The following is a 142,301-nucleotide window of genomic DNA, read 5'->3' on the forward strand; positions in this document are numbered from 1 at the left end:
AGGTCACAGGGGAGTCAGGGATTGGATGTGATACAGGACACAAGGCAGCAGAGCAAAAGAAAAGGATTCAGGAGCGGAATAAAAGCAGGGGACTAGCAGAGGGACAGCGTGAAGCAGTGGGTGTTGTTAAGCTGCCATTGCCACACAAGCTGCATTTACCTCACACTCAACATCATAAAATTTGATCTTACCATAAACAGCTACCTTCCCCACTACACCACCCACAACCTCTCACCCAAAAAGGAAAAAAAGAGAAAAACAATGAGAGTAAGAAAGGAGAAAAACTCAAGACAATAAGAAAAATGCTTTGGTGAGACACAAGCAAAGAAAATAACATGAACAAGGTTAACATCATGCATAATCGTAGTCAAATTCTTTGCACCTGATTGACTCCTTGCCCTGATCCTCCCAGACACAATTGCCATTTCTCAACAGTTACAACAGAAGAATCAACAATGATAAATAACACATTAAATTCAGTAGGAATAATTAAGTTACAGCCCTAATTCATTATAGGCTGCAATGATAGAACCTCAAGTGCCACTTCGCTTTATCCTTCGGTTTCATTCTCACTGCTCTTCGCTCTTCTACTGGTCCAGCAGATCCATTGGTACACACAGCCGAGGTCACTACACACCTACTGGAACCTAGAATCAACCTTTGCTGGCTCATTGTCCACTCTCCGTTCTTCCTCAGCCCTCTGGAGTCCACTGGACAGCCATCATCAGTGCCCCCGCTAAAATTCTGCCTCTCGAATGGCTCCCTGTCCACAACCGGCTCCAAACCTAGACACTGAATTAGGGACACTCCAAGCTGACGTCACGCTACCAATACAAATTTTATGTAACCACTGGGCCTCAGACTTCAGTTTCATATCACCTGTCCCTGTCCTTCACGACCTCTATCCTCTTCCAACCCCATTTCCTTATGCAACATCCCCAAGAAAAAAAAAGAAGAAAAAAAAAATCGGTCCCTTCCCTCCCCACCTCACTATAGGATCATCTATAGAAGAGAAAAGATAGCCCCAGGCTTCTTTCTTTATTACCAACCACCTCTCTCCTCTCCCCCCTAACAATGTGCAAGGAGCTCAGATCACAAAGCTAGAGACCATTTGTTCAGCTGATGCTGCCGTTTCCCCTTTTCCCTTGCCCACAAGCCAAACCCCCACTCAGTTCCCCCCACCCGAGCGCTGAACACCCTAGCTCACTACTTTCTCTCCTATCTCCTCTAATGCCAAGTTCAGCTTGTCCATGAGACCAATTTCCTGGACTCCATTCCCACTCAACTGCTGACATTATAAATGGTTCTCTCTCAAGTACTGTCCCCTGCCTTTCAAAAGCGCAATCATTCTTGAAACACACACCACTGACCCCAGTGCTTGCAAATTACAGTGCCATCTCCAACGTCCTTGAACATGTTGTGACTCCCCGGATTCATTTGCATCTCTCCCACAACTCCCTCTTGAATCACTAGTGACATTTTCGTCCCTCTCAACACCGAAAGAGCCATAACCAAAGTCACAAATGTCATTCTTCATCACTGGTGCATTGTAACTCTTCGTCCTCTCTGCAGCCTTCCCCATGGTCGATCATAACTCCTTCTCCAATGCCTCTCCTCCATAGTACAGTTCAGTAGGACTTCCCTCACTTGGTGCCACTCTTACCTATCCGTCGTAGCCAGAGTATCTCCAACAATGCCTTCTTTTCCTGCACTGTTACCTTTAATAACACCCCGAAAAATCTTCCGCTTCCTCATACTGCACCTTGATAACACAGTCTGCAGACATGGGATCAGCTTCCAAATGTTTACTGATGACACCAGCTTTCCCTCTCCACTACCAGTCTCGACCCTTCTACTGCATACTGTTTCTGTGTTATCAAAATGCTTGATTAACATCCAGTATTGGATTAGCCTCAATTTCCTCTAGATGAACATGGGGAAAACCAAAGCTTTCATTTTCAAACCTGCCACAAACTCCGTATCTTGTCAAGTTCCTCCCCGGGCACTTTCTCAGACCAAACCTGACTGCTCGCAACCTCAGCATCATATTCTACCCCAAACTGAGCTTCAGTTCCCATATCATCTCTATCACAAAGACTGCGTTCTTCTTCCTCAACATCACCCACCTGACTATCTTAAGCTAAGGTGCTGCTGAACCATACCTTTGTCATCACCAGTGCTCTCGTGGCTGGTCTCTCATCCTTCACCTTATTCAACATTCTGTTGCTTCAATCTTATTCTGCAGCAAATCCCACGTATCGATTACCCCTGTCCTTGCTGACTTACATTGGCTCAAGCTTCAAATTTAAAATTCTTGTCCTCATGTTTAAAATCAGACTGTTCGCAACCTCGCCCATCCCCATAACTTGCTCTAGCTCTACAACTTCTCCTCCCCACCCCCCGAACTCAGTTTTTCTCTAAACTCCGGCCTCTTTTGTATTTCCCCTCCCCCTTATTTCCCCCACCCCTACCATTGACAGCCATACATTCAGCCACTTTGATCCCACATTCTGGAATTTACTCCCTAAACCCCTCTGCCTCTCCTTCTTCAAGACCCTCCTCTGACCAACCTCTCCTAATACAGTATCTCCTTTGGCTCAGCATCCACTTTTTTGATTGCACTTCTATGAACCACTTTGGGACTTTTTCTACATTAAAAAAGGTGCTATATAAATGTAAATTGTTATTATGTATTAGAGTATATAGAGTTTAGTTTCTCATTGGAAGCTTCTCCTAAAACTACACAGGGCCAGTATTTCCTTTCCCACAGCTTTCACACAAGTCTCTGTTGTTACAGTAAAGTTACAGATTTGCACAAATGCATCATCCATAGTGTTTGCAATGATAAGACCTCAATATCTGTAGGAAATGATTCAGTACACATTACAACACATGAACAAAATAATGCAATTTTCCACCCCATGCGATTCAGCATAGTCAGTGAATGTGGAAACAGTAAACTGAGGAATCAGCAACTAGTAAGCCAGCTATCTTGTTTGATAAACTTACACTAAAAATGTCTTGCCTCTGGAAGCAAAGTTGCCATATAGACAATATTACAGAAGTGTAACACTATGGGAATCATAACTGCTATAAATTGAAAATATCAGCTATTATTGAGACAGTGAGCTACAATTCTGCCGTGGAAAGACCCAAGACTGAGGTTATATACTCGATGTCTTAAAAAACATAACAAGAAATAGGAACAGGAGTATGCCATAAGGCCCCTCGAGCCTGCTCTGCCATTCAATAAGATCATGGCTGATCCGATCATGGACTCAGCTCCACTTCCCTGCCCGCTCCCCAGAACCCCTTATCATTTAAGAAACTGTCTATTTGTCTTAAATTTATTTAATGTCCCAGCTTCCACAGCTCTGAGGCAGCGAATTTTACAGATTTACAACCCTCAGAGAAGAAATTTCTCCTCATCTCAGTTCTAAATGGGCAGCCCTTTATCCTAATTCTCGTCTCCCCCACCAGTGGAAACATCCTCTCTGCATCCAGCTTGTCAAGCCCTCTCATAATCTTATACATTTCTAGAAGATCACCTCTCATTCTTCTGAATTTCAATGAGTAGAGGCCCAACCTATTCAACCTTTCCTCATAAGTCAACCCCCTCATCCCCAGGATCAACCTAGTGAACCTTCTCTGAAATGCCTCCACAGCTAGTGTATCCTTTCGTAAATATGGAAGCCAAAACTGCACGCAGTATTCCAGGTGTGGCCTCACCAATACCCTGTACAGCTGTAACAAGACTTTGCTGCTTTTATACTCCATCCCCTTTGCAATAAAGGCCAAGATTCCATTGGCCTTCCTGAATATTTACTGTACCTGCATACTATCCTTTTGTGTTTTATGCACAAGTACCCCCAAGTCCCGCTGTACTACAGCACTTTGCAATCTTTCTCCATTTAAATAATAACTTGCTCTTTGATTTTTTTTCTGCCAAAGTGCATGACCTCACACTTTCCAACATTATACTCCATCTACCAAATTTTTGCCCACTCACTTAGCCTGTCTATGTCCCCCTGCAGCCTCTATGTTCTTCTCACACATTACCCTTCCTCCCATCTTTGTATCATCAGCAAATTTGGCTACTTAACACTCAGTCCCCTCTTCCAAGTCGTTAATATAGATTGTAAATAGTTGGGGTCCCAGCACTGATCCCTGCGGCACCCGACTCGTTACTGATTGCCAACCAGAGAATGAACCATTTATCCCGACTCTCTGTCAGCCAGTCTTTTATCCATACTAATATATTACCCCCAACCCAGTGAACTTTTATCTTGTGCGGTCACCTTTTATGTGGCACCTTGTCAAATGCCTTCTGGAAGTCCAAATACACCACATCCACTGATTTCCCTTTATCCACCCTGTTCGTTACATCCTCAAAGAATTCCAGCAAATTTGTCAAACATGACTTCCCCTTCATAAATCTATGCTGACTCTGCCTGACTGAATTTTGCTTTTTCAAATGTCCTGTTACTGCTTCTTTAATAATGGACTCCAACATTTTCCCAACCACAGTTGTTAGGCTAACTGGTCAAAAGTTTCCTGCTTTTTGTCTGCCTGCTTTTTTAAAATAGGGGCATGACATTTGCAGTTTTCCAATCTACTGGGACCTCCCTAGAATCCAGGGAATTTTGGTAAATTACAACCAATGCATCCACAATCCCTGCCGCTACTTATCTTAAGACCCTAGGATGCAAGCCATCAGGTCGAGGGGATTAATCTACCTTTAGCTTCATTATTTTACTGAGGCCTCCTTCGGTGATTGTGATTGAGATTGTGTTAAGTTCCTCCCCCCTTATAGCCCCTTGACTATCCACTGTTGGAATATTGTTAGTGTCCTCTACCATAAAAACTGATACAAAATACTTGTTCAGAGTTTCTGCCATCTCCATGTTCCCCATTACTAATTCCCCAGTCTCGTCCTCTAAAGGGACCAACATTTACTTTAGCCACTCTTCCTTTTTATATACCTATAGAAACTCTTATCTGTTTTTATATTTTGTGCTAGTTTACTTTCATAGTCTTAATCATTGTTTTAGTCATTCTTTGCTGGCTTTTAAAAGCTTCCCAATCTTCTGTCCACCCACTAGTTTTGGCCACTTTGTATGCCCTTGTTTTTAAAATCGGATACCGTCCTTTATTTCTTTAGTTAGCCACAGATGGCTTTCTTTTCCCTTGCATCCTTTCCTCCTTACTGGAATATATTTTTCTTGAGAGTTGTGAAATCTCTCTTTAAAAAAGGTACACCATGTTCATCAACCTTCCCACACTTCAATCTGTTTTCCCAGTCCACTTTAGCCAACTCTGCCCTCAGTCTTCTTTATTCAAGCTTAGTGATCCAACGTTCTCAACCTCCATCTGAATTCGAAACTCAATCATGCTATGATCACTCATTCCGAGGGGATCCTTTACTAAGGGGTCCAAGCTCCAGAAACTGAGAAAAGGGCAAGTTTAAGGATCCTGAGAAAGTGGCCCATACGATTTGAAATTGTTGAAGGCACTGGAAGATAAAATAAGAATTCCAAAATCATTGCTTTTTTGGTTAGAAGTGTTTTGAGCTAAAAAAAAATGGGGTGGACGAGAGACTAACAGCTACTCAAAAAACTGTAAAAAAAAAAGTTTGATTTGATTGCATGCTTTTGTAATTCTGATTGGTGGTTGTTTTGTCTTCTCTTTGTTTATTTTTTTTTTAAATTACTGAGGTTCAGATTTTTATTTTCTAAACATTAGTATCTTTTCATTGGCTCAAATGCCTGACTAAAAGCCAACCAACCAATCAGCATTCTCCATTAGTTAATGGGACATTTGAGTCAATCAGTATGCTTCATATCCTGTCGACACTTCGGCTCAGCAAGCTTGCACCAGATGAGAGACAGCTAGATAGATAAATTGAAGCAAACTATAAGTGCTATATAGTTTAAAGAAAGTGTTATCTTTTTTACCAAAAAAAATCATAGCAGGAAGTCATCTGCATGCATCTTGAAATGATGTAATGGCTAGCTTTAGTAGAATCACATTAAACCCAACTAAACACTAAATTACATTATCACACAACTCTTATTATTCATGTTACAGAGCAGCTTCAACTCAATCTAAGTAAGTTAATGGACTTTTGTAAATGCTAAATAATTTGTAAAATCATTTCAGTAAATTGTAATTTAAAAGATTTATAATTTTCCAACTATTCTACAAACCAGACGTACACAGGTCACCGGAGCAGAGGTCTTTGTATATCTGATGATTAGCCAGAACTCTTGTCAGGATAGATCGCGTTGCTCCTCCCATCTTGGTCAGATCTTCTAGAAGAGAAATCAGGGGGTCCATCTGTTGGAGTGTTTTCTGGAGGTCTCTCTCAGTTGCTGGATCAGAAACTATGGGAGAAGCAGAAATAAACTAATACCTACATCATACAGTGTTGCCTTAAAAAAAAATATAGGTGTTGTGGCCAACAGGTCAGTGTAAATAAGTGAACACCAAGGCAACAAATCAAATGTTCATTTCTCAGTGTACTTTCCTGAAAGCCTGTCTATTATTTACAAAGGGGAATGATTGTGAACTCTACATATCCAGTCAGTATAAATTAGCAATTCACCTTTCAAACAGAATGTCAAGTCATATTGCCAAATCAGTGCATTTTAAATCTGACAGCCCCTTGTTACGGAGGCATCATCATCATCATCATCATCAGTCCCTCGGAATCAAGGAAGACTTGCTTCCGCTCTTAAAATGAGTCCTTAGGTGGCTGAACAGTCCAATACGAGAGCCACAGTTCCTGCCACAGGTGGAACAGACAGTCGTTGAGGGTAAGGGAGGGTGGGACAGGTTTGCCGCATTTTTTTTTCTGCTGCCTGCGCTGGTTTTCTGCATGCACTCAGCGATGAGATGCGAGGCGCTCAGCGCTCTCCCGGATGCACTTCCTCCACTTAGGGCGGTCTTTGGCCAGGGACTCCCAGGTGTTGGTGGGAATGTTGCATTTTATCAAGGAGGCTTAGAGGGTGTACTTGCAACGTTTCCTCTGTCCACCTTTGGTTTGTTTGCCATGAAGAAGTTCCGAGTAGAACACTTGCGATGGGAGTCTCGTGTCTGGCATGCGGACAATGTGGCCTGCCCAGCGGAGCTGATCAAGTGGTCAGTGCATCAATACTGGGGATGTTGGCCTGGTCGAGGACACTAATGTTGGTGCGTCTGTCCTCCCAGGGAATTTGTAGGATCTTGCGGAGGCATCGTTGGTGATATTTCTCCAGCGATTTGAGATGTCTACTGTACATGGTCCATGTCTCTGAGCCATACAGGAGGGCAGGTATTACTACAACCCTGTAGACCATGAGCTTGGTGGTAGATTTGAGGGCCTGGTCTTCGAACATTCTTTTCCTCAGGCGGCCGAAGGCTGCGCTGGAGGCGGTGTTGAATCTCCTCCTCAATGTCTGCTTTTGTTGATAAAAGACTCCCGAGGTATGGGAAATGATCCACGTTGTTAAGGAGGCAGAAAAGAAACATCTATGCCTTTCAAGCAATATAGAGGACGACCAAGCAAATCCCCAGTATCAAATGACTTAAGTTATGAGGAAAGGCAGAAAAGCCTGAATGCGCCAGCCTTAAAAAGGCCTTTGTTGAGATATGCAAAGTATTGAGTGGAAAAGAAAAGGTTAATCCCGGCCATTGAATTCCACTCATTACAATAATTAATTCACCATATAGAATGATACAGCACAGGAGTCGGCCTTTCAGCCCATTGTGCCTGTACCAACTCTGAAAGAGCGATAATTCGTCCCACTCGCCTGCTCTTTCCCCATAGCCCTGTAATTTTTATCCCCCTTGAAGTATTTATCCAATTCCTTTTTGAAAGTTACATTGAATCTGCTTCCACCACCCTTTCATGCAGTGCATTTTCGGTTGCAACAACTCGCTGCGTAACAAAAAACTCATGTCCCCGCTGGTTCCTTTGCCAATCTGTAACCTCTGGCACCAACCCCATATCCAAGAAGGATTGGAAGATTGTGGCCAGCGCCTCTGCAATTTCTACCCTTACTTCCCTCAGTAACCTAGGATCCAGACCAGGTGCCTTTTCTATTTGGAGTACTGGCAACCTTCCTCTATCTATTTTTATCCCAATACAAAATACTGAAAAACAGGTATAAAAAAAAAATACTAGCCATACCTGGTTCACTATAGCCATCCCGTAAATGTTGAACAAGACGGAGGATAACTCGAGGGAGTATATGTTCCGACATCATCATCAGCTCATTAGGAACAGAAGGAATATTCAAACTTGCTGTGGACCGATGTCTTTTACAAAACCTGCAAGAGTTGTTAAAATGTTATTTTATTGGTATGCAAAGTGTAGAAACATATACAAACATACAATTCTAGTCTTCAATGATGCATGGAAATTCCTCCAAATATTTTGAATCAATACGTGAAATCCTTCTTTGCTTCTGGAGGAGTTGTCAATAAATAATAAAGCTTATCTCTCAGAACACGTGAAATATTTTTGCAGCTTTAAGCCTGTTGCTAGAAAACACAGACCTGCAGTACAAAACTATCCATAATTTCGCACTCACGCAATACACCATAGAGGTGGCTGGGTTGGAATGTGGAAAAAAGAACAATTGACACTTTGCAGTAAGGGTACTCTTCTGAATTTGGGATTGAGACATAATGCTGGGGCAAAGTATAGAGTTACTCTGCACCTGGCTGGTAAACTTTATCGAGGAGTGTTTGATGCCAACATTTGATTGCAAAATCAAAAATGTTCCATTCCACAGAATTTGATTCCCTCACCTTGATGAAAATCATCGTCATATTACATTCCTGGTGCATCAATCTTGGCATCTAGATCCACTATCGATTTATTTTTTGAATATTCAAATGGAGGGATTTGAAAACAAGGATGAGAATTTTGAAATCGAGGCATTGCTTAACCGGAAGCCAATGTAGTTCAGCAAGGACAGGGGCAATGGATGAGAACAGTATACAGTTTTCAGTGAAAACAATTTCCCTACACTCCTTTGTTATGAAAAATAAAAACACGCAACTTACTTAGTCTATAAACTTTCTATAGCTAAGCTTTCCAATGATAAATTGATTCAGACTTTTAAAACGGACAGCTTTTTGCTGTTAAGGCATAATCACAAATCATGCTCTGCCTGTGCAAGAGGGCGACTTTCCTGAGAATTCCTTTCCATACAGTATGTGTCGACAATATACCTGTCGTAATTTAATTACCCAAGAATAGCTACCACCACAATACTGTATGAAGACAATTGAGTGCATCACTATTAATGTCCTAAGATGCACATCAACCAAGTCATTATTTCAGCTAACTAATCCCCTGGGCTCTTCCCATTGTTTCAAAACTACAGTAATTTGCAAGAATAATTAGAGCCATTGCTGTAACAATGGGACTGGAGCCATTGTGACCCCCAAAATAAATCTTTGGCAACATAGCTATAACTTCATATGAGCAAATCCTAGCAGTACAGAATGAAAACATCCAGCACAGAGGCAAAATCCAAACTTTACCTCTAGTAACGAACAGCTTGATTATTGCAAATGTCATAAATGAGCCGAATTTTTCTTCAGCTGAACATTAATAGGATGCCTTTGGTCTTGTCAAAGTCCCAGCAGAAACTCTGGACTCTTATCCCCAATTCCATTACCCTCCCCAGTTGCTTGCTTGGGTTGAATCAGACAGTATGCAACCTCAGCGACCTGTTTGGCACCGAGCCAAGAGTCAAAGATCCATATCCTATCGATCATTAAAACCACCTATTCCATTTCTTCAACACTCTGATCACCAGTTTCCCAAACACCACGCGCATTTATTTTGCATGAAGACCCACTCATTGACATCCAAACCAGTGATTGAAGCGTGGGCAGATGCAGCAAGGTTGGGGCAAAGGAATGGCGAGTGATCGTGGAGCAACGTGACCGGGGCCCAGGTATGTGCAGCAGAGCTGGTCTCCAGTCATCTTGGTTAATCCTTGCCACTGGACCAAGGCCAAGCTCTGTCAAGCCCATACGGTGGCTGGTGTGCAACAGCGCCACACATTAAAAAAATCCACGCACAGGCTGTAGTTCGGGATCTGGAATATTAGGTTCTTCATTAAAACACCTGTGAACTCATTCCTTTTTGGCGTGGAAGCAAGTCATCCTCGATACGAGGAATCGCCTATGATGAAGAACTCCTGTTCTCAACAGTGTCAGCCATAGTTCTGTCGTAGCACATTTGTTTGCGTTCAAGCCTCACTCTTAAAAACCCAACACATAATCCAGGCAGATACATCAGTGCAGGAGGGAATCATCGTCATCATCATCATCGTAGACAGTCCCTCGAAATAGAGGAAGACTTGCTTCCACTCAAAATGAGTTCTCAGGTGACTGTACAGTCCAATACAGGAATGAGAGTCTCTGTCACAGTCGAAGGAAAGGATGGGTGGGGAGTCTCACGCTCCTTCCATTGCCTGCGCTGGTTTTCTGCATGCGCTCGGCGACGAGACTCGAGATGCTCAGCACCCTCCCGGATGCTCTTCCTCCACTTAGGGCGGTATTTGGCCAGGGATTCCCAGGTGTCGGTGGGAATGTTGCATTTTATCAAGGAGGCTGCGAGAGTGTCCTTGAAATGTTTCCTCTGCCCACCTGCAGCGTAGGGGTTCAGAGTAGAGCGCTTGCTTTGGGAGTCTTGTGTCAGGCATGTGAACAATGTGGCCCGTTCAACGGAGCTGGTCGAGTGTGGTCAGTGCTTTGATGCTGGCCTGATCGAGGACACCAACGTTGGTGTGTCTGTCCTCCCAGGGGATTTGCAGGATCTTGGAGACAACACTCGTGGTATTTCTCCAGCGATTTGAGGTGTCTACTGTATATGGTCCATGTCTCTGAGCCATACAGGAGGGCGGGTATCACTACAGCCCTGTAGACCATAAGCTTGGTGCCAGATTTGAGGACCTGATCTTCGAACACGCTCTTCCGCAGGCAGCCGAAGGCTGCGCTGACACACTGGAGGCAGTGTTGAACCTCGTTGTCAATGTCTGCCCTTGCTGATAATAGACTCCCAAGGTATGGAAAGTGGTCCACGTTGTCCAGGGCCACGCCGTGGATCTTGGATGACTGGGAGGGGGGGCCCGTGCTGTGGAGTCAGGATGGTGGAGGACCTTTGTCTTACGGATGTTTAGTGTAAGGCCCATGCTTTCGGACGCCTTGGTGAAGAAGATGTTGACTATGACATGCAAGCCGTGATCCTGACCATCGGATCCACCACAGACCCAATCCACATCCGGATCGGGGTCAAGCAGAGCTGAGTCATCGCGTCAACCCTCTTCTTGATCTTCCTCGCTGCAATGCTCCACCTCATACTCAACAAGCTCCCCGCAGTAGTGGAACTAAACTGTAGAACCAGTGGGAACCTGCTCAACCTTCATCGCTTCCAGGCAGGCCAGATGCTAGACTGTCCCAGCCTCTGTCGTCGAGCTATAGTACGCGGACGACGCTTGTGTCTGCGCACAAAGGTTGAACTCCAAGTCATAGAGGAGGGAGTGTTGTACTGGCAGAGGTACTACCTTTCTGATGAGATGTTAAACCAAGGCTCCATCTGAACTCTCAGGTGGATATAAAAAAGGAGTCAATAACACTATTTGAAAGAGAGCAGAGGAGCTCTCACTGTCTCATTGCCAACATACATTTCTCAACCAGCACTACTGAAATAGATTATCTGGTCATTAATCTCTTTGCAGTGTACAGGCTACGTTTCCCAATATCACACCAGTGACTTCAAAAGTACTTAATTGCCTTTGGGATGCCTGCAGATGTGAAAAGCACCATATAAATACAGGTTTTTCTGTACCTCCATCCTGTCATACATTGGCTTCAACTTGCCATTTACAAATTCCTCCATTTGCTCATTCCACCCTATTTCAATAATATCCTTCAGTCCCACTGCCATATCATTTCCCTCACAAAGGCCACCTACTTTCACCTCCGTAACATCACCTATCCTCAATCCTGCCTCAGCCCATCTGCTACTACTAAACCCTCATTCATGCTTTCGTTACCTACAGACTTGACTATTCGAATGCTATCCTGGCTGACCTCCCATCTTCCATAAACTTGAGCTCATCCAAAACTCTGCTGCTCGTATCCTAACTCGCAACAATTCCCGTTCACCCATCACCTGTGTAAACTAACCTACTTTAAAAAAAAATGTCATTCATGGGATGTGGGCAGTTTGTGTGGTGAACGTACTCCCAGAGCTCTTTGGGGGTGGGGGGGGGGGTGAGGAAAACGGACAGGAAAGAGAGAAAAGAGTTCCAGGATTTTGGCCCAGCGACGATGAAGGTACGGCGATAAAATTCCAAGTCAGGATGGTATGTGACTTGATGGAAACATCATCTGCAAGTTCCCCATGTGCCTGTTACCCTTGTAGGTGGTAGAGGTTGCGGGTTTGGGGAAGTGCTATAGTGGTGGAAGGAGTTAATGTTTAAGGTGGTGGATGGAGTGCCAATCAAGCAGGCTGCTTTGTCCTGGATGATAGAGCTTCTTGAGTGTTGTTGGAGCTGCACTCATCCAGACAAGTGGAAAGTATTCCATCACATTCCTGACTCGTGTCTTGTAGGTGGTGGAAAGGCTTTTGGGACTCAGGTGGTGAGACACTCTCCACAGAATACCCAGTCTCTGAGCTTCTCCTGTAGCCACAGTATTTGTGTGGTTGGTCCAGTTAAATTTCTGGTCAACGGCCCCAAAGATGTTGATGGTGGGTAATCCAGCGATAGCAATGCCACTGGATATCAAGGGGCAGCGGTTAGAATCTCTCTCTGAGGAGATAGTCATCACCTGACACTTCTGTGGCACAAATGTTACTTGGCTCCCGCTCCCTGAACGCCTCGACTTTAAAATTCTCATCCTCAAATCTATGGCCTCAGCCCTTCCTATATCTGTAACCTCCTCCAACCCTCAGAGAATGCTGCATTGCTCCAATTATTGGCTCTTGTGCATCTCCAATTTTCATCACTCCACCATTGTTGGCTGTGCCTTCAGATGCCTAGGCCCCTCAAGCTCTGGAGTTCCCTCCCTAATCCTCTACTTCTCGCTCAGGTTTTAAGGAGCGGCTTAAAACCAGTCACCTATCCCAATATCTCCTTATGTGGCTCGGTGTCAAATTTGTTTGATAACTCCTGTGAAGCACCAAGATGTTTTGCTACATTAAAGGTGCTTTATTATTAAAGTTGTTGCATCCCCAATTGGTGACATCGCACTCTTACACATTGGAACACATTCGTAAACCAGTCTTGCTGCATCTTTCCCCACCATCAAAAGCCTCCTTAAAACTATCTTAAATGGGTAATCACGCCACCTCCAACTCTTCATACCAGCTGAGTGTCAATTTCAGAGTGTCAGCTACGGCTCAGTGGGTAGCACTCTCGCCTCGGAGTCAGAAAGTTGTGGGTTCAAGTCCGAATCCAGGGACCGGAGCACAAAAAAAAAAATCTAAGCTAACGCTCCAGTGAGCACTGCACTGTCGGAGGTGCCGTCTTTCGGATGAGACGTTAAATCGAGGCCGTGTCTGCTCTCTCAGGTGGACGTAAAAGATCCGATGGCACTATTTCAAAAGAGCAGGGTTATCCCTGTCCTGGTCAATATTTATCATTCAATCAGTATGACAAAACAAAACAGATTATCTGGTCATTGTCACATTGCTGTGAGTGCTTGCTTGTGCGCAAATCAGCTGCCGCGTTGCCCACATTCATCAGAGGCAGCACCTCGGAATCGAGGGTGACTTGCTTCCACTCTAAAAGTGAGTTCTCAGGTGACTGAGGAGTCCAATGCGGGACCTACAGTCTCTGTCACAGGTGGGGCAAACGGTGGTTCAAGGAACAGGTGGGTGGGGTGCCTGGGTTGCCACATGCTCCTTCCACTGTCGACGTTTGGCTTTAGCTTGCTCTCGGTGAAGAGACTGGAGGTGTTCAGCACCTTCCTGGATGCTTTTCCTCCACTTTGGGCGGTCTTGGGCCAGGGATTCCCAGGTGTCGGAGGGGATGTTCCTTTTTTTTTTTAAAAAGTAGGCTTGGAGGATGTCCTTGAAGAGTTTCCTCTGCCCACCTAGGGCTAGCTTGCCGTGTCGGAGCTCCGAATAGAGCGCTTGTTTTGGGAGTCTCGTGTCAGGCATGCGGGTGATGCAGCCAGTCCAGCGGAATTGATCGAGCGTGGTCAGTGCTTCGATGCTGGGGATATTGGCCTGAGCAAGGACACGGACGTTGATGCACCTATCCTGCCAATGGAGTTGCAGGATCTTGCGGAGGCAGCGTTGGTGATACCTCCAGTGCTTTGATGTGCCTGCTGTACATAGTTCATGTCTCAGCCACATAGGAAAGCAGGTATCACCACTGCTCTGTAGACCATGAATTTGGTGCCAGGTTTGAGGTCCTGGTCATCAAACACTCTCTTCCTCAGGTGACCGAAGACTGCACTGGCACACTGAAGGTGGTGCTGGACCTCGTCATCTATGAATGCCCTTGTTAACAGTAGGCTCCCGAGGTATGGAAAATGGTCCATGTCGTCCAAGGCCTCATCATGGATTTTGATAACGGCAGGGGGGGGGGGGGCGGTGGGGGAAGTGCTGGTTGGGGCAGGTTGGTGGAGGACCTTTGTCTTATGGATGTTTAGTGTAAGGCCCACACTCTCGTATACCTCGGTGAAGATCGTCTGCGTACTGTAGTTAGATGGCGGAGGATGGGACGACCTTGGATCTGGCCTGGAGGCGGCGGAGATTGAATAGATTCCTGTTTGTCCTGTAATTTAGCTCCTCTCCAGCGGGGAGCTTGCGGAGGGTGGGATGGAGCATTACAGCAAAGAAGATCGAGAAGAGATTGGTGCAATGACAAATCCTTGCTTGAGCCCGGTCCGGACGTGGAATGGGTCTGTGGTGGATCCATTGGTCAGGACCACGGCTTGCATGTCATCGTGGGGCAGGCGGAGAATGATGACAAACTTTTGAGGGCAGCCGAATCTGAGGTGACTACAGTGACTACACTCTTTTAAAAAAAAAAAGTACTTCATTAGTACTTAAAGCACTTTGAGACGTCCGGTGGTTGTGAAAGGCACTATATAAATCCAAGTCTTTCTTTTTCTCTATCATTTATTTTCTTGGGGCGTTTGTTTCACTACATTAAGCGATACAAGAGTGGATTGTTGGATTTTACAGCGCCTGTTCAACTTCAGAATCAAATTTGCATAGTCATTGGCATCTCATACATACTTATTGGCAAAGTACATCAGTATAACAAAACTTTCAGTAGCCAATACTTGACCCGAAATGTGGAGGACACACACTATAACGATAGTGTATAGACTTTACCAAATTTACATTTCTGCAGAAAGGACTTGACCAGTGATTGTTTGCGCTGTTTAGGCGACACTTGAAATATTAATGCTCTTGGCAGCAGGTTTCTAGATCCAAATGTAAAATTAACATAGTTGGGGGGGGGGGGGGGAATTCCACGTTAATTTTACTGGATTTTAGGCTAATTTACAAATTAAGGCTTTACCGTAAAGTTTACGTCGATACAACTTTTCCAATCTTACGAAAGTGGATCCAAAAGCAAAGAGACAAATGTGGAAAAAACATCCAAGGAGTTTACAAACAAGTGCTGCTGCTGGCCTAAAGCCAACGCCACCGATTGCCCAGTGAGTGTTCGCTGGACTGTCCACACATTTAAAAACAAGCCCAGAGTCCGCAGCACCAGCGACAGTCCTTGAGGCGCAGCCTATTAGAGAAAGTGGCCCCGAACAGGTGGAGAGTCCCAGCTCCGCTCACTCACCCGCTGTCCCGCATCACACTGCTGTCCCCGCAGTCACAGGCCCCGCCCGCCTGGCTCCGAAACATGTTGAAATCGTGGCCCGTATGTTCCCCAGCGTTGAAGCACTCGGCGCACAAGGACATACACGGTGAGATGCCGCACGTCCTGCACCGGTAGGCCACGAAGTTGGCGGTCCACACCAAGCCGCACAGGGTCGCGTTGTCGTACGCGCACACCATTTTACAGAAGTCATCGAAGCTCTCGCCGCCGGCTATCAGGCACTTGCACCACTCGATCACCTCGGCCTCGGCCAACGCTCTCTCCGGGCTCAGCACGCTGTCCAGCAGGTCGTTGAGCAGCTGGACACCTCTGCCATCCGGCCGAGAACACTCGGCCTTCAGCGAAGCAGCTGCACTTCTCTTGTCCCGGCGCAGCAGCGACACCGCCATGTCGGCTCCCCCTCCCACCGAGCCCTTATTTATTTTGCTCTTTCAGTCGCCTCCCGGCAGCCCTCGCGATATCTCAGCCGTTCTGCTGACACAGCTCGCGGAAGCGGAGACAATGTCCCCGAGGCTCCTCCCAGGACTGGCCTGTGGCTTCTAACTTTAAACACAAAATCACAACATCCCTGCAATTGTGTTTTTCCCAAATAAACATCGCCATTCACAGGCGCATCTCCTTGGGAGGTACACTTACTGCAAAGGGAGATCCGTCTCATTAGTTTTCCGAGGGGTTGGGTTGCTTTTCTGACCAGTTTGAAGCCCCTGGGAAGTGGTTAGGTGCAGGACTTATTTTAAATTTCTTGAAACTGGGAAAATATGCACCTTCAACTAAATATTGCAATATTCTGTTGCTTAACCATGTATGAGATGCAGATCTTGGAGAAAGAACCTATAGAAAGTTAGTTGTACACAGACTTAGGACAAAATTGGGTACTGGCAGGTCGATTAAAAGGGAACGGGGGGGGGGGGAGCTAGATGGGGCAGTCACCCGAGCCCCAAGCCAAGCGTGAGGCCATACAGGGTCAGATTAAGGGCAAGGGTAAACAGTATTGACATAAGTGACGTAGCAAGACTTGTTATTCTCGACTTGATGTAAACAGACTCTAGATGCCCTTTTTCTAGAGATGCATTCTACACACAAATAAAGGAACGAGCACCAGCTACACAAGGAGCAAAAGAGACAAGAAGTAGTTAAACTGCTTAAACTAGATAATTTTTCCAATTAAAAACTCGAGATCATGAAGATGAAGGCCAAGACGACATTATGCTGTCAACTTCAACAACGAAACTGTTGTGTATGCAATAACTGTTAGACTGAATACTGTTTAACTCCAAGACATATGACCTTGGCTCTGCTTTATTAAGGCCCAAAGTGACTAATATACAAAATGGCTGGCCTTTTATACTTGGGCTGCACAAAAGTAACCACTAATGGCACTGGACCCGGAATTGGCCGAATTGGAGCTCCAAGTCCAAAAAGTTGAAGAAGATGAAAACCAACTGGCGCATACTGAGCTGAAAGAGGCGCAACTACGAGTGACAGTGGGCTGTGGGGAGATAATATCTCAGAAGACATGCAAAGCCATTGGATTGCAAAAGGAAGTGAGGACTGCCGAAACTGAGATAACTCTGGCATGATTCATGCCAAGGAAGGATGTTGCTGATACTGCTCTAAGTCCTTCTTCACATGTGTGTACCTGCTGACAGGGGAGTGAACATGGCTGTTATTCACCTTTAAACAGTAGAGTATACTGCTTTGCTTGCAAAGTCACAGTATGAACAAGTAGCCACTTAACTCATGGGCTTAATGACTGGAAGCATGGAGATAAAAGGATTTCATCTCACAAAAACAACCACCAGCATAGAGAAGCCATGGTAATAATGTACTCTTGACAAGCAGGCACTGGTTATGTGGATGGTCATATTGTCTTCCAGTTTGAAAATGAATGGCAGTACTGGCGCAAGGTGCTAGAGTGGGCTGTCTGTGTGATAACGTTTCTCTGTGAACGAGGTCTTTCATTGCGAGGCAGAGATGAAACCATTGGGTCTCCAAGTAATGGTAATTATTTGGGTGTGTTGGAGGTTCTCGCAAACTATGATGCATTTCTTGCTGAAGACATCAAGCGGTTCGCCAACAAAGGCAAGGGGCATACTTCATACTTGTCTTCCACCACTTGTGAAGAACTGATTAGTCTGATGGGTGGCAAAATACAGGAGACGATTATCCAGGAATTGAAATCAGCGAAGTTCTATTCACTATCTGTTGATTCAATGCCTGAGAATATATCAATTCCTCCATACACACGCCCTCACCCAAACCTTTTCTAACATTGAAATAGCTTTTCGGATATATCTGTCGATGATGGTATCAAATTGCAGTGGTGATCGGTCCTTCTCGAAACTAAAATGCATCAAGGATGAGGTCAGGAACCGAATGGAACAAGATCGACTTAATAATCTTTCAATCATTAACATCGAGAGCGAAGTACTGAGAGGACTTGACTTCTTGAAAATCATTGACAAGTTTAGCCAACAAAAATCTAGGAAAAGTCCAATGTAATGTTATGCTGTAGTTGCCTCTGTGGAGAAAATGGAATGCAAATGAAAAATGATGGTCTTACAAAAAATTGTGCTATCTTGTTCTAAATTGTTGTCATTGTCAATTTAGTTTCAAAATGTAAGGTTTTTTTTATTAAAGCATTGTTGACTGTTTATACAGGGTTTCATCAAGGTATCGGTTTGATCATTTGGAAACATAAGAAAATATTAAATGAGTGTCGTCATAGTATCAGTCAGAACATAACTTGAGATGTAGACCTGACCTGACCTGACCTTGACCTGATACATACTCAGTATAGTGCCCTGTGACTTAGCTCACTAATGTCATTTACTGCAGGATGTGAATGGGAGTAAAGGGCCCATGGCGGGGTACTGCCTGGGGCCTGAGGCACCCTTAATCCATCCCTGGTGGGCAGGAGACTGACAAGAAAGAGTTGAGGAATATAGTCTCTGCAGTTACACAGAATAGTTGTACAGAATGAGATAGATTGGCCCAAAAATTGTTGTCGGAGGTGTACCTTCGAAGTACACCGCCACCCCACGAAAGAATTACGAACCTAACTGCTGGCAGCAAGGCTGCGAAAATTTATGGTCTGAGGCTGCGAGGCGGAGGCCAACATAATGGCCCACGGATCCCAGGGACGCAGGCGGTACGGAAGCGTACCTGGGATCACGTGGGCCTGGTCCACCAATCATAAAGCAGAATTTGATTTTTAATAATTTCTGAAGGGATGTAATGAGATGTAATCCGATCTAATTACAATTTACAGGTTTGGAATTATATTCGTAATTACATTCATTCCACCAATCTCACTAAAAAATTTTAATTTTTGATTATTTTAGACGTTAAAACTGTAAACTGGGCCAATATTTGATACAATGTATGTGCATAATTTACGATATGAAAATGTTTAATGGCTGTGGTATACCCTTATGTTGATGCAAACAGGCTCTGCGCCTGTTTGCAACCGTAACACTATCATACACAATTGTTGGCTAATCGGTGGGCAAATAGCCCAACTCTGCGCCAGTGATTGCTTTTTCATGGCCCACGCGGATGGCCTGTCAATGCGTAAGTTGACAGGCCACAAGTTCCGGATTTCGCGCATGCAGAAAGCCCGAACTTGAGGTGGATTTCAAAGGAGGTATGGCGGCCCACACATGCGCAGATGAGGGAGGGGGAAAGAGAGAGAAAAAAAATTGACTAGCAGCCTATTTGAAAATCTTGTGTTTCCAGTTCTTTTTTTTGATTCTATACTATACACACCATTATACATAAAATATATTTAAAAATATTATACAATGGATATTGAAGATCAGTTGATGGTGGCGGCCAAGGTAGGAGGGAAGAAGAGGGCAAAGCGATTCACTGTTGACGCCCAAGCTGCCTTGGTCCACGAAGTGGAGGCACGGTGGGACCAATTGACCCGGGGTGGGCGTGTATACCAGCGAATATGGGCAGAGATTGCTGAGGCGGTGTTCTCGGTTGCCCAGGTCCGTTGGGGGCTAGTCCAGTGCCGCAAGCGCTGGAACAACCTTATTTCTGCCGCGAGAGTAAGTAATAACTTTAATCATGCACTGGCTCATTACTTAAAATGTAAAACAGCCATATTGTGATTTTGTTAATCTTGGTAGGCTTGGTGTTACATATTACTATCAACGATGTTATTATATTGTTTTCCTGTAATAAGATGTGTTCATCATGCATCACTTGCATCATTAATGGGACAGTGTTGAAAGGCATTGGGGGTGGGTAATTGTGGATGTCTATCTGTGATCGTCGGCGCACCGGAAAAGCTGGAACAGCTCACGGACCTTGACGAGTGGGCTGCAGACATCACAGGGGCACATGATCGCTCGACCACCCGTGGGGGTGCAGATCTGGTGTTGGCACCATGTAAGTCACACATAGTCCCCGGGCCATGCAGCGTTCATGTAATATAGTCATGTGAACATAATGTTTAAATGATGCTAAGTGATGTAATGTAATGCTGGGACCATCGTGAAATCTTATTATAATGCCATGCAGTCTCTGTAAATTCTGTTTATGTTCATTGCATGTAGCATCTCTCAGTGATATATAATGCAGTAATGTTGCTCCTCTACATAGGTCTGCTCAATGAAAGGCATTAAAATGTCACCCTGACCCTCCCTACCTTCCCCTTCTGCTTACCTCTTCTGTTATGTTTTCTAGCTGCCCAGGCGCATCAGCATGCAGAGCCGATTGTAGTACATCTGCTTTTGCCCAGAGAGGACACCGAGGAGGAGGGTGATGATGATGGTGACGATACCATCCGACTTTCCGACCCTCAAGTTGTGCTGTTGGATGTTCAGGAAGGGGGGAGGGGGGAGGGGGCAGCCGCAACTGAACAATCCATAATACCTGCGACCACCTCTTCCTCAGCCGAAGCGACATTTCATGGATTCGGCTCGGAGGAAGTAGCGGGACCAAGCGGTGTGCAGCAGGGCACACCGAGTGGTACAGCCCCTGTGCCGAATCCACAGAGGCTGATACGGCAGGGGAGGCGTGCTCGAAGACAGGCAGACGTCGACCTGGACATGGTTGCGCTGTCTAGGGCATGTGTCGACATTGATCGAGAGCTCCTCCAGACAATTGGTGGCCTAGCAGAAAACATTGCAACGCAGTCAGCACACCTATCAGAGGACATGGCAACGCTGATTGTGGTGATGCGGTGAAACGCCGATTCCCTTGATGCCATGCGGCAGACGCTGGAATCGGTCAACAGCACTGAACCACAAGATGTCGTACCACCAATGCCAACAGCACATGGGAGTCAGGAGCATGGTAATACTTCTGACTCTGAAGACGGGTCGCCAGACTCTCCCTCTTCTCCAGATTCCACACACATGGCACTGCCACCGTCACCCCTCCCCCCCCCCGACAGCAGCAGCGCTCAAGGCGCCCTGCTGCACAACGCACTGGTCTTAACTCGGGCAGGGGTAGGGGTGATGCCAAAATACGATTGGTGGGGGGGGGGCGATTAAGGCGGTGGGAATAGTGGTCACAGGTAGATTTGTTGGCAGGTTGGGGGATGGGATGGGTGTTTATTCAAAAATTGTTAATTTTTAATGAAAAATTGTTTACTGTGGGGGGGGGGCGCTGTGGGTGTTTTTTAATGAAAAATTGTTTACTGTTTGGGGAGGGGCATTGTGGGTGTTGTGTTTAATGAAAAATTGTTTACTGTTTGGGGGGGGGTGTTGTGGGTTTAATATTTAAAGTTTAATGTTTAATCTTTTCAAACTTGTTGCTTTGTTTACATTTTGTTGCAAATTTACTTTAAAAAGATTTATTATTTATTTCACAAAAATCATTTTTCACAAATTATAATATTTTATTCAACTTAACAATTCTTGTGCAGTGTCTCACTCACTTTTACAAAATGACAGGTCAACAATCAATACAAGGGTTGCAAACAATGGCCAAGCAAGGTTTAAGCTTAACTCTCACCGTTCAAAGCGTTCATTTATGAGCTGCTGGCATAACAGTTTTGCTGCTGCATAACTACCACGGGGCTTCTCCTGCGGTGTAGGGGTGGGTGGTGTCATGGGCTCATCGCCAGACTCCTCCTCGACCTCCCCTTCCTCTTCCGCTTCCGTTTCTTCCTCTGCCTCGTCCCCTCTGTCCTGAGGTGGTCCTGTAGTCCCCTGTGGCAATTCCTGTCCCCTTCTGATTGCTAAGTTGTGCAATATGCAACACACCACAATGAACTCCGCGATCTGCTCAGGGTGGTATTGTAGGCTGCCTCCAGAGCGGTCCAGGCATCTGAAGCGCTGTTTCAGCACCCCAATTGTCTTTTCGACTACATTGCGTGATGCTATGTGGCTGTTATTGTATTGATGCTCGGCATCTGTCTGGGGTTTATGGAGGAGGTTCAAGAGCCAGGTGGCGAGGCCGTATCCTTTGTCACCAAGCATCCAGCATTGACCTTGTAGCTGACTCGTAAAGGGGTCTGAAACAATGCTCTCACGCAAGATGTGCACAGCATGAATGCTCACTGGAAAATTGGCATTTACTGCCATGATTTGCTTGTAGTCGACAACGAGCTGCACGTTCAGGGAGTAGAATCCTTTTCGGTTCCGAAACACCTCTGCATCCTCTAAAGGTGCTCGCAGGGCGATGTGCGTACAGTCTTTTGCACCCTGGACATTAGGGAAGTTTGCTATTCTTGAGAAACCCAAAGCCTCTGTGCTTCCCTGGTCATTGGGAAGTTTATAAAGTCAAACCTTCATGCGTAAAGCGCTTCTGTCATCTGCCGAATGCGGCAATGTGTGGCGTGCTGAGAAATGCAGCAAATGTCGGCAGCTGATGCCTAAAAGGAGCCCGATGCAGTCACCTTAACCTCAACTGGCAGTGCTGTCCTGATGGTGCTGGTAGGCTACAGGTCTCCCTTAATTAGCTGGCATATCTCATTGATGACCTCCTTTCGGAAGCGCAGCCTTCTGACGCACACTTTAATCGGACAGGTCCAGGTATGACCACTTATCCCTGCAAATGTGTTGGGTGCAAGATCTCAACCTCTTTGATTGGGCATATAATGCTCTTTATTGAACCTTCTTCCAGCTCTATTCCGCGGCATGTAATTAGTTAGCAATATTGGCAGAGAAATTGCAGGCCCCATTCCTTTAAAAGTCCTCTAAACTGTCAGATAAATTATTAAATTTTCCTTAAACAGCCAAAAAATTAATCCAGATAGAATACAATACCCTCAAATTATGAGCATTGATTTCAAAACCTTTTAAAATCCACTCACAAATGATTTTAATGCACCCTCCAACTTGAAGCAGCCTTTTCTTCAAGTTCATCTGTTTTAAAACATGGCGTCCATACCACTGGGTTAAGGTCAGGTAAGTGCAGCATTTTCAGGGCGGTACATTGTGTCGACAGTAATTTGGGCGAATTGCTGAATTTAGTGCCCGGCAGTAATCTGGACGGTATTTGGGCGGTGCGAAAATCACCTAAAACAAATGGGCAGGTGGTTCAGTTTACTGCCAGCGGCAATAGACTGCCGAAATTACCGCTGGTGATATATGGGCGGTAAGTGGGCGCTAGTTTCCACTTTAAGCAAGAAATGGGCAGTAATGGCTTCCTTAACGGTAAATGGGCAGAATGTTGCTGAAAGTCTAGCCCATTAATGAGTACTTGAGCTTAAAAAAGGCATCTAGATTTTTTTTAAGTTGATAATATGCTAAACGGGAGTAGTTTTCTCATCATAAAGTAAACACTAAGCAACTTGTTAGCTTCTTTGGGTAATCGAAAAACAGCTCACACCCATTATGTTAAAAAGTCCTTTGATCTCTGTTTGTGTGCAAAAAGAATTATAAGAGTCTGGAACGCATGCATGGAGAGAAGGTTTTCAAAACAGGATGCTGCGCAGGCAGCAAAAAGGAGACTCAGAAAAATACAGGAGACTCTCAGAAGAGATTCTATCCTGGGATGTAGAATAAAATGCAGAAGCTATTCTTTTTAAGCAAGATGACCAACTGATGTGGGGGAACATAGCATGTTCTTATGTTCTTATGTTCATTACTTTATAGTATTATTTGGAGACCAACTCTATTAATTGAATTAAATGAATCCAATTATAACTGTTGTCCATGTCCACCTGAGATGAAATAAAGCAGCTTAACGATTTGTATCAAGCATCATCTCACGAAGTGTTTGCTCAGTCCACCTGGGGAGAAATTAAAGTACACGTGCAAAAGACATAAATATCCGATTCAGGTCACAAGTGTAGGGTTTTCCCTTTTATTGGGCCCGAAAGGTCAAGAATCAACCAAGACTTTATCATTTTCTAATTTTATTGATATTCAGACACAACAGTTTTATCAGATAATGTAGCCATACCACCTTATTCTGGGGTAGCACACCTCAGGAACCAAGGATGGTTAGGTCCTTTCCCTGGGAGAGCTGAGCAGGTTCTCCTCGTGCTTCTCCTTGAACAGGGTTTGTGGTTCTCCTGAAAATCACTGCAGCCCTGGGCAGAATAGGCTAGTTCTTTTCTTCATTTCTCACAGTTCAGCAGCAGCTGTTTTATCTCTTGCTTTTCTTTTTCTGTTTCTGTTTATTTTTTGCTGTCAACAGAATGAGTTAGCTCAGTCCTTGAACAGTACAACAAGCTCCATTCAGTGTACCATACATCCTTTCTCAAGGCAGCTTGAGCTGTAAACAACCCATGATGCTTTTCGATCTTAGTCAAGCTAAAAATTATGGCCTTAGATGTCTTTGCTCAATTGGTGTTTCATTACCAATGATCTGTTCATCAGTAAACTATCGATCCCCAATTAGTCTACCTCTAATTTTGTTTTGATTGGGTTTGCTGTACACGAGTTACTCCTCCTTTGCTGTATGTACTTTAGCTTATATGCTCTTTTACCAAGCATTCACCCTGCTAATTCAGGGTTTCAAGTCCATTCCTTTATCCATCTCACGGTTCTTGGGCGGGCATTACCCTCAGTTCCCGCTCCATACTTAATTTCTACAATCATTACCTTTCCTTCCTCCACAGTCTCTTTTATTTTTAAACCCTCAATTTGGCAGATAAGAAAGCTGGGATCGATGACAATCAACTTTTATTCACCACCTAAATGACTATCAGGTTAAACACATTGGTTATTGAATAAACAGACTGTTTAAAAAAAAACCTGCTGAGTATTTCCAGCATTTTCTGTGTTTATGTTAAAAAATAAGCACAAACCAAAAATCATAGATACTAAATTATAATGTACCTTACAATTCTTTTCATAGAAACATAGAAAATAAGTGCAGGAGTAGGCCATTTGGCCCTTCGAGCTTGCACTACCATTCAATGAGTTCATGGCTGAACATGCAACTTCAGTACCCCATTCCTGCTTTCTCGCCATACCCCACGATCCCCCTAGTAGTAAGGACTACATCTAACTCCTTTTTGAATATATTTATTGAATTGGCCTCAACAACTTTCTGTGGTAGAGAATTCCACAGGTTCACCACTCTCTGGGTGAAGAAGTTTCTCCTCATCTCGGTCCTAAATGGCTTACCCCTTATCCTTAGACTGTGACCTTACTTGGCTCTTGCTTGGCTAGAGGTACAAAATTAACAAAATAATACCATTGAACAACAACTTGTATTTATATCGCACCTTTAACGTAGTAAAACATCCCAAGGCGCTTCACAGGAGTGTTATAAGACCAAAAATAATTCAGAGAAAGAAATGGAAACAGCTGTTATTTACAATTACCAAAGAGACTGTTCCACTAGGCTAGAGGGCAAGTATTTATAGAGAGAATTAAACACTCAAAACAAAAAAAAATTAACCAAACCTGCACGTTTCCTTCTTAACCAAACATATCTGCAACACTATATTGCTACCAAAGAGTTCCTGCTTATATATGGGTCCATATTCAGGACTTTCTATCCAGACCTCTTCATACTAACATGGTGGAACAGTACTTAGCGGATTTGCCTCCATTAATTTAACTCTTCCTCTGCTGCTCTTGTCTTTGTCTTCTCTCTCAGATGCACATAGAAGATAAATGCAACCACTCAACATATTACAAAATAAACCAGCAATGCAAATGTTCAAATGTAAAGTTTCACTTGTCACACTTGCAATACTCAGAGTCTGGAAGCAGCAATGGTGATTCTGTTTCTCTCATACAGATTAGGAAACTTGTAAAGTATTCAACATTTGTTTATAACAACTGATTTAGAATGGTACATTATGAAAAGTACCAGAAACATATACATGAATGTAAGCACAAGTCACCCTTCTGCTGTCCTACTAATATTGGTTTACAATTGACTAATTGCATGTTTTATTTATATTTAAAGCAATTCTTATAATTTGATAATTAATATTTTTAATATTCTGCAAGCTGTTAGAATAATGGATATAAATATAAAGTAGAGAAGGCAGAACCAACTACATTGGTGTATCACGTTACGGTTGCCACCTTTTGTCAAGTCAAAAACCAAATAGGTGCCAACAGCTGAAGTGGAATCAAGGTATGAATTCTGATATTTTCTTTGAAAATGTATTGAAAAAAAACTAAATAATATACTATCAGAAAAATAAGTTGGGGGGAAAGAGCAAACATTGATTGAGTGTTTTGTTTGCATTTTAGAAGTTTCTGGATAGACAATACAAAACCATGAGGGTACGGTAGCATAGTGGTTATGTTACTGTACTAATGATCCAGAGACATGAGTTCAAATCCCACCAAGGTAGCTGAGGAAGTTAAATTCAATTAAAAAAAATCTGGAATAAAAAGCTATGAAACTATCGGATTGTCGTAAATAGATTCAATAAGGTCCTTTAGGGAAGGCAATCTATTGTTCTTACTTGAATCTACTGTTCTTACTTGGTCTGGCCAATATGTGACTCCATACCTACAGCAATGTGGTTGACTCTTAACTACACTCTGAAATGGCCTAGCAAACCACTCAGTTGTATTCAAAAAGGCAGCTCACTGCCACCTTCTCTATGGCAATTAGGGATGGGCAATAAATGCTGGCCTTGCCGGTGAAGTCCACATCAGGTGAACAAATTTTTTAAAAACTCACTAATTATGTCAACAGAAAGAGTAAATATTTTCCAAATATCAATGAGTATATTAACTACACCTTTCATTAAAATTGTCCATGAGAAAGGACATAGAACTTTCCACTGAATATACTACATTCTCCTGGCATTTCAGTGCAGTTCTGAGGGGGTGCTTAATTGTCAAAGGTGCCATATTTCAGATGCTAAATTAGCGTTTTGCCTGCTTGTTTAAGATGGGTGTCTTCACCTGATTGTCCATGTTCAGAGCTCTGATATGTATCTGAGTGTCTATTGAGTATTAATATATAATATTCACTTGAGGTCTTCGCAACCGGTGGGCACTGCAAGAGATTCACATCATCATCCTGGAAAATACAGGTATAAATACCTGGAAATCATTTCAGTTTAGGTGGGTAAATCAAACATGTCAGTAGCACGTTCCCAAGAAGCTTGGAGAATGATTGGTGGCATCTAAAAAACTACTGTCAGCTCACTGATCCATCTAAAATAGGCCTGTCTGTTCAGATGGAAGTAAAACATTCCACAGTACTTTTTGGAAAGGAGTAGGAGTTCTCCGTGTATCCTGGCCAACTTTCTTCTATCAACCACCAACATGGCAAATTAATTCATCTCCTTAATGTTTGTCATCATGGAGCGTGCAAATTGGCAGCCATTTTGCTTAAATAACAGTGACTTTCAAAAGTGATTAATTGGCTGGGAGCAGCTTTGGAATCCCACAGGATATGAAAAGTGCTATATAAATGCAAGTTCTTTCTTTAAGATTTGAATGAAGAAAATATTTTAGCCAGATTATTTTTTAAATTTCAATTGCCATTTGTTGTATTCACAGTATTCAGTATACGTAATGCAACAATCACTGTGATAATGAATTAATTTTACTGAGTGGTTTGATTTGTGGACAATCCTGTACTTATTTTAGGGAGTGCCAGCTGCACCGACTGAAGATTTCTTGTGTGTTCTTATTTAAATCTGGATTAAAGACTGTATATAACTGCAGATTAGAGTAATACTCCCTGAAGGAGAGAATTTAATATGGCATTGACTGTAAATCTAGTGTTGTATCAAACCTGGTTTACAACATACTCTGAGGTATTTAATTTAAATGTTTAGAGAGCAAAATTCTCCCGTCCCTGGTCTTCAACATTTTAACTTTGGGATAGAGCTGTGTGTATCCGGGGCAAGTTTTAAGAGTTCCAATCAGGCAACAGCCAAGCATCATGAACAGGGTAATTATTGTCTGGGTGAAACTCCAATTGCAACTACAACTATTTGAAGTAGAACATTAAATCAAGTGCCCCCTTTTGGTAAGGGCAGTAGAACCCACAAATTTCCAAATAAAACTTTAACGGAAACTTAAATCAAATTAAAATTTGGTTGCCAGGGATGATGATGGTGCCCACCTCTCGCAGAAGGCCGCGAGCGTACCAGTGGACACCGCGTTCCAATCCACGTCCAGACCGGGATCAATCAGGTCATCGCGCCAACCCTCTTCTCGATCTTCCTCGCTGCAATGCTCCATCTCACGCTCAACAAGCTCCCCGCTGAAGTGGAACTAAACGATAGAACCAGTGGGAACCTGTTCAACCTTCGTCGCCTCCAAGCTAGATCCAAGACCGTCCCTTCCTCTGTTGTCGAACTACAGTACATGGACGACGCTTGCGTCTGCGCACATTCAGAGGCTGAACACCAAGCCATTGTCAACATCTTCACTGAGGCATACGAAAGCATAGGTCTTCCACTAAACATCCGTAAAACAAAAGTCCTCCACCAACCTGACCCCGCCACACAGCACTGCTCCCTGGTCATCAAAATCCGCACAACCTTGGACAACGTGGACCACTTTCCATACCTCGAGAGCCTGCTATCATCAAGGGCAGACATCGATGACGAGGCCCAACACCGCCTCCAGGACACCAGTGCAGCCTTCGGTCGCCTGAGGAAGAGAGTGTTCGAAGATCAGGCCCTCAAATCTGGCACCAAGCTTATGATCTACAGGGCTGTAGTGATACCCGCCCTCCTGTATGGCTCAGAGACATGGACCATCTACAGTAGACACCTCAAATCGCTGGAGAAATACCACCAACGATGCCTCCGCAAGATCCTGCAAATCCCCTGGGAGGACAGACGCACCAACATCAGTGTTCTCAATCAGGTCAACATCCCCAACATCGAAGCACTGACCACACTCAACCAGCTCCATTGGGTGGGCTACATTATTCGCATGCCCGACACGAGACTCCCAAAGCAAGTGCTCTACTTGGAACTCCTACATGGCAAGTGAGCCCCAGTTGGGCAGAGGAAACGTTTCAAGGACGCCCTCAAAGCCTCCTTGATAAAGTGCAACATCCCCACCGACACCTGGGAATCCTTGGCCAAAGACCGCTCTAAGTGGAGGAAGAGCATCCGGGAGGGCGCTGAGCAGCTCGAGTCTTGTCGCTGAGAGCATGCAGAAACCAAGCGCTGGCAGTGGAAAGAGCATTGGGCAAACCAGACCCCCCACCCACCCTTTCCTTCAACAACTGTCTGTTCCATCTGCGACAGAGACTGTAATTCCCGTATTGGACTGTACAGTCACCTGAGAACTCACTTTGAGAGTGGAAGCAAATATTCCTCGATTTCGAGGGACTGCATATGATGATGATGGACACCGTATGCTCCATCTCCAGGGACACCCTGGCTCGAATGTAGCCACTGAAGAGAGGCAGGCAGTTGGTCCTTTTTCCTTTTTTTGTTTTTTTTGGGGGGGGTTTTAGGCACTAAAATCATACCCTATAAAAGGGAAGGGGGACACTAAAACCGGCAATTAAAACAAATTAAACTTTAAAACATATAAAATCAAATTAAAATTTGGTTGCCGGGGGTAATAATGCATTCCAGTCCCTCCGGCGCCCACCTCTCGCGGAAGGTCGCGAGCGTACCGGTGGACACCGCATGCTCCATCTCCAGGGGCAACCTGGCGCGAATGTAGCCACTGAAGAGAGGCAGGCAGTTGGCCTGAACGACCCCCTCGACCACCTGCATCTGTTAATGACCACCTTGGCCAGGCCCAGGAGCAGTCAATTGCAACTACATACCTGAGTGTCCAGCGACCACTATACTGCCTTTTGGGATACAGTTATTCTACCCTATTCGATGGAGTGAGGCAGCTGGTGCGACCTGTTCCTGGTCACTTTTTTTAAACCCATACGAGTGCTGTATTACTAATTCCGTTTCTTGTTCTCCTCACGTTTTCCTTCTCCAAATACCGCTTGTTCCCTCCTCTAAGCTCACACTTTCTCGAACTCCGAAATTAGCGCATGCTCACTGTTCACCAGTTCGCGCCATCGGAACCGAGCGATCGGGCTGTGTTTCTAGCCGGGGATTTTAGCCGGGTACACACAGACAACGATGAAGCGGTTGACGTTGAAAAAGCTGGAAAGTTCCTTGCAGCAAGTCGATACTTTTGCGCAGCCGAAGCTCTTTTTAGAGCAGTATCCCACAAGCCCGCATATAGCAGGTAAACACTGTGAAAGATGCTCATCAGGACGACGTTTACTTTAAAGTATGTGAAGATTATGTCATTGATCATCTTGGCCAGGGGCTCAGCACCATGCAGTAAGGTTACCTCCTGAGCCTTTAGAGATTTAAAAACATAAGAAAAAGGAGCAGGAGCAGGAGTAGGACATTCGGCCCCTCGAGCCTGCTCCGCCATTCAATGAGATCATGACTAATCTACCTCAACTCCACTTTCCTGCGCTATCCCCATACCCCTTGATTCCATTAATATGCAAAAATCTATCGATCTCGGTCTTGAATATACTCAAAGACTGAGCCTCCACAGCCCTCTAGGGTAGAGAATTCCAAAGATTCACCACCCTCTGAGTGCAGAAATTTCTCCTCATTTCAGTCCTAAATGGCTGACCCTTATTCTGAGACTGTGATCCCTGGTTCTAGACGACTCAAGCCAGGAGGAACATCCTCTCTGCATCTACCCTGTCAAGCCCTGTAAGAATGTTGCATATTTCAATGAGATCACCTCTCATTCTTCTAAACTAGAGAATTTAGGCCTAGTCTACTCAATCTCTCCTCACAGGACAATCGCTCCCATCCCAGGAATCAGTCTGGTTATCCTTTGTTGCACTCCCTCTATGGCAAGTATATCCTTCCTTTGGTAAGGAGACCAAAACAGGACACAATATGCCAGGTGTGGTCTCACCATGGCCTTATATAATTGCAGTAAAACATCTTTACTCTTGTACTCAAAAATCCTTTTGTAGTAAAGGCAAACCTTGCTTGCTGTACCTGCATGTTAACTTTCAACGATTTGTGTGCAAGGACACCCAGGTGCCTCTGAACACTAACATTTCCCAATCTCTGAGAGAAAATGTTTAATTTTAGTTAGCTAAACGGTGAAGGAAACACACTGGAGCTCAGCCATGGTTTTGCACCAGATACTCGATTTGATTTTCTTTTAATCTTTATTCCTGAATCTATTTTAAATCCACACATTTTTTCCTTGGTAGTGAGTTACACTGCTGACCACTCAACTTCCCCTCTTTGCCCCCATGCTAGCTGCCATTATTAATCACTTCTTTTCCTGCAACATGGCCTTTCCACCATCTCCCCATCCATCCCCAACAACATCTTGTGTTTATATAGTGTGCCTTTACTGTAGAAAAACATCCCAAAGTGCCTCACAGAGACATGACAAAAATGGTAAGCAGCAGAGGGAGCTGAATGGATAATCACTATCTTGGTGACAAATAATTTTTTTTTAAGAAATTGCATTCATATAGCGCTTAGCACATCCTTGGGATGTCCCAACTAATTTCATAGCCAATTTTACTTATCAAATAGTAGTTACTGATTTAATATAGGCAAAAAAAGTTCATGAGGTTCTTGCATTTGTTGTTAGAAGTGAGGTTGGAAGGGATGGGAAGAGGGGTTAAGGAGATGGTTGGAAGTGGTGAAAAGAAGCCAGGAGTTAGCTTTGCTCTCCAAGATGATCCCTGATTTTTTTGGCAGAGGGGAGCATACCCAGTAGATCTGGTGATGGATAGCTGATCCAGATTGTTTGCACCCTTTGGATTTGAAGGCGGAAGGAGGAAGGAAGGATCAGGTTGGTAATGGGTAAACAACTGGGATGGGAGACAGTAAAGGCTTTGCTGTGGACAACTGCTTTAAAGGTGAAGGAGAGGGAATGGTTGGGCACTTTGGCAGCTGCAGCAGTATTGTGGCAAATGGAGGGCCAAAAGCAATTGGAAGTTTGAAAATGCCATTGTAAGTGACTTGGAATTTTTTTTTCCAGTAGCAGATGTAGGGTGAATCCAGAATCCATTTGAGGAGCAGAGTATCAGACAGTGAGCTAGTGCCAGTTTTCCAGTGAAATCAGAGAACTGAGGAACAGGGTGTTGACTGTGAACTAGCAGGTTGATCCTGTGGTCCAGCTCACTGCCCATTTCTCTCAAAACTCTCTTTGAATCCCTGCAGTCTAACTTCCATTAGACTCAATGCAAAGACAGCCCAGGCCAAAGTAACAAATTACAAGTAACTTTGGGACTGACCATTGTGCATTATCCCTCCTCAACATCTCTACTGCACTTGATACGGTAGACCAAGCCATCATCTCTTGTCCAGCTCTTGTACATCTGGATCTGCCTTTCCCTGGTTCCATTCCTATCATCCAAATGTAGCCAGTGAATCTCCAGAAATGGCTTCTCTTTTTGCCTGCCCTGTCACCTCTGGTGTCCACCGATGATCTATTTTAGGACCCCACCACTTCCTCATCTGCACATTACCCCTCAGCAACATTATTTGCATGCACTATTAGTTTTCGTATGCATGTTGACAACACCCAGCTCTACCTCTGCCCCCTCTTTTGATGCTACAATCACCTTTGTGCTATCAGATTGCCCATCTGGCATCAAGTCATGGAAAAGTCGCAACCTCCTACACGACGAAAGCCATAATTTTAAGCCTCCACGATAAACTCTGCTCCCTTGCCACCAATGCTATCTCTGTTGCTTAAACAACAATCAGTGCAAAACCTTGGTGTTCTGCTCAACCCAGTGGTTAGACTCAAACCCCACATCCTATCAATCACCATGGCCATATATTTCCATCTCTGCAAGATCGCTCACCTCAATCCCTCTGCTATTGTAACGTATATGCATGCTTTTGTCACCTCTGGATTCTTCCTCAAATGCTGTCTTTGCTGGTCTCCCATCCATTAACTCCAACTTCAAAATGCAGCTATCCGTATCCTTCCCTGCATCAAGTGCCACTCATCCATTAGTCCCATCCTCACTGACCTATATTGGCTTCCTGTTCCCCAGTGTACTAAATTTAAACACCTTCAAATCACTCCATGGCTTTGACTGCTCCCTCCCAATCTCTACAACCTCCAACAGCTTTGTATCCCCTCCTGCACTTTTCAGTCCTCTGACTGGGCCCTTTTGTGAACCCCAACCCTTTCATATCACCATTGATGATCAAGCCTTCAGCTGCTCAGCCCTGCTCTCGAACTTCCTCCCTAAACCCTTCTCTTGCCTCTTTTTTCCCCCCCTTTTTAAAAACCTGCTCAAAACCCAAGTTTTCAGTCAACCCTCAAAATATCTTCTTTCATAGCTCAGCATTCCTATCCGATCAATTTCCATTTGTAATGCACCTATTTTTCTACATTAACGATATAAGTTATCAGAACCCAAACATTATAGTCTCCACCTGCAAGATAGCGTTACTAAATGTAACACTGCTACCTATCCATTGCTTTGAATTATATTGTGATCAGATCTCCCAGAAATTGGGTATGTGCCTCAAACAGCATAGGACTTCATGAAATATAGTTCTTTCTACCTATTCCAGATGCTACCTGCCAGGCTGCCAGTTTAACAGTTCTAAGACCTGGACAGACTCTGGGCAGAAAGATGTCTCAATTGCCTCAAGCTCTCAAACAGTCTTATCTATCTAATCGTAGCCAGAGCATCACCAGCAATGGCTTCTCTTCCTGCTTGTGCATCATTACCTCTGGTGACCCCAAGGATCTGTCCTTGGACCCCTCCTATTTCACATCTACATATTGCCCCTTGGCGACATTATCCAAAAACACAGCATCAGCTTCCACATATATGCTGATGACACCCAGCTCTACCTCACCACCACTTCTCTCGACCCCTCCACGGTCTCTAAATTGTCACACTGCTTGTTGGACATATAGTTCTGCATGAGCAGAAATTTTCTCCAATTTCGCTATTGTTTTCGGTCCCTGCCACAAACTCCGTTCCCTAGCCACTGATTCCATCCCTCTCCCCAACTTCTGTCTGAGGCTGAACCACACTGTTCGCAACCTTTGCATATTTGATCCTGAAATTAGCTTTTGACCACATATCCGTAGCATAACTGAGACCGCCAATTTCCACTTCTGTAACATCACCCATCTCCGCCCTTGCCTCAGCTCATCCGCTGCTGAAACCTTCATCCATGCCTTTGTTACCTCTAGACTTGACTATTCCAACGCGCTCCTGGCTGGCCTCCCACATTCTATCTTGCGTAAACTTGACATGATCTAGAACTCGGTTGCCCGTGTTCTAACTCGCACCAAATCCCGCTCACCCATCATTCATCATCATCATCATAGGCAGTCCCTCGTATCGAGGATGTCTTGCTTCCACACCACAAAGGGATAAGTTCACAGGTGTTTCAATGAAGGACCTAATATTCTATGTCCCGAACTACATGTTGAAGGGTGGAAGATGCCTGTGCGTGGATTTTTTTAATGTGTGGTGACCGTTGCACACCAGCCACCACACGGGCTTGACAGCTAGGTCTTGGTCCAGTGGCAAGGATTAACCAAGACGACTGGAAACCAGCCCTGCTGTACAGACCTAGTGCGCACACATATTGCAGTGTGGGCTGGCCCGAGCTGCCCTTGGGCCCTCGCCTCTTCTGGGCCCCAAACTCACGCCTCTCCTGGGCCCCGATCACATCACTCTGCAATCACTCGCCGCTCCTTCGCCCCGACCTCGCTGCTCCTTCGCCCCGACCTCGCTGCTCCTGCTGTACCTGTCCATGCTCCAATCAGCAAACTGGATCTTGGTGACGTCCAATCCAGTCGTCCTCTTCACAGCCGTCTGCCTCCTGAATCAGCTTGCACTGCTCCTGTGAAAGCCCCGACCTGCTGATGGTCCTTGCAGGTCGGTGCCGCCACGCCGAATTCAGCACTGAAAGTACCATACTACCAGAGGATTCCTGCCTATCATTACCGACTGCAAAAGTTTCTACAAGTATATAAAAATATAAAGATTAGTGAAGACAAATGTAGGTCCTTTGCAGTCAGAAACGGAGAATTTATAATGGGGAACAAGGAAATGGCAGAACAATTAAATAAATACTTTGGTTTGTCTTCACAGAAGAGGACACAAATAATGTCCCAGAAATGCAAGGGAACCAAGGGTCTAGTGAGCAAGAGGAATTAAAGGAAATTATTATTAGCAAAAAAATAGTACTGGAGAAACTAATGGGACTGAAAGCTGATAAATCCCCAGGGCCTGATAATCTGCATCCCAGAGTACTAAAAGAGGTAGCCAGGGAAATAGTGAATGCATTGGTTGTAATCTTCCAAAATTCTATAGATTATGGAACAGTTCCTGCAGATTGGAGGGTGGCAAATGTAACCCCACTATTTAAAAAAGGAGGGAGAGCGAAAACAGGGAACTACAGACCGGTTAGCCTAACATCAGGAGTAGGGAAAATGCTAGTCTATTATAAAGGATGTGATAACAGGACACTTGGATAATATCAACGGGATTAGACAAAGTCAACATGGATTTATGAAAGGAAACTCATGTTTGACAAACTTACTGGAGTTTTTTGAGGATGTAACTGATAGAATAGATAAAGGAGAACCAGTGGATGTAGTGCATTTGAATTTTCAGAAGGCCTTTGATAAAGTCCCACATAAGAGGTTATTGTGCAAAATTAAAGCACATAGGATTGGGGGTAATATACTGGCATGGATTGAAAATTGGTTACCTGACAGGAAACAGAGAGTAGGAATAAACGGTTCTTTTTCGGGGTGGCGGGCAGTGACTAGGGGGGTACCACAGGGATCAGTGCTTGGGCCCCAGCTATTCACAATATATATAAATGATTTGGATGAGGGAACCAAATGTACTATTTCTAAGTTTGCTGACGACACAAAACTAGGTGGGATTGTGCATTGTGAGGAGGGTGCAAAGACACTGCAAGGCGATTTAGATAGGTTGAGTGAGTGGGCAAACACATGGCAGATGCAGTATAACGTGGATAAATGCAAAGTTATCCACTTTGGTAGCAAAAACATAATGATAGCTTGGGAAATGTCATAGAAACATAGAAAATAGGTGCAGGAGCAGGCCATTCAGCCCTTCGAGCCTGCACCACCATTCAATATGATCATGGCTGATCATGCAACTTCAGTACCCCACTCCTGCCTTCTCCCCATACCCTCTGATCCCTTTATCTGTAAGTGCCACATCTAACTCCCTTTTGAATATATCCAACAAACTGGACTTAACAACTTTCTGTGGTAGAGAATTATCACAACTCTCTGGGTAAAAAAGTTTCTCCTCATCTCAGTCCTTAATGGCTTACCCCTTATCCTGAGACTGTGACCCCTGGTTCTGGACTTCCCCAACATCGAGAACATTCTTCCTGCATCTCACCTGTCCAATCCCGTCAGAATTTAAATGCTTCTATGAAATCCCCTCTCATTCTTCTAAATTCCAGTGAATATAAGCCTAGTCGATCCAGTCTTTCTTCATATGTCAGTCCTGCCATCCCGGGAATCAGTCAGTCGCTGCAATCCCTCAATAGCAAGAATGTCCTTCCTCAGATTAGGAGACCAAAACTGCACACAATACTCAAGGTGTGGTCTCACCAAGGCCCTGCACAACTGCAGCATGACCTCCCTGCTCCTATACTCAAATCCTCTTGCTATGAAGGCCAACATGCCATTTGCTTTCTTTACTGCCTGCTGTACCTGCATCCCTACTTTCAATGACTGATGTACCATGACACCCAGGTCTCGTTGCACCTCCCCTTTTACAAATCTGTCACCATTCAGATAATCTGCCTTCCTGTTTTTGCCACCAAAGTGGATAACCTCACACTTATCCACATTATACTGCATTTGGCATGCCTTTGCCCACTCACCTAACCTGTCCAAGTCACCTTGCAGCCTCTTAGCATCCTCCTCACAGCTCACACTGCCACCCAGCTTAGTATCATCTGCAAACTTAGAGATATTACATTCAATTCCTTCGTCTAAATCATTAATATATACTGTAAATAGCTGGGGTCCCAGCACTGAACCTTGCGGTACGCCACTAGTCACTACCTGCCATTCTGAAAAGGACCCGTTTATTCCCACTCTTTGCTTCCTGTCTGCCAACCAGTTCTCTATCCACGTCAGTACATTACCGCCAATCCCATGTGCCTTAATTTTACACGTTAATCTCTTGTGTGGGACCTTGTCAAAAGCCTTTTGAAAGTCCAAATACACCACATCCACTGGTTCACCCTTATCCACTCTACTAGTTACATCTTCAATGTACAAAGGGATTTGGGTGTCCTTGTACACCAGTCATTGAAAGCAAACATGCAGGTGCAGCAAGCAGTTAGGAAGGCAAATGGAATGTTGGCCTTCATTGCAAGAGGATTTGAGTACAGGAGCAAGGATGTCTTACTACAGTTATACCGGGCCTTGGTGAGACCACATCTGGACTATTGTGTGCAGTTTTGATCTCCTTACCTAGGAAAGGATATACTTGCCATAGAGGGAGTGCAGCGAAGGTTCACCGGACTGATTCCTGGGATGGCAGGACTGTCTTATGAGGATAGATTGGGTCGACTAGGCCTGTATTCACTAGAGTTCAGAAGAATGAGAGGGGATCTCATTGAAACGTATAAAATTCTGACGGGGTTCGACAGACTGGATGCGGGGAGGATGTTTCCCCTGGCTGGGAAGTCTAGAACAAGGGGTCACAGTCTCAGGATACGGGGTAGGAAATTTAGGACTGAGATGAGGAGAAATTTCTTCACTCAGAGGGTGGTGAACCTGTGGAATTCTCTACCACAGAAGGCTGTGAAGGCCAAGTCACTGAATATATTTAAGAAGGAGATAGATAGATTGCTAGACACAAAAGGCATCAAGGGGTATGGGGAGAAAGCGGGAATATGGTGTTGAGATAAAGGATCAGCCATGATCATATTGAATGGCGGTACGGGCTCGAAGGGCTGAATGGTTAACTACTGCTCTTATTTTGTATGTTTCTATGTATTATCCCTGTGCTCGCTGACCTACATTGGCTCCCAGTTAAGCAACACCTCCATAGTCTTGCCCCTCGTATTTATCTCCTCCAGTCCTACAAACCACCCCCACCTCTCCTCCCCTGCCACACACACACCCCCCCCCCCCCCCCGCCAGAGATATCTGCGCTCTGCTAATTCTGCTCTCTTGTGCATCCCTGATTATAATCACTCAACCATTGATGGCTGTGCCTTCTGTTGCCTGGGCCCTAAGCTCTGAAATTCCCTGCCTAAACCTCTCCACCTCTCTTTCTTCCTTTAAGATGCTCCTTATAATCTCCCTCTTTGACCAAGCTTTTGGTTACTTGTCCTCAGTTCTCCTTATGTGGCTCCGTGTCAAATCTTTAGTCTCTTAATACTCCTGTGAAGCGCCTTGGGACGTTTTTCTATGTTAAAGGCGAAGTTGTTGTTGTGACAAAAGAACAAAATCTGAAGCCAGTTGGGAGTGTGGGAATAATCTTTAAAATGGCAGTTAATGAGCAAGAAATGGTAAGTGACATGATTGATCCTCTGCAGAAAAATCCATGAAAGCCAACTCAAATTCATGCATCTCATACACCAAGCAAACTATAAATATTTACCACTCCACTACCCACCTACACATATTCTGGCCATCCGCTCACATTTAGCCTTTCCAGATGGTGGTCCAGAAGACCACAAGGACAATGACCAGCCTCTCCATTTCACTTAGTGGAGAGTGAGGACATCCTCCAAAGTATAAGCCAGCACAGTTCTTGCCATGAATTGTAATAATTTGCATTCTCTTTCCTGATCATGGAATGTGTAGCTCTCCACAAAACAACTGTGGCTGAACATCTATGGAAATCTAAATGAATGTTCCGCCTCAGCTTCACAGTAGAGATATCCTTAGAAGCACACTTAGCACAATTCCCACCCTCCCAAAAAAAATAACCAAAACCACCATCTAAAACCAAGAAGCTTATGATAACAAGTCAACATGACCACCTGTATGCAAAGTGACCCTGCTTCTCAACATTACTGAACTGAACCCGTGTAATCAAGGACAAGCTAATTAATCAACCCTTGAACTCACCATGTTCCCAGCAAAACTATTCTAAGAAATCCTTCATATTAGCATGTCTCCCACAAGTATAGTTTAATCAAAATGTACAATGGCCTTATAAAATGTGAAAGCAAATTTTAAACTATCATGAAGTGCTTTCAGATGATGAATTACAAAGGAATTCACTTCATGTTATCTGCTGCACTCTATTGTCCAGTGGAAGTATGTTCTTACTGTATTATGAATGACATACTATTAATAAAGTGAATGTTAATGATCTCTCATTTTAGCACATATGCTGTATACAATACACACGACATTTGATGACATTGAGAATAAGCTGGTTGCAGATCTGGGGTGTGGATGTGGAGTTCTAAGCATCGGAGCAGCCATGCTAGATGCAGGGTATGTGGATTGCAAAATGCAGTAGTCAAGCATTTACATTTTTATTCTAGTAAAATAAAAAACTTGTCATGTACTCAACTTCACACATTTTGCTTAAAAACTTGCTGTAACATTGTGGTCGTGACCATTTTCATTCTGCAGCTATTTTAATTCACTGAATGCAAAGTAATTCCAATTTTCAAATATGGAAACATTAGCGTACATTTTCTGGAAGGTGTGACTTCTTTCTTCTAGTTAAATGACCTTACCTTGGCAGTGCTAATACAGGCTGTGATCCATTCTTTCTGGAATTTAATTACTATTGCTCTGGCTTGGATTTAAAATAACTTGCACTTATTTATATAACATCCTAACACATTCTCACACTGTCCCAAAGAGCTTTGCAACTAATTACTTCTTTCAGGTGCAGTAACTGATGTTGGTAAATGCAACAGCCAATTTGTACACAGCAATGTCCCATTAATAAGTGAAATGAAATGAACGACCAGTTTTTTTTGGATGATGTTGGCCAGGGCATCAGAAGAACTTCCTGCTTTTCTGAACAGATAGGACCTCAGTTTAACATTTCATATGAAAGATGCCACTTCTGACAATACAGCACTCCATCAGTACTGCACCAAAGTGTGAACACAGATTGGGTGCTCAAATCCTTCTACCCAAGAGGTGAGAATGCTACCAAATGAGCGAAGCTCTTCGAAAGAGCCGACGCAGACATGATGGGCCTTCTGTGCTGTATTATTCTATGATTCTGTACTGCGGGATGGCAACCCAGACTTAATAGTATCATAGACAGTTCAGTCTAGCTGGGGATGGTTATTTAAGATTTTAGCTGGCACATATGTTGTAAACATACATTCTTGCAGTAATAATGCTACTCCAAAGACAAGAGCAGTTTTATAAAGGACGCGACTGCTGCCAATGAACCGGAAGCGGTTTGTGCATGCGTGCTGCCGGTTCATCACGGTTCATTAAAAAAACATTTTTAAAGCTGGGAAGGGAGATGGGTTGTTGAGAAAACCGGGGACATTTAAAAAAGCTGTGAAGGAAGCGGGCTGGTGAGAAAGCCGAGAACATTTTTTAAAGCCGTGAAGGGAGCGGGCTGGTGAGAAAGCTGGGAACATTTAAAAAAGCCTGGGAGGGAGAGGGCTGGTCAGAAAACTGGGAAGGGAGCGAGCTGGTGAAGAAGCCGGAGCTTCTCAGATCCTCCGTCTGTTGTGGTAAACGTTATTTTTAAAATTTGGGATCTGACAGTTATTACCAGAATGCTTCTGCGTAGCTTCCGGTTCATTGGCAGGAGTCACTCCGTTTTATAAAACACTGAAGATTGAAACACTTATCATATTTTCTTAGTTTACTTTGTTTCTAGCTCGTTCATCTACAGTGGTTTGTGCTTGTTTCGGATTCTACTTTCTCTGCTGCTGTTTACCTTCCCCATCATTGCTATTAATTATTAAACTTATTCTGAACCTCTATTGGAAATGGAATGGGCAGAGAAAACACTAGCTTTAGTTTCGCTGGGAGGAAAAGGGGATTAAGAGGACTTGTCTAAGTTTCCAGCCAAATGTTTTAGCTTTTGGCATGTTAAGCAGCATCAAACAAGCAATCTCCAGAAGTTCCTTTCCGTGGGTTTAATACCCAACTGCATCTGCTGTTCAGGGTTAATGTAACATATACATCTTCCACAAAAAATTAAGGTTGTTATCTGCTTCAAAGCACACTTCCATAGATCACCTGGAGAAGCCATTTTGCTGCTGGTTAAACTTTGATAAATAGTGTAATTTCAAACTGTGCAGACAAACCCAAGTATAATGAAGAATACAACCTTGGAGGATAAGCTTACACCACTATACAAAGGGCCCGAACTTGGTGGCCTTACCGCTGGCTGCCGCTGACCGCCACCGAGTTTTTTCGGCGGTCTTCCCACGGTGACAGATTCCTCTAGGTCTGCTGCCGTTGGGAGAGGAGTACTGCTGGGAACCACCCGCTGACAGCCGCTAGCGCGCAAGTCGCGTAAGTCCTCCCACCCGCCAAGCTGGCAGATTCTTCCGGGCGGAAGTCGGCGGTAGCAGTGGGAAGGACCGCCGTGTGGAGGCAGGTCTAACCCCAACGGTAAGTAAGAAGACCTGCAAAAAAAGGTTTGTGAACTTCTTTTATTTTTTTTTCAACGATTTATGTGAATAGGGTCCCCTGAAGGTTTTCCATTGTTTTATTTTTATTTTTAGCTGTTTCCCCCCCCCCCCCCCCGGGGCCTGACTCAATCCTCGGTGGCACTTTGGCGAGGATTGCACTTGCTGCCGAGATTGGGAGCTCCCGCTCAGATTTACTGCGTAAGTCGCGTTTTTTTGCCGCCGGGTGATACTGGCATATCTTTTTGAGGAATTTCCCTTGCAAAGTACCGCCAGGTCACTCGGCAGTCCTTTCGGTGGGCCTTGCCTTTGACCAAGTTCTGGCGCAAAGTACCCAACCGCAGCAACTAAGGATCAGCACAGAAGAAAGATTCCTCTCTAATTGGGTTGTTTTCATCTTTTGCAGATTATGCGTGGGATTTGATATTGATGAAGATGCGCTTGACATATTTAACAGAAATGCAGAGGAATTTGAATTGGCCAATGTCGATATGGTTCAGTGTGATATCTGTTCTGTAACGACTGGCAAATTATCAAAGAAATTTGACACTATAATAATGAATCCACCATTTGGGACAAAGCACAATAAAGGTAGATTGAATATTTGGCTTTATAGTGTGTACTTTTGAAATTTGTTTAAGCAGAGAGGTTGAAAGTATTTTCTCCATGATTTGAATGATTCACAGTTGAAAGTATATTCCAGCAGAAGTTTAAATAACTATGCTGCAATACATTCCTTAAGCTGTATACAGCCTTAGCATTAGATATTCAGGCACCTCTCAGGCTGTACTTTAGTATACATTTACAAATCAATTTAATCAACATCTCTTTCATACTGCATCATCTCCAGAACATAAATTGTGTAACTACCAACAACAACAACTTTTATTGATATTGCGCCTTTAACGTAGTGAAACGTCCCAAGGTACTTCACAGGGTATTATGAGATGCAAAATTTGACACCGTGCCACATAAGGAGAAATGAGGGCAGGTGACCAAAAGCTTGGTCAAAGAGGTAGGTTTTAAGGAGCGTCTTAAAGGAAGATAGAGAGGCAGAGAGGTTTAGGCAGGGAATTCCAGAGCTTAGGGCCCAGGCAACAGAAGGCACGCCCACCAATCATTGAGCAATTATAATCAGGGATGCTCAAGAGGGCAGAATTAGAGAAGCGCAGATATTTTTTCTCGGCAATAGAAGGTATAGCCACCAGCGGTTGAGCTCAAGAGGGCAGAATTAGAGGAGAGGTGGTGGGGGGGGTGTTGTGGGGCTGAAGGAGGTTACAGAGATAGGGAGGGGCGAGGCCATGGAGGGATTTGAAAACTAGGATGAGAATTTTGACGTTGAGGCTTTGCTTAACCGGGAGCCAATGTAGGTCAGCGAGCACAGGAGTGATGGGTGAGCAGGACTTGGTGTGAGTTAGGACATGGGCAGCCGAGTTTTGGATCACCTCAAGTTTACTAGATGTCAATGCCTCCCTCATGTTTCACACAGTCATGTTTAGTTAATAGATAGTACATGATAAACTGGAAGAGAAGTGGCAGGAAACGAGTCTGAAAATAATTCCCAAACATAAGTCACTAATAAATTTCAATTGTGCCTCGTACAGTAAACTCTCGTTTACCCGGATAAGAATGTAACGGAAAACCCGCCGTAACGGAATTTAAAATATTGCAAGATTTGGCAACTAAACAAAAATTAGAGGATCATTAGCTACATAATAAATACAAGCAGCAGTGAACATTATTACTTGCTTTAAGCTATGCAAACTATACATTGTACTTACCTTCTTCCTGAATCATGATTAGCCACCCAGCACTCCATGAGGCAGATCTTCCGGTCTTTCACGTTCCATTTTCTGTCCCGGAGGGGTGGCAATGACGGCGGTGAGGTCTCCTGGGTGGGCGTCAGCCTCCAGCGCCCCAAGGGGGTCTCCGGAGCCAGTTTTGCGGCTGCGCTGAGCGGTACCACCCGGAACAGCTGCAGCGGTGTGCAATGCCCCTGGTTGCCACACCGGTCCGCTTTTTGAGTCCCGCTCGACCTGTACGCCCTGCAGTGACCGCCTGTAAATATGGGCGGTCCAACCTATACCGATTGCAGGGAGGTAAGTAATGCCGTCCTAAGGTTAACGTGATTGTTTTTTCTTTTAATTTTTTTTGTGATTTATGTAAACTCACCCTATCGGAAAATTCATTTACCCGGAGTTGCCGAATCCCCAAACTATCCGGGTAAACGAGAGCTTACTGTATATAGCAACGGCTTAAGCTGGAGACCAGTTAGCATGGTAAATTTGTACTGTCCTTTCACCTCCAGGACCTGGATTCAAAACCACCCAAGACTGACGAAATTAAAATAGGACTCTTGCATGTTGCAAAGAGATGTGTAAAAGGAGTTTGAATAGTGGAATACTGTAGACAGAGAGGGAGCGGTATAATTTCAATAAAATTTAAAAGACAGATTAATACATTTTTACCATTGCATTTTTAAAACATGGGGCTAGAATTTTGGCTTTTAGCGATTTTGCCTGTTTTTCGGCGATAATTGCGGCAATTTTTTTTTAAAGCACTGGGGGTACCATTACCGCCGGACCTTGCAAACTTTGGCAAACAGTGAATAGCGATAAATCTGGCATTGCACAACAGAATTTGTGCACCAGAGCCAAAATTTGCGATTGAAAACAAAATCGTACATTCTGTGCATGCGCATTTTTTTTCTGTTTTTTTTTCCCCTTTTTTTTCTTCCCACGCTTCTGGTCAACTGTCAGCGATCGCCCGCGCATGCGCAGTACACCCAGGGCTGAATCAGCCAATTTTAGATTGCAGTCACAATGGAAGGAGATGGAAGCAGGCAAAGAGCGAGGAAGTTTAGTAATGGGGCCAACGAGGCCCTTGTCACTGCTGTGGAGAGGAGATGGGGGAATTTAAATAGGAGGGGTGCAAGTAAACCCCTCCCAGTGGTTTTTCAGCATATTTGGACCAGCATCGCTGAGGAGGTGTCTTGTATTGACGACATCAGAAGGACCCATACCCAGTGCCGCAAGAGATTCAACGACCATAGCAGGATTGTCAGAGTAAGTAATATTTTTATTGATGAACTCCTTCATTACTTAAATTATAAATCTGACACATGTTGGTATAGGTAGGATTAGTGTTGCACCTTATTTTCCATGAATGATCGTTACACATTTTTTTGAGATCTTAAAAGATGTTTCTGCACTTCCTTATGAACCACGTGCAACTTCCAGGGCCATTAAACAGAGGGCTGTATTAAATGCATATGGTATGGTACAAGTGCTTTGATGGCTATCTGTGTGTGCCACAAGAGCAGATGGGCCCTCTGGTAACCATTCCCATTGTCATCTTTGCAGGGAAAGATGTCCCACAACTGCCGGGAGCAGCGATGGACAGGCGGCGGTCCACCGAGAACCATGCCTCTGATAGATCTGGAGGAGTGAGTGTGAGTGTTCGGTCTCTGGGAGGGCAATTGCCCATGTGGGTACTGAACCCCCAGTCAAAAGTGAGGGTAAGCCCTGCAAAATCCCCGGGCTGGGTTGGGGCAATGTGATGTAGGGATTGTGGACTAGGGTTCGGACATTGTGATGTAGTGCCATTGTGATGTAGTGTGGACTAGGTTTGGGGCAATGTCATGTAGTGTCTGTGGACTAGAGTTGGGGCAATGTGATGCAGTGTCTCTGGGCTACATATAATGGAGGAGCAGCGGTCCTTCAAATGAGCCTGTGTTATGTGACCTTACTCATGTCATGCTGCCCCCTCCCCTGCTGCTAACCACTCATCTGATGTTTTCTATTTCCAGATGAGTCGCATGCGCCACATCCTCCATCAGCCCATCATGTGGGAATGGAGGAGGCGGGAGGTGAGGCCGAGGAACTTCCACAAGAGGAGCATACCGATCAACCTATTCCGGGGAGGGTGGGGGGGCCGGTGCTCTCGACACCTCCTTTTGCTCCTGCCAGCAGCTCATCCGAGGAACAAACTTTCTCTGGCATTGAGCCATCCGAGGCCCCGAGTACAAGTGATGTGCAGCAACGCACTACTGTGGTTGAATCCCGTATGCTGTCTTTCTGGAGGGTGAGTCAGCAAAGCCGGTCTGCTGACAGGCAGATGCATACCTGGACATGGTGAGATTGTTCAGGGAGAGCGTCCAGCTCACCCAACAGCTTCTAGAGGTCATGGGTAGGATTCCCGCAAGCATTGTGGCACTATCCGCGAACATGACGGAGATCGGGTCGCAGATTGTCAGTGCGAGCCGTGAAACCACCGAAGCGGTCAATGCCCACGCGCAATTGATGGTCTCCATCTTTGACACTACAGTCTCCAGCCCGACATCACCTGTGAGTGGCGAGGCCGAGCAAGAGGTTCATCACTCAGAAGTCAGGCCTTCCATACCCCGACCTTCTCCAGTGGATCCACACATGGCGTCTCCATTGTTTCTCCCCCTAATACAGCAGGACTCTAGCCGCCTTACTGCACAACATCTTGGTGTCACCTTGAGCATGGTCATGACGCAAGGGAGGGGATTTAGGGTGAGGGGGGCAGGGAAGGAGGGGCCGGAGGTAAAAGACGTTCGGTGCAGGGGTTGTTGTTTTGTTGCTGTTGCTGTTTTATAAAAGTTTTTAAAGTTTCCCAATTCACAATAATGTTTAATACATTTTATTCCAGTTTTGAAATGTTTAATAAATCTTATTCATGTTACAATGTTTAATAAATTTTTATTCAAGTTGCTGGATGTTTAATAAATTCTTTTGTTCACTTTAACCATTCCTGTGTAGTGTCTCATTTGCAGAATAAGAGGGGGAATAGTCAACATGGTGGGATAGAGTGGCCAGGCAACGGTCAATCGTGCTGTTCAAGCAAAGTGTTGAATCATGAGCTGCTGACGTAAGGCTTTGCAGTGGCAAAAGCTCCACGAGGCCTCCTCTGTGGTGGTGGTGGCATGGGTTCCTTGCTAGGCTCCTTGTCCTCCTCCACATCCTCCTTCTCATCGTCGTCCTCCTCCTCCCCTCTCTCCTGAGGTGGTGCTGCAGTCCCCAGTGGCAAATCCTGTTCCCTCATGATGGCCAAGTTGTATAGAATGCAGCTCACCACAATGAAACATAGAAAATAGATGCAGGAGTAGGCCATTCGGCCCTTCGAGCCTGCACTGCCATTCAATGAGTTCATGGCTGAACATGCAATTTCAGTACCCCATTCCTGCTTTCTCGCCATATCCCTTGATCGCCCTAGTAGTAAGGACTATACCTAACTCCTTTTTGAATATATTTAGTGAATTGGCCTCAACAACTTTCTGTGGTAGAGAATTTCACAGGTTCACCAGTCTCTGGGTGAAGAAGTTTCTCCTCATCTCGGTCCTAAATGGCTTACCCCTTATCCTTAGACTGTGACCCCTGACTTCCCCAACATTAGGAACATTGTTCCTGCATCAAACCTGTCTAAACCCGTCAGAATTTTAAACATTTCTATGAGATCCCCTCTCATTCTTCTGAACTCCAGTGAATACAAGCCCAGTTGATCAAGTCTTTCTTGATATGTCAGTCCCGCCATCCCGGGAATCAGTCTGGTGAACCTTCGCTGCAATCCCTTAATAGCAAGAATGTCCTTCCTCAAGTTAGGAGACCGAAACTGTACACAATACTCCAGGTGTGGCCTCACGAAGGCCCTGTACAACTGTAGTAACACCTCCCTGCCCCTGTACTCAAATCCCCTCGCTATGAAGGCCAACATGCCATTTGCTTTCTTAACCGCCTGCTGTGTACCTGCATGCCAACCATCAATGACTGATGTACCATGACACCCAGGTCTTGTTGCACCTCCCCTTTTCCTAATCTGTCACCATTCAGATAATAGTCTGTCTCTCTGTTTTTACCACCAAAGAACTCAAGAGACCTGCCATGGGAAGTATTGCAGGCAGCCTCCAGAGTGATCCAGGCATCGGAAGCGCTGTTTGAGCACTTCAATTGTCTTTTCGACGATGTTACATGTGGATATATGGCTATCATTATAGCAATGCTCAGCTTCTGTCTGAGGGTTCCGAAGCGGGCCGTGAGCCAGGTGGCGAGGCCATAACCTTTGTCCCCCAGTATCCAGCTCTGGCCTTGTGGCTGACGCTCGAACAGGCATGAGACACTGCTCTCACGCAAGATGAAAGCATCATGGATGCTCCCTGGATGTTGGGCATTTACTGCCATGTGCTGAGTATGGTCGCAGATGATCAGTACGTTCCTGGAGTGGAATCCATTTCGGTTTCGGTAAACCTCTGGATCGAGTAAAGGTGCTCACAGGGCGATACAAGTACAGTCAATGGCAGCCCGAACCTTGGGGAAGCCAGCAATTCATCCAAAACCTATAGCCCTCTCATTCTGTGCCTCCTTGGTCATTGGGAACGTTATGAAATCCATCCTGTGTGCGTACAGTGCAGTAGTCACCTGGCAAATGCAGCAATGTGTAGCATACTGCGAGATGAAGCATATTTCCCCTGTTGATACCTCAATGGAGCCGGAGGCATAGAAGGCAAGTGCTGCAGTCACCGCCACCTTGACGGGCAGTGCAGTCCTGTTGCCGCTGGTAGGCTGTAGGTCTGCCTTTATGAGCTGGTTAGCTCTGTCAGCATTTCTTTTTGGAAATACAGCCTTCTAACGCACTGTGCCTCAGAGAGCTGCAGGTATGAGTGCTGTTGCCTGTAAATTCGTGGGGGGACGGGGGGGGTAAGTCCTCCTCCCTACATGTCTGGGAGCTCTTGGATTACGCTCAAAATGCTCATCAATAAGCCTTCTTCCAGCTCGACGCTGCATAGAAAAAGCAGCCAGGAATAATGACTGACATAGTATAGCCCCTATTTTTTTAAATGTCCTTAAATATACTTTAAAATGAACTATAAACTCACATAAAACTTCACTGTGTAAAACGCAGCCTTTCTTCTCCAAATCCTTTTATGCACTGAACTGCTCCGTTTTCAAGTTAGTGCTGGGGTCCAACTGTTTTTTACGGGCAGATGATAAAACGGTCAATATCGCCGAATTTTCTGCCAGGGTCAATAGCGCAGCGTTGCATGCCAATTGATGTCACCAAACGCTTAGAAAATCGGGTGGGCGATAAGTTTTAGCGCCAGTGCAAAACCAATGCTGTATTTCCGCCCGGGCGCAAAATGTCCGACTCGTTTAGCGCCACCAAAAAAAAAATTCTGCTTCGCCCAGGCAGAAAAACGGTCGTAAATTTGTCGAAATTCTAGCCCATGGTCTCCAAGTTTCTTCATAAGTACCTTAGTTTCAATTTTTTATGGTCAATGTCATGTTGTATACACTATAGAATTCTCAGTGAGCCCCACTGCAAATTAAAAACTAATTGTATAAAAGAATTTTCATTTATATTGTGTCTTTCATTACCTCAGGATGCCCCAAATATTAGACCATGAAGTACTTTTGAAGTCTAGTCACTGTTGTAATGTAGGAAACGTGGCAGCCAATTTGCGCACAGCTAGGTCCCACAAACAATGAGATACATAACCAGATAATCTACTTTTTATCAGCGATGTTGGTTGAGGGACATATGTTGATCAGGACCAGAACTCCCCTACTCTTTGAACAGTGCCATTGTACCTTTTATACCCACCTGTATGGGCAGATGGGACCTCGGTTTAATGGCACCTCCGACAGTTCAGCACTCCCTCAGTACTGCACTGAAGTGTCAGCTGAGTGTACTTAAGTTTAGTCAAAATAAATCCCTTCTGCATTGAGCAATGAAAAAATGCATAACAGACTGACATAGTAATACTGTGGCAGATGCTTTCTTTCAGATAAGTTAAACCGAGGCCCATCTTCTCTCTTGGATAAACGTAACAGATCCCATCATAGGCAGTCCCTCGAAATCGAGGAAGACTTGCTTCCACTTCAAAAATGAGTTCTCGGGTGACTGAACAGTCCAATACGGGAATTACAGCCTCTATCACAGGTGGGACAGTCGTTGAAGGAAAGGGTGGGTGGGGAGTCTGGTTTGCCACACGCTCCTTCCGCTGCCTGTGTTTGTTTTCTGCATGCTCTCGGCGACGAGTCTCTAGGTGTTCAGCGTCCTCCCGGATGCTCCTCCTCCATTTAGGGCGGTCTTGGGCCAGGGGTTCCCAGGTATCAGTGGGGATGTTGCACTTTATCAAGGAAGCTTTGAGTGTGTCCTTGAAACGTTTCCTCTGCCCACATGGGGCTTGCTTGTGGTGTAGGAGTTCCGAATAGAGCGCTTGCTTTGGGAATCTTGTGTCGGGCATGCGGATGATGTGGCCTGCCCAACGGAGCTGGTCGAGTGTGGTCAGTGCTTCGATGTTGGGGATGTTGGCCTGATCAAGAACACCAACGTTGTTGCGTCTGTCCTCCCAGGGATTTGCAGGATCTTGCGGAGACCTCGTTGCTGGTATTTCTCCAGCGATTTGAGGTATCTTCTGTATATGGTACACGTCTCTGAGCCATACCGAGGGCGGGTATCACTATAGCCCTGTAGACCATAAGCTTTGTGCCAGATTTGAAGGCCTGATTTTCGAACACACTCCAGGGGACAGAATCCGCACAGAGACTCCAGGAAGAGCTCCTCAGCCACAGGGAGTAGACTGTTGAGGATTCTAGTGATGACTTTCCCAGTGGTCGACAACAGGGAGATTCCTCTGTAGTTGCCGCAGTCGGACTTGTCCCCTTTTTTTAAAGATGGTCACAATTACTGCATCTCTGAGATCTCCCTGCATGTTCTCCTCCTTCCATGGCACTATTCAAAGGAGTTCTCACACTATGTTGGCCAACATTTATCCTTTAATCAACACCTTCAAGAACAATTAGCTGGTCACATCACATTGCTGTTTGGGGACCTTGTTGTGCACAGTTGAAAGCCACATTTGCCTATGTAACATTGAATACACTGCAAAAGTAATTCATTGGCTGTGACGTGCTTTGGGATGTTCTGAAGATGTGAAAGTTGGTATATGAACGTAATGTTCTTTCTCAACTGAACAACCCAGTTGTCATGTAGAAACCTAAATAGTGAATACTGTCTAGCCTATTTGCCCTCGGTGGTATCAAACATAATCCTCTTCTCACCCAACATCCACAATTACACCCAGGCCACAGGAAATCAATCAGAAGTGGGAACCCAGGACCATAGAAGCCAATTGCAATGCTGCTACTGCCATTCAGCTGACAGCTAACTCAGATCCAGCATCAAACCTGAATCTTCCGAGATTGCAGCTATTAATTCCCTTTACCAACTGAGCCCTTGAGAGAGCTGGATTTTGGTGAAGATGTGTAATTTTATTAAACTGAAAATTAAGTCCTACACCAATATAATTTAGACATGTGAAATAAATCTTCATCTGATCTCATTGAAGCAATAACCAAATAAATAGCTTGAATCCTCAAAATATATAAAGTTCTCTATTTCAGAAGTAACTAATTTAATCATGTTTTCCTCAAAAGGTATGGACATGACATTCCTCAAAACTGCTTTAGATATGGCCAGAACAGCTGTGTATTCCCTCCACAAAACATCAACCAGAGATGTAAGTGAATTTCCTTTATTTTTCTGCAGCCAAAGGACCTACTTTACAGATGGGTATCAGATTGATCATTTGTCTCGAAGCAAACATTTATCAAATACCTTTGACCCATTACTGGATGCAGTACATTTTAGTGTTTACGCTAGTTGCTTTTCTAATATAAAAGTGCCCACTTTCCCACCTTTAAAGAAAGGACCAATGATTTTAATTTAAACTGCATTTATCTCCTGCATGTTAATTGCCAGGGAAATGTTTAAGGTTTATGGCGCGACTTCTCCAAGCTACTTAAGTAGTAATATTGAGTGTACAGCATAGAAACAGGTCATTCGGTCCATCTGGTCTCTGTCAGTGTTTATGCTCCACCCTACTTCATCTAACCCTATCAGCAACAACCATCGACCGCCTCAGAAATGGTCATGGAAGATGCTGCCACCTTCTCCATAGGTGGAAGATTAAAGCATCCCCATCATGCGACTGTGGAGCTCCTAATCAGACCCTGGAACACATCATTGAGCACTGCCCTCAGAGGAAATTTGCAGGCAGCATACAAGATGGCAGGCTATTACACCAGAAGCTTTGGCCTGGATATCCAACTTAGATTATTGACATTTGATTTGCTTTGCTACGACCATATAAAAGAGGTATATCTTTCTACTCCTTTCTCCCACATGTATTTATCTAGCTTCCCCATAAATGCATCTTTACTATTTGCCTCAACTATTCCTTGTGGCTGTGCGTCCCACATTCTTTGAGTAAAGAAGTTTCTCCTGAATTCCCCATATAATTTATTAGTGGCTATCTTTTATATTTATGACCTCTAGTTTTGGACTCAAAACATTTTTGTACACCTTTCCATTATCTGAAGACCTTTGGCCTCTTTTCTAAAGCCTTTCCTGATCAGTATGTCCTCTCAGTTCTGGTATCATTCCTGTGTCTTTTTTGCATATTCTCCATTGCCTCAATATCTTTTTTATAATATGGAGACCAGGACTGTGCACAGTGCTCCAACTATGACCTAACCAAGTTCATTTGCCCAAATACATTTTCTTTCCCCTCTATTACCTCACCCAACATGTTTCATGTGAGCTCATCTGACTATTCTTCCGGAGGCAGAATTCATGTAGTCAAGTCATCGTCAACTGACTATCACTGTACCACCCTGCATGGCAAATGTCAGTCATAAACTATTAAAAGGAGGGACCGTGGCTATTTTCACTTCCTCACCTCCCCAAACTAGAAGTGTGTCACCAGCTAAGATCATAAATCTTAGCATAGATTAGTGATTGAACTTAAGAAGTAGGAGCAGGAGTAGGCCACTTGGCCCCTCGAGCCTGCTCTGATCGTGGACTCAGCTCCACTTCTCTGCCCGCTCCCCATAACCCTTTATTCCCTTATCGCTCAAAAACCTGTCTATCTCCGCCTTAAATATATTCAATGACCCAGCCTCCACAGCTCTCTGGGGCAGAGAATTCCAGATTTACAGCCCTGAGAGAAGAAATTCCTCATCTTGGTTTTAAATGGGTGGCCCCTTATTCTGAGACTATGTCCCCTAGTTTTAGTTTTCCCTATGTGGAAATGTCCTCTCTGCATCCACCTTGTCAAGCCCACGCAATATCTAATATGTTTCGATAAGATCACCTCTCATTCTTCTGAACTCCAATGAGTATAGGCCCAACCTATCTTCTTAAGTCAACCTCCTCCTCTCTGGAATCAACCCAGTGAGCCTTTTTTGAACAGCCTCCAATGCAAGTATATCCTTCCTTAAATACGGAGACCAAAACTGTACGCAGTACTCTAGGTGTGGCCTCACCATTACCCTGTACAGTTGTAGGACTTCTCTGCTTTTATACTGCATCCCTCTTGCAATACAGACCAACATTCCATTTGCCTTCCTGATTACTTGCTGTACCCGCATAACGTTTTGTGTTTCATGCATGAGGACCCCCAGGTCTCTCTGTACTGCAGCACTTTTGCAATTTTTCTCCATTTAAATTATAATTTGCTTTTCTATATTTTTTTTCTGCCGAAGTGGATAACCTCACATTTTCCCACATTATACTCCATTGCCAATTCTTTTCCCACTCACTTAGCCTGTCTATATCCCTTTGCAGATTTTTTGTGTCCCATTGAATGTAGGACATTTCTGATCTTAAAAAGAGAAAATGCTGGAAATGCTCGGGTCAGGCAGCATCTGTGGAGAGAGAAAGAGAGTTAATGTTTCAGGTTGCTGACCTTTCATCATTTTGGATCAGCATTTTAGATGGTGTGTTTACCCATGGGGAAGCCTTATTAGTTTACACAAATAAATGTTTAAAAGTAATTTGTTACAGCAAATAACATGGCAGACTGGTCACGAAAGTAAAAGCCCATGGGATCCAAGGCAAAGTGGCACGTTTGATCCAGAATTGGCTGAGGCAGGAAGTAATAGTTGACGGGTGTTTTTCTGACTGAAAAGCTGTTTCCAGTGGAGTTCCGCAGGGCTCAGTACTAGGTCGCTTGCATTTTGTGGTACAGGTGTGACATCCGAAATCCGGAAACCTCAAGACCAAGGTCATTCCAGGTATTTCCAGATTTTGGAATGTCTTTGCCTGGGCCGAGGAAGGTAGGTAGGGGAGGGGTCAGTTGAGAGGCCGATTGGGCCACGGCATGGTCGGGGGGATTTCGGAACATTTTCCAGAGGACCCCGCCACGGATTGGCCTGGTGTCCGGAACATTCCGGATTTCGATTTTGGATGTCGCACATGTATATATCAGTGATTTAGACTTGAATGTAAGGAGTATGATTAAGAAGTTTGCAGATGATACAAACATTGGCTGTGTGGTTGATAATGAAGAAGAAAGCTGTCGACTGCAGGAAGACATCAATGAACTGGTCATGTGTGGTGGAACAGTGGCAAATGGAATTCAATCCTAAGTGAGGTAATGTATTTGGGGAGGGTTAACAAGGCATGGGAATACACATTAAATGGTAAGACACTCAGAAGTATAGAGGAACAAAGAGACCTTGGAATGCATGTCCACAGCTTCTTGAAGGTAGCAGACCAGGTAGATAAAGTGATTATGCCTCAGCTAGTAAAGTACAAGAGCAAGGAGGTTATGCTTGAACTATTAAACAATAGTTAAGCCACAGCTAGAGTACTGCATGCAATTCTGGTCACATTACAGGAAAGATGTGATTGGACTAAAGACGGTACAGAGATTTATGAGGTTGTTGGCTGGACTGGAAAATTTTAGCTATGAGGAAAGATTGGATAGGCTGGGTTTGTTTTCCTTGGAACCCAGGCGGAGGGGAGACCTCATTGAGGTGTATACAATTATGAGGGGCCAAAATAGAGTGGATAAGAAAGACCTATTTCCCTTAGCAGAGGGGTCAACAACCGGGTGGCACAGATTTAAAGTAATTGGTGGGAGGTTTAGAAGGGATTTGGGGAGAAATGTTTTCAGCCAGGTGGTGGGGGTCTGGAATTCATTGCCTTGACAGGGTGTTAAAGGCAGAAACCCACACCTCATTTAAAAAGTATTTGGATGTGCACTTGGAAGTGCCATAACCTACAAGGCTATGGACCAAGATCTGGATAGCTCTGGTGGCTGGTGTGAACATGACTGTCCAAAATGGCCTCCTTCCATGCTGTAAATTTCTGTGACCACTCTTTCCTTCTCATGTCACTGTGCAATGTACAAGAGGGATAATTTCCACATCATTGCTATCTGGAACTCTAGCTAGAAACTGCTGCAGCTCATGTGATGTCCACCACTCAACTGATCTGACATGCTGGCAACCTCAAACATGAACGGCCACTTAAACTATCGCATATAGAGCTGCACCCCAGTATAAAATCAATACCTTTAAGAAGGAACAACATTTTGAACACTTATCTTAAGTAAAATACAGACTAGTAATCCCTGTAACAATTGGTGCAAATTCATAAAATAAATAAGCTAAGTTTTTTTTGTAACAAAAAAGGAATGTTCAGTTTCAGATGTGCTTTCTAAAACTTCATCTCTTTTGTAGTATGTTCAGAAGAAAGCTGATGAATGGAAGGTAAAGATGGAAGTAATTGCTGGTAAGATATACTAGTTTACACAAGAAACAATTTAACTTTGTATTTCGCACACGGTCAATAAATAGCTCCTATGTCGACTTAAAGCCAGTTTATTGCAAAAAGAGTCAAGGAACAAAGTGGTTTATACATTTTACAAAATACTTGGTCAAACACTAGAGTAACAAAAAAAAATGTATTTGGTCATTATCACATTGCTGTTTATGGGAGTTAGCTGCCGCATTTCCCACAGTACAACAGTGACTACACGCAAAGTACTTAATTGGCTGTAAAGCACTTTGAGACATCTGGTGGTCATGAAAGGCGCTACATAAATGCAAGTCTTTCTAGCAATATCCTGCTGAGATTTGAGGGGGTCAATCTACATTAATTGGTGCACAAAGACTAGAGATCAGCTTTGTAAATTCTCTACTTGGTTACCTGAATCCATATTGCTGAATTAGTCCCTTTCAATTAAATTTCACCTCCAACGGGAAGCAATGCAGCATAAACCTTTTATGTACAAAGAAACCATTAACCCAGGTCAGGTACCGAGAATGTGGATTTCTAAATTTAAAATGTTCTTTTCTAAACAGAGCTTAGGTATGACCTACCAGCATCATACAAATTCCACAAGAGGAAATCGGTAAGCCAGTTCACATTCCTATGTACATGTTAAATGAATTACTGATGGAAAAAATCCCCTCTCTGCTCAAGTCTTGACTGCAGGGAAAAAAGTTGGAGCCTTAACATGGGAGTCAATGAAGCAAGGTAGCTTTTAATCTAGTCAGTGTTATTGCTATCTATCCTTAATCACTATGTTCTGCAGGAGACAGCCATGAGTTCCTCAGCTTCTGTGCTCCGAGAATAATTTAAAGAACAAAACCAACCCAACATAAACTAAATTGTGACAATCTACTTTTTCAAGAGTCATATTTGCAATTTAGTCTCAACCACACTAAGCTCTGATCCAGATGGTGAGTTGTCAAATTCTCCATACTTGTCCATAAATCTTTATAAAATCAAAAATTACAGCACAAGAGCATGCCACATGACTTGGACACCTGCACTAGCTCTTCAACTGGGGTGACTTAATCCAACCCCTGCATCATTAACCACTTGTGGCAAGCCACCATTTGTAATTCCTGCACATCTCAATGTGGGAGGTGCAAGATTCCATAAAGCACATTTAGACATTTATGAAAATATTGTCTGATCCAATTATGTATGGTCCTTTACTGTACATCACCTGTAAGCCAACTTATGCAAGATCAGTATCAACCTCTGAAATATGTAGAGTTGTGATGTTTTATTAAAGAATTTGCAGACTATTTACAGTACAGTATTTTGAAGACTCAAATTAATCTGTCAAACTTCAACATACAGTATTTTATTTAATCTCAGCAGCCAAGTCTTTTGTACTTAATCTGCACAAGGAAATTAATACACTGCAAATACACCAAAGTCAGTCAAATGTTTTAACAGAAGTAAAATGTTTTTAAAAAAACATCTACACATGCAATGAAGGCATCTCCAAACATACAGCAGTTCACACTTGTTTTTTCCCCATTTTAGATCGACATTGAAGTGGACTTCGTACGGTTCTCGTTTAAATAAATTCCATCCCGCCAGATGATGTTCAATGAAGGCAATGTTGAGATTATATCACAATTAAATGTAGTAGTTAAAACTCTGGATAGGGCCGTATGGTCATTTTGTTCTGTTTACAGGCCACAAATTGAGTCTCACTGATCACCAGATTGACCTGTTTTCAGTTGTTTCGCTGCTGGCTCATCTACAGATCCAGTTTCTTCAAGTGTTCTCTTCTTTGGACTTGTAGCAGCTACATCAGATCAAGCAGGGTGGTTAAAAAAGTTTAAAACAAATGTAGATTTTTCAGCATCTATCAAACATTCAAAATGATTAGGATCTCAATTTTATTGCAGTTAAAAAAATCCAGGCCTATGTACTGCTAGAGGCCCAGCCGTACAATCTTATTTCAACCCCACTCCCTTATCTCTACGGATGTTCAGTTTTGTGCTGAAGGAAACGGGCTTCACTCACACATAAGCACAAAACATATGCACTTGAGGAATAGGACCATGTAAGGGGTTAGGGTGGAATCCAGTGTCAGTTGGGGCTTCCTGTTGGAACTGCATTGGACTACATTAAATTATTATTTTATAAAGTTGATGCTAAATACAACTGAAAATGTTCAGATATCAACAAAACATCAGACACACTCTTTATATACATGTTCTCTCCAGGTTCTGAACAGTTGGATCGAAAGGAAGCAAACATTTTAGTGCTGTAGTTGTAAAGTGTGACATATGCCTGTCTTATAGCAGGAAGAGGAAATAATTCAAGTGTCATGAAATGAGTGGGTATATTGAAACCTGATCAATGTTAATTTGACACACTAAGCCCTTCACAGTTAAGTGTGCAATTCTCATTCCTCTAGTATCACAAGACTCCTTGTGGGGTTCTTTATCCAATGAGCAGCTATTAAAAAGACCATTAAAAAAGACACTTTGTTTACTCCACAGCAAATTTAAGTGTCTGAAGTAAAATCTATAATGTTCAAGTTATGAGAGTAGTTGGTTGCCTCTTGGAAACAGCCCAATTTCCCACTATCACAATAATCTCTAATTTACATAAGTGTAATCTGATTTGAGTGATCCTGGTCAAGCATCTCCAAAGGCACACACTTAAATTGTCAAGATAGCATGCACCAATTCTACAGCCAACAGAAATCCTTTACTTGCACAAAGCAGCGTCAATGTTAAAGATAGGAATAATTTGGTATTAAAAATAATGGATTTGTAGCTGTAACATAATCAGGTTACCCATCGAGTGTGTTTGGGCATAAAGTAAAATTTCCCATTTCCCCAATGGAATATTTCTAATTTTTGCCTTAATAGACATTGGCAATCTAAGTTTTACAACTTACTAGTTTCTTCAGTTTCCTCAATTCCCTCACCATCATCTTCATCCTCAAATGTTGTTTTCTTTCCTTGGAACTGCACCCTTTGTTGTCCCCAACCTCCTTTTCCACCTCTTCCTCTACCTCTACCCCTTCGAGCTGTAAGTAAACGAGACAGTTTTTAAAAAAAATAAGTTTTCAAAAAATGAAAGTCAGCTGTCATGTGTCATCACTACAAATACAGCTTCACCTTTGACCCTTCGTTTGTTCAGAGACTCCTGCTGGTCTTCTATTATCTTCTTCAAAACTGCTTTTTCCTCTTCACCGTCCACCATTTCCCAAGTCACATCTTTGTGTCTCAATTGCAATTTGCCACCATGGGCTGCCGTTGCCTTTTCAAGTGCTTCCTTTGCATTTGTTTTAAAAAGGATATTTCCCTATAAATCACAACAAATCCTTACAGTATGAAATTAAAATACCAAAGGAATAAATTTTTTAATGTTTTAAGAGTAATTTTCACCTCTTTAGCACCCCTTATAAAATCTATCCATTGTATTTCACCATGGTTGGAGAAAATTTCATGAATATCTTCCCTGCACGTCTGATCAGCAAGGTCACCAGCAAACTTCAGCAAGCATCCAGTTTTTTCCTCGAAGGATTTCTTTAAAAAAAAGGAAACGTTTCAAAGATTTCCCATGCCTTTCACCTCACCTTCAGTGCTACCAAAGATCTACACCCCCATACCTTAGATTGAAAGATAAAACTTGGTAACCCCCTAATGCAGAGGTCCTCTGTTGCAAGTTTGTCACTCCATTCTAAGAGAGGGTTATAAATATTATATATATATATATATATATATATATATCTCAGTCTGGAGGGTGACTAATGTTACACCCTTGTTCTAGAAAAGTGACTCATCAGTTAGCTTTACATAGATAAGAAAACGAATTGACACAGGAATAGTTCAGCCCTTCAAACCTGTTGACATTTTCTTCAGATCACAGCTGATCTGTACCTCAACTCCATACCCCTTGATACCCTTACCCAACAAAAATCTATTGATCAGTCTTGAAAATTTTAATTGACCTTGCAGCCAAAGTCTTTTGGGGAAAGTAGGTTCTGATTTCCTTTGTGAAAAATGTTTCCCGATTTCACTTCCAACTAGCCAAACTCAAGTGACATTAATATAAAAAGGATGGGACGACCTAACCCGGAGGTGACAAAGGTAGAACAGGTTCCCATTGGTTCTATAGTTTAGTTACATTCCAGCTTGAAGTGTGTTTGAAGACCAGGACCTCAAATCTGGCACCAAGCCTATGGTCTACAGGGCTGTAGTGATACTCGCCCTCCTAGATGGCTGAGAGACAGGAACCATACACAATAGACACATCAAAGCGCTGGAGAAGTACCACCAGTGCTGCATCCACAAGATCCTGCAAATCCCCTAGGAGGATAGACGCACAGTCAGTGTTCTCACGCAGACCAACATCCCCAGCATCGAAGCACTAACCACACTACCAGCTCCGTTGGGCGGGCCACATCGTCCGCATGCCTGACACGAGACTCCCAAAGCAAGCGCTCTATTCAGAACTCCTATATGGCAAGCGAGCCCCAGGTGGGCAGAGGAAATGTTTCAAGGACACCCTCAAAGCCTCCTTGATAAAGTGCAACATCTCCACCAGCACCTGGGAATCCCCGGCCCAAGACTGGCCTAAGTGGAAGAAGAACATCCAGGAGGGCACCAAGCACCTTGAGTCTCGTCGCCGAGAGCACACAGAAACCAAACGCAAACAGAAGGAGCGTGCGGCAAACCAGACTACCCACCCATCCTTTCCGTCAAACACTGTCTGTCCCACTTGTGACAGAGACTAATTCTTGTATTGGACTGTACAGTCACCTAAGAACTCACTTTTAGAGTGGAAGCAAGTCTTCATCAATATCAAGGGACTGCCCATGATGAATATAAAAAAGGTATCAGTGGACACTTAAAGCTGTTGATTACAAACGATGTTTACGAAGGGCAGATTATGTTTGACTAATTTAAAAATGAATTCAAGGGAATTACTGAGTCAATATACAAAGATTGCAGTGATTATATATTTGGACTTCCAAAGAACATTCTAAAAATGTTGTTGCGAATGGCGAGGCCCATGCCTCTGACTTGTCATGCCGCTTGTCTTACACAGTACTGGATGAGCAGGAATGACCTCCAAAAATTATTGGGAAGACCAAAGACATTTTCTTCTGTTCTCCACCACAAACTCTGTTCCCTAGCCACCGACTCCATCCCACTCCCTGGCCACTGAGGCTGAACCAGACTATTTGCAACCATGCGAGTTTCTAACCACATATCCTCGCCATCTCCATCACCAAGACTGCCTACTTCCACCTCCGTGACATCACTATCTCCACCCTGCCTCAGATGACCTGCTGCTGAAAACTCATCCATGCTTTTACCTCTGGACATGAGTATTTCAATGCTGGCCTCCCACCTTGCACCGGCCGTATATTTGAGCTAACCCAAAACTCTGCTGCCCTATCCCAACTTGCACCAAGTCCCATTCATCCATCACTCCAATGACTCAGTTTTAAAATTTTCACCCTGGCCTCATCCCTTCCTATTTCTAACCTCTTCCAGCCCTACAATCAGAGCTTTGCGCTCCTCCAATTCTGGCCTCTCGCACACCCCAGATTTTTTTTCCCCCCACCCCACAATTGCTGGCTGTGCCTTCAGCTGCCGAGGCCCCAAGCTCAGGAATTTCCTTCCTAAACCTTTAAGATGCTCCTTAAAACCTACTTCTGCACCCAAGCTTGGTATTAAATTTTGTTTGATAATCACTGAAGCAATGTGGGACATTTCACTATGCTATATAAATGCAAGTTGTTGTAAAGTGACATTTGATATAGTTATGAGAGATTTCAAAGCAGGCTATATTCACTACAGCAGAAGTTAAGTAGCGATTGAAAAGAAGTTTTAAAAATTATGAAAGGATAGAAGTGGAAAAAGTGAGTTCTCCTCACTAATCAGCGAGTCGGAAACAAGGAACATTAAACTTAAGATCAGCATGTAATAAAGGGAAAGGTTGAAGTGTTTGAAGGCAAAATACTATTAGAAGTTAAGCATTTAAGAGAGTTAAACAAAGACAATTAATGGACATGGCAAAAGAGCAAGAAAATCAGAGTAAAGTTCAGTGGGCAAAAATGGTTTCTCCCTGCTTGAATGTCTTAGGATTTTATGAATCCCAATGAATACACACAGATTTTTGACTTAAGTCACCATAATCAGATGGTCCAATCCTGATAATGTGGAGGTGGTTAAATAAGAAGCCCTCCTACCATGCAAGATTCTGGGGTAAATGTTTGCCCACCTTTACCAACAAAATTGAATCTGAAATTGAAAATTCGTAGGAAATGGGAACCTATGAACTTCACGATACAGCTAAACTATACAAATTCCTGGAGCTGACCTTCTACATCAACTGATGTCTGGGCCACAAATTTGGCAATTAAGTAACTTGAGCTAGCCACTTCCAAGGCAAAGACTGCTTTACACCTTAAGGACAAAATCAACTTCATATCCAAGGAGGACCCAATAGAGAAACACTATTGTGCTGGTCTTGAGGGAAGCAATAAAAATTGCCCTTTTGGGGGAAACCAGATTGGAAAGTGCATTAAAACTCTAGTTTCATCATAGCCTTAAAAAGCACTTTAATATAAATAAAGATGCCTTTCTCCTCTTACCAAGAGATTAATTTGTTGGGATACAGACACCAACCCCCCCCCCCCCCCCCCCAAAGAAAATTACTAAAATTCAAGGCTGCACAGCAAGTATTGGCTGATTACACAGCCGAACTCAATACGATCTTCGAGATGGGATAGAAATCAGGAGTAGGAGCCATGGCACATTTCCCCCTCCGAAACCCAGGACGGAGAGTGCAATTATGGCACCTCTACCACTTGCATGACTGAAATCAGTTAGATCTACCTGGCTTTGCTATTCATTGTATAAACTTGCTGAGATATTGGGGAGAATAACTTCATTGTACATGAATTATCAGCTGAGACTTTTTATTGAACAGTTTGTAAGATTGTTAGAAAAAGCCAGCAGCATATTATCAGGACAGTTTCATAGTACAGCAGTAGAACAAATTTAACAATTGAGACAGCAAATTTTGTTCGGGAAATACCAGTTGAACGCAGAGAGTGATGATTCACCCAGAGTGGTGAACCTGTGGAATTCTCTACCACAGAAAGTTGTTGAGGCCAATTCACTAAATATATTCAAAAAGGAGTTAGATGTAGTCCTTACTACTAGGGGGATCAAGGGGTATGGTGAGAAAGCAGGAATGGAGTACTGAAGTTGCATGTTCAGCATTCGAAGGGCCGAATGGCCTACTCCTGCACCTATTGTCTATGTTTCTATGTGCATCCATTAGTTCTTCGTCTAAAATTATAGGAATTTATGGCATAGGAGGCCATTCAATCAATTGTGCCTGTGCCAGCCGAAAAAGCTATCCAGCCTAATCCCACTTTCCAACCTTGGTCCGCAGCCTTGTAAGTTGCAGCACTTTAGTGCATATCCAAGTACTTTTAAAATGTGATTAGGGTTTCTGCCTCTACCACCCTTTCAGGAAGATTGTTCCAGACCCTCACCACCCTCTGGATGAAAAGAAATTCTGCTCAACTCCCCTCTAATCCTTCTACCAACGACTTCAAATCTATGCCCCTTAGTTATTGTCCTCTGCTGAGGAAAATAGGTCCTTCCTTTCCACTATCTAGGCCCCTCAATTTTATACACCTCAATCAAGTCTCCCTGTTCCAATCCAATCTTTCCTCATAGCTAAAATTCGCCAGCCTTGGCAACATCCTTGTAAATCTCCTGTAATCTCAATCTCCAATGCAATCACATCCTTCCTGTAATGTGGTGACTGGAACTGTAGTGTTTTATACAGCTCAAGAATAACCTCCCTGCTCTTAAATGCCTTGCATAATAGGGAAAGTATCCAGTATGCTTTAACAACCTTATCTACCTGTCCTGCTACCTTCAGGGCTTTGTGGACATGCACTCCAATGTCCCTCTACACTTCTTAGTATCCTACCATTTATTGTGTATTCCCTTGTCTTGTTCACCCCCCCACCCCTCTCAAATGCATTACCTCACACTTCTCCAGATTGAATTCCATTTGCCATTTTTCTGACCCCTCCCCTGACTCGTCCACAATATCTTTCTGCAGTATACAGCTTTCTTCCTCACTATCAACCACAGGCCAATTTTTGCATCATCTGCAAACATCTTAATCATGCCCCCTACATTGAAGTCTACCAGAAAAACTTACCATGTCACGCACGTCAAGATCTTGCACTTGTTTTTGTTGCTGTTCTTTCTCACTACATGAGAGAAAAATAGATTAAGGCACAAACAGAACAGACACTGGTTTCAGAGGTGCTTTGCATAACATGGATAATTCAGCTCTTCTCATGGCAGATCTAGCAATGAACTGGTCTTGTCCGAATCATTCATTTAGACAGCGAGAAATGTTTGGGTGTAACATTTAATGGGAGAAAGAGAGAAAGAACATACCACAGAAAGCAGCAGCAAATTTCACCATCTTTAAAGTTAAAAACCCATACATTAGAAAGCTCGAGTAACATTACTTACATTGACGATACACATTCGACAATAGTGCTCAAACTCAGTGCACTGGAAGCCAATTTATTTGGTCTCCATCAGCATTCCTGCCCAAGAGCAGCCATTTCATCTGCTGAAAGAATCCTAAACTCAAGATGTAGCCACCTGCCATTATGGAAAGTTTGACCTCAATTTGATTTCAACCCAGCCTCAACCATTTCTGCTGCACAAGTTTCAAAGCCACACTTTCCAAGACTCAAAACTGCTAAATGCACTATTGCTTTCTCTTCTCTGTCCATACCCACCCAAAGAAAAACAGTAGAACATTTATAATTAGTGGTGTACTCAAGTGCAAAATGCATATACTGTATAGTGAGTTTATTGAATTAGTCACTAAAATTTGTATCCACTTACTAGTTTTTGCTTTTTGTTGCTTTATGTTGCTTCTTTTCTTCAGCTTTCTTTACAAAATAAGCATCTCTTCAAGGAGGAAAAAACTGAATATAAGAACTGGTTCTTAAGTGCATTGACATGTTAAAGCAATTCTGATCACAGTATGCCTCAAGCTTGAAGGTACACTTATTTGAAAAGGTGCATACCAACTTCTATTCCTATCCATTTTTATTATTTTTTTTTTTTTTTTTTAAATTGGATACTTATGGAGCAACTCTTACCAGAAGCATTTACAATGCAATCCCTCTGACAGCTTCTACAAATTTGTAGCCACAATAATGTATTAAGCATTTGCTAACACCCTCTGAAGATGGCAAATTCAGCTAAGCTAGATCATAATACTCGAGCATGTCTTGTTGCCACGTCCTCAGATAAAATGGAAGAAAATTGTATTCAGTTCTGAATAGCTAGAGTTAAAATCAAAAATAGGTTTGCTTGCTAAATTTCAAAATGAAGGCCAACTGACTACACAACCAGGCTGATTCATCTAGAAATCAGTCATACTGGGACATCCTCCTTGATGCAAATTAATTGTACAAGGCCAAAGCAATCAAGTATGTGGAAACAAAATGCGAGCACACCTATCCATTAATATATGCAATAATTCCTACTACTTTGCATATAATCATGAATAACTGACAGCTAACTTCAGGCCTGTGCATGGAATTACATACTGTCAAATATTCTCAAAGATTTGGCAGAAAATCCATTGATGAATTCTACATGCATCTAGAAAGGCTGCAAAAAACAAACCAGACTTTCATCCAAAAGTCCGGTCAGTTAGACTAAACAATTAAAAAAAAGAATTTTAGCCCTTTATAGACTGATTCTACTTTCATTGCTTTATTGTGCTGAATCAGTTTTATTATACTGTAAATAAATCTACATTACCACCAAACCAACAAGTACATCCCAAGTGTTTTTTTGCCTTTTGGGGGAAACAGAGACCAAGGTAACTTCCAGTCTTCAGGCCAGCTCTGCTTTCCAATCAGGTACTCAAATCAAGTTAACTTTCCTTCAGTGAGTTGCAAAGGTAAATCTGCACCCGAATACTCAGAACACACTACATCAAAGATGTACTTACTTGAAAAGCACAATCATGTCAGTGTCCTTATATTTCAGCCCCGGTGTTTCTACAAATTTTGTGGCGGAGTCGAGATTGTCAAAGACCACAAATACTGATCCCTGTTAACAGAAAGAACAGGGAAACAATTCAGTGTTCTCTTGTAAACTTTGTGAATGCTTTTTTTTTTGGGGGGGGGGGGGGGGGTGGAGAAAAAAAAAGAGAAGAAAAATACAGACCTTAAACTGCCTCTGCAATGTCCTCCTCATTTGTATATTTTCCACATGCCCATTTTCATCAAACCAGTCCTTAATCTCATCAAGTGTAGCACTTGTGGGAAAGCCTTTCTGTTCAGTGGGAAGATGCAGTATTAGGGCATATTTGAGGGGAAAATAATAAACATTTTAGGTAAATACTAAAAAGCAAGCAAATTTCTACAAAACTTAGAAGCATTTCAAATTCAGATTCTATTTCAAGCAGGAGTTTTTTTCCTGCAATTTCATATTGTGCAAGAAATTACAAAAAGTAACCATTTTCACCAAGGTAATGATATAAAACCCACTACTAAAGCTTGTCCTTTGTTGAGGGTAGTGAAATAAGGCACTTAACTAAGATACATTTTCCTCTAATTTTAGACAGTAAAATCATCATAGGCAGTCCCTCAGAATCGAGGAAGACTTGCTTCCACTCTTAACAGGAGTTCTTGGGTGGCTGTCCAGTCCAATACGAGAACCACAGTCTCTGTCACAGGTCGGACATACACAGTAAAATAATTATAAACTGCACCCATTTAGTAAAATAAGTTCAACTTTTACACACAAGATATACTCCTAATTTTTCAAAACTTTGTCCACATTCATTGGGTTTGGTGAATCACACCCAAGACTTCAAATCATTAACTTATTCTAATGAAGCAGTAGCCCCACCCCCAAACTTCTCATGTTCTGTGCATTTATCAAAATGAAAGTAAATGAACCACAAAAGCCTAACAAGTCGAACACTACAAACAAATGACAAAAGCAAACTCCCAATTCAGGGCCAAACAATCATGCTCCATTTGAATGGTGAAATCTAACATTTCAGACAATAGCTATTAGCTGTCGAGTTGTTAAACGGTTTCTGAATTCATCTGGTTTGTTGCAATACAACAATTTTAGCAACTATCCTAGCATCAAGTTTATTACCTCCAAAAATTGTTTCTACCAAATCACTTGCTCTTTGGTCAAGTATTATTCACGACTGAAATCAACAAAACCCAGTATTATCTTTTCATATTCTTCGACAAAGTTAAAAGATTCATAAACCATGAATACTTACAACATAGACAGATCTGGCTTTCACAGAGTTTTTGTACTCATCAAACTCAGGAAGAGGCTTGCTTGGAGAACGACGAATTTTGGTTTTGTCTTTGCTTATTTCTAAGAGTCCACTTTTCGACTTCTTGAGTCCTTCTACTATTACAGTGAAATCCGTTGTTAAACGACTTAACCTGCAAGATATTTTCAAGATTCAGGAGACTAATTATGTCACGACTTGTTTTAAGCAACTGCAATTATCCTTACCTGTTAAATTTAATCATGGTTTCCAGGGGGACCCAGCCATCTTCCAACTTGATCTGTTCTTTGAGAAATTTATCTCTTGGTAAATTGTGATCACCAAAGTAATACTGCACAAAGACAATAAAATAACTTTCAGTACAGAAACGGTCAGAGGATTTCTAATTGAACAAATTGTCTCTCATCTACCACCTAAACAAAGATGTTACAGAAGCCAAGTTTGTTTACATTACAAAATGAGGCTAAAAGATTGAAATATTAAAAAGGTCCTTAAAGGCATTTAACATTGAACCACAAGAAACTGATAATCATGACCACAAACAATGAGGGGAATGGACTACCCAGGGGTACAGACATTTATTGATACACAATTTGAATCCAGTTTCTGAATTCTGGAGCTAGCCAGGTGGACTCAAATGGTCCTTTACGGTCCAAACATTCATCTGCAAGCAGAAAATCCAACTTTCTAGAATAATCAAGACAAATGTTTTCAAGTTATGAATTAAGTTCTACTTTGGAAACAAATCTGCAGTTAGAAATTAAACCCACCCATGTTGCAGCACAATAGTAAAATTGCAAGCAGCAGCATTACAAGAGTGTAGTGAGACAAGTTGAATTCCTTTCATCATATTCCTAATCTTAGTCTGTGGCAGTGGAAAGAAAAAGGGTAAGTATTTTCCTCTCAAAATCATTTGGCTAACTATAAGCAGTGACGTTGATAGAACTGGAGAAAACTGTCCACTCTGCCCCCCTCAACTACAGACAGAACAGGGAACAAAGGAGTTTCATAAATAATTCTGGCAAAATAATTGTGACATTTACAAAATAGGTTCAGTAGACCAACCAAGCTTTTGAAATGTGTGCTGGCTTTTTAAAAACAAGTGTTGTACAGCAACACTTAACAGAACATGTGCAACACACTAACTTCTGCCATCACCACCCAGCGAGATTTATTCTTTTTTTCTCCCTTCCTACACCTGTTGGAATTAATTGATTGAAAGTTACAAGAGAAAACCTGCATACTACCTACCACTACACGTTGGACCTGCAACAAGTTAATTGTGCCAGAATGAATCAAAAATTAAGGCTTCTAAGAGGATACAACATGTGTTGGGAGGGGAAGATAGTGCACAAGCAGTTATCAATTTGTTTACCCATTCTTCCAAGCAACAATAAAAGGAGGGCAAGCACTGAAAGATTTAAATCCTGAGAAAAGCTGCTGGTCATTTTAAAAGCCAGACCACCATTTCCACAAGAGTGAGTCACAGTGCAATTTTCTTAGCCAACATTACCTTTTTATTCCCTTTTCACATTGCTATAAAAATCATCCTAGCTATATCATTTAGGTATTACATACTTCAATCTGTTCACATATTTTCTTCTCAAGGGGAGTCATTTCTTGTGCCATTCCATTCTCTGCCATTTTGGCAACCTACGGAAGAAAAATTAAATACATAATACTAGACAACCCATTGCTTCATAAATGAAACTGGCCCTCAACTAAGTTGATTGTTCCTTCACAGAACTGGAATTACAGTTTAGACTTGACAGGGTTATGTATTGGGAATCAAAGCACAAGACTGTACTTGGTCAGTCAAGCACAGGAAATGCAAATATATTTTATACTAATCCATTTGATCTGTAATAAACTGAAGAATTTTAAGATTTGCATTTATACAGGGATTTTTGCAACTTCAGAACATCCCAATGTGCTTTACAGCCAATGAAATACCTTTGAAGTGTAATTACTGTTGTAATGTAGGATAACACTCCCAAAACAAACTAATTCTGTTTCAGACAAGTGTAGTCTGGAGTAAAAACAGAAAATGCTGGAAATCTCAGCAGGTCAGGCAGCATCCACTGAAAGTATTTTGCTTTTGTAATCTGGAGTACTGTACTTAGAAAACAATTCAGTGTTTCCTCACTGACTCAGTTGGCAAATGCAACATTTCACAGGCATACACACCAGATGCGATTTCCAATCAGTGATCTGGTCAGTCAGATTAGCAATTCTGGACCCTACAATTGGCTTCAACTCTTAGCTATTATTGCCATAATTGCTGCTCCTGATTATTACTGACAGGTGCATGCCTGTGGACACTGGATGAGGACAATATTCGCTCGCAGCCTTCCGCGAGAGGTGGGCACCGGAGGGACTGGAGTGCATCATCACACCCGGCAACCAAATTTTAATTTGATTTTATGTTTTAAAGTTTAATTTGTTTTAATTGCCGGTGTTTTTAGTGTCCCCTCCCCTTTTATAGAGGGCACTTGGAGGAAAAATATATGAGGACAATATTAAAAAACAAAAAAGGGCATTGGAAAATGTTTGGAGTGGCCCCCCCAGATTGGGGGGTACTTGATTTAAATGTTTTATTTTGTCTCCTCTAAAAGAGTTGAGGACAATATTAAGCTAAACTAGAACACCCTAGGGCAAAATAGTCACAGTTCGCATCTGAACCACTTAACCAAAACATTGAAGCATGACTTCCATCGACATTCGATCCCGTTCAGCTACATTTTAAATTAGCCTATTTCAGTTCATTGTATTACTCACTTTACATCCTTTTACATGCAACCACCATAGCCTGACAAGAAGATAAACTGCTCAGCCCCACTGTGATCTAGCAGAAACCAGCACATGCAGAACAATTTTACAGCACTAATTGGAATTCAAAGTAAATACATAAACCAACCCAATAAATTGACTCAGATGTGAGATTTCAGGTTCAATTCAGTCACAAATGTTACCAATTAAGTCACGGTAGAATTGCACTATACTGAGGCTACACAGCTGGAAGCCTAGAATTTTTTCGTGGAGAAGGTAAGCACATCCCCACCCCTTTAAAGCCAAAACTTTAATAATGTGCGTCAGTTGTAAGTAAAGATTCATTGAAGAATTTAAAATGATTAAAGCTTCATGTGGTGTTGGGAGGGTGGCTTCCATAACATCACGTCACAAGAAATAAGAGCAGGAGAAGATCATTCGGCTCTTTGAGCCTGCTCTGCCATTCAATAAAATCATGGCTGATCTACCTGAACTCCACTTTCCTCATATCCTTGGAGTCCCTTAATATACAAAAGTCTATCGATCTCAGTCATGAATATATTCAATGGCTGAGCCTCCTGGGGTAGAGAATGCCAAAGATTCACAACCCTTTGAGTGGAAATTTCTACTCATCTCAGTCCTAAATGGTCAACCCCTTCCTTATTCTGAGACTGTGGCCCTTGTTCCAAGACTCCCCAGCTAAAGGAAACATCCTCTTTGCACCTACCCTGTCAAGCCCTGTAAGAATTTTGTATGATTCAATGAGATCACCTCATTCTTCTAAACTCGAGAACATAGGCATAGTCTACTCAATCTCTCCTCCTGATATCTTAGAGTACATTGTACCCTCCCAACCATCATCTTAGTAATCAGTCTAAATTTTACGTTATAATATATCTTGAAACAAAAGTGGTTGAGATCAAAATTGATGCAAAATAATGTCTTTCCTTCCCATCGCGAGAATTTTGAAGTGTAAAGGCACATGCGCCCTCGCTTCCAGTGTAAGTTTACTGGACCGTAAATAATAAATAATTATGCAAATAAAGTAATTTTTTATTAGAGGTTATTGCGAATCTATCGCATTTATGATAATGAAACGAGCGGTCTTTCTGCTACAGACACCATCCGTCTCAGCCAGTCTGCTCATTGCCAAGCATGGCCGCGGAACCACGAGGTCCCCGACCTGTGCCGAGGCAAAGCCTCTTCGCTCAAGAGTGACGGAGCCAGCCCAGCAACCTCAGCCCAAATTAAAGCAGAGGGAAGCAAATCTACAGCACCAACGGCAGCGCACACGCTCAGGGCTGGTAGAGGAACGGCTCCAATCTGCCTTTACTCAAAGTGCACGCTCACCGGGGCCGCCGCGCCACTTCCGGGACAGGCCCGGGGAACGAGAATACCGACCGCAGCCCAGAGCGCCGCGTCCTGATACTCCAGCTCACTCTGACAAACAACGTGCACCGCGGCCCACCAGAAAAACGCCTTCGCACAGTCCTGTACCTAATACAGTCCGGCTCCGAAGCAGCAGCGCGAGCCCGCCTCCACCCTCCGCCGCCGCTATTTAAAGCCTCTCACTGCATCCCAGCAGACACCGCGGCCGCAGCACAACGTAATGACGCAGCCACGGCGCCGGGAGCGCATGAGAGCTGCCCCGGTTGGCGGAGACTTGTCTGTGCAATTTGTTTTCCATGCACATTATTTACATAACTCAACAATTTTTAGTGGTTCGAAATCAAGCAGCTCATCACATTTTGTGCGCAGCAAAGACCTTTAAAAGACGTAATTATTATTCAGCTTAGATTGAACACGTACTGAGATGTTAATCACATACGCAATTGGATTTAAACAGAAACCAGCGAGAAACGCTGTGCTGACCGGGTGGCTGGTGTCCTGCTTTATCCTCTTCCCCCACCCAACTCCTGGGCCACTGGCGCCTCATCTGCATTGCCAGCTTTTCATGCTTCCCATTCTACTTGCCTCATCCCCCTTTAGCTATTCCCACATTCCCTGCCTTGTATGTGTCCTTCAGTTGTTTTTCCATTCTCGGGATATAGACGTTATTCGCAAGACCGGTATTTATTGCCGATCCATTGAGAAGGTGGTGGCGAGCCTTCTTGAACTGCAGTAGTCCATGTGGTGAAGGTGCTCCCACTATGCTGCTGTGTCGGGAGTACCAGGATTTTAAGCCAGTGATGGTATGATGAAGGAATGGCGATATATGTCTTAAGTCCGGATGGTGTGTGATTTGGAGGTGACGGTAGTTCCCATGCACCTGCTGATCTTTTCCTTCTCGGAGGTTGTGGGTTTGATCGAAGAAACATTGGAGAGTTGCTGCAGTGCATCCTGTAGATAGTTCATATTGCAGCCAGTATGCACTGGTGGTGGATGAGTTGTCGATCAAGCAGACTGCTTTGTCCTGGATGGTGTTGAGCTGCTTGAATGTTATAGCTGCATCCGTCCAGGCAAGTTGATCGTACTCCATCACATTTCTGACTTGTGCCTTGTTGGTCAGGAGGTGAGCCATTCACCATAGAATACCCAGTCTCTGACCTGCATTAGTAGCTACAGCATTTATGTAGCTGGTCCAGTTGAGTTTCTGGCCAATGCTAACTCCTTAGGATGTTAATGGTGGACGATTCGGTGATGATGATCAATATCCCCCTGAAGCCGCATGGACGTGCAGCACTCCAGGGAACCCACACAGCTGGCTTTCCAATAGAAAAACTGCGTGCACGCGTTTTACTGAATGGCCACCAAAAAATTAAGAGGGAACATTGATGGTAATGCCATTGAATGTCATGGGGAGGTAATTAGACTTTTGTTGGAGATGGTCATTGCCTTGCAATTGTGCAGCATGAATATTACTTGCCACTTATCAGTCCAAGCCTATGTGTTGCCCAGGTCTTGCCACATGCAGGCATAAACTGGTTCATTATCTGAGGAACTGCAAATTGAGCTGATCACTGTGGAATCATCAATGAGCAGCCCCACTTCTGACCTTATGATGGAGAGAAGGTAATTGATGATGCAGCTGAAGATAGTTGGGCCTAGGACACTACTATGAGGAATTCCTGCTGTGATTATTAGCCTCCAAAACCACAACCATCTTCCTTTGTGTTAGGTATGACTTCAGCCACTGAAGAATTTCCTCCAGAACTCTTTTTGGTTGGATAACGAAATAAACATTAAATCAAATGCCCCCCAATCTGGGGGACACGCCAAACATTTTTCAAACTGCCCTTTTTTTTGTTTTCTTTGTTTTTTCAAACTTTTTAAAAAAAAATTTGGGCCATAAAATCATTAATTCTACAAGTGCCCCCTATAAAAGGGGAGGGGGACACTAAAACCGGCAATTAAAACAAATCAAACTGTAAAATAAATAAAATCAAATTAAAATTTGGTTGCCGGGGGTAACGATGCACTCCAGTCCCTCCGGCGCCCAGCTCTCGCGGAAGGCCGCGAGCGAGCGTACCGGTGGACACCACGTGCTCCATCTCCAAGGACACCCTGGCGCGGATATACGCGCGGAAGAGAGGCAGGCAGAATTTCCCCCAGAACTCTTTTTGGTTGGATAACGAAATAAACATTAAATCAAATGCCCCCCAATCTGGGGGATATTCCAAACATTTTTCAAACTGCCCTTTTTTTGTTTTTTTGTTTGTTTTTTTGACTTTTTTAAAAAAAAAAAATTTTGGGGGCCATAAAATCATTAATTCTACAAGTGCCCCCTATAAAAGGGGAGGGGGACACTAAAACCAGCAATTAGAACAAATCAAACTGTAAAATAAATAAAATCAAATTAAAATTTGTTTGCTGGGGGTAATGATGCACTCCAGTCCCTCCGGCGCCCGCCTCTCGCGGAAGGCCGCGAGCGTACCGGTGGACACCGCGTGCTCCATCTCCAAGGACACCCTGGCGCGGATGTACGCGCGGAAGAGAGGCAGGCAGAATTTCCCCCAGAACTTTTTTTGGTTGGATAAGATCATGGCTGATCTGACCATGGACTCAGCTCCACTTCCCTGCCCGCTCCCCATAACCCCTTGTCCCCTTATTGTTCAAGAAACTGTCTATTTCAGTCTTAAATTTATTCGTCCCAGCTTCCACAGCTCTCTGAAGCAGCGAATTCCACAGATTTACAACCCTCTGAGAGAAGAAATTTCTCCTCATCTCAGTTTTAAATGGGCGGCCCCTTCTTCTAAGATCGTGGCCTCTAGTTCTAGTCTGGCCCATCAGTGGAAACATCCTCTCTGCATCTACCTTGTCAAGCCCCCTCATAACCTTAAATGTTTCGATAAGATCACCTCTCATTCTTCTGAATTCCAATGAGAAGAGGCCCAACCTACTCAACCTTTCCTCATAAGTCAACCCCCTCATCCCCGGAATTAACCTAGTGAACCTTCTCTGAACTGCCTCCAAAGCAAGTATATCTTTTGTAAATATGGAAACCAAAACTGCACGCAGTATTCCAGGTGTGGCCTCACCAATACCCTATATAACTGTAGCAAGTCTTCCCTGCTTTTATACTTCATCCCCTTTGCAATAAAGGCCAAGATACCATTGGCCTTCCTGACCACTTGTTGTACCTGCATACTATCCTTTTGTGTTTCATGCACAAGTACCCCCAGGTCTCGCTGTACTACGGCACTTTGTAATCTTTCTCCACTTAAATAACAACATGCTCTTTGATTTTTTTTCGGCCTCACTTTCCAACATTATACGCCATCTGCAAAATTTTTGCCCACTCATCTGTCTATGTCCTTTTGCAGATTTTTTGTGTCCTCCTCACACATTGCTTTTCATCCCATCTTTGTACCGTCAGCAAACTTGGCTACGTTACAATCAGTCCCTTCCTCCAAGTCGTTAATATAGATTGTGAATAGTTGGGGTCCCAGCACTGATCTCTGCGGCACCCCACTAATTACTGTTTGCCAACCAGAGAATGAACCATTTACCCCACTCTCTGTTCTCTGTTAGTTAGCCAATCCTCTATCCATGCTAATATATTACCCCCAACTCCGTGAACTTTTATCTTGTGCAGTAACCTTTTAGGACACTTCAGCTCCTATTAGTTGTCAGGTATGATACCCAAGACACGTTGTTTCTCCCGATAACTGAAATATGCAGGTCTTGATTGAAAGATATAGGGGGTAACTGTTCCATTTATTGACATCACAGTAAGTAAGGGTTCTGAAGGATGCAAACTTCAATTTGTTCACAGTCCTTTAGGTTCGATTTGAAGCTTTGTCTTAGTTATTCTTTTTCTTGTGCTTCATCTCCCAATCTCACTGTTTTTATATTTATAACTTACTTCACCTGTATTTTGGCTAGGCTCCCAGTGTTATATATGCAGACTATAGATATACTCACTGTCTAGTCACTGTATAGTTGCATAAGATGGAGACGTGTTACCTGATGTACTATCAATAAGGTTTACACTGTGTATATACTATGCTGGTACCACTAGAGGGTGCAACTGGTGGAGACCGGGGTTTCCTGCCCCTGCGGCAGAAGCTGTCCACCAGAGGGCACTGCGGTGGGAGACCTGAGGGTCACCTGCATAGGTGTGCAGGGCCCAGTATAAAAGGCTGCTCACCATGCTTGTGCCTCACTCTGGAGTTACAAATAAAGGACCAAGGTCACTACAGTTTGAGTACAACACATTGCCTCGTGGAGTCATTCGTAAGTGCATTACAGACATAACAACTGGCGACGAGAATATGGACTTTCACATGATTATGGATACCTTGGCAAACTAAAAGACTTTGCAGAGGGTGATGATTAGGATACCTTCACGCAAAGGCTTGAGCAATATTTTGTGGCAAACGACCTGGCAGTAGAGACAGACACATTGGCGGAGAAGTGCAAGACTATACTGCTGGCTAGTTGTGGGCCCGAGGTCTACCGTCTCGTCAAGGACTTGCTGGCACCTACGAAGGCCAGGGATAAGACATACGATGAGCTGACTGAACTAATTTGCGACCAACTAAAATCAAAACAGAGCATCCCCATGGCCAGGCACAGATTCTACACTCACCGCAGACCTGAGGGCCAGGAAATTGCAAAATATGCTGCTGACCTCTGGAGACTTGTGGCACCATGTGATTTCGGCATGCACCTCAACGAAGCATTGTGAGACATCTTTCTTATGGGAGTTGGCCACGAGGGCCTCCGTTACAAGCTATTATCAACCAACGGTCTGCACCTGGGCATGACCGGAACCAATGTCCAAGGGGGAGTGTTTGCTAGTGCTGTTGGGGAGGAGTTAAACTAATATGGCAAGGGGATGGAAACTATACAGGGAGACAGAGGGAAATAAAAGGGAGACAGAGGCAAAAAATAGAAAGGATAATAGTAAAATTGGAGGGCAGAGAAACCCAAGGCAAAAAACAAAAAGGGCCACATTACAGCAAAATTCTAAAGGGGCAAAGTGTGTTAAAAAGACAAGCCTGAAGGCTCTGTGCCTCAATGCGAGGAGTATTCGGAATAAGGTGGACGAATTAACTGCGCAGATAGCAGTTAATGGATATGATGTAATTGGCATCATGGAGACATGGCTCCAGGGTGACCAAGGCTGGGAACTCAATATCCAGGGGTATTCAACATTTAGGAAGGATATACAGAAAGAAAAAGGAGGCGGGGTGGCGTTGCTGGTTAAAGAGGAAATTAATGCAATAGTAAGGAAGGACGTTGGCTTGAATGATGTGGAATCGGTATGGGTGGAGCTACGGAATACCAAAGAGCAGAAATCACTGGTGGGAGTTGTGTACAGGTGACCAAACAATAGTGGTGAGGTTGGGGACAGCATCAAACAAGAAATAAGGAATGTGTGCAGCAGTTATCATGGGCGCCTTTAATTTACATATAGATTGGGCTAACCAAACTGGTAGCAATGTGGTGTAGTGGGGAAAATGCTTGAAGCTATCATTAAGGAAGAAATAGCAGGACATCTAGATAGGAATAGTGCAATCAAGCAGACGCAACATGGATTCATGAAGGGGAAATCATGTTCAACTAATTTACTGGAATTCTTTGAGGATATAACGAGCATGGTGGATAGAGGTGTACCGATGGATGTGGTGTATTTAGATTTCCAAAAGGCATTCGATAAGGTGCCACACAAAAGGTTACTGCAGAAGATAAAGGTACGCGGAGTCAGAGGAAAAGTATTAGCATGGATCGAGAATTGGCTGGCTAACAGAAAGCAGAGAGTCGGGATAAATGGGTCCTTTTCGGGTTGGAAATCGGTGGTTAGTAGTGTGCCACAGGGATCGGTGCTGGGACCACAACTGTTTACAATATACATAGATGACCTGGAAGAGGGGACAGAGTGTAGTTTAACAAAATTTGCAGATGACACAAAGATTAGTGGGAAAACGGGTTGTGTAGAGGACACACAGAGGCTGCAAAGAGATTTAGATAGGTTAAGCGAATGGGCTAAGGTTTGGCAGATGGAATACAATGTTGGAAAATGTGAGGTCATCCACCTTGGGAAAAAACACAGTAAAAGGGAATATTATTTGAATGGGGAGAAATTACAACATGCTGTGGTGCAGAGGGACCTGGGGGTCCTTGTGCATGAAACTCTTTTGAGTTTACCTGCAAAAACATAAACATTAAAACCATGCCACCCGACCTGGGTGACACAGCAGACATTTTCAAGGCCCCCTTTTTTTTTTCTTTTTTTTTTGGTTTTTTTGGGGCGCTAAAATCAAATTTTTCCAGTGCCCCCTATACAAGGGGAGGGGGACACTAAAAGCACCGGCAATGAAAATAAATTAAACTTTAAAACGTAAAATCAAATTAAAATTTGGTTGCCGGGCGTGATGATGCACTCCAGTCCCTCCAGGTGCCCACCTCTCGCGGAAGGCCGCGAGCGTACCGGTGGACACCGCGTGCTCCATCTCCAAGGACACCCTGGACCGGATGTAAGAGCGGAAGAGAGGCAGGCAGTCAGGTTGAACGACCCCCTCGACCGCCCGCTGCCTGGACCGGCTGATGGCACCCTTGGCCGTGTCCAGGAGCAGTCCTACGAGGAGGCCCTCGGACCTACCCGCTCCCCTCCGCACAGGGTGCCCAAAGATCAGGAGAGTGGGACTGAAGTGCAGCCAGAATTTCAGGAGCAGCCCCTTCAAATAATGGAACAGGGGCTGCAACCTTGTGCACTCAATAAAAACATGGAACACGGACTCCTCCAGACCGCAGAAATTGCAGGCGGCCTGGGAGTCCGTGAACCGGCTTAAAAATTTGTTGCACGGCACTGCTCCGTGCACCACCCTCCAGGCCAAGTCCCCGATGAATAGTGGGAGGACCCCTGCGTAGAGTGCCCTCCATCGGGGACCCCCGCCTCCTCCGGACGGCAAGATGGTACGCCATGGCGTGTCCGGACAGCCGGCGAGGATGGCAAAGTTGAGGGTGTGCAGGAGCAGCCCGTACAGGAAACCCCTCCGCGCGGAACTGAAAGGCACGGAGGGGATTTCCCCGAGGCGGCTCAAGTTGTGAGGCGCCGGCCCCCGAGGGAGGTTCCGGGGTTTGGCGCCGATGAGGAATTCCGTCCGGACTGGGGTCAGTTCGGACGGGATCTCCCCACGTGCTTGAGCCTCCTCGATGCACCTAACGGAGTCGGGGCCCAGAGCTGTTTTTAGCGACTCGATGGCATCGGCCGCGTGGCGGACGTTGGCAGAATTTAGGCGCCGCGCCAGCGTGTCTGGCGCCATCCAGCCCGCTCCTCCGCCATCGAGCAGGTCCCTGACCCTGGTCACCTCACCAGCCACAGCCCTCTCTTCCGACCGCCACATAAAACCTCGGCCGTGGAGGTACGGATTCCCGAGCAGCGGTTCCTGCAGGACGGCCGCCACTCCAGCCGGCGGAGAGCTGCGCTTGGTGGAGACTTTGTTCCAGACCCTGATGAGTTCCCTGTAAAAGACAGGCAGCTCCCGGAGGGCGGTCCTGGCACCCCCCAAGTTCACAAACAGGAGCTGCATGTCATAATTGAGGTCGCGCTGCTGGCGGAAGAAATACCTCGCCAGAGCACACCACCTAGGAGGGGGCTCGACGTAAAGGTATGAATCCCAAAAAGTTAGTTTGCAGGTGCAGCAGGTAATCAGGAAGACGAATGGAATGCTGGCCTTCATTGCGAGAGGAATCAGCCATGATCTTTTTGAATGGCGGAGCAGGCTCGAGGGGCTAGATGGCCTACTTCTGTTCCTAATTCTTATGTTCTTATGTTCTAGGAGGATTTCCTGGAGTGTATTCGGGATGGTTTTCTAGACCAATATGTCGAGGAAACAACTAGAGAGCTGGCCATCCTAGACTGGGTGATGTGTAATGAGAAGGGACTAATTAGCAATCTTGTTGTGCGAGGCCCCTTGGGGAAGAGTGACGGTAATATGGTAGAATTATTTATTAAGATGGAGAGTGACACAGTTAATTCAGAAACTAGGGTCCTGAACTTAAGGAAAGCTAACTTCGACGGTATGAGGCGTGAATTGGCTAGAATAGACTGGCAAATGATACTTCAAGGGTTGACGGTGGATAGGCAATGGCAAACATTTATAGGTCACATGGATGAACTTCAACAATTGTACATCCCTGTCTGGAGTAAAAATAAAACAGGGAAGGTGGCTCAACCGTGGCTAACAAGGGAAATTAAGGATAGTGTTAGATCCAAGGAAGAGGCATATAAATTGGCCAGAAAAAGCAGCAAACCTGAGGACTGGGAGAAATTTAGAATTCAGCAGAGGAGGACCAAGGGTTTAATTAGGAGGAGGAAAATAGAGTTCGAGAGGAAGCTTGCCGGAAACATAAAAACTGACTGCAAAAGCTTCTATAGATATGTGAAGAGAAAAAGATTAGTGAAGACAATAGGTCCCTTGCAGTCGGACTCAGGTGAATTTATAATGCGGAACAAAGAAATGGCAGACCAATTGAACAAATACTTTGGTTCTGTCTTCACGAAGAAAGACACAAATAACCTTCCAGATGTACTAGGGGACCGAGGGTCTAGTGAGAAGGAGGAACTGAAGGATATCCTTATTAGGCGGGAAATTGTGTTGGGGAAATTGATGGGATTGAAGGCTGATAAATCCCGGGGCCTCATTATCTGCATCCCAGAGTACTTAAGGAAGTGGCCCTTGAAATGCATTGGTGATCATTTTCCAACAGTCTATCAACTCTGGATCAGTTCCTATGGACTGGAGGGTAGCTAATGTAACACCACTTTTTAAAAAGGGAGGGAGAGAGAAAACGGGTAATTATAGATCGGTTTAGCCTGACATCAGTAGTGGGGAAAATGTTGGAATCAATTCTTAAGGATGAAATAGCAGCGCATTTGGAAAGCAGTGACAGGATCAGTCCAAGTCAGCATGGATTTATGAAAGGGAAGTCACGCTTGACAAATCTTCTGGAATTTTTTGAGGATGTAAATAGTAGAGTGGACAAGGGAGAACCAGTGGATGTGGTATATTTGGACTTTCAAAAGGCCTTTGACAAGGTCCCACATAAGAGATTGGTGTGCAAAATCAAAGCACATGGTATTGGGGGTAATGTACTGGTGTGGATAGAGAATTGGTTGGCAGACAGGAAGCAGAGAGTCGGGATAAACGGGTCCTTTTCGGAAAGGGAGGCAGTGACTAGTGGAGTGCCGCAGGGCTCAGTGCTGGGACCCCAGCTCTTTACAATATACATTAATGATTTGGATGAAGGAATTGAGTGTAATATCTCCAAGTTTGTAGATGACACTAAACTGGGTGGCGGTGTGAGCTGTGAGGAGGATGTTGAGAGGTTGCAGGGTGATTTGGACAGGTTAGGTGAGTGGGCAAATGTAGGCAGATGCAGTATAATGTGGATAAATGTGAGGTTATCCACTTTGGTGGCAAAAACACGAAGGCAGAATATTATCTAAATGGTGGCAGATTAGGAAAAGGGGAGGTACAACGAGACCTGGGTGTCATGGTTCATCAGTCATTGAAAGTTGGCATGCAGGTACAGTAGGCGGTGAAGAAGGCAAATGGCATGTTGGCCTTCATAGCTAGGGGATTTGAGTATTGGAGCAGGGAGGTCTTACTGCAGTTGTACAGGGCCTTGGTGAGGCCTCAACTGGAATATTGTGTACAGTTTTGGTCTCCTAATCTGAGGAAGGGCGTTCTTGCTATTGAGGGCGTGCAGCGAAGGTTCACCAGACTGATTCCAGGGATGGTTGTACTGACATATGAGGAGAGGCTGGATCAACTGGGCCTTTATACACTGGAGTTTAGAAGGATGAGAGAGGATCTCATAGAAATGTATAAGATTCTGGCGGGACTGGACAGGTTAGATGCGGGAAGAATGTTCCCGATATTGAGGAAGTCCAGAACCAGGGTACACAGTCTTAGGATAAGGGGTAGGCCATTTAGGACTGAGATGAGGAGAAACTTCTTCACTCAGAGAGTTGTTAACCTGTGGAATTCCTTGCCGCAGAGAGTTGTTGATGCCAGTTCATTGGATATATTCAAGAGGGAGTTAGATATGGCCCTTGCGGCTAAAGGGATCAAGGGGTATGGAGAGAAAGCAGGAAAGGGGTACTGAGGGAATGATCAGCCATGATCTTATTGAATGGTGATGCATGCTCGAAGGGCCGAATGGCCTACTCCTGCATCTATTTTCTATGTTTCTATACCACAGTCAACCTGCAGAAGGCCATCAGCATCAGTTAGGCGTTCATGACCTCGAGCTGCAGCACCAAGCAAATTATTCATCCTGTTGACTCAAACCCAGCAAGCACTGTACATAGAATGGTGCCTTTCACATGCAAGACTGTAGAATGTGGCTCTGCCCAGGGCAAAGAGCACAGACCTCAGGGTTCCAGAACTCAGAGTCTGCCGAGGGGTGCTAATTGAGTATCACCATGCTGGCGTTGCAGAGGAAACCATGGGGCTCACTAGTTTCGGTTTGATGAGTACGTATGTAAAACCTGTAACACGAAGGGCCACCTCCAGCATATGTGTATAAGAAATACGACTCACCGTCTAGCAGAGGAGTCGGTAGATGACTTTGAATCCAGCGGGGAGTATGATGATTTGGTCAGAGAGGCAGCTCAGCCCCAAGAAGAAGTGTATGGAGTGTATATGATAGGTCCTTACTACACAGTATAAATGCACACGAGGCCCATGCTTGAGAGAAGGTCAGTCTGTGACCTGTCCTTTATTCCTTAGCACTCAAGTGATGAAGGTGGGTGGAGCTTCCCCTTTTATACCTGAAGGTCCAGGTTAGGAGTGTCTCCCACCTAGTGGTCAGTGTTCTCACGGTGTACAACTTAGGTCAGTTTATACATGGGTTACAATGCTGGTTGAATACATGACAGTATACCTGCACCACCGATTGTCCTCCAGTAAAGATGGAAGTCGAGCTAAACGGCATTCTAGTCTTCATGGAAGTGGACACGGGAGTGAGCCAGTCAGTCAGATGAGCCAGGATGCCTTTGAGAGACTATGGAATGAAAAACGACCCGAGCTGGTTCCAGTTCAGGAAAAGTTATGCACCTACACCAAGGAGCCGATCCCAGTCCTTGGTAGTGCGGATGTAAGTGTAATCCATAATGGCATGGTGCACAAGTTACCTCTGTGGATTGTTGCAGGTGATGGTCCAACGCTACTCGGAAGAAGGTGGATGGGGAAGATCCAGTGGAAATGGGAAGACCTCTTCACTCCAGCAATCGATGTATCCCGTGCTCAGAGGCAGAGCAAAACCTCACCCTCGCTTGGGCCAGGCACCAGAGAACAGACCAGAGCAGCACCTGAGGCACAGACCATCACGACTGCGTGGCAATGATCTGACCGGAACGACCTAAAAGTACCTTCCCAGCTCCAGTGGCAGGACGCCTGGGGAGTTAGATCGAATTCACAGGCACTCTTCCAGCTTTTGTGGCAGAATCGCGGGAGAGAAGGATCAAGGCAGTCGACCTCGAGGACAGAGGCAAGATGGCATCCCTGCTGTAGCAAGCTGCAGCGTGGCTGGAAAAAAAGATGGCCACGGCCATATCACGAGGTGCAATGCTGAGGGATCAACACGTGGTTTCTAACAAAAGATTTGATTGGGGTAAAGCCAGCAGGGTTCTCTTAAAGGGGACTTGCAACCAACTGAACTTAAAGAGACATTGTATGCATGGCAATCAATGTAACGAACCGATTAAGAATGTAAAGAACAAAATGTTGTTGCGAGATGTCGGTACTGTTGTACTCATAATAAATGGTCAGATCGAGTACTGTGTGTAATGCACAGGTGTGACCTTAGCTCCTTTTATTGTAGTTCCTGAGTGCAAGTACCTCGTGGGTGGCCTACTTATATACTGTACTCCCAAGGGATGCTGGGATCCCTTGGGACTCCAACAGGTAGGCCCTCTGCTGGACAGGTCTGATGCAGGTTACAAGGTTACAAGGGGTTAAATACATAACATCACTCCCCCGTGAAGTCAACAATACACTTATTTACAAGGTGGGACGATCTGGGGTTTTGTGTTCCCTTGTTGATCGTCTCGGTACGAATGTTGGTGTGGTTGGGTTGGTCAGTTCTTCATTGGGCTGTTGGGCAGCCGGCCTTGCCAGGCTGCTGGGGATGATGAGTTCTGTTTCGTGGTCAACTGTGATGTCAGTTGCCACTTTGTGTGTGTGTGTGTGTGTGTGTGTGTGTTGGAAGGTCAAAGTTGGTGGGATCCTCTTCAGGTTGTACGTAGCTGTTGGTGAACCGCAGTTTAATTTGGTCCAAGTGTTTTCTGTGCGTTTGTCCATTGGTCAGTTTGACCTGAAACACCCTACTCCCCTCTTTGGCTGTGACTGTGCCAATGAGCCGTTTGGGACCATGTCCATAATTGAGCACAAACACAGGATCATTGATCTCAATATCACGTGACAAGTTTGGCGGTCATGGTACACACTTTGTTGATGTTGCTTGTCCTTCACGTGATCATGTAGATCAGGGTGGACCAGAGAGAGCCTTGTTTTAAGCGCCCTTTTCATGAGCAGCTCGGCAGGGGGATTCCCTGTGAGTGAGTGGGGTCTGGTGTGGTAGCTGAGCAGTACTCAGGACAACTGGGTCTACAGGGAGCCTTCCGATACGTGTTTCAAGCTTTGCTTGATGGTCTGAACTACCCGTTCTGCCTGGCCGTTGGATGCAGGCTTGAACGGCGCAGATGTGACATGTTTGATCCCGTTGCAGGTCATGAACTCTTTGAATTCCGCACTTGTGAAGTACGGCCCATTGTCGCTGACTAGGACATCGGGCAGGCCATGTGTGGCAAACAAAGCTCTTAGACTTTCAATGGTGGCCGTGGACATGGTTCCAGACATTATTGCACATTCAATCCACTTTGAGTAAGCATCCACAAAAACAAAAAACATTTTGCCTAGGAATGGGCCTGCATAGTCTACATGGATCCTCGACCACGGTTTGGATGGCCAGGACCATAAATTTAGCGGTGCCTCTCTGGGTGCATTGCTCAACTGAGAGCAAGCGTTGCACTGACGTACACATGACTCTAAATCTGGTCAATGCCTGGCCACCACATGTGGGATCTGGCTATGGCTTTCATCATCACAATGCCTGGGTGGGTGCTGTGCAGTTCCCCAATGAATGTGTCTCTGCCTTTCTTGGGCAAGACCACACGATTGCTCCACAAGAGACAGTCCACCCACAGCGACAGCTTATCTTTGTGTCTGTGGAATGGCCTAATCGCTTCCTGCATCTCCACTGGGACACTGGACCAGCTCCCATGGAGGACACAGTTTTTTTTTTACCAGTGACAGTAAAGGATCCTGGCTGGTCCAGGTCCTGATCTGGCGGGCCGTAACGGGGGATTTCTCGTTCTCAAATGCCTCCATGACCATAAGCAAGTCCACTGGCTGTGCCATTTCCATCCCGGTGGTGGGCAATGGTAGCCGACTGAGCAGTTCTCTGTGCCCGGTCTGTGGCGAATTACATAGTTGTATGCCGAGTGTGAGCGCCCATCTTTGGCATTTGTATTGATCCCTTTGCTCTCCGAGAATAGCGATATGAGCGACTTGTGGTCAGTTTCAAGCTTGAACTTGAGGCCAAACAAGTCCTGGTGCATTTTTTTTTTACCCCATAAACGCATGCCAGAGCTTCTTTTTCAACCATGCTGAAGGCCCTTTTAGCCTTGGACAAGCTCCTGGATGCATATGCAACTGGTTGCAAAATTCCCGATTCATTAGCCTGTTGTAACACACACCCGACCCCGTATGACGACTCATCGCAAGCTAACACAAGTCGTTTACATGGGTTATGCAGGACAAGCAGTTTGTTAGAACACAGTAAATTTCTGGCTTTCTTAAAGGCAGCCTCTTGTGAATTCCTCCAAACCCAGTCGTCTCCTTTGCGCAGTAGCGCATGTAGAGGTTCTAGCAGGGTGCTTAACCCAGGTAGGAAATTACCGAAGTAGTTAAGGAGTCCCAGAAATGACCACAGCTCCGTCACGTTCCGTGGTCATGGCGCGTTATTGATGGCCTCCATCTTGGCATCGGTGGGTCTGATGCCGTCTGCTGCGATCCTCCTTCCTAAGAATTCGACGTCCTGTGCCAGGAAAACAACTTCGAGCGTTTCAACCTGAGCCCTACGTGATCCAACCGACTAAGAACCTCCTCCAGGTTCTTCAAGTACTCCATGGTGTCCCAACCTGTAACCAATAAGTCGTCCTGGAAGACCACTGTACAAGGAACTGATTTTAACAGGCTTTCCATGTTCCGCTGGAAGATCGCTGCAGCCGGCCGAATCCCGAATGGGCACCAGTTGTAAATAAACAGACCATTGTTAGTGTTGATGAACACAGGTGAAGCCTTTCGAAGACTCCTCCAGCTCCACCGAGATCAGGTCCAGCTTGGTGAACGTCTTCCCTCCAGCCAGGGTCGCAAATAGGTCGTCTGCCTTGGGTAGCGGGTACTGGTCCTGCAGCAAAAAACGGTTAATCGTTACTTTATAAATCACTGCAACTTCTAACTGTACCATCCTCCTTGAGTACCGGAACAATCGGACTGGCCCCGTCGTTGAACTCCACTGGCGCGATTATGCCTTCACGTTGCAGCCTGTCCAGCTCGATTTCCACTTTTTCACGCATCATGTACGGTACCGCCCGAGCCTTGTGGTGGATGGGACGCGTACCGAGAACCAAATGGATCTGCATTTTCGCCCCCGAGAAACTTCCAATGCCTGGCTCAAATAACAAAGGGAATTTGCTTAGAACTTGGGTGCAAGCAGTGTCGTCAACTGACGAGAGCGCTTAGATGTCGTCCCAGTTCCAGCGGATTTTCCCCAGCCAGCTTCTGCCAAACAATGTGGGGCCATCCATAGCAGGAGTTCATGTACTGCTCCATCATAGGAGACTTTGACTTCAGCACTGCCAATTACAGGGATTAGTTCCTTTGCATAAGTCCTTAGTTTGGTGTGAATGGGGCTGACCTTGGGCCTGTGTGCCTTCTTCCCCCACAGCCTGTCGAAGGCCGTTTTACTCATTATGGCCTGACTTGCCCCCATGTCCAGCTCCATAGACACTGGCATACTGTTCAGTTCAACTTTCAACATTATTGGTGGGCATTTCATCGTGAACGTGTATTCCCCGTACACCTCTGCCTCTTCCGTACAAGTTTCCAATGTGAACCGATCTTCCTCTGCAACGTGGTGGTTTGCAGGGTTTGCAGCTCGCCTGAACATTCGTTGGAGGTGTCCCATTGTTCTGCAGCCATTGCACGCATAGTGCCTAAAGCGGTATTGATCGGGCTGATGATCACCCCCACAGCGCCAACAGGGTGTTAACTGTCTCGCATTAACAGATGATGGCAGACTCTGGGTCAATTGAGGTCGGGCCACAGCAGCCGGCGTGTACATTCTGCCTTGTACATTTCTGCTCAAAACCGACGTTACTTTATGCACCGTATTGGCCGAGACGTCATAGTTCTGCGAAATCTGCTTGGTGTTGTTGCTGCTGGACATAAATGCCTGGGCTATCGTTATGGCTTGATTCAGATTTGGAGTTTCTACAGTCAACAGTTTGCGAAGGATTGTCTCATGTCCGATGCCCAGTACAAAAAAGTCTCTGAGCATTTGTTCTCGGAATCTCTCAAACTCACAATGTCCTGCAAGGCGCCTTAGTTCGGCGATGTAGTTCGCTACTTCCTGGCCCTCCGATTGTTGACACGTGTAGAACTGATATCTCGCCATCAAAACACTTTCCTTAGGATTTCGGTGCTCCCGGACCAGCGTACACAGTTCTTCGTAAGATTTCTCTGTTGGTTTAGCCGGGGCCAGGAGATTCTTCATGACGTCATAGATTGTGGCCCCACAGACAGTGAGGAGGATCACCCTTCGTTTGGTCGCATTCTCATCCCCTTCCAGCTCATTGGCTACGAAGTATTGGTCGAGTCTCTCCACAAAGGCCTCCCAATCATCCCCCTCTGAGAACTTCTCCAGGATGCCGACTGTTCTTTGCATTTTCGCGCGGTTCGTTACCTCGTCGCCAATTATTGTACTCATAATAAATAGTCAGACCGAGTACTGTGCGTAATGAGCAAGTGTGACCTTAGTTCTTTTATTGTAGTTTCAGAGTGCAAGTACCTCGTGGGTGGCCTGCTTATATACTGTACTCCCAAGGGATACTGGTGGACAGGTGTGATGCAGGTTACAAGGGGTTAAATACATAACAGGTACTATTCCTCATGTAAAGAACAAAATGTTGTTGTGAGATGTCGGTACGAGTCCTAATGTAAAGAACAAAATGTTGCGAGATGTCAGGAATAGAGTGTCCCCAAAAGTAGCAAGCGAGTGAATTTGGGAGGGTGAAGGCACTGATCCTGATGCCCTGTCCCAGGTCTATTCCACGCTGCAGGCACCCGATGGCACTAGTCGCCACGGACCTGGAAAGACAAACGATGCCAATACGCATGGTTGGCCGCTGTTGCCCACCACCCGGGTGGAGACGGTGCAGCCCCAAGACCCAGTCGCTATCTCGGCCATGTCCGGGAGCGAAAAGTCAGAACCAACGAGTTCTCCAAACGGGACCTGGAACAGCCAGGTTCCCAACACTGTTAGAGAGCAGGCAGAAGACTCTGCAGCCCTCAAATGAGGACAGGGAGGCCACACACATCTGTGGCTCTGCCCACCACTAGGCAATGGCAAAGGCCCTGAGTCCTGGCTAGATGAGTGAACCAAGCCCACTAGCAGGGGGCGCAGCACCACTATCAGACGACGAGGGCCCCATCCGGTTGCTCTGGAACCTGCGTCCTTGCATACCTACCTCAGTACTTACCATGACTGAACCATGAATGCAATCTACCCAATCCTGGCGCACGACCGCAAAACGTAATGAATGTAAGTCACTGAACCAAGGTGTCACGATACAAACTGTAACTTCCTTTCTTTGTAATTACACTGTGTCTGATCCTGTATGTTATTGTAACGGGCTTGCTGCATGATCTCGCTGTGATGGCGGGGGAAATGGATGTATGTAGCCATGGACACACATATGGATCACACCCAAAACCTACTGGAACCTCCAGTGCATCATCGAACCATCCAAACTGGTAACCACTACCCAACGCTGTGGCAAAAGGACTTGGAGGTTAACAAGGAGAGAGCCAAGCCAAAGCAGAGCCAAGGTGCAAGAGCTATTGGCACTTAAGTTTGGGGAGAGCTAAGCCAGAGCACATAGTGCAAAGGTAATCGGCACAAAGGACATGGGGGAGAGTGTTGTTTTATACGCAGATTATAGATATACTCTCTGTGTAGTCACTGTATAGTTGCATAAAATGGAGACTTGTTACCTGATGTACTATCAATAAGGTTTACAATGTGTATATACTATGCTGGCACCACTCGAGGGTGCAACTGGTGGAGACTGGGGTTTCCTGCCCCTGTGGCAGAGACTGTCCACCAGAGGACACTGCGGTGGGAGACCTGAGAGTCACCTGCATAGGTGTGTAGGGCCCAGTATAAAAGGCTGCTCACCATGCTTGTGCCTCACTCTGGAGTTACGAACAAAGGACCAAGGTCACGACAGTTTGAGTACAACACTTTGCCTCGTGGAGTCATTCATAAGTGCATTACAGACATAACACCCAGTATTTCCATAATTCTATGCCAGCTTTTCCTGTTCTAATCCACAATATTCACGTGTTCACTCTGCCCCCACTGAGTCTTCTTGCATTTTCCAAAAATGTGTGCCCTACCCTTACAGGCTTATCACACACTAGCTTAACCTACTCTTTGAAAAGACAGACACAACACCTCAAACATGTACATTGTAATAATGGTTTTCAAAAAATACACAAGCTAACATCCTGAGAGATGAGTAATTGCTACTAAAGAAATTGCCAACCGTCCCATTTTCATTCCAACATCTGTCCCAAGGAGAAAGAAATATATGTCTTTGCTTACAATGTATGTGTTCCGATGTCAGTAAATATTCATGCCTTATCTTGCGTTCTTTGAGTCATGCAAGTTCTTCCAGACCTCCAACCAGTAGTTGAAACCAATTCAATTCTTTCAGTAACATATTGCCACATTTGGTAATTCCTGAGCACTTCCCTCCTCACCAGTGCTCAATTATATCTGTTACCAGCACACAAACATTCTGGTTGGTAACTGGTGCCCATGAGGTTTTCATCTTTGCATCGTTCAGTTTAAATTGAATACTAAAGATCAGGGATAAACACAAATCTAATTATCCTTTTTTTTGCTGATTTTTATTTAGTGCATTACACAATTACCCATCACAATGGTGAACAGGAATCTGTTTCAGTATGTCACAAAAGGCTAATTGCTCAGCTTCAGTCATATAAAATCTGCAACAATAGATGCAAAATTATTAATTCAGATGTCTTTCAACATTTTGCAAATACAATCCAGCAGGAAACCACCCAATTTCTTATCTATACATTTACAAAATATCTAAATTGTTTTCAAGCCACTCATCTTATTTCTAACTCAAAATACTTTATTGTCCATACTGGGTAGTGGGTTGAATCTCACCTAAATTGATGGGGTGTGGGATCTTAAGTAAAATTAGCTTTGACAGTCATGATCCATAGTCAGTGTGGGCCCAAGTATGAAACAGCTCTCAATTTGCACAAATGGCAGCAGGTTGGCTAGGTTGGATAATTGAGAAAAGCCTGGTGTGGAACATGGAGTATGTAGACTGATACATAAACTCTTTAGGAAAGAGAAGGTTGAGAGATGATCTGATAGGGATTTTTAAAATTATGAAGGAGTTTGATGGGATAGATGTAGAGAAAATGTTTCTACTTGTGGAGGAGTCCAAAACTAAGGGCCAAAAATGGAAGATAGTCACGAATAAATCCAATAAGGAATTCAGGAGAAACTTCAGGAGAGTGGTTAGAATGTGGAACTTACTACCACATGGCATAGTTGAGGCGAATGGCATAGATCCTTTTAAGGGTAAGCTAGATAAGTACATGAGGGAGAAAGGTATAGAAGGATATATTGATAGAGTGAGATGAATAAGATGTGAGACTCGTGTGGAGCATAATCACCGACATGGTCCTGTTGGGTTGCATTGCCTGTATTTGTGCAGTAAATAGTATGTAATACTATGTAACATGTATGCTACAATATGAGGTTAGGCATGGCGAAAGAGGAGGACAATTTAAACTTGATGGTAATTGAAGCAGTCTCAGGAATCTTTCTGCATTGTTGCCCAGAAGGACTCTATGTTAAATAGACATGTATGAATTATTACACTACACTTGTTCACTTCTGAAGGACAGAGCTTTTAACAATGGAGGAGTTCCTAAAAGAGTTATGACGAAGGATCATCTGTTTCTCTGTCCACAGATGCTGTTTTTATTCCAGAAACAAAATATTGTAAGGTGCTCACAAAATCATGGGTTGGTGTGTGCTTTATTCTGCTTGATGTGAACCTACCTAGGGGCTGGTTGTCAGTGAGGGGAGGAGCCCGACAAGAAGTCTACCACATCAGAGTCAGTCATCTGGACATCATAAAGAAGCAGTGCATCATGAGGCGTTGGCAGGCGAACATACAGAACAGCTGTTATGATCGGACTCAGTTCAATCCATACAATGTATTTTCACATAATATAAAATATTATGCTTGCCTATATCAGCTGGTTGGCTTAAACAAGATCAGCATCTCTCAGACCTTTTGGGCTCTGCAAAAGCCCTCACAGGTTTCTCTTTAACAAATTTAACCGCTTTTACAGCCTTGCTGTTTCAAAAGCCTCCCTGCCTGTGTCCCTATTTCTGACTCTGCTTTATCTCCCTCTGTTCAAGTCACTGGGATCAAAGACATTCCAATACAATGGGGATGAGTTGTTTTCCCATTGTTGAGACAGTATGACAAATTGCTCAATATTTACAATCTATTGGCAAACAACAAAACCAGTTTATTAGCATCTTAACTACCTATCATAAGAACATCGGAACATAAGAAATAGGAACAGGAGTAAGCCATATGGCCCCTCGAGCCTGCTCCACCATTCAATAAGATCATGGCTGATCTGATCATGGACTCAGCTCCACCTCCCTGCCCGTTCCTCATAATCCCTTATTCCCTTATCGTTTAAGAAACTGTCTATTTCTGTCTGAAATGTATTCAATGTCCCAGCTTCCACAGCTCTCTGACACAGTGAATTCCACAGATTTACAAATCTCGGAGAAGAAATTTCTCCTCATCTCAGTTTTAAATGGGCGGCCCCTTCTTCTAAGATCATGCCCTCTAGTTCTAGTCTCCCCCATCAGTGGGAACATCCTCTCTGTATCCACCTTGTCAAGCCCCCTCATAATCTTATACGTTTCGATAAGATCACCTCTCATTCTTCTGAATTCCAATGAATAGAGGCCCAACCTACTCAACTTTTCCTCATAAGTCAACCCCCTCATCTCCGGAATCAATCTAGTGAACCTTCTCTGAACTGCCTCCAAAGCAAGTACATCCTTTCGTAAATATGGAAACCAAAACTGCACGCAGTATTTCAGATGTGGCCTCACCATGCACTGTATAGCTGTAGCAAGACTTCCCTGCTTTTATACTCCATCCCCTTTGCAATAAAGGCCAAGATTCCATTGACCTTCCTGATCACTTGCTGTACCTGCATACTATCCTTTTGTGTTTCATGCACAAGTACCCCCAGGTCCCGCTGTACTGCGGCACTTTGCAATCTTTCTCCACTTAAATAATAACTTGCTCTTTGATTTTTTTTCTGCCACACTTTCCAACATTATACTCCATCTGCCAAATTTTTGTCCACTCACTTAGCCTGTCTATATCCTTTTGCAGGTTTTTTATGTCCTCCTCACACATTGCTTTTCCTCCCATCTTTGTATCGTCAGAAAACTTGGCTACTTCAAAATCGTTAACATAGCTTGTAAATAGTTGGGGTCCCAGCACTGATCCCTGCGGCACCCCACTAGTTACTGGTTGCCAACCAGAGAATGAACCATTTATCCCGACTCTCTGTTTTCTGTTAGTTAGCCAATCCTCTATCCATGCTAATATATTACTCCTAACCCCGTGAAATTTTATCTTGTGCAGTAATGTTTTATGTGGCAGCTTATCAGAGAAAAAATAAAGAGAGACTTGCAGAGAGGTCGGTGAGTTCGGGAGGTCGGTGAGTTCGGGAGGCCAGAGAGGTCGGTGAGTTGGTGAGTATCTCTCTTTTTTCTTTTTCTTTTTAATTAGATTTTAAACTAGATAAGTCTAACTAGAGGGATGGCAAGGAAGTTCAGTCCCGTGGAATGCACATCCTGCAGCATGTGACAAGTCCTGGACGCTTCGCGTGGCCTCGACAACCATGTGTGCAGGAAGTGTCTCCAGCTTCAACTACTCGAGCTCCGCGTTTCGGAGTTTGAATGGCGGCTGGAGTCATTACGGTGCATCTGCGAGGCTGAATTTTAAGTGGATAGCACGTTTCAGGAGGTGGTTACCCCGCAGCTTAAAATCATGCAGACAGACAGGAAATGGGTGACCACCAGACTTAGTAAAAATGCTAGGCAGGGAGTGCAGGAGCCCTCCGTGAGTCCATCTTGCTTTCCAACCGATATTCTCTTCTGAGTATCAGTGTGGCTCAGCTGCACAGGGAGGAGGGCCAAAGAATAAAAGAGCTCTAGTGATAGGGGATTCTGTAGTTAGGAGAACTGACAGGCGTTTCTGCGGCCATAGACGTGACTCCAGGATGGTATGGTGCTTCCCTGGTGCCAGGGTCAAGGATGTCACAGAGCAGACGCAGGGCATTCTGGGGGGAGAGGGTAAACAGCTAGAGGTCATGTCCATAACGACATAGGTTAAAAAGAGGGATGAGGTCCTACAAGCAGAATTCAGGAAGCTAGGAAGAAAATTAAAGGGTAGGTCCTCAAAGATAGTAATCTCTGGGCTACTACCGGTGCCACGTGCTAATGAGTACAAGAATAGAAGGATAGAGAGGATGAACACATGGCTGGAGAGGTGCGGGAGGAGGGAGGGCTTTAAGTTCTTGAGGCAGTGGGACCGCTTCTGGGGGAGATGGGACCTGTACAAACCGGACGGGTTGCACCTCAACAGCACCGGGACCAATATCCTCGTGGGGAGTTTTCCGAGTGCTGTTGGGGAGAGTTTAAACTAGCTTGGCAGGGGGATGGGAACCCGAGAACAAATTCAATATGGAAGGAAGTAAAGCAGAAAGTGGATAGCAAGAATTTAGAAAGCGAATCTGTAAGACAGAGGAAACAAGGATTAGTAAGTAGTAATCAAGGAGGTCTTCCTGTGCTAAATGGTACATACTTTAATGCAAGGAGTATAGCGAATAAGGCGGATGGAGCTAAGAGCACAGGTAGATATTTGGGAATATGACCTTATAGCCATTACACAAACATGGCTGAAAAAGGGGCAGATTTGGCAGATCAATATTCCTGGTTACAGGATTTTTAGACAAGATAGAGAGGGGGGTAAAAAGGGGGGGGGGGTCGCGGTACTGATTAAAGAAACTATTACAGCAGTGAGGAGGGATGATATGTTAGAGGGATCATCAAATGAGGCCATATGGGTCGAATTGAAAAATAAAAAAGGGGCAATCACACTGTTGGGCGTGTATTATAGACCCCCAAACAGTGGGAGGGAAATAGAGGAGCAAATATGTAGGCAAACTGCTGTGAAGTCTAAAAACCATAGGGTAGTAATAGTAGGGGATTTTAACTATCCAAATTTTGATTGAGACAAATATAGTGTGAAGGGTATAGAAGGTGCGTTTAAGAGAACTTTTTTAGTCAGTATGTAGCAAGCCCAATACGAGAGGGGGCGGTTTTGGATTTAGTTTTGGGGAATGAAGCTGGGCAGGTTGAAGGGGTATTAGTGGGAGAGCACTTGGGTGCCAATGACCATAATTCAGTCAGATTCAAGTTGGTTATGGATAAGGACAAGGATAAGCCTGGAATAAAAGTCCCGAATTGGGGAAATGCTAATTTTGCTAAGTTAAGGAGTGATTTGGCCACAGTGGACTGTGGGTAAATCAGTGTTGGAACAGTGGGAGGCATTCAAGGAGGAGATCCGGAACGCTCAGTCCAAACATGTGCCCTTAAAAAAAAAAGGGTGGGAATAATAATTCTGGAGCCCCCTGGATGTCTAGGGACTTACAGGGGAAGATAAAGAAAAAAAGGGATGCTTATGTACCAATGGCTAAATACTATAGAATCTTTAGAGGAATATAGAAAGTTAAGAGGCAAAATTAAAAAGGATATTAGGAATGCTAAGAGAGAGCACAAAAAATTATTGGCTAGTAAAATTAAGGCAAACCCTAAGATGTTCTATAAATATATTAAGAGTAAGAGGATAACTAAAGAGAGGGTAGGGCCTATTAGAGATCATGAGGGTAATCTTTGTGTGGAGGTGGAAAATGTTGGTAAGGTTCTTAACGAATACTTTGCATCTGTTTTCACAAAGGAAAGGGGCAATACAGATACTGCTATCGAGGAGGAATGTAATATTCTGGATGAAATAAATATAGTGAGAGAGGAAGTATTAAGGGGTTTAGCAGCTTTGAAAGTAGATAAGTCCCCAGGCCCGGATGAAATACATCCCAGGCTGTTGAGCGAAGTAAAAGAGCAGAGGCGTTGACCATAATTTTCCAGTCCTCTTTGGATCTGGGCATGGTGCCGGAGGATTGGAGGACTGCTAATGTAGTACCCTTGTTTAAGAAGGAAGAAAGGGATAGGCCGAGTAATTACAGGCCTGTCAGCCTCACCTCAGTGGTGGGAAAATTATTGGAAAAAATCCTGAAAGACAGGATAAATCTACGTTTGGAAAGGCAAGGATTAACTGGGGACAGTCAGCACGGATTTGTTAAGGGAAGATCATGTTTGACTAACCTGATTGAATTTTTTGTGGAGGTAACCAAGAGGGTCGATGAGGGTAGTGCGTACGATGTAGTATATGTGGGCTTTAGCAAAGCTTTTGATAAGGTCCCACATGGTAGAATGGTCATGAAGGTTAAAGCCCATGGGATCCAGGGCAAAGTGGCACGTTGGATCCAAAATTAACTTAGAGGTAGGAAGCAAAGGGTAATGGTTGATGGACGTTTTTGTGACTGGAAGAATGTTTCCAGTGGGGTTCCGCAGAGCTCAGTACTGGGTCCCTTGCATTTTGTGGTATATATCAACGATTTAGATTTGAATATAGGGAGTATGATTAAGAAGTTTGCAGACGACACTAAAATTGGCTGTGTGGTTAATAATAAAGAGGAAAGTCATGGGCTGCAGGAGGATATCAATTTACTGGTTAGGTGGGCAGAGCAGTGGCAAATGGAATTTAATTCAGAGAAGTGTGAGATAATGCACTTTGGGAGGGCTAATAAGGAAAGGGTATACACATTAAGCGGTAGGCCACTTAATAGTATAGAAGAACAAAGGGATTGGAGTGCTTGTCCACAGATCCCTGAAAGTAGCAGGCCAGGTGGATAAGATGGTTAAGAAGGCATACGGAATGCTTGCCTTTATTAGCCGAGGCAAAGACTATAAGAGCAGGAAGGTTATGCTTAAATTGTATAATATTTTGGTTAGGCCACAGCTAGAGTATTGCGTGCAGTTCTGGTCGCCGTATTATAGGAAGGACGTGATTGCACTAGAGAGGGTGCAGAAGAGATTTACTAGGATGCTGCTTGGAATGGAGAATCTTAGTTATGAGGACAGATTGGATAGGCTGGGTTTGTTCTCGTTGGAACAGAGGAGGTTGAGAGGAGACCTCATTGAGGTGTACAAAATATTGAGGGGCCTGGACATAGTGGATAGTAAGGGCCTATTTCCATTGGTGGAGGGGTCTATTATGAGGGGGCATAGTTTTAAGGTGGTTGGTGGAAGGTTTAGAGGGGATTTGAAGGGGGGGGGTCTTCTTTACGCAGAGGGTTGTGGGGACCTGGAAGAGTGGTGGATGCAGAAACCCTCACCACTTTTAAGAGATGGTTGGATGGGCACTTAAAGTGTTGTAACCTGCAGGGTTACAGACCTAGAGCTGGTAATTGGGATTAGACTGGATAACCTCTTGTTGGCCGGTGCAGATATAATGGTAAGTACTGCAGGGAATCGAATACAGCCAGGGTGATTTCCTGGACTAGTTTCGATCGCCTGGATGGGTCGGAGAGGAATTTTTGCAGATTTCTTTCCCCTAAATTGGCCTGGGTTTTTATCTCTCCCAGGAGATCACATGGCTCCGGTTGGGGTGGACTGGTTGGGCTGGGTGCTCTTTACCTTTCCGCCATTGTTCATAGGTTTATATGTAACCTTCAGGGCTGCTGACCGAGGGCCATGTGGCTCTTTGTCAGCCGGAGCGGACATGATGGGCCGAAATGGCCTCCTCCTGCGCTGTAAATTTCTATGTTTCTATAGTGCTTCCCAAAGCACTTTACAGGTAATGAAGTACTTTTGGAGTGTAGTCACTGTTGTAATGTGGGAAATGTTTTAAACCTGTGTGAATGCACAATGCCTTAAAATTCATTAAAAGTAACGTTCAATCTTTTCTGCGAAAAAAATGGCAAAAAAAATAATCATAAAACGTGATATTTAACGGGAGCTAATTCCTATAAGGTCACTATAATTTTCTCAGTGTGAAACTGTCACAGAATTCTATGAATGTTTATTAACATAGCTTTAACAGGCCTTAACCAGCAAAGGTTTGTTACTAATTTCAATCTTTTTTGAGAGGGAGGTTAAAAAATACTGAATACTGTAGAAAAGGAAACAAATGATGTTTTCAGTTAATCCTCTGGTTTTCTGCCAATTATAGCATGTGTCTCTGGCTGTTGTAGCCACTAAACAACTAGAATATAGCCTTCCATATTGAAATATATTACTCTGTGGTGCAGTATGTTGATTCACCAACATGCTATGCCTCGACTGTAACAACAATTATTGCAACATTGAGTTATGTGGTGTGAACAGGATACCCAATAGAAAGCAGCGGAATTAGGACATACTAAATGTGGTGCATTGGTGACTTTATCACTTGCAAGTTTTCAGACCTACCTCACTTACGGAATATGTTCCAGAGAGGTGATTCCACAATCTGACACTCTAGCAAGAAGCAGTGCTCACATGAGGTACATTTCAGGATACTGCAGGCACACAGCATGTAATGTGCGGCCTGTAAGCACCTCTCCCTATTGGGAACACAGAATCACCCTTATATTTTATAGCTTCCGACTGAATATCTTATATCTTATTTATAGTGAGTTTCAGGCATTATTTCACTCATCATAACACATTTTAAGAACTTCTAATAGGAGCAGGAATAGGCCATACAGCCCATTGAGCCTGCTCCGCCATTCAACACGATCATGGTTGAACTTTTACATCAACTCTACTTTCCTGCCTTATCCCCATATCTCTTGATTCTCTTTTTGCTCACAGAATTTGTGAGTCATAGTTATTTCCTAGGGTGAAACAACAGTCATAACCCATCACCACCAGTGATCTATTCTCTAGTTTATCCACTGGTCCATATCACTTCAGATTGTAAATGCAACAATGTTATTATGCTTATACATTATATACACTTACACAGCCATGTGAACGCATGGCACTAGGCAGATTCCCTATTATTTCCCAAGAATCTTGTTCAGGGTCATATTTCTCAACACTCTGCAGGTAAATTCCCTTAGAATAAGAATATCCACCTGTAACATAAATACAGCCATTCATCACCAATGCACCACATTCCATCCGTCTTTCATTCATTTGGGCTATCTGTTTCCATTCGTTCTTTTCGGCATCATAACAATCGGCGATAGTTGTTTGGCCACCAACAAGGTAAATCTTGTTGTATAAAGCCACGGAACACAGCCCATACTCTAGGAAAAAAAAAGCAACATGTGAGTTATAAATATTTGTCAATAAAAGCTATGTCCATTTACCGATAATTATTTCAAATATCTTCTGACTGACTCTCAAACCTCTGAAGTTTATGGCATTTAGTTTTCAAACCTGCTGCTATTAAACAGATTGCAACAGGCTCATATTGTATTAAAGGTTCCAATCTTTGTCCAATTTGCTTTTGTTTAGAATGTTTTTGTTTTCTGAAACATAAACCTAATAATGACTAAAAGAAGTTTAAGATCAAATTGTATTTCAGGGGTATTCAAAAAACATCTATAACTAGTGTTACACCATTGTGTGATTAATCCTGTCTTCCTGTGTGTCAATAGCTGACCATGGGGTGCACTAATATTTTTTAAGGGCCGCAATGTTTTGCTCGAAGCCACTTTTATGACACAAGACAAAGGACACAAATCCCAGGAGCCTTATTTTCAAAAGAGTGAAGATCTCTGTGCCGGCAGTGGAGACAAGTTCAATGCACATGGCTGAGATGATGGAGAAGTGGGAGGAGTCCATTAAATGCATCTGGAACACATTACAGGAAGTTTCTCATCATATACAGAACACTCTGGAGAGAGTGATAGTTCAGGAGGTTTCTGCAGCAACAAGGCGCTAGGAGTAGGTACTACGGATATGATTTCTGGAGCTACCAATAGATGTCTTGAAGCTTGATGTCACACTTAAAAATCCTATATAAGACCTGATTGGGACTATTTGGTCTATAATAACACTGGCCGGTAGCACCTCAGAGCCTGTGCCCTATACCATAAGAACATAAGAAATAGGAGCAGGAATAGGCCAAACGGCCCCTTGGGCCTGCTCCGCCATTCAATAAGATCATGGCTGATCTGATCTTGGCCGCAACTTCACTTTCCTGCCTGTTCCCCATAACCCTTGGCTCCCCTAAAGTTCAAGAATCTGTCTATCTCAGCCTTGAATATATTCAATGACTCAGCTTCCACAGCTCTCCAGGGTAGAGAATTCCAAAGATTCATGAATCTCTGAGAAAAGAAATTCTGCCTTAAATGGGAAACCCCTTATTCTGAAACTATGCCCCCTAGTTCTAGATTCCCCCCTGAGGGGAATATCCTCTCAGCATCTACCCTGTCAAGCCCCCTCAGAATCTTACATGTTTCAATCAGATCACTTCTCATTCTTCTAAACTCCAATGAGTACAGGCCCAACCTGCTCAACCTTCCCTCATAAGTCAACCCCTTCATCTCAGGAATCAACCGAGTGAACCTTCTCTGAACTGCCTCCAACGCTAGTATATCATAACAACATATGGCCTACTCCTGCTCCTATTTGTTAAGTTCTTATGGTCTAGGGCACAGGCTCTGAGGTGCTGATGGCCAGTGTTATTGTAGACCAAATAGTCTCAATCAGGTCTTAGAAATCCAAGTCATTAATACAGATTGTAAATAGTTGAGGCCCCAGCGATGATCCCTATGGCACCCACTTGTTACAGTTTGCCAACCTGAAAATTATCCATTTATCCTGACTCGCTGTATTCTGTTAGTTAGCTAATTCTCTATCAATGCTAATATATTACCCTCAACACTATGAGCTCTTATCTTGTGTAGTAACCTTTTATGTGGCACCTTATCGAATGCCTTTTGGAAATCCAAATACACTATATCTACTGGTTCCCCTTTATCCACCCTGCTCATTAAATCCTCACATAACTCGAATAAATTTGTCAAACTTATTATAACTCATACCAGTGGGCTGCAAAGTGTTGTCACAGATGTCACTGTCTCTCCAGACAATGGCATTGAGGCTCCCTCCAATGTCTGCACAGATATGGACCTGGTACCACTTGACACTGCAAGAGAAAGGCTGCTCGAAAGTGGTCCCTCTGGGAGGGCTGCTTCACTGAGATGGTCACCTGTGGTTTATAATGCTGCAGGAAAATCATTCCCACTGCCCATCGTGCATCTTTACCTCATTCAGGAATCATCTTATAGCTGAACAAGAGCCAGAGCAAGCAACTTGAAAGGAAATTCCAGCTCCTTGTCTAAGTCAAGTGAGATGACCCACTATTGTAAAGAAGCACAGTCTGCTTCCTTTGGTATCATAATGCAAAGATAAGTTGTACAAATTGAATGAAGTGAATTTGATTATAACTGTTGCACAGTATGTTTACTTGGTGTGAAATAAAGCAGCTTAGTATTTTGTATCAAGCCTCGTCTCACCACGTATTTGCTTGGTCTACCTTCCAAAAGATTGAAACAGCATTCATGTGAAAAGCATGATCTTTCAGTCTAGATCACAAGAGATGCTTTTTGTTACATTCCTTGGTTGCACTATTGTACAAGTCGATATATAGCAGTGTGAGGCAACTCCCATAAAAAGTAGTACGCCCAAGACTGTTTATGGGAGCAACTGATGCTACTGTGCCCCAGAAAGTATCTAAGGCAGGTTCACATTTGAAGAAGTACTAAAAGAACAATCTTTGATAGACTAAACCACTTTTTCTTGTCCTTGACTACTTTTATACAGGTATGCTTAAGCAGAAGGTAGATAAGAGACATTTTAACTTTATTGGTGGGTAAAAAAAGAAAAACCTTTTCTGCTGCTAATGAGATAGCCTGAATGTATATTTGCATAAATCTTTTAAGATTGCTGGTGCTATATTGAAGGTTTTATCCAAGTTATATTTATGTTTGAAATATTCCTATCAATAAAAGATTTCAAAAAATTATGTATTACTTCTCTAAGGATAATGGTTTTATGGCAACAGAGAAATTTTACAGATATGATATGTGATATGTGATACTTAAAATCTCTTCACTTACACATATGCTAAAGGTAAACCGAACTGAGATCAAGCTTATTCCCTTCAAAGAAATTGCACTTATCTCTGATTTTTACAAACATTTGATACTTCTGCTGGAAGGAAAGTTTCCTGACATAGATCTTTATAATAAATACAATTGTAGCCATTTGTACTTGCTTAATTGAATTTCCATTTTAAATCAACCAGTTCTATAGTCCAGTTTCTTCCTCTATATTTGCAATTATGATAAGTTTGTTTTATTGCAATTTAATTTATTGAGAGTCCTGCTTATATGCAAGTGTAGTGTGAAGAAATAACTACAGCCTTAATGTAACTGTGAGTGTATCACTTACATAGAATTTACAACACAGAAGCAGGCCATTCGGTCCAACTGGTCTATGCCGGTGTTTACCCTACTTCATCTAACCCTATCAGCATATCCTTCTATTCCTTTCTCCCATGTATTTATCTAGTTTTCCCTTAAATGCATCTAGCAAGTTCTACATTATAATAACTCTCTGGGTAAAGAAGTTTCTCCTGAATACCTTATTGGATTTATTAGTGACTATCTTATATTTATAATCCCTAGTTTTAGATACCCCTAACTTGCCTGGCTTGGTCACAGAGCAATCGAGCCGAAGCTCACAACAAAGGCCACTACAGTTGGACAGAAACATGACAGGAAGAAAACAATCTTAGAGCATGGTGCAATATATTGGCCTGGATTTTACAGTAAAAGTAATGGTGAGGCTATTAACGCTCAGTGTTATTAAAGAGTAAATGAGACAACAACTTCCAACGACTGCACATGCGCAGTTAAACACAGAAATCAGGAAGTGGCTATCCAAGTTGCCCTGCTCCTCCAGAAGCATCACTATAAAAGTATCTCACAGGGAGACTTGTCATTCAAATACATGGAACAGCATGAAGTTGCGGTAGAAATAATGAAACATAGAAAATAGGTGCAGGAGTAGGCCATTCGGCCCTTCGAGCCTGCACCACCATTTGATAAGATCATGGCTGATCAGTACCCCTTTCCTGCTTTCTCGCCATACCCCTTGATCCCCTTAGTCATAAGGGCCATATCTAACTCCCTCTTGAATATATCCAATGAACTGGCATCAACAACTCTCTGCGGCAGGGAATTCCACAGGTTAACAACTCTGAGTGAAGAAGTTTCACCTCATCTCAGTCCGAAATGGCCTACCCCTTATCCTAAGACTGTGTCCCCTGGTTCTAGACTTCCCCAACATCAGGAACAATCTACCCGCATCTAACCAATCCCCTCTCATCCTTCTAAACTCCAATGTATAAAGGCCCAGTTGATCCAGTCTCTCCTCCTATGTCAGTACAGCCATCCCAGGAATCAGTCTGGTGAACCTTCGCTGCACGCCCTCAATAGCAAGAACGTCCTTCCTCAGATTAGGAGACCAAAACTGAACACAATATTCCAGGTGAGGCCTCACCAAGGCCCTGTACAACTGCAGTAAGACCTCCCTGCTCCTATACTCAAATTCCCTCGCTTTGAAGGCCAACATACCATTTGCCCTCTTTACGGCCTGCTGTACCTGTATGCCAACTTTCAATGACTGATGAACCATGACACCCAGGTCTCGTTGCATCTTCCCTTTTCCTAATCTGCCACCATTCAAATAATATTCTGTCTTCGCGTTTTTGCCCCCAAAGTGGATAACCTCACATTTATCCACATTATACTGCATCTGCCATGCATTTGCCCACTCACCTAACCTGTCTAACTCACCCTGCAGCCTCTTAGCGTCCCCATCACAGCTCACACCGCCACCCAGTTTAGTGTCATCTGCAAACTTGGAAATATTACACTCAATTCCTTCATCCAAATCATTGATGTATATTGTAAAGAGCTGGGGTCCCAGCACTGAGCCCTGCGGCACTCCACTAGTTACAGCCTGCCATTCTGAAAAGGACCCGTTTATCCCGACTCTCTGCTTCCTGTCTGCCAACCAGTTCTCTAACTACATCAGTATATTACCCCCAATATCACGTGTTTTGATTTTGCACATCAATCTCTTGTGTGGGACCTTGTCAAAAGCCTTTTGAAAGTCCAAATACACCACATCCACTGGTTCTCCCTTGTCCACTCTACTCGGTACATCCTCAAAAAATTCCACAAGATTTGTCAAGCATGATTTCCCCTTCATAAATCCATGCTGACTTGGACCGAACCTGTCACTGCTTTCCAAATGCTCTGCTATTTCATCGTTAATAATTGATTCCAACATTTTCCCCACCACTGAAGTCAGGCTAACCGGTCTATAATTACACGCTTTCTCTCTCCCTCCTTTTTTTAAACGTGGTGTTACATTAGCTACCCTCCAGTCCATAGGAACTGATCCCGAGTCGCTAGACTGTTGGAAAATGACCACCAATGCATCCACTATATCTAGGGCCACTTCCTTAAGTAATCTGGGATGCAGGCTATCAGGCCCCGGGGATTTATCAGCCTTCAATCCCATTAATTTCCCTAACACAATTTCCTGACTAATAAGGATATCCTTCAGTTCCTCCTTCTCACTAGACCCTCTGTCCCCTAGAATTTCCAGAAGGCTATTTGTGTCTTCCTTCGTGAAGACAGAACCAAAGTATTTGTTCAACTGGTCTGCCATTTCTTTGTTCCTCATTATAAATTCACCTGAATCCGACTGCAAGGGACCTACGTTTGTCTTCACTAATCTTTATCTCTTTGCATATCTATAGAAGCTTTTGCAGTCAGTTTTTATGTTCCCGGCAAGCTTCTTCTCGTACTCTATTTTACCCCTCTTAATTAAACCCTTTGTCCTCCTCTGCTGAATTCTAAATTTCTTCCAGTCCTCAGGTTTTCTGCTTTTTCTGGCCTATTTATATGCCTCTTCCTTGGATTTAACACTCTCCTTAATTTCCCTTGTCAGCCACAACTGTTTACTATATACAATATACATAGATGATCTGGAAGAGGAGACAGAGTGTAGTGTAACAAAATTTGCAGATGACACAAAGATTAGTGGGAAAGCGGGTTGTGTAGAGGACACAGAGAGGCTGCAAAGAGATTTAGATAGGTTAAGCGAATGGGCTACGGTTTGGCAGATGGAATACAATGTCGGAAAATGTGAGGTCATCCACCTTGGAAAAAAAAACAGTAAAAGGGAATATTATTTGAATGGGGAGAAATTACAACATGCTGCGGTGCAGAGGGACCTGGGGGTCCTTGTGCATGAATCCCAAAAAGTTAATTTGCAGGTGCAGTAGGTAATCAGGAAGGCGAATGGAATGTTGGCCTTCATTGCGAGAGGGATGGAGTACAAAAGCAGGGAGGTCCTGCTGCAACTGTACAGGGTATTGGTGAGGCCGCACCTGGAGTACTGTCTGCAGTTTTGGTCACCTTCCTTAAGGAAGGATATACTAGCCTTGGAGGGGGTACAGAGACGATTCACTAGGCTGATTCCGGAGATGAGGGGGTTACCTTATGATGATAGATTGAGTAGACTGGGTCTTTACTCGTTGGAGTTCAGAAGGATGAGGGGTGATCTTACAGAAACATTTAAAATAATGAAAGGGATAGACAAGATAGAGGCAGAGAGGTGGTTTCCACTGGTCAGGGAGACTAGAACTAGGGGGCACAGCCTCAAAATACGGGGGAGACAATTTAAAACCGAGTTGAGAAGGAATTTCTTCTCCCAGAAGGTTGTGAATCTGTGGAATTCTCTGCCCAAGGAAGCAGTTGAGGCTAGCTCATTGAATGAATTCAAATCACAGATAGATAGATTTTTAACCAATAAGGGAATTAAGGGTTATGGGGAGCGGGCGGGTAAGTGGAGCTGAGTCCACGGCCAGGTCAGCCATGATCTTTTTGAATGGCAGAGCAGGCTCGAGGGGCTAGATGGCCTACTCTTGTTCCTAATTCTTATGTTCTTATGATGTTCTAGCCACGGTTGAGCCACCTTCCCCCTTTTATTTTTACTCCAGACAGGGATGTACAATTGCTGAAGTTCATCCATGTGATCTTTAAATGTTTGCCATTGCCTATCCACCGTCAACCCTTTAAGTATCATTCGCCAGTCTATTCTAGCCAATTCACGCCTCAAACCATCAAAGTTACCTTTCCTAAAGTTCAGGACCCTAGTTTCTGAATTAACTGTGTCACTCTCCATCTTAATAAAGAATTCTACCATGTTAATAAAGAATTCTACCATGTTATGGTCATTCTTCCCCAAGAGGTCTCGCACAACAAGATTGCTAATTAGTCCTTTCTCATTACGCATCACCCAGTCTAGGATGGCCAGCTCCCAGGTTGGTTCCTCGACATATTGGTCTAGAAAACCATCCCTAATACACTCCAGGAAATCCTCCTCCACCGCATTGCTACCAGTTTGGTTAGCCCAATCAATATGTAGATTAAAGTCACCCATGATAACTGCTGCACCTTTATTGCATGCATCCCTAATTTCTTGTTTGATGCTGTCCCCAACCTTACTACTACTGTTTGGTGGTCTGTCCACAACTCTCACTAGTGTTTTCTGCCCCTTGGTATTCCGCAGCTCCACCCATACCGATTCCACATCATCCAAGCTAATGTCCTTTCTTACTATTGCATTAATTTCCTCTTTAACCAGCAATGCCACCCCACCTCCTTTTCCTTTCTGTCTATCCTTCCTAAATGTTGAATACCCCTGGATGTTGAGTTCCCAGCCTTGGTCACCCTGGAGCCATGTCTCCGTGATGCCAATTACATCATACCCGTTAACTGCTATCTGTGCAGTTAATTCGTCCACCTTATTCTGAATACTCCTCGCATTGAGGCACCGAGCCTTCAGGCTTGTCTTTCTAACACACTTTGCCCCTTTAGAATTTTGCTGTAATGTGGCCCTTTTTGTTTTTTGCCTTAGGTTTCTCTGCCCTCCACTTTTACTTTCCTTCTTTCTATCTTTTGCTTCTGTCCCCATTCTACTTCCCTCTGTCTCCCTTCTACTTCCCTGTCTCCCTTCTACTTCCCTCTGTCTCCCTTCATAGGTTCCCATCCCCTTGACATATTAGTTTAACTCCTCCCCAACCGCACTAGCAAACACTCCCCCAGGACATTGGTTCTGGTCCTGCCCAGGTGCAACTTTTTCTTTTTGTCCCTTTTATCTCTCAATCCCATCTTTATTTCACTTTCTGTACATGGTTTGGCATTGAATTAACTATTCTAATATAACTTACACTTACTGGTTTCGACTCTGCATGCCTCAGTAAGGATTCTTCAATGTGATTGGTTAAGGAGACACACTGTTGCTTTCCCTGTTCATACTGATTACTGCAAATTCCAGTGCAAAAACCCATAGAAAGTCTGTGTGCAAGTGTAAGTGCAACTAATGGCTAGCGTCATTTGTTTGCCGCTGACCGCAAAATCCAGGTCATTATGTGCAGCAGAAAATGCAAAACCAATAAAAAGTTTTATTATTTTCAGTTTATTAAAAATGCTGTAATATACCTGGGTGTGGAGTAATGGTGACTATTGTCCATTCATTAAGATCCGATCTGTAGCTCTGAATTTTATCATAAGTGGAGCTTCCTCGGTAACCATGGTGACCCCCTGTTACATAGACGACATCCCGGAGGACGCAAGCTGTTGCATTTCCAACCCCTATTCATCAGATTTTTATTAGTAACAGTAACAGGCAGAACAAAAACTTCGCTGAGGGAATACTAATTCCAACATCATATATAAGCTACATTTTAAGTTATGCTCCACTAATTTAATTGGTTTTAAACTGAAATAAGCCTTAGGTATCATTATACTCAAAACATAGAGACCTCTTCTACCATTTACTTAAATTAAAATCTAAATTCTAGCATCATTCTTAAAGATACATGGAACCTGATTTTACATTCTGTTGACTTCAATAGAGCATAAAAATCAGCCAGTTTATAAAACAGGTGGCCCACCTGAAAAAGCCCTGTTCCTGCCCGGTGGCTCTGGTTTAAATTGTGACTATTGTGTCAGAGCCTCATCTAAATTTAGTGATAAACAATATAGGGGTTAAATCTACTTGATTACTTGCAGTGAAATTTGTTACATACCTTTTAGCATGTTTACAATCGGAATCCATTTCTTTTTCAGAGGATCATAAAACTCTGCATCTTGTGCTGGAGCCCCACCTCTGTAACCGCCCATCACATAGACACATCCATGCATCACTACTGAGCAGTGATAGTAACGAGCGTTCAACATTGAGCTTCCTTCTGTCCAGTTATCCATTTCTGAATTATAAATCCACGTTGTGTCCAGGGCCTCCAGGTTATCTGAACTGTAACCACCTGTTACATAAATGTTTGGCCCCAAAACAGAAACACTGTAACTTTCCCTTGTGTGATCGGGCATCTGTGAACCCTGTGTCCATAAATCAATCGATGGATTCCAAATGTGGATCTCTGAAAGTGGATGCCAATAATAACCACCAATTATATACATTGTGCCTGTTGATTTTTTGCAAGGCAGTGAATTCATGTTATCACTTTCATTCAGTTTCAGAACATGGCATTTTAAAGAGTGCATCTTAATATCACTGGTGAGAAGACGCTGCCCATTCAACTCAAGTGCTGTTCTGAGATATAATTCATCCAAATCAACTTTAATGTATTTTAACAATTCCTTCAAACATTCAATTCTATTATTCACGTCGTATGCAATCCACTTAATAATGGCTTCCAGAAGTATGTCTTCTTTCCACACATTAAGGTTGTCCCTGGACAGAATGAAGAAGAGTTTGTCCTTGCTGATGTCTAAAAATTCATCCTGTCTTGAAACCTCTTCAAACCTCGAGAGGATCATCCTTCGAGACTCTTTCTCTAAATCAGTACAAACATGGAATTCTCCAAAAGAATGCATTCCTAGACAATTGTCAACATCTAGATGCCTGGCCAGAAAATTTTCACATGCCTTTTTAACAGATATGAACTGTAGGAGATCTGCAGTCTCTAACAGGCTTTGGACATTTGCTTCTGTTATTAACACCTCTGATGTGTAGACATATCTTACAAGGGCATCCAAGATGTTGTGATCGATATTAGGAAGTTTAATAATCCTGGTGGCTCTTTCCCGCATATCTGCTGTGAACATTATTTTGAAATAAGTACTGCATGCTGCCAGAGCGACTTTGTGACAGTGAAATAACTGTCCTGAGAAACATTCCAAAGTAACGTCTGTGAATAATTCATTCTGATAGAACTCTTTAAAAGCATCAAGGAATTCAGCAGAATGATTTGTATCCTTAAATTTATAGGTATATTGTTCATGCTCCTTCACAGCCATATCTGTAAAAATAATAAAATGTAATATTGTCATCCTCATATATGATTTGCTTTGTGTCAGTTGTGGCTCAGTGGTAGCACTCTCGCCTCTGAGTCAGACAGTCGTGGATTCAAGTCCCACTCCAGAGACTTGAGCACAAAGATCGAAGTTGACACTCCAGTACTGAGGGAGTACTGCACTATCGGAGGTGCCGTCTTTTGAATGAGATGCCTGCCCGCTCAGATAAACATATAAGATCCTATGGCACTATTTTGAAGAAGAGCAGAGGAGTTATCCCCAGTGCCAGACCAGTATTTATTCCTCAATCCACATCACTAAAAAACAGATGATCTGGTCATTATCACACTGCTGTTTTTGAGAGCTTGCTGTGTGCAAATTGGCTACCCCGTTTCCTGCATTACAACAGTGACTACACATCAAAACGCACTTAATTAACTGTAAAGCACTTTGGGACATCCTGAGGTCAAAAGGCGCTATATAAATGCAAGTTTTCTTTCTTTCTTTGACAATTTTTAGTGAACAGATTTAGTCAGTTCATATTTCATCTGCAAAGTGTTGGGAAAAAGTAATCAATAGTGCCATTAAGTGACACATACTCACCAATAGCATGCTCACTAATGCTCAGTCCAGGTTCCACCTGAATCACTTGGCCCCAGACCTTGTCACAGCCTTGATCCAGGCATGGACCCAAACTGATTTCCAGACGAAAGGTGAGAGTAACTGCCTTCAACATCAAGGTAGCATTTCACCAAGTATGGCATTAAGGAGCCCTAATAAAAATTAGTGTGATGGTAGGTGGTGGGGGGGATGGGACAATAAATAGAAAAACCCTAAGTGGCTAGAATCATACTGAACAAGGAAGATGGCTATAGTTGTCAGAGGCCAATCGTCATACCCCGGACTTCATTAATGACCTTCCCTCTGTAATAAGTTGGGAAGATTTTATAGTGTTCAGCTCCATTCACAACTCTTTCAATAATGAAGAACTCTATACCAGCCGACAGCAGAACCCAGAAAACATCCAGAATTGGACTAATACGTGGCTGATGACTTCACTACGTGCACACAAGCTACCTAAACACAGAACTAATTAGATGTCAGGGTGCTTTTCTTTCACCAGAGGATTGTTGACATTCGGAGTAGGTTGATGGCTCATGTAGAGGATGCAGATTCCTTGCAAACATTCAAAGGGGAGTTGGACAAGTTCCTGGAGAAAGCTGATATCACTACATACAAAAGGTTGATGGAATGTACTTCATAGCAATTGTTATCTCATAGAACTGATTATTAATTGCCTCCGGGGACCTGTGAGGAATCTCCAAGAATAATTTATTCCTCCTCAATTAGCCTAGAGGTTATTTTATCTGTTTTTTTTGCCTCTCCCAGGAGATTACATGACTGCTGGTGGGTGGGGAGTATTGCTTAGTTGCAACATGGCTGAATGGGACAGACCCGACCTTTACTCCCATCCTTTTCTTTCCACCTGCAATCAACTTTCTATCAAAGTGGCCACATTCCCCTTAATTCCATATTCCATTAACTTTGGCATACGTCTCTCATGTGGAGAGATGATTTTTCAAATAGCATCCAAAACAGGTGCAACATCAGTAGAACAGCTGCTCTAACCACCAATTTCTTTGTGCCAGTGGGAGGCCTCAAAACATTGAGGCCCCAATCTCATTAAGATGCCACTGGTGAGCTGCAGGCACCAAGCGCTACTGCTGCTTGGCCAACTCCTATGCTAATAGGTCAGGTCTGGAGAAGTGGAAAACAATGATGGGGGATGGGGCTTGTACAGGCTGGCATGCACTCCTATTCTTCCTGGGCTCACCTCACAAAAATTAAAAGCTATAAGGACCATTGGTTTGGCTGCTCAATGCCTGCAATATTTGCATCTGAAAATTGCAATTGAGATACTACAACTGATGCAGTATCCCAATGTGCATATTTAGCCAGCCTCCCACCTGTTTTTTGTGGGTGGCCTGCTCGTCTTTTATAGGCCCAGTATTGGTTCAGACCATTTTTTATTATAACTGCAGGTTCCAACCACTGAACTCCAAGTGATACAATTTTTTTGTAGCAGTTGAGTCGAGACCACTCTGAAGAAGTAGCAAAAAAGCTATTAAAACAACTTGGTTTCGGAGGTGGAAAAAAAAAAATCACACTTGTGCAGGATGGTATGTTGCCTCCCTGGTGCAGGGATCAAGGATGTCTCGGAGCGGCTGCAGGACATTTTGGAAGGGGAGGGTGAACAGCCAGTTGTCGTGGTGCATATAACTACCAACGATGTAGGTAAAAAACAAGATGAGGTCCTTCAAGCTGTTTGCTAGTGCTGTTGGCGAGGGATTAAACAAATATGGCAGGGAGACAGAGGGAAGTAGAATGGGGACAGAAGCAAAAGATAGAAAGAAGGAAAGTAAAAGTGGAGGGCAGAGAAACCTAAGGCAAAAATCAAAAAGGGCCACATTACAGCAAAATTCTAAAGGGGCAAAGTGTGTTAAAAAGACAAGCCTGAAGGTTCTGTGCCTCAATGCGAGGAGTATTCGGAATAAGGTGGACGAATTAACTGCACAGGCAGTTATTAACAAATATGATATCATTGGCATTACGGAGACATGGCTCCAGGGTGATCAAGGCTGGGAACTCAACATCCAGGGGTATTCAACATTCAGGAAAGATAGACAGAAAGGAAAAGGAGGTGGGGTGGCGTTGCTGGTTAAAGAGGAAATTAATGCATTAGTAAGGAAGGACATTAGCTTGGATGATGTGGAATCTGTATGGGTAGAGCTGCGGAACACCAAAGGGCAGAAAACGCTAGTGGGAGTTGTGTACAGACGACCAAACAGTAGTAGTAAGGTTGGGGACAGCATCAAACAAGAAATTAGGGATGCATGCAATAAGGGTACAGCAGTTATCATGGGCGTCTTTAATCTACATAAAGATTGGGCTAACCAAATTGGTAGCAATACAGTGGAGGAGGATTTCCTGGAATGTATTCGGGATGGTTTTCTAGACCAATAAGTCGAGGAATCACCTAGAGGGCTGGCCATCCTAGACTGGGTGATGTGTAATGAGAAAGGATTAATTAGCAATCTTGTTGTGCGAGGCCCCTTGGGAAAGAGTGACCATAATATGGTAGAATTCTTTATTAAGATGGAGAGTGACACAGTTAATTCAGCGACTAGGGTCCTGAACTTAGGGAAAGGTAACTTCGATGGTATGAGACGTGAACAGGCTAGAACAGACTGGTGAATGATACTTAAAGGGTTGACGATGGATAGGCAATGGCAAACATTTAAAGATCACATGGATGAACTTCAACAATTGTACATCCCGGTCTGGAGTAAAAATAAAATGGGGAAGGTGGCTCAACCGTGGCTAACAAGGGAAAATAAAGGATAGTGTTAAATCCAAGGAAGAGGCATATAAATAGGCCAAAAAAAGCAGCAAACCTGAGGACTGGAAGAAATGTAGAATTCAGCAGAGGAGGACAAAGGGTTTAATTAGGATGGGGAAAATAGAGCATGAGAGGAAGCGTGCTGGGAACATAAAAACTGACTGCAAAAGCTTCTATAGATATGTGAAGAGAAAAAGATTAGTGAAGCCAAACGTAAGTCCCTTGCAGTCAGATTCAGGTGAATTTATAATGGGGAACAAAGAAATGGCAGACCAATTGAACAAATACTTTGGTTCTGTCTTCAGGAAGGAAGACACAAATAACCTTCCGGAAATACTAGGGAACAGAGGGTCTAGTGAGAAGGAGGAATTGAAGGAAATCCTTATTAGTCAGGAAATTGTGTTAGGGAAATTGATGGGATTGAAGGCTGATAAATCCCCAGGACTTGATAGTCTGCATTCCAGAGTACTTAAGGAAGTGGCCCCAGAAATATTGGATGCATTTGGTGATCATTTTCCAGCAGTCTATCGACTTTGGATCAGTTCCTATAGATTGGAGGGTAGCTAATGTAACACCATTTTTTAAGAAAGGAGGTAGAAAGAAAACAGGGAATTATAGACCGGTTAGTCTGACATCAGTTGTGGGGAAAATTTTGGAATCAATTATTAAAGATGAAATTACAGCGCATTTGGAAAGCAGTGACAGGATCGGTCCAAGTCAGCATGGATTTATGAAAGGGAAATCATGCTTGACAAATCTTCTAGAATTTTTTGAGAATGTAACTAGTAGAGTGGACAAGGGAGAACCAGTGGATGTGGTGTATTTGGACTTTCGAAAGGCTTTTGACAAGGTCCCACACAAGAGATTGGTGTGCAAAATTAAAGCACATGGTTATTGGGGGTAATGTATTGACTTTGATAGAAAACTTGTTGGCAGGCAGGAAGCAGAGAGTCGGGATAAACGGATCCTTTTCAGAATGGCAGGCAGTGACTAGTGGGGTGCCGCAGGGCTCAGTGCTGGGACCCCAGTTATTTACAATATACATCAATGATTTTGATGAAGGAATTGAGTGTAATATCTCCAAGTTTGCAGATGACACTCAGCTGGGTGGCGGTGTGAGCTGCGAGGAGGATGCTAAGAGGCTGCAGGGTGACTTGGACAGATTAGGTGAGTGGGCAAATTCATGGCAGATGCAGTATAATGTGGATAATTGTGAGGTTATCCACTTTGGTGGCAATAACACGAGGGCAGAATATTATCTGAATGGCGGCAGATTAGGAAAAGGGAAGGTGCAACAAGACCTGGGTGTCATGGTACATCAGTCATTGATAGTTGGCATGTAGGCACAGTAGGTGGTGAAGAAGGCAAATGGTATGTTGGCCTTCATAGCTCGGGGATTTGCGTATAGGAGCAGGGAGGTCTTACTGCAGTTGTGCAGGGCCTTGGTGAGGCCTCACCTGGAATATTGTGTTCAGTTTTGGTCTCCTAATCTGAGGAAGGACGTTCTTGCTATTGAGGGAGTGCAGCTTAGGTTCACCAGAGTGATTTCCGGGATGGCAGGACTGACATATGAGGAGAGACTGGATCGACTGGGCCTGTATTCACTGGAGTTTAGAAGAATGAGAGGGGATCTCATACAAACATATAAAATTTTGACAGGACTGGACAGGTTAGATGCAAGAAGAATGTTCCCAATGTTGGGGAAGTCCAGAATCAGGGGACACAGTCTAAGGATAAGGGGTAAGCCATTTAGGACTGAGATGAGGAGAAACTTCTTCACTCAGAGTTGTTAACCTGTGGAATTCTCTGCGGTAGAGAGTTGTTGATGCCAGTTCGTTGGATATATTCAAGAGGGAGTTAGATACGGCCCTTACGGCTAAAGGGATTAAGGGGTATGGAGAGAAAGCAAGAAAGGGGTACTGAGGTGGATGATCAGCCACGATCTTATTGAATGGTGGTGCAGACTCGAAGGGCCGAATGGCCGACTCCTGCACCTATTTTCTAATAAGTGTGCATTTTTGATGTTGGGATTAAGGCACATTGCTGGGGTAAAGCAAAGAGCTATATGTCGCATCTAATTCTGCAATGTGTGATTGTGGAATGCTTGATGCTGAGACTGGAGCTTTCAAATTTCCTGAGTCAGGCTAATTATAAAATGTCAGCCAAGCTCCAGATATATAAACTGCCTCTGATTGGGGGCAGGAAATTATGTGATACGGCATGATTTTAAGCATGATTTAAATGGGTAAATATTGAGATTATCGATGTTTGGAAAACTAGCAAGTTTTTATTGAAAGAATGTTCGGAAGGAGTGGAGCAGGCCACAGAATGGACCTGCCCTCCAATGGGATTTTGTTGAGGAAATGGAGCAGAGGAACATAAAAACATAAGTACATAAGAACATAAGAATTAGGAACAGGAGTAGGCCATCTAGCCCCTTGAGCCTGCTCCGCCATTCAACAAGATCATGGCTGATCTGGCCGTGGACTCAGCTCCACTTACCCGCCCGCTCCCCATAACCCTTAATTCCCTTATTGGTTAAAAATCTATCTATCTGTGATTTGAATACATTCAATGAGCTAACCTCAACTGCTTCATTGGGTAAGAATTCCACAGATTCACAACCCTCTGGGAGAAGAAATTCCTTCTCAGCTTGGTTTTAAATTGGCTCCCCTGTATTTTGAGGCTTTGCCCCCTAGTTCTAGTCTCCCCGACCAGTGGAAACCACCTCTCTGCCTCTATCTTGTCTATCCCTTTCATTATTTTAAATGTTTCTATAAGATCATCACTCATCCTTCTGAACTCCAACGAGTAAATATTCTGAAGGCCAACTCTGAGGGAATGGGAGGAAGTGGCCACACATGGAAACAGTACAAGAAACAATTCATTGATCTCACCAGCACAGACAAGATGGGAAAACCTTCCATGGCTTTACATTAATGCTTGCGATCCCCCATGGTGCTCATACTGCAGTCATAGAGTAACAGATATCTCTTATCCTTGACAGCACTATTATTTTATTCTTGACAGCACTGGTAATGGGTCACAGAGAATTGATACAAAGGATCAGTCCTGCCACTGAGATTAAGAGCATCTTCATACAGTTTCACCAAGGTGATGAACCATAATAGAAAAGAGAGATGTTTGGAGGGCAGGTGAGAGCGCAAATCCAGCATGACTGAGCTCCACCCAACTTCGCCATCACAAAATGTACCTTTGCGTGTCCAAAATGAAAAACTGTTTCGTTCTCCGGCAATGTCTGCCTTTTAACTTTGATAAGGGCAACAGCTTTATCGTCAAATAAATCAAATGCTGGTCAGTTATAGCTTGGACAATTATTCTTAATTTTCAGCACAATAGCCAGTCTGAATTAACAACCAAAGATTAAATTTGGCCGCAAGCAGTGGCGTTATCATAGAAAGCTTGACTATTTTGGATGCTGCTTAAAATATTTTTAAATTCTTATATATTTGGGTAATAAGGTAGTTTAAAGAACAGGTACTATCGAAAGGTCTCAATTATGCGATCTTATCGGGTATCCACTGTAAACATGCTTTCTGTATTGACGAGCTTCGTTAGTGCCAAGAACTTCTGAAGATACTACATGTTCCTACCATAATTGTCTCTGTTGCTAAATATATGCCGTTATATCCAATTGCATTGGCCATTTCTGGTTTCATCGATACTATTGGTTACAGCTTCGCTGGTTTCCTGAATGTTCGGATTAGAAATCTAACATATTAATTATTTTATTTTCCAAAAATAATAATTTCAGTTCAGAAGCATAATTGTAGCTATTGTCCGGACAACAACCAGAATCAGCAGTTTATAAATAGCCACAAAGCTGGCAATGCACATATATCAAGGCATGTAGTTATGGATCGATCTTCAAAACACAGCATCCATACATCGGAAGCAACAATTAAACATACCTTTTTCGTACAGATTGATTATTTTCGCCACCAACGCAGCGAGAATTTTTCAGAAGCTATTGTTTGTCGACATTTCCCTGACCGAGTGGGGTACACGAAATGGCAGCGAAAACGCTGGGTGACAGATGGGGTCTATTTAATCCTGTGAACTCGAGGGCTCCACTCCTATTTTGGAATGGTGTACAGTTGAGCTGATCAGCTGCCACAGTTCACTGAGAGCAGACACCACCTCCTGTCAAGCTAAAAATATTCAAAAGATCTCCAGGGACAGATCTGCAATTAGAACTGAGAGAGCTTGACGGAGCATTATAAAGATGTCTTTAACCGGATAAAATGCACCTGACAATGTGCTGCGAAGTCCAGTTTGTTACATAGCACCCTGTTAGATTTTCTGCAAAGTCTAGACTGATGACATGGAACTTGAGTTGATTTTTACAAACAGCATTGTGGAGTTTACTGGTGACACGCTTTTCGAAGACTCTTATCCCTCTGGGTGTTTTCATTATGTCTGGTTCTTGGAATCATATTACAACAATCGATTGTCAATTTTCTAACAGACCCGGGGCAGTAAATGTGTGTTACTCCAGTTTGTTGGATAGCAAAATAAATTTCTCAGTGACTGGCGGGGAATATATTCAGGAATAAGTTCGGCTGAAGTAATATTTTTGGATATATATGAATATTTGGGGAGAACCCCTTGGCAGCAATGCTCACAACCATTGCCATGGCAACTGCAAGAGGATCACAGCAAGGTTAGATAGATTTCTTTAAGAGATAACAACTGCCTATTTTTGTTTCGCCCCGCGTATTTCTCAGTCCACATGTTTGTTTGTTGATGTAGCCAATGTGGTGTAAACGTGTGTTCCACAAACTGTAGTAAATATAATGAACCGTGTGAGCTCGTTGCCTTTGGATGAAATGAATCTGTGGCTTCTGGGAACAAAAAGCTGCTCCCGAGTTTCCTGGAGATAAAAGCCCCGCTAACCTGTACGAGAGGTAAAGGTCACAGAACAACATATTTAACCCGCCCTTAGCTTGTAATGCGGTTACATTTTTGAAGGGAAAGGGGGAGATTACTATATGAAAAATAAATACCAAATATTTCTGTTAAACATAGAAACATAGAAAATAGGTGCAGGAGCAGGCCATTCAGCCCTTCTAGCCTGCACCGCCATTCAATGAGTTCATGGCTGAACATGAAACTTCAGTACCCCCTTCCTGCTTTCTCGCCATAACCCTTGATCCCCCGAGTAGTAAGGACTTCATCTAACTCCCTTTTGAATATATTTAGTGAATTGGCCTCAACTACTTTCTGTGGTAGAGAATTCCACAGGTTCACCACTCTCTGGGTGAAGAAGTTTCTCCTCATCTCGGTCCTAAATGGCTTACCCCTTATCCTCAGACTGTGACCCCTGGTTCTGGACCTCCCCAACATTGGGAACATTCTTTCTGCATCTAACCTGTCTAAACCCGTCAGAATTTTAAACGTTTCTATGAGGTCCCCTCTCATTCTTCTGAACTCCAGTGAATACAAGCCCAATTGATCCAATCTTTCTTGATAGGTCAGTCCCGCCATCCCGGGAATCAGTCTGGTGAACCTTCGCTGCACTCCCTCAATAGCAAGAATGTCCTTCCTCAAGTTAGGAGACCAAAACTGTACACAATACTCCAGGTGTGGCCTCACCAAGGCCCTGTACAACTGTAGCAACACCTCCCTGCCCCTGTATTCAAATCCCCTCGCTATGAAGGCCAACATGCCATTTGCTTTCTTAACCGCCTGCTGTACCTGCATGCCAACCTTCAATGACTGATGTACCATGACACCCAGGTCTCGTTGCACCTTCCCTTTTCCTAATCTGTCACCATTCAGATAATAGTCTGTCTCTCTGTTTTTACCACCAAAGTGGATAACCTCACATTTATCCACATTATACTTCATCTGCCATGCATTTGCCCACTCACCTAACCTATCCAAGTCACTCTGCAGCCTAATAGCATCCTCCTCGCAGCTCACACTGCCACCCAACTTAGTATCATCCGCAAATTTGGAGATACTGCATTTAATCCCCTCGTCTAAATCATTAATGTACAATGTAAACAGCTGGGGCCCCAGCACAGAACCTTGCGGCACTCCACTAGTCACTGCCTGCCATTCTGAAAAGTACCCGTTTACTCCTACTCTTTGCTTCCTGTCTGACAACCAGTTCTCAATCCACGTCAGCACACTACCCCCAATCCCATGTGCTTTAACTTTGCACATTAATCTCTTGTGTGGGACCTTGTCGAAAGCCTTCTGAAAGTCCAAATATACCACATCAACTGGTTCTCCTTTGTCCACTTTACTGGAAACATCCTCAAAAAATTCCAGAAGATTTGTCAAGCATGATTTCCCTTTCACAAATCCATGCTGACTTCGACCTATCATGTCACCATTTTCCAGATGCACTGCTATGACATCCTTAATAATTGATTCCATCATTTTACCCACTACTGAGGTCAGGCTGACCGGTCTATAATTCCCTGTTTTCTCTCTCCCTCCTTTTTTAAAAAGTGGGGTTACATTGGCTACCCTCCACTCCATAGGAACTGATCCAGAGTCAATGGAATGTTGGAAAATGACTGTCAATGCATCCGCTATTTCCAAGGCCACCTCCTTAAGTACTCTAGGATGCAGGCCATCAGGCCCTGGGGATTTATCGGCCTTCAATCCCATCAATTTCCCCAACACAATTTCCCGACTAATAAGGATTTCCCTCAGTTCCTCTTCCTTACTAGACCCTCTGACCCCTTTTATATCCGGAAGGTTGTTTGTATCCTCCTTAGTGAATACCGAACCAAAGTACTTGTTCAATTGATCCGCCATTTCTTTGTTCCCCGTTATGACTTCCCCTGATTCTGACTGCAGGGGACCTACGTTTGTCTTCACCAACCTTTTTCTCTTTACATACCTATAGAAACTTTTGCAATCCGCCTTAATGTTCCCTGCAAGCTTCTTCTCGTACTCCATTTTCCCTGTCCTAATCAAACCCTTTGTCCTCCTCTGCTGAGTTCTAAATTTCTCCCAGTCCCCAGGTTCGCTGCTATTTCTGGCCAATTTGTATGCCACTTCCTTGGCTTTAATACTATCCCTGATTTCCCTAGATAGCCACGGTTGAGCCACCTTCCCCTTTTTATTTTTACGCCAGACAGGAATGTACAATTGTTGTACTTCATCCATGCGGTCTCTAAATGTCTGCCATTGCCCATCCACAGTCAACCCCCTAAGTATCATTCGCCAATCTATCCTAGCCAATTCACGCCTCATACCTTCAAAGTTACCCTTCTTTAAGTTCTGGACCATGGTCTCTGAAATTACTGTTTCATTCTCCATCCTAATGCAGAATTCCACCATATTATGGTCACTCTTCCCCAAGGGGCCTCGCACAATGAGATTGCTAATTAATCCTCTCTCATTACACAACACCCAGTCTAAGATGGCCTCCCCCCTAGTTGGTTCCTCAACATATTGGTCTAGAAAACCATCCCTTATGCACTCCAGGAAATCCTCCTCCACCGTATTGCTTCCAGTTTGGCTAGCCCAATCTATGTGCATATTAAAGTCACCCATTATAACTGCTACACCTTTATTGCATGCACCCCTAATTTCCTGTTTGATGCCCTCCCCAACATCCCTACTACTGTTTGGAGGTCTGTACACAACTCCTACTAACGTTTTTTGCCCTTTGGTGTTCTGCAGCTCTACCCATATAGATTCCACATCATCCAAGCTAATGTCTTTCCTAACTATTGCATTAATCTCCTCTTTAACCAGCAATGCTACCCCACCTCCTTTTCCTTTTATTCTATCCTTCCTGAATGTTGAATACCCCTGAATGTTGAGTTCCCAGCCCTGATCATCCTGGAGCCACGTCTCCGTAATCCCAATCACATCATATTTGTTAACATCTATTTGCACAATTAATTCATCCACCTTATTGCGGATACTCCTTGCATTAAGACACAAAGCCTTCAGGCTTGTTTTATTAACACCCTTTGTCCTTTTAGAATTTTGCTGTACAGTGGCCCTTTTTGTTCTTTGCCTTGGGTTTCTCTGCCCTACACTTTTCCTCATCTCCTTTCTGTCTTTTGCTTTTGGCTCCTTTTTGTTTCCCTCTGTCTCCCTGCATTGGTTCCCATCCCCCTGCCATATTAGTTTAAATCCTCCCCAACAGCACTAGCAAACACTCCCCCTAGGACATTGGTTCCAGTCCTGCCCAGGTGCAGACCGTCCGGTTTGTACTGGTCCCACCTCCCCCAGAACCGGTCCCAATGCCCCAGGAATTTGAATCCCTCCCTGCTGCACCACTGCTCAAGCCACGTATTCATCTGCGCTATCCTGCGATTCCTACTCTGACTATCACGTGGCACTGGTAGCAATCCCGAGATTACTACTTTTGAGGTCCTACTTTTTAATTTAGCTCCTAGCTCCTTAAATTCGTTTCGTAGGACCTCATCCCTTTTTTTGCCTATGTCGTTGGTACCAATGTGCACCACGACAACTGGCTGTTCTCCCTCCCATTTCAGAATGTCCTGCACCCGCTCCGAGACATCCTTGACCCTTGCACCAGGGAGGCAACATACCATCCTGGAGTCTCGGTTGCGGCCGCAGAAACGCCTATCTATTCCCCTCACAATTGAATCCCCTATCACTATCGCTCTCCCACTCTTTTTCTTGCCCTCCTGTGCAGCAGAGCCAGCCACGGTGCCATTAAGTTATTTGACTTCGCTCAATATTTGCATATTTACCTTCGGTACTTTGCTTTGTTATATCAAACCTTTTGTCATTTAATCATTCCTACTTTCCACCCTTTCACAGACCTTCCCTTTTGTTCTTTCCTCCTATTCCCCTTTCCCTGTCTGCACATGCTTAAAATCTGTTACATCTTTAACTTTTTCTGGAGTGACTATTTGTACTCATCCTTCTGCGCCTGCGTCCTCCGGACTCCGCCCCCCCGGAACCGGAAGTGGAGCATCGCATTCGACCATGTCGGAGCCGGCCGCTGAGCTTCCGACCGAGCCGGGGAGAGAGAGAGAGAAGCGGCGGCGGGTCAGGGGACAGGGTTGGGGGGAGTGGAGAGAGAGAGACACACATGGCGGATGGGGAGAGGCAAGGGCGGGGGAATAAGAAATACACTGGTGGGGGGAGAGAGAGAGAGAGAGGAGAGACTGGGGGAGGGGGGAGGGGGGACCTGGGGAGGGTGGGGAGACACACACGGGGGGGGGGGGGGGAAAGGGATAACAGAGACACACATGGGGGGGGGTGCGAAGAGAGATACAGGAGAGAGACACACGGGGTGGGGGGGAGGAGAGAGACACACGGGGTGGGGGGGAGGAGAGAGAGAGACACGCGGGGGGGGGGGGAGACGCGGGGGGGGGGGAAGACGGGGAGAGAGAGAGACACGCGGGGGGGGGGGGGGGGAGAGACACGCCGGGGGGAGGGGAGAGACACACGGGGGAGGGGGAGGGGAGAGACACACGGGGGAGGGGGAGGGGAGAGAGAGACACGCGGGGGGGGGGGGAAGACGGGGAGAGAGAGAGACACGCGGGGGGGGGGGGAGAGACACGCCGGGGGGGGGGGAAGAGACACACGGGGGGGGAGGGGAGAGACACACGGGGGGGGGGGAGGGGAGAGACACACGGGGGAGGGGGAGGGGAGAGAGAGACACGGGGGGGAGAGGAGAGAGAGACACGGGGGGGGGGGGGGAGGGAGGGGAGAGAGACACGGGGGGGAAGGGGAGGGGAGAGAGACACGGGGGGAAGGGGGGGAGGGGAGAGAGGGAGAGAGACACACGGCGGGGAGTAGCGGGGGAGGGGGGGGGACGAGACGCAGGCCGGGAAGTTGAGGAAGACTTTTCTTGGAAAGCTCGGTATGTCAGGGACATCATTGGAGTGGATGAAATCCAGAAGTCATGACACTGTCACTATTCACTTCATACCCAATAAACCTGTCACTAATCCATGACTCACACAGTGCCCCATCTATGGCAGGGAGGGGGGGGGGAGGGGCAAGGTCATACTCACGCTGGGGTGATGGACTTCAGTTGGAACATGGTGGCTTTTGCTGAGTTGTTCGAGATCTGTCCTCCATGGCTTCAGAAGTTAGAATGGATCAAATTACAATTTTCAAAGTCAGTCAGAACTTGGGCTGGGCGGTTCCATTTACACATTCCAGAGAAACTTCAGGATGTGGCTTATCCTCCAAGGGGACAGATCAGCAATATGTCATGTGATAATGGAGAGCCAATCAGAGACATGGTGGCTATTATATTAGTACAAATAGTTGCATCCAATTTTTTCCTTTTCTGGGGGAAGATCATTGACTTGAAACACGAACTCTGTTTCTCTCTCCACAGATGCTGCGGAATCTGCCAGTATTTCCAGCATTTTCTGTTTTTATTGCAGAAACAGACCATTCGATCCAACTTGTCTATGCCCACAATTATACTCCAAAGGATCTCCTCTCACCCCTCTTCATATCAGCACATCCTTCTATTCCTGTCTCCCTCATGTGTTTATCTAGCTTCCTCTTAAATATGTGGAGCGGCCCGGCCCGGAAATCGGTGCGGACCTGGCCTGTAAGACCATCAGCACGCCGGGGCCATCAGAGGGAGCAGCGTGCAGCGGCATACCATTGCAGGAGGGAGACGGCTGCGAAGTCAGGTTGCTCATTGCAGTGCGAGTAGGCACAGCAGGAGGGGCGAAGAAGCAGCAAGAGTTTGTAGAAGTGACCGGGCCCAGGAGAGGCGAGGGTTCAGGGGCAGCACAGGCCAGCCCACACTGCTATATGTGTGCGCGCTCTGTGCAGCAGAGCTGGTCGCTAGTCATCTTGGGTAATCCTTGCCACTGGACCAAGACCTAGCTCTGTTAAGCCCGTGTGGTGGATGGTGTGCAACGGCCACCACACGTTAAAAAAATCCAAGCACAGGCATCTTCCACCCTCCAAGATGTAGTTCGGGACCTGGAATATTAGGTCCTTCATTGAAACACCTGTTAACCCATCCCTTTTTGCTGTGGAAGCAAGTCATCCTCGCTTCGAGGGACTGCCTATGATGAAATACATCTATGCTATTTGCCTCAACTACTCCTTCGGGTAGTGTGCTCCACATTCTTACCAATCTGGGTAAAGAGGTTTCTCTTGAATTCTCCATTGGATTTATTATCCATCCATTGGATGGACTATCTTATATTTATGACCTCTAGTTTTGGACACCCCTACAAGTGGAAACATTTTCTCTTTGTCTACCCTATCAAAGCCTTTCATTATCTTAACAACCTCTAACAGGTCACCCCAGCCTTCTCTTTTCTAGAAAAAGAGCCCAACCTGCTAGTCTTTCTTGACAAGTATATCTTCTCAGTTCTGCTATCATTTTAGTGAATCTTTTTTGCACCTTCGCCAATTCCTCTATATCCTTTCTTTATAATATGGAGTCCAAAACTGCACAATATTCCAAGGTTCTGTAAAAGTTGAACATAACTTCTCTGCTTTTCAATTCTATCCCTCTAGAAATAAGCTGCTGTGCTTAGTTTGCCTTTTTATGGCCTTATTAACCTGTATCGCTACTTTTAGTGATTCCTTCATCTATGTCATTAATAACCATAGTGAAAAGCTGAAGTCCCAGTACAGATCCCTGGTGAACACTACTGGTCACATCCTGCCAATCAGAGAACATTTCCTTTATCCCTGCACGCTATCTCATATCTCCCAACCAATTACTAACCCATGTCACAATGGGGAACTTTGTAACTAGAATTTATGAAGATTATAGGAACACAAGTGAAATTATATAGAGCAAGAGTTTAAGGATTTAATGTGTCTCTACAAAATTTAGCATCTGATTGCTTTAAGCTTTGGTTTCAGTTGGTTGATATTTCAGACTGACTTGTGCTGAGACCTGTCCATTAGTACATTGAACAATTTTCTTTACAACAACTTTCATTTATATAGCACCTTCAACATAGTAAAATGCCCCAAGACATTTCACAGCATCTTAAAGGAGGAAAGAGGTGTAAAATTAGGGATGCGCAAGAGGTCAGAATTGGAGGAGCGCAGATATCTCGGACAGTTGTGGGGCTGGAGGAAGTTAGAGATAAAGGGGCGAGGGGGATGAAGGGATTTGAAAATAGAATCATTACAGCACAGAAGGAGGCCACTCTGCTCCGACGGTGTAGGGTAAGTTGTCTGAGACTCGGGACTCTTTGGGTCCAGAGTTCTGCGCCTGCGCGCTCTTCCATCGACCTCCGACCAAACCCCCGTCCCCCCATCCCCCGGAGAAGAGCAGTCTGGAGGCCAGAGACTGCTGACATCCTAGATCTCTCTGGGGGGGAGGATTAGATCTCTGGGAGTGGGATTAGATCTGCGGGGGAAGAGGGAGGACGACTATATCTCGGGGGCGTGTGTGGGGGGGGGGGGGTTGGAGATAAAGAGAAATAGATCGCTGGGGGGGTGGAGGGGGGGAGGAACGAATAGATCGTTGGGGGGGAGGAATAGATTGGGGGGGGGGAGGAATAGATTGGGGGGGGGGGGAGGAATAGATTGGGGGGGGGGGGGGAGGAGGGGAAGAGAGGAACATTGTAGTTTACATTCCGCCAACATACCATCGGCATAAAACCATCTTTTTTCAGATGGTGCACAGCTCCGGTGATATGTCGGCGGTATGCTACTAATGTCAGACTTTTGGGCGGTCTGTAGGGTGCTACGTGTGGGCAGACGGTATGCATACCGCCTGGCGGTATGTCACTGATGAATTTTCCACTGGGCGGTATGTAGGTATTTTTTTGATCAATTTCATGATTTTGGGCAGTATGTTGGCGGTCCGTGGACAGTATTGTCCACCAATTTCGGCCCCTAGGTGTGGCCTCACCAATACCCTGTACAGTTGGAGCAAGACTTCTTTGCTTTTATACTCTATCCCCCTTTCAATACAGGCCAACATTCCATTTGCTTTCCTGATTACTTGCTGTACCTGCATACTAAGTTTTTGTGCTTCATGCACAAGGACCCCCAGGTCCCTCTGTACTACAGCATTTTGTAATTTTTCTCCATTTGAATAATAATTAGCTTTTTTATTTTTTCTGCCTAAGTGGATAACCTCACATTTTCCCACATTATACTCCATCTGCCAAATTTTTGCCTATTCACTTAGCCTGTCTATATCCCTTTGCAGATTTTTTGTGTCCTCCTCACAACTTGCTTTCCCACCCATCTTTGTATCATCAACAAACTTGGCTACATTACACTCAATCCCTTCATCCAAATCATTAATATAGATTGTAAATAGTTGAGGCCCCAGCACAGATCCCTGTGGCACCCCACTAGTTACTGTTTACCAACCGGAAAATGATCCATTTATCCTGACTCTCTGTTTTCTGTTTGTTAGCCAATCCTCTATCCATGCTAATATATTGCCCCCAGCGCCGTGAACTTTCATCTTGTGCAGTAACCTTTTATGTGGCACATTATCGAATGCCTTCTGAAAATCCAAATACACCACATCGACTGGTTTCCCTTATCCACCCTGCTCATTACGTCCTCAAAGAACTCCAGCAAATTTGTCAAACATGATTTCCCTTTCATAAAACCATGCTGATTCTGCTTGACTAAATTCTGTTTTTCCAAATGTTCTGCTACTGCTTCCTTAATAATGGACTCCAACATTTACCCAATGAGAGATGTTAGGCTAACTGGGCTATAGTTTCCTGTCTGCCTCCTTTTTTAAATAGTTTCCTGCTATCTGTCTGCATCCTTTTTAAAATATTTTTAAAAATAATGTGCGCCCATTCTCATGCACTTCCAGGTTTGGTTTGGTAAATATTTTGTCAAATAACCGATCAAGAGCAATATATAAACTAACACAAAAGCAAAATACTGCGGATGCTGGAATCTGAAATAAAAACAGAAAATGCTGGAAATATCAGCAGGTCAAGCAGCATCTGTGGAGAGAAACAGAGTTAATGTTTCAGGTCTGTGACCCTTCGTCAGAACTGGACATATAAACTATTGTGGATAAAGAACGTTCCAGCATGTTTTACTTTCTGACTTAATCAGATGGACTTCGTTAGCGCAGGTTAAATCACTGGGAGATTAGTACAAACTCTGTGATTGACAAGTAATTCATCTGAAAACCTGGTGCAGTTACTTCGACTGTAACCTTTGTGGGATTCTCACTCCTGGGAAAGAACCAGCCTTGGTGTGCGTGACACCTCCAGGGACACCTGGAGGTACAATCACTCTCAGCAGAGACAGTTATGCCGGTCTGTGGATCTCTCCTGAATGCACAGGCTGGTGCCATGCAGGTCTTGGGCTGCAATGTTATCTCCTTTGATAAGTTTGCTGAATGGAGAGAGCCATTGATAAAGGCTTCAGCAATGCAATTACGGCAACAGGGTCTGCTCATCCACAGTTTCGTGGGTATGGTGACACCAAGGTTGGGAGCAGGGACATGCTAGGTCTGGCAATGGATGATCTTGTTCTCTCTTTCAATGAAAACACACCCACATAATTTTGTCACTCCCTCCAATGACTTCACATGTGCCATAAAGTGAAACGGGCCAGGCTTCCCCACACTGGTGGAAGTGCAGCAGCCTATGGCAAGACCACTCTCGGGGCCACTCTGATAGAGACTGAGCTACCTTGCTCAGGAACTTCTCACACTCAGCCAGGTCCCAACCATGTGAGTTGCACCATAGAAATTAGGTGCAGGAGCAGACCATTCAGCCCTTCAAGCCTGCACCGCCATTCAATAAGATCATGGCTGATCATTCAACCTCAGTACCCCTTTCCTGCTTTCTCTCCATACCCCTTGATCCCGTAAGGGTCATATCTAACTCCCTTTTGAATAGATCTAACGAACTGACCACAACAAATTTCTGCAGTAGACAATTCCACAGGTTAACCACTCTGAGTGAAGAAGTTTCTCCTCATCTCGGTCCTAAATGGCTTACCTCTTATTCTTAGACTGTGACCCCTAGTTCTGTAACTCCCCAGCAACGGGAACATTCTTCCTGCCTCTAATACCGTCAGAATTTTAAATGTTTCTATAAGATCCCCTCTCATTCTTCTAAACTCCAGTGGATACAAGCCCAGTTGATCCAGTCTTTCCTCATATGTCAGTCCTGCCATCCCGGGAATCAATCTGGTGAACCTTCGCTGTACTCTCTCAATAGCAAGAACATCCTTCCTCAGATTAGGAATACTCCAGGTGGTGCCCCACCAAGGCCCAGCACAACTGCAGCAAGACCCCCCCGCTCCTATACTCAAATCCTCCAGTTATGAAGGCCAACATGCCATTTGCTTTCTAATCCGCCTGCTGTACCTGCATGCCAAACTTCAATGACTGATGTACCATGACACCTAGGTCTCGTTGCACTTCCCCTTTTCCTAATCTGTCACCATTCAGATAATATTCTGTCTTCCTGTTTTTGCCACCAAAGTGGATAACCTCACATTTATCCACATTATACTGCATCTGCCATGCATTTGCCCACTCACCTAACCTGTCCAAGTCACCCCGCAGCCTCTTAGCATCCTCCTCGCAGCTCACACCGCCACCCAGCTTAGTGTCATCTGCAAACTTGCCGATATTACATTCAATTCCTTCATCTAAATCATTCTAAATTATTGTAAATAGCTGGTTCCCAGCACTGAACCCTGCGGCACCCCACTGGTCACTGCCTGCCATTCTGAAAAGGACCCGTTTATTCCGACTCTCTGCTTCCTGTCAACAAGTTCTCTTTCCACATCCATACATTACCCCCAATACCACGTGCTTTAATTTTGCACACTAATCTCTTGTGTGGGACCTTGTCAAAAGCCTTTTGAAAGTTCAAATACACCACATCCACTGGTTCTCCCTTGTCCACTCTACTATTTACATCTTCAAAAAATCCTAGGAGATTTGTCAAGCATAATTTCCCTTTCATAAATCCATGCTGACTAGGACCGATCCTGTCACTGCTTTCCAAATGCGCTGCTATTTCATCTTTAATAAGAAGCAGCAGATTAGGTAGTCAAGCTCTACCCACACACTGTTAGAAAGGGGAAGTAATGTGGTGGCAGGCACTAGGTTCAGACACACTTCACACTTCAGCCAATAAAACATTTTGGCCCTGAGGTTGCAGTGTGTGCAGAGAGTTTCATTTCTTGTAGCTTAGAATCAACATATTCACATGAAAGGAGTAAATGGGTACTTTTCAGAATGGCAGGCAGTGACTAGTGGGGTACCGCAAGGTTCTGTGCTGGGGCCCCAGCTGTTTACATTGTACATTAATGATTTGGACGAGGGGATTAAATGTAGTATCTCCAAATTTGCGGATGACACTAAGTTGGGTGGCAGTGTGAGCTGCGAGGAGGATGCTATGAGGCTGCAGTGTGACTTGGATAGGTTAGGTGAGTGGGCAAATGCATGGCAGATGAAGTATAATGTGGATAAATGTGAGGTTATCCACTTTGGTGGTAAAAACAGAGAGACAGACTATTATCTGAATGGTGACAGATTAGGAAAAGGGGAGGTGCAACGAGACCTGGGTGTCATGGTACATCAGTCATTGAAGGTTGGCATGCAGGTACAGCAGGCGGCGGTTAAGAAAGCAAATGGCATGTTGGCCTTCATAGCGAGGGGATTTGAGTACAGGGGCAGGGAGGTGTTGCTACAGTTGTACAGGGCCTTGGTGAGGCCACACCTGGAGTATTGTGTACAGTTTTGGTCTCCTAACTTGAGGAAGGACATTCTTGCTATTGAGGGAGTGCAGTGAAGGTTCACCAGACTGATTCCCGGGATGGCGGGACTGACATATCAAGAAAAACTGAATCAACTGGGCTTGTATTCACTGGAGTTCAGAAGAATGAGAGTGGATCTCATAGAAACGTTTAAAATTCTGACGGGTTTAGACATGTTAGATGCAGGAAGAATGTTCCCAATGTTGGGAAAGTCCAGAACCAGGGGTCACAGTCTAAGGATAAGGGGTAAGCCATTTAGGACCGAGATGAGGAGAAACTTCTTCACCCAGAGAGTGGTGAACCTGTGGAATTCTCTACCACAGAAAGTTGTTGAGGCCAATTCACTAAATATATTCAAAAAGGAGTTAGATGTAGTCCTTACTACTAGGGGGATCAAGGGGTATGGCGAGAAAGCAGGAATGGGGTACTGAAGTTGCATGTTCAGCCATGAACTCATTGAATGGCGGTGCAGGCTCGAAGTGCCGAATAACCTACTCCTGCACCTATTTTCTATGTTTCTATGTCTGGATGACAAGTAGAGATGGTGATATTTAAAATGCAGGTTTGAAGAAAACATCTTTTGTTACTGTCAAATTGATTAAGGGACATTCGACCTTAATGAATTTGGGATGAAAAAAATTGAATAATGTCTCCATTTGAAGTAGACCGTGACCTGCAACATTCGACAAACTGGCTCCTCTAGCCTTAATGCCTGCAGCCTATGAGTTAAAAAAAAACTTTGAGCATGTTGCCTATATTTAAAAATACAAAACTTACAATCAAGTACTTTTCCTAAAGAAAAAATTATGATAAAGGATTGATTTCGATCTGGAAGAAGGTATACAGTGGTGATCCCCAGGGGTCAATACTAGGACCATTGTATTTCTTGATATATATTAATGACTTGGATAGGGGTGTGCAGGACACAATTTCAAAATTTTCAGATGACACAAAACTTGGAAGTATAGTGAACAGTGAGGAGGGTAGTGATAGACTTCAAGAGGACATAGACAGGCTGGTGGAATGAGCGGACACATGTCAGATGAAATTTAACACAGAAAAGTGCGAAGTGATACATTTTGGTAGTAAGAACAAAAAGAGAGGCAATATAAACTAAAGGGTACAATTCTAAAGGTGGTGCATGAACAGAGAGACCGGGGGTACATGTGCACAAATCGTTGAAGGTGGCAGGGCAGGTTGAGAAAGCGGTTAAAAAAGCATATGGGATCCTGGGCTTCATAAATAGAGGCATAGAGTACAAAAGCAAGGAAGTTAAGAGCCACCTTTATAAAACACCAGTTTGACCTCAATTGGAGTATTGGGTCCAATTTCGGGCACCGCACTTTAGGAAGGATATGAAGGCCTTAGAGAGGGTGCAGAAAAGGTTTACAAGAATGTTTCCAGGGATGAGGGACTTCAGTTACGTGGATAGACTGGAGAAGCTGGGGTTGTTCTCCTTGTAATGCCTCTGCTGATTTCATGGCTAAGATTAACTAACTTAGGAGACACCCAACCATTAAACCTTGATCTGCATGGGTCAGTAACACACTATGCAGTGCATTTGCCACAGAGCTATCTGCTATTTCATTTCATCCTTTAAATTTGTCAGTCCAAACAAAACTATGGTACAAATGTCACCAGTCCAACAGCATTTGAACTGGTAAAGCTCAACAAAGTGGCTGAGATCATTATCAACATGCTTGAACATTACAAATTAAAACTACACAGCTCTCTGGCAAATATTCATGTACTTTCGAAAAACACAAGCATACCCATGTTTTACCGGGATGGTAATGCATTTATCCTGGGGCAAGCAACAAATATAAACACACTGTCAACATAAGGTTGCATCATCCACTCCTACAGTAACCGGCACCAGCACAGATACATTCACTCTGGGAGTTAGTGACTTACAGGAAGAAGTACTTGATGATACAAAACTAGGTGGGAAAGTAAGTTGTGAGGAGGATGCAAAGAGGCTTCAAGGGGATATAGACAGGCTAAGTGAGTGGGCAAGAACATGGCAAATGGATCTATAATGTCGAGAAATGTGAAGTTATCCACTTTGGTAGGAAAAATAGAAAAGCAGAGTACTTTTTAAATGGTGAGAGATTGGGAAATGTTGATGTTCAAGAGGGACCTGGGTGTCCTTGTACACGAATCACTGAAAGTTAACATGCAGGTACAGCAAGCAATTAAAAGCATGTTGGCCTTTATTACTCATATACTCAAATCCTCTTGTAACGATGTCTTATTGCAAGTATATAGGGCCCTGGTGAGAGCACACCAGGAGTATTGTCTGCAGTTTTGGTCTCCTTACCCAAGGATCTACTTGCTATAGCGGGAGTGCAACAAAGCTTGACCAGACTGATTCCCGGGATGGGGGATTGTCCCACGAGGAGAGATTGAGTAGACTAGGCCTATATTCGCAAGAGTTTAGATGAATGAGAGGTGATCTCATTGAAATATACAAAATTCTTATAGGGCTTGACAGGTTAGATGTAGGGAGTATGTTTCCGCTGGCTGTGGAGTCTAGAACCAAGGGTCACAGTCTCAGAATAAGGGGTCGGCCATTTAGGACTGAGATAAGGAGAAATTTCTTCACTCAGAGGGTTGTGAATCTTTGGAATTCTCTACTCCACAGGGTTGTTGGGCTTATTCAAGACAGAGATCGATATATTTTTGGATATTAAGGGAATCAAGGGATAGTGCAGGCACGTGTTGAGGTAAATGATCAGCCATGATCTCATTGAATGACAGAGTAGGCTACAAGGGCCAAATGGCCTACTCCGGCTCCTATTTCATATGTTCTTATGAAGCACAAAGTATGAGTGAATAGCATCAAGTGCAGGTGAAATTGGATGAGTCACAATCTGCTGGCTGAATAGTCACCTCAATGGCTTCTTCAGTTGCTGAAGCATTTGGATTTTTACCGGGCATCATATAAATTTAGTTTGATAGCTTAGCATCAGTTCATATGTCATTTGAAAGTTTTAAAAATAATTATTGTCAGTATTTTGCTGTCACATGCAAGTCTACATTCATTGCCCGTCCCTGGAATATTGGACGGTGGGTCATCTCCTTGAACTGCTGCAGTCCAAGTGGTGAAGGTGCTCTCATAATGGTGCCAGGTAGGGAATTCCAGGATATTGCTGAGTGACAATGAAGGAATGGCGATATACGTCCAAGCTAGGATGATGTGAGACTTGGCAGGAAATTTGAAAGTAATTATGTTTCTATGACATTGCTGCTCTTGAAGAACTAGTGGTGAGCTGTTACAGTGCATCCTATAGACCATACATATTGCAGCCATCGTGTGTTGTGGGTGGAGCGAGTGGATATTGAATCCAGTGGCATGGGTTCCAATCAAGCAAACACTCTGTCATGGATGGTGCTGAGCTTCTCGAGTGTTTTTGCGGCTGTTCCCATCCAGGAAAGTGTTGACTCGTCCATCACATTGCTGAGAAAGTGCCAAGCTGCCTGTGCAGTATTCAGTTCCATTCACAACTCTTCACATAATGAAGAAACCCACATGCAGCAATACGTGGACAACATTCAGGCTTGGGCTGACAAGTAGAAAGTTACATTCACGCTACACAAGTGTCAGGCAATGACTATCTCCAACAAGAGAGTCGAACCACCTCCCTTTGATATTCAATGGCATTACCCCCATCATCAACATCTCGGGTGTCACCATTGACCAGAAACCTAACTAAACCAGCCACATAAATACTGTAACTACACGAGCAGGCCAGAGGCTGGATATTCTGTGGTGAGTGTCTCACCTCCTGACTCCCCAAAGACTTTCCACCATCTACAAGGCACAAGTCAGGAATGTGATGGAATACTCTCCACTTGTCTGGATGTGTGCAGCTCCAACAACACTTAAGAAGCTCAACACCATCTCGGACAAAGCAGCCTGCTTAATTGGCATCCCATCCACCATCTTAAACATTCACTCCCTCCACCAGCGACACACCATGGCTGTAGGGTGTACCATCTACAAGATATACTGCAGCAACTTGCCAAGGTAGCACCTCCCAAACCCTCGACCTCTATTGCCTCGAAGGACAAGGATAGTGGGCACATGGGAACACCATCACTTACAAGTTCCCCTCCTAGTTACACACCATCCTGACTTGGAAGTATATCGCCATTTCTTCATAGTCGCTGGGTCAAAATCCTGGAACTTCCTCCCTAACAGCAGGAGTACCTTCACCACATGCACTGCAGTGGTTCAAGAAGGTGGCTCACCCCACCTTCTCAAATCAAGGGCAATTAGGAGATGGGCAATAAATGTTGGCCGTGCCAGCGATACCCACATCCTGTGAATGAATTTTAAAAATTGATAGCTTCTATTGGAGGAACCACAATCTGCATATTTGGCAAAAGAACCAGAGGAGTGATCAGAAGAATTTTTCTTACGAGTTATGATGATTTGGATGCACTGCCTAAAAGGGTGGTGGAAACAATTCAATAGTAACTTTCAAGAGGAAACTGGATATATATTTGAAAAGGAAAAATGTGGCTATGGGAAAAGGGCAGGGGAGTGGGACTAATTAGATAACTCTTTCAAAGAGTTGGCACAAGCATAATGGGCTGAATAGCATCATTCTGTGCTGTATGATTCTATATTTGAAGTGCTGCATGGCAGCAAAGGAGAGCATTGCCACGCCAGGACCCTCTGCAATGGACACCGCCTCCTTGGTTGTGGTTCTAAGTTCAGGTATATCTTCCATCACAAATACTGTGACATTTTGGACTCCAATCTATAGCACTCTGTCTTGCGTGGATTCATCATGTTGGGGAACCAGACAGACAGCCACAATGTGGAGCTTCAAAAATGTATTGCTGCCTAGAGGTCTGCTCCAACAGATGCTCGGTGAGTGCCCAGCAGCAGAATATCTGGAGCTAGCACAGATGATGGAGATACCACTCAGGGCAAAGCCACATCTCTATGACCCAGCCACTCCACTCAAATAACTAAGAAAGAGAACCCAAATGGCTAAATGGGCTAGCATGCAGTGCCTGTATTTTATGGCCACTGAATATCTATCTGCAGCAGCATTCAGGAGTAGACACCGTATGTAATGACTCGAGTGCCTTGTTGCTGTAAATGGCCTCAGGTGTAAACCTGATCCAACTTTATTCGCGCCCAAAGTACCCGTGTGACATAGTACCTGCGCTTATATACCAGAGACTGCGCACACGCACGTACAGCCCGATAACCTCAGACAGTGGCGCCCCCTGGTGTCTGGTGACCCCAAGCATCAATACATAACATCCCCTTTCAAGATCTTAATATCAATCTCTTTACAAATTAAGACGTCTGGGACTTTCCTCTCACGAGTTGATTGTCTCAGTTCAACTTTAGTTCTAGGCGAGCGTTCTGAGTCAGTTGTGACGGAAGGCTGAGTAACCGATCTGATGGGAGTGGTAATGAGCACAGAGACTGAAGGTCCAGGTTCTGTAACGACAGCAAAGTCCTCTGATGAATGAACATTGGTTGGTTGATCACTGACTGCATCATCCTCAAATGGTTCCAGTTCATCTGTATGCCGCAGTTTTACTTAATCAACATGTTTCCTGCATGTTTGCTCATTCTTGAGCACGACAATAAACACTGTTCCCCTCCTTGGCTGTAACAGTACCAGCGATTCACTTTGGACCTTGACCATAGTTCAGTACATAAACCAGATCGTTGACAAAGATGTCACGTGACACAGCAGCACGATCACGATACCAGTGCTGACTTTGACGTCTGTTTTCAACACAATCATTCAGATCAGGATGAAGAGAAAGCTTGGTCTTGAGATTTCTCATCAGTAGTTCAGTAGGGGAAACCCCAGTAAGCGTATGAAGTCTTGTCCTGTAACTGAGCAATATACATGACAAACGAGTCTGCAGTGAATCCTGAGTTACACATTTCATACTCTGCTGGATAGTTTGAACAGCACGCTCTGCTTGACCATTAAAAGCAGGTTTGAATGGAGCTGACCTCACATGTCTAATACCATTGTGAAGCAAGATCCGTTGTCGCTCACAACAATGTCAGGCAAACCATGAGTAGCAAACATGACACGAAGGCTCTCAATAGTGGCTGTAGATGTACTGGATGACATAATACACTCTATCCACTTTGAATATGCATCCACCATAACTAAAAACATCTTTCCCATGAAAGGGCCCGCAAAATCGATGTGGTTTCGATGGCCACGACCAAAGACTCAGCGGATATTCCGCTGGCACTTTACTTAGCTGCATGCAAGTATTGCACTGATGCACACATGATTCCAGATCAGAGTCAATTCCTGGCCACCATACATGAGACCTAGCAATGGCTTTCATCATGACAATACTGGGGTGAGTGCTATGTAGTTCACGTACAAATTTTGCGCCACCTTTCTTAGGCATAATGACACGATTACCCCACAGTAAACAATCTGACTGAATGGGCAGCTCATCTTTGCGGCGGTTGTAAGGTTTGGTCTCATCACACATCTCCATAGGTAGTGCAGACCAATCACCACTGAGGATGCAACGTTTCACAACCGATAAAATAGGGTCATGGCTGGTCCAGATTCTAACTTGTTGAGCAGCGACAGGAGTTCCTTCACTCTCAAAAGCATCCATTACTGACAGTAGATCTGCAAGTTGAGGCGTCTCCATATCAGATGTAGGCAAAGACAGACAACTCAGTGCATCGGCACAATTCTCAGTGCCCGGTCTATGACGAATAACAATCATAGGCAGACAATGTCAACGCCCACCTCTGGATGCGGGACGATGCATTGGTATTAATACCTTTGATTTCCGAAAACAATGAAATGAGTGGCTTGTGATCCGTTTCGAGCTCAAAATGAAGACCAAACAGGTACTGATGCCTCTTTTTGACCCCAGACACACAGGCCAAAGCTTCTTTTTCTACCATGCTGTAAGCTCTTTCCACCTTTGACAAACTTCTCGAAGCATACGCAACAGGTTGTAGCTTACCCGAATCATTTGCTTGTTGGAGTACACAGCCAACCCCATATGATGAAGCATCACAGGCCAATACAAGACGCTTACACGGATCATAATAAACAAGCAACTTGTTTGAACAGAGCAGATTCTTAGCTTTCTCAAAGGCTCTATCTTGAGACACACGCCAGACCCAGTTTTCGTCTTTTCTGAGTAGCATGTGCAGTGGCTCTAATAAAGTGCTCAATCTTGGTCGAAAATTACCAAAGTAGTTGAGTAGCCCAAGGAATGAACGCAGCTCCGTCACATTGAGGCCTGGGTGCATTTTTGATGGCCATGGTTTTCGAATCAGTAGGCCTGATGCCATCAACAGCAATCTTCCTTCCTAGGAATTCAACTTCAGGTGCCATGAAGACCATTTCGAACATTTCAGCCCGAGTCCCACTTTGTCCAGACGATGTAGGACTTCAAGATTGTTCCGATGTTCAGCAGTGTCGCGACCCATGACCAGAATATCATCTTGAAACATGACAGTTCTAGGAACGGACTTCAGTAGACTCTCCGTATTCCTCTGAAATATGGCTACAGCTGAACGAATTCCAAAAGTACACCTGTTGTAGACAAACAGTCCTTTATGGGTGTTGATGCAGGCGAGTTTCTTCGAAGTGCCAACAAGCTCCTGTGTAATGTAGGCCGATGTCAGATCTAGTTTAGTGAATAACTTTCCACCAGCTAGCATGGCGAACAGGTCATCAGCCTTCAGTAACGGATACTGATCCTGTTTCAAAAATCGATTCATCGTAACCTTGTGGTCTCCACAAATCCTGACAGTGCCATTCACTCTTAAACACAGGAACAATGGGATTGGCCTACTCGTTAAACTCGACCGGTGATATGATCCCTTCACGTTGGAGTCTGTCAAGCTCAATTTCAACCTTCTTCATCATGTAAGGAACAAACCGAGCTTTGTGATAGACAGGCTTTGCATCAGAATCCAGGTGAATCTGCACCTTGGCTCCAGTAAAATTACCAATGCCCTTCTTCAACACTTGACCACACAAAGTGTCATCCATCGAGGACAACGCTTTGACATCATTCCAGTTCCACTTGATTTTCTCCAGCCAATTCTTGCCGAACTGCGTTGGACCATTACCTGGTACAATCCATAATGATAGATCATGAACCACACCATCATATGACACCTTGACTACTGCACTGCCAATCACCGGTATGAGTTCCTTAGTGTAAGTACGCAATTTGGCATTGACTGGACTCAGCTTAGGCTTCACAGCCTCAGTGTCCCACAGCTTGTCGAATGTCCTTTGGCTCATTATCGACTGACTCGCACCCGTGTCCAGCTCCATTGATACAGGAATGCCATTCAGCTTCACATTAACGATTATCGGCTGGCTCTTTCCCAAGAACGAATACAGACCATACACTTCCTCCCCGGGTTGTGTATCCGGGTCAGCAATGTGATGAGCGACAGCATGCTTGCTCAGTTGTGGGCACATTCTCTGAAAATGCCCCACTTTTGAACAGCCATTACAGGCATATTATTTAAACTGACACTGATGAGGCCGATGATTTCACTCTTTTGGCGTTGTGGTGGCAATCAGATTCGGACCAGTTGGCAGACTCTGAGCAGCTACAGATTTCACATAGCAGTCGAGTAGGCCCTGCCATAAGCAGCCCAGAAGACGACACAATCTTCTTTACAGTACTTGTTGTGGAGCTCCGACTTTTCGATGATAACTGCCTCAAATTATCATCAGTCGTCATGCATGCCTGGGCAGTCGCGATGGCCTTTCTCAAATCCAGCTTCTCTTCGGCCAATAACTTCCAAAGAATCACGAAGAAATCTCAACATTTCTTTCAACACATTCCCGAACTTACACGGCTCAGCAAGACGTCGTAGGTCGGCAACGAATCCCGACACATCCTGGCACTCAGCACGAACATGCATATAGAAGTGATAGCGTGAGATGATAATCTCCTCTTTTGGATTAAGATGGTCACGCACCAAAGCACACAAATCCTCGTACTCTTTGTCCGTTGGACGTAAAGACGAGAGAAGGTTCTTCATAAGGCCGTAAATTTTCAGACCACAAACAGTGAGGAAAACTGCCCTGCGCCTAACTACGTCAGCCTCTTCCTCCATTTTGTTGGCCACAAAATACTGATCCAGGTGGTCGATAAAATCCACCCAATCCTTGCCCTCCGCAAATCTCTCCAGAATTCCAATAGTGCCCATTGTACATGCGAAGGTTCTTAAGTTACCTCGTCGCCAAATGTAATGACTCAAGAGTCTTGTTACTGTAAACGGCCTCAGGTGTAAACCTGATCCAACTTTATTCATGCCCAAAGTACCCGTGTGACATGGTACCCGCGCTTATATACCAGAGACCGCGCACATATGCGTATAGCCCGATGACCTCAGATAGTGGCGCCCCCTGGTGTCTGGTGACTCCAAGCATCAATACATAACACCGCACTATGGAGATAGCAGACGATTCATTATAATTCTCAAGGCCTTAATGAACCTAGCACATGCCATGCACCAGATTGGGTACCCTGGAAGCAATCACACGAGGATCTGTGGTGCCTGTAGTTGCAGGGCTATGTACTAGCCCAACACAAAGATGTACTGGACCAACTCCATCTCTAGAGACAGGCTCCAACATCCAAGTTATCCATCTCATTCCCTTTGCCCACTGGAGAATCACATGGTTCTCTTGTGCCACTGAATGAGGTGGCCTCTCTTCTACCTGCTTCAGGCGAATGCATCATTGAAAAGTGAAGTTGTGTAGGATGCAGTAAATGTCAATAATCTTTAATACCTTGGCTGGGCTGTAGTGTAACTGCTCAACAAGAAGCCACTGGACGCGTAATTCAGAGGCCTGGACTAATGATCCAGAGATAAAAGTTCAAATCCCATCATGGCAGCTGGGGAATTTAAATTCAGTTAATTAAATAAATCTGGAATTAAAAGCTTGTATCAGTAATGGTGACCATGAAACTATCAGATTGTGATAAAAACCTATCTGGTTCACTAATGTCCTTTAGGGAAGGAAATCCGCCATCCTTACCTGGTCTGGCCTATATGTGACTACAAACCCACAGTAACGTGGGTGACTTTTAACTGCCTTCTGAAATGGCCTAGCAAGCCACTCATTTGTACATAGCTGCTGTAAAAAACAATAAGAAGAATAAAGCTGGATGGACCACCCAGCATCGACCTTGGCACCAGCTTCGGTCACGACAACAGCACTCCCAGCACAGTCGACCTTGCAAAGTCCTCCTCACCAACATCTGGGGTCATGCCAAAATTGGGAGAGCTTTCCCATAGACTAGTCAAGCAACAGCCTGACAGTCATATTAACAGAATCATACCTTTCAGTCACTATCCCAGATTTCTCCATCACCATCGCTGGGTATGTCCTGTCTTACCGGCAGAACAGACCCACCAGGGGTGGCGGTACAGTATTAAACAGTCGGGAGGGAGCGGCCCTGGGAGTCCTCAACATTTATTCTGAACCCCATGACGTTTCATGGCTTCAGGTCAAGCATGGGCAAGGAAACCTCCTGCTGATTACCACCTACCGCCCTCACTCAGCTGATGAATCAGTACACCTCCATGCTGAACACCACTTGGAAGAAGCACAGAATTATAATTATAATGAATCGTCTGCTATCTCCATAGTGCGGTGTTATGTATTGATGCTTGGGGTCACCACTAGCAAGGGCACAGAATATACTCTGGGTGGGGGACTTCAATGTCTATCACCAAGAGTGGCTCGGTAGCACCACTCGTGACCGAGCTGGCCAAATCCTAAAGGATATAGCTGCCAGACTAAGACTGTGGCAGGTGGTGAGAGAACCAACACGAGGGAAAAACCTACTTGGCCTCATTCTCAGCAATCTACCTGTCACAGATGCATCTGTCCATGACAGTATTGATCGCAGTGACCACTGCACAGTCACTGTGGAGTCGAAATTCCGTATTCACACTGAGGACGCCCTCCATCGTGTTGTGGCGCTACCACCGTGCTAAATGGGATAGATTCAGAACAGATCTAGCAGCTCAAAACTGGGCATAAATGAGGCCATCAACAGCACCAAAATTATATTCCACCACAATCTGTAACCTCATGGCCTGGCATATCCCTCATTCTACCTTTACCATCAAGCCAGGGTACCAACTCTGGTTCAATGAGGAGTGCAAAAGAGCATGCCAGGAGCAGCACCAGGCGTATCTAAAAAGGTGTCAACCTGGGGAAGCTGAAACACAGGACTACATACATGCTAAACAGCAGAAGCAGCATGCGATAAATAGAACTAAGCGATCCCACAATTAACAGATCAATTAACACAATTAAAGCTCTGCAGTCCTGCCACATCCAGTTGTGAATGGTGGTGGACAATTAAACAACTAACAGGAGGAGGAAGCTCCATGAATATCCCCATCCTCAGTGTTGATGGAGCCCAGCACATGAATTCAAAATAAAAGGCTGAACTGTTTGCAACCATCTTCAGCCAGATGTGCCGAGTGGATGATCCATATCGGCATCCTCCTGACGTCCCCACCATCACAGAAGCCAGTCTTTAAACAATTCGATTCATTCCATATGATATCAAGAAAAGGCTGAGCACACTGGATACAGCAAAAGTTATGGGCCCCGACAACATTCTGGTTGTTGTGCTGAAGGATTGTGCTCCAGAATTAGCCATGCCTCTAGCCAAGGTATTCCAGTACATCTACAACACTGGCATCTACCCAACAATGTGGAAAACTGCCCAGATATGTCCTGTCCACAAAAAGCAGGACAAATCCAATCCAGCCAATTACCGCCCCATTATCCTACTCTCAATCATCAGCAAAATCGTAGGAGGTGTCGTCGACAGTGCTATCAAGCGGCACTTTCCAATAACCTGCACACAGATGCTTAGTTGGGTTCCGCCAAGACCACTCGACTCCAGACCTCATTACAGCTTTGGTCCAAACATGGACAAAAGAGCTGAATTCGAGGTGAGGTGAGAGTGCCTGCCCTTGACATAAAGGCAGCATTTGACCGAGTGTAGCATCAAAGAGCCCTAGTAAAATTGAAGTCAATGGGAATTAGGGGGAAAACACTCCACTGGCTGGAGTCATATCTAACACAAATAAAGATGGTTGTAGTTGTTGGAGGTCAATTTGTCCTGGGACATTGCTGCATGAGTTCCTCAGGGCAGTGTCCTAGGCCCAAACGTCTTCAACTGTTTCATCAATGACCTTCCCACCATCATAAGGTTAGAAGTGGGGATATGTTTGCTGATGATTGCAGTGTTCAGTTCCATTCGCAACTCCTCAGATAATGAATTACATGGGATATACGGCACAGAAACAGGCCACTCGGCCCAACCAATCCATGCCAGCATTTATGCTCCACTTGAGCCACCCACCGTCTGTCCTCATCTAAATCTATCAGCATAACCCTCTATTCCCTTCTTCCTCATATGCTTGTCTAGCCTCCCTTTAAATGCAACTGTACTATTTGCTTGAACCACTCCCTGTGGTAGCGATTTCCACATTCTAAAGATTATTTAGATAAAGAAGTTTCTTCTGAAATCCCTATTGGAATTCTTGGTGACTATCTCATATTGACAGCCTCTAGTTATGCTCTTCCCCACAAGTGGAAACATTCTCTGTATCTACTCTATCAAAACCTTTCATAATTTTAAAGACCTCCATTAGGCCACCCCTCAACCTTCTTGTTAAGAGAAAACAGACCCAGCCTGTTCATCCTTTCGTGATACGTATACCCTTGCATTTCTGATATCGTCCCTGTAAATCTTCTTTGCACCTTCTCCAGTGCCTCGCTATCCTTTTTGTAATATGGCAACCAGAACTGTGCGCAATACTCGAAGTGTGGTCGAACCAAGGTTCGATACAGGTTTAGCATAACTTTCCTACTTTTCAATTCTATACCTCTAACGGCTTTGCTAACCTGAGGCACAACTTTAAGTGATTTGTATATTTGTACTCCGAGATCCCTTTGTTCCTCTACCCCATTTAGACCCCCACCCAAGTAATAAGTGACCTCTTTATTCTTCCCACCAAATGTCATACATCGCATTTATCTGTGTTGAACTTTATTTGCCAATTATATGCCCATTCTGCAAGTTTATTATGTCCTCCTGTAATTTGTTGCAGTCCTCTTCGGTATTGACTATCACCCCAATTTGGTGTCATCCCCAAATTAAAAATTGTGTTTCTGATTCCAAAGTCTAAATCATTAACATAAATTGTGAACAACAGTGGTACCAGCACTGATCCTTGTGGAACACCACTGCCACTGTGAATAGCTACCTTTTACCCCTTCTCTCTGCTTTATGTCTTGAAGCCAGCTAGCTATCCATTCTGCTACTTGTCCCCTGACTCCACATTCTCTGATCTTGTTCATCCAATTATTATGGGGTATTTTATCGAAGGCCTTTTAGTGTTTGTTCTTTCCTTTTAGCAGAATATATTGTTCCTGCACTCTTTTGAACACAGTTTTAAATGTTTCCAATTGCTGTTCTACATCGTTGTTTGCCAATATTGTTGCTCATTTTATTTTCCCAGGTTCTATTCTCAGCCCCTCAAAATCAGCTTTTCTCCAACCAATACCCTGGTTTTTGTCATACTTCTGTCCTTCTCGATTATCATCTTAAAGCGTATTATATTATTGCCACTATTGCCAAGATGTTCCCCTACTTCTCCTTCTGCTCTGGTTCATTCCACATTACTAGATCCAATAGTGAATCCTCCCTTATTGGGGTTTTTACATATTGGGTTAGAACAGAATCCTGTACACATTGTAGGAACTCTATTCCCTTATCCCCTTTACCTACCTCTTCTGTCCAATTAATATCGTGGTAATCGAAATCCCCTGATTATTATTCTATGTTTTTTTACTCATTCCCTAATTTGTCTGCGTATTTCTTCCTCCACTTCCCTTCCACTATTAGGTGGTCTGTAGACGACACCCATTAGTGTTATTGATCCTTTATTTTCTTTTATCTCTATCTATATGGATTCTATTTTTGTCTTGCTGATAACCGCCTCACTTTTTTCTACTGTCATTGTTATCCCTAATAAGTACAGTGACTCTACCTCCCCTTTTTCCTTCTCTATCTTTTCTAAATATGTTTTATGCTGCAATGTTTAATTCCCAGTCCTGATTTTTCTGTAGCCATGTCTCAGTAATCCCTATTAAGTCTGGTTCCTCGCAACGCATGATTGCCCTGTTTTATTA

The 142,301-nt window shown here is 44.1% G+C and overlaps 4 protein-coding genes and 2 long non-coding RNA genes across 21 annotated transcripts in view; 2 read left to right on the top strand and 4 right to left on the bottom strand.

Annotated features, from left to right (window-relative positions):
* The window catches only part of ubr3 (ubiquitin protein ligase E3 component n-recognin 3), a 439,870-nt gene extending 423,545 nt beyond the window's left edge, over window positions 1-16,325 (bottom strand). For 3 of the 7 annotated variants that reach the window (XM_070875678.1, XM_070875676.1, XM_070875680.1), the window contains exons 1-3: window positions 15,822-16,325; window positions 8,171-8,310; window positions 6,216-6,383 (exon numbers count right to left, since the gene is read on the bottom strand). In XM_070875678.1, coding sequence (XP_070731779.1) covers window positions 6,216-6,383; window positions 8,171-8,310; window positions 15,822-16,249 — 736 coding nt within the window. In that variant the 5' untranslated portion in view covers window positions 16,250-16,325. Of the gene's footprint in view, window positions 141-6,215; window positions 6,384-8,170; window positions 8,311-15,821 lie in introns of those variants that run through there. The other 4 variants (XM_070875681.1, XM_070875679.1, XM_070875677.1 and 1 more) reach the window with 2 other exon arrangements.
* A 7,838-nt stretch (window positions 16,326-24,163) lies between these two features.
* LOC139259831 (uncharacterized) lies at window positions 24,164-30,196 on the bottom strand. The gene is made up of 3 exons (XR_011592664.1): window positions 30,000-30,196; window positions 28,698-28,858; window positions 24,164-24,454 (listed from the first exon to the last, which is right to left on the bottom strand). It is a non-coding gene; the product is annotated as an uncharacterized lncRNA (long non-coding RNA).
* A 10-nt stretch (window positions 30,197-30,206) lies between these two features.
* Window positions 30,207-57,078, top strand: mettl5 (methyltransferase 5, N6-adenosine). 3 transcript variants are annotated; one of them, XM_070875694.1, is made up of 7 exons: window positions 30,271-30,421; window positions 39,565-39,679; window positions 42,212-42,396; window positions 51,264-51,346; window positions 55,356-55,407; window positions 55,980-56,029; window positions 56,959-57,078. In XM_070875694.1, exons 1-7 carry the CDS (start codon window positions 30,313-30,315, stop codon window positions 56,998-57,000), a joined length of 636 nt encoding a protein of 211 aa, XP_070731795.1. In that variant the 5' UTR covers window positions 30,271-30,312; the 3' UTR covers window positions 57,001-57,078. The 3 variants fall into 3 exon arrangements, with proteins under 3 accessions (XP_070731796.1, XP_070731795.1, XP_070731797.1); XM_070875695.1 differs by lacking the exon at window positions 39,565-39,679 and having other exon boundaries at window positions 30,207-30,421; XM_070875696.1 differs by lacking the exon at window positions 55,980-56,029.
* On the top strand, window positions 42,453-46,337 carry LOC139258033 (uncharacterized). The gene is made up of 3 exons (XR_011592363.1): window positions 42,453-44,870; window positions 45,168-45,256; window positions 45,614-46,337. It is a non-coding gene; the product is annotated as an uncharacterized lncRNA (long non-coding RNA).
* Window positions 55,481-115,393, bottom strand: ssb (small RNA binding exonuclease protection factor La). Of its 6 annotated transcripts, none has more exons than XM_070875689.1 (12): window positions 115,311-115,393; window positions 68,365-68,439; window positions 67,014-67,117; window positions 66,769-66,940; window positions 65,691-65,798; window positions 65,473-65,573; window positions 64,350-64,415; window positions 63,643-63,694; window positions 58,827-58,967; window positions 58,557-58,743; window positions 58,334-58,465; window positions 55,481-57,226 (listed from the first exon to the last, which is right to left on the bottom strand). In XM_070875689.1, exons 2-12 carry the CDS (start codon window positions 68,428-68,430, stop codon window positions 57,129-57,131), a joined length of 1,227 nt encoding a protein of 408 aa, XP_070731790.1. In that variant the 5' UTR covers window positions 68,431-68,439; window positions 115,311-115,393; the 3' UTR covers window positions 55,481-57,128. The 6 variants fall into 6 exon arrangements, with proteins under 6 accessions (XP_070731790.1, XP_070731791.1, XP_070731788.1 ...); XM_070875690.1 differs by lacking the exon at window positions 115,311-115,393 and adding an exon at window positions 71,053-71,141 and having other exon boundaries at window positions 58,364-58,465; XM_070875687.1 differs by lacking the exon at window positions 115,311-115,393 and adding an exon at window positions 71,053-71,141.
* Window positions 97,189-121,429, bottom strand: klhl23 (kelch-like family member 23). Of its 3 annotated transcripts, none has more exons than XM_070875686.1 (4): window positions 121,371-121,429; window positions 106,751-107,983; window positions 106,161-106,313; window positions 97,189-97,871 (listed from the first exon to the last, which is right to left on the bottom strand). In XM_070875686.1, the coding sequence occupies exons 2-4, from the start codon at window positions 107,979-107,981 to the stop codon at window positions 97,561-97,563; spliced, it is 1,695 nt and encodes a 564-aa protein (XP_070731787.1). In that variant the 5' UTR covers window positions 107,982-107,983; window positions 121,371-121,429; the 3' UTR covers window positions 97,189-97,560. The 3 variants fall into 3 exon arrangements, with proteins under 3 accessions (XP_070731787.1, XP_070731786.1, XP_070731785.1); XM_070875685.1 differs by lacking the exon at window positions 121,371-121,429 and adding an exon at window positions 120,096-120,178; XM_070875684.1 differs by lacking the exon at window positions 121,371-121,429 and adding an exon at window positions 115,311-115,398.
* Between the last annotated feature and the right edge of the window lie 20,872 nt (window positions 121,430-142,301).

This window comes from Pristiophorus japonicus, chromosome 3 (genome assembly GCF_044704955.1).
Source record: "Pristiophorus japonicus isolate sPriJap1 chromosome 3, sPriJap1.hap1, whole genome shotgun sequence".
NCBI classification, from domain to species: domain Eukaryota; kingdom Metazoa; phylum Chordata; class Chondrichthyes; family Pristiophoridae; genus Pristiophorus; species Pristiophorus japonicus.

What these genes read in the sequence shown, in the direction of transcription:
- mettl5 (XM_070875694.1), top strand. Translation starts at nt 30,313, where the DNA reads ATGAAGCGGTTGACGTTGAAAAAGCTGGAAAGTTCCTTGCAGCAAGTC. An exon ending in ACAAAACATCAACCAGAGAT is followed by an intron (nt 51,347 to 55,355) that starts GTAAGTGAATTT and finishes TCTCTTTTGTAG; the next exon opens with TATGTTCAGAAGAAAGCTGA. An exon ending in AATTCCACAAGAGGAAATCG is followed by an intron (nt 56,030 to 56,958) that starts GTAAGCCAGTTC and finishes TCCCCATTTTAG; the next exon opens with ATCGACATTGAAGTGGACTT.
- klhl23 (XM_070875686.1), bottom strand. Translation starts at nt 107,981, where the DNA reads ATGGCTGTGAAGGAGCATGAACAATATACCTATAAATTTAAGGATACA. An exon ending in GATTGTAAACATGCTAAAAG is followed by an intron (nt 106,314 to 106,750) that starts GTATGTAACAAA and finishes TCTGATGAATAG; the next exon opens with GGGTTGGAAATGCAACAGCT. An exon ending in CACCATTACTCCACACCCAG is followed by an intron (nt 97,872 to 106,160) that starts GTATATTACAGC and finishes TTTTTTTCCTAG; the next exon opens with AGTATGGGCTGTGTTCCGTG.
- ssb (XM_070875689.1), bottom strand. Translation starts at nt 68,430, where the DNA reads ATGGCAGAGAATGGAATGGCACAAGAAATGACTCCCCTTGAGAAGAAA. An exon ending in AAATATGTGAACAGATTGAA is followed by an intron (nt 67,118 to 68,364) that starts GTATGTAATACC and finishes GTCTTTGTGCAG; the next exon opens with TATTACTTTGGTGATCACAA. An exon ending in ACCATGATTAAATTTAACAG is followed by an intron (nt 66,941 to 67,013) that starts GTAAGGATAATT and finishes AATATCTTGCAG; the next exon opens with GTTAAGTCGTTTAACAACGG.